Here is a 128,389-nt window from a genome sequence, read left to right on the forward strand (position 1 = left end):
GGCTGTCCCCAACATCCATGTCCTCATCACCCTTGTCCCCATCCTGTCCCCACCATCCATGTCCTCATTGCCCTTGTCCCCATCCTGTCCCCACCATCCATGTCCTCATCGCCTTGTCCCCATCCTGTTCACCCCCATCTCATCCTGTCCCCACCCTCCCTGTCCCTAATTCCATGCTGTCCCCCTCCTGCCTGTCCCTATCTTGCCCATCCATCTTGCTTGTTGCTGTCCCCATCTCATCCTGTCCCCATCCCATGCCCTCCTGCCTGTCCCCACCCTCCCTGTCCTTTTCCTCCTTGTCTCCCTCCTGCCCATCCCCATCCCATCCTGTCCCCATCCTCCCTGTCTCCATTTTGTTCCCTGTTCCTGGCCCATCCTGCCTGTCCCCATCCCTGGCTTTATCCCGCTTGTCCCTGTCCCCAATTCCACGCTGTCCTTCTGCCTGTCCCCACCCTGCCCTGTCCCCATCTTATGTGTCCCCACTCTGTCCGGTAATAATTCTGCCCTGTCCTCATCCCATTCTGTCCTGTCCCAGTGGGGTGGGGACAGTGGGTCAGGGATGTCCCACCAGGTGCCCCACCAACACTGTGGCCATTTTCACACCCTGGAAAAAATGCAAGGACATGATGAGCCCATAACATGATGGGTGCAAGGACATGATGGGTGCAAGGACATAATGGATGCAAGGACATGATGGGCACAAGGACATGATGGGTGCAAGGACAGGATGGGTGCAAGGACATGATGGATGCAAGGACATGATGGGCTCAAGGACATGAAGAGCACAAGGACATGATGGGCGCAAGGACACGATGGGTACAAGGACATCATAGGTGCAAGAACATGACAGATGCAAGGACATGACGGATGCAAGGACATGATGGATGCAAGGACATGATGGGTGCAAGGACACGATGAGTCAAGGACATGATGAGTACAAGGACATGATGGGTACAAGGACATGATGAGCACAAGGACATGATGGGTGCAAGGACACAATGAGCCAAAGACGTGATGGACACAAGGACATGATAGGTGTAATGACATGATGAACCAAGGACATGATGGGTGCAAGGACATGACGGGTGCAAGGACACGATGGGTACAAGGACACAATGAGGCAAGGACATGACGGATGCAAGGACATGACAGGTGCAAGGACACAATGGGTACAGGGCTTGCGGAGGACATTGAGATCCTTCATGCTTGGGTCGGGGTACCACGTTCCATCACCTAACTGTGTCTCGTGTCCCTATCACTCAGCCATCTCCCATGTCCCCATCACTCAACCATGTCCTTCTTCCCCATCATTCCATGTCCCATGTGCCCGTCACTCAATCATGTCCCTGTCACTCAACCATGTCCTTTTTCCCCATTATTCCATGGCCCACGTCCCCATCCCCCAACCATGTCCCTGTCACTCAACCATGTCCTTTTCTCCCATCACTCCATGTCCCATCACTCAGCCATGTCCTATGGTCCCATCAATCAGCTGTGCCCCATGTCCCCCCCATCCCATGTCACGTCCCCATCACTCAGCCATGTCCCACATCCCCATCACTCAGCTGTCCCATGTCCCTGTCACTCAGCTGTCCTCCATCTCCATCATTACATGTTGCATGTCCCCATCACTGAGCTGTGTCCCACATCTCCATCACTCAGCCATGTCCCGAATCCCCATCACCCCATGTCCCATTTCCCCATCACTGAGCCACATCCCATGTCCCCATCACTGAGCTGTGTCCCACATCTCCATCACTCAGCCATGCCCCAAATCCCCATCACCCCATGTCCCACGTCCCCATCACTCAGCCATGCCCCAAATCCCCATCACCCCATGTCCCACGTCCCCATCACTCAGCCATGCCCCAAATCCCCATCACCCCATGTCCCACGTCCCCATCACTCAGCTACATCCCATGTCCCACCAAACCACTTCTAATTTGCCCACAAGACCCAGCAGGGACATTTTGGTTGTCCCCAGCGCTACTGGTAAGACGTCCATCCCAGGAATGACACCCCCCAAAAACACCCCTGTAACCCCATGATCTTGAGGGAGGTTTCTTCTCTTCCAGGTGATCAAAATGTAGCGATGGGCGGGAGGTGATGATGCTCCCAATATTGCTTGGATTCCACCCATTTTTGGGACAACTTTATTTGGCAGCCGCACGGGGACGTGTGGCCACTGTCACTCTTGGGATGCCACAACCTGTCCCCTATGGAGCAGAATTAAAAAACCCTCAAGATTTGAGTGCTTTTCCCCATGAGAATAAGGGGCAAAACTCGGCCTGAATCCGAAAACAGGATAAAAAAGGGGTAAAAAAGCAGATTCTCCGCCATGTGGCGGGGAGACAGAAATCACAGGTATTTTTAACTAAACCACCACTTTCCGGTACTTTCCCACAGGGAACCGGCTGCTCTCGGTGGCACCTTTTGCTTCTTTGCTGCCACCAATTTTTGGCAAAGCAGTGGAATGTTGGGTGCTGTGTCAGCATATTCTTCACTCTGCCCAGGACACCAACATCTCTATCTGTTGGGTGATTAAAAAGCAAAGCGCTAATTATAATAAAACCTATGTGATGCTGAGCCTCCTGCGCATCGCAAAGGCCCCCGGTGAGGTGCGGGCGCCACCGGCCGCTGGTAATCGGGATGACCCCCGTTTAAAATTGGTCCATTTTAAAAAGCTTGGAGGTTCTGCTCGCCCAGGGCGAAGAGGCAGAAGGTGATTTCCTCGCAGGCGCTGCTCTCGCCGCACTCGAACAAGCAGCCGAAACCGCCGCCGGGACAGACGGCCAGGTCGGAATAACCCGCCGGCCCCGCGCGCAGCACCCACGGGCGCCTCCATCCCGCGCCGTCCAGCGGCGACGGGTTGAGATAGACGCCCAAATTGCTCCGGCGGTGCCGGTCGGTGGGATGGGAGTACAGTAACCATGTCGGGGTGTCCCCGGCGGGCGCGGGGAAGCTCACCACGCTGCCCTGGCACCCCCGCGGCGGCTCCCCCAGCTCTTTGCACCGCGCCGAGCGCCCGAAGCGCATCCCGCGGTCGGTGCTGAACGCTACGGCCCGGCAGCCCCGCGCCGCCCGGGCGTTGCAGTAGAGCACGGGCCGCTGGGCATCGTCCCGGATTATCTCGGCCACTTGGCACTCGCCCGTTTCGCCGCCGGCCACCAGGTCGCCCTTGTGCCAGCTGCGCCCGCCGTCGTCGCTGTAGAAGACGAGGGCGTGCTGGCGGGTGCAGCACGGCAGCGGCACGGCCCCGCACAAGCGCCGGTGCACATAGTAGGCGTACGCCGGCACCACCAGGCGCCCCGAGCCCAGCTGGACGCCGTGGCCCGGCCCCACGGCGAAGGTGGCCCAGCGGGACAGGTCGCTGCCGATGGCTTGGTCCGTCACGTCGCGCAGCGCGGTCCAGGCGCGGCCGCCGTCGGCGCTGGTGGAATAGCAGAGGCGGGCGGCGCTGCAGCCCCGCCAGATTTGGCGCCGCTCCGTCTTGCCCCGCTCCACACAGATGCAGAAGAGGAAGATGACGCCGCTCGTCGCGTCGTAAAGGGGACAGGGGTTCATGGTGCGGCGGCCGGGCAGCACCAGCGCCGACAGCTCCTCCAGCGGACCCCACTGGCGGCGAGGAGGAAAACAGGCTCAGCAACCAGTGTCATGGAATCACAGAATGGTTTGGGTTGGAGGGACCTTCCCAGCTCCCCCAGAGCCCCCCCTGCCATGAGCAGGGACATCTTCACCAGCTCAGGTTGCTCAGAGCCCTGTCCAGCCTGGCCTGGGATGTCTCCAGGGATGGTTCATCCACCACCTCTCTGGCCAACCTGGGACAGGCTCTCACCACCCTCAGCGCAACAATTTCTTATATCTATGCTGAAACTCCCCTCCTTTAGTTTCAAACCATCACCCTTGTCCTATGGCAACGGGCCCTGCTCAAAAGTCTGTCCCCAAAGTCTGTGTGTGTCACCGAACCCCAAACCCCGCAGCATCGCTCGCAGGGACGGAGGTCGCAGCTTGTTCCTCCAGCCCAGCTGTATTTTTACCTTGACCGAGGAGCCGTCCCGGCAGCCCCGGCGCAGCACCAGGAACTTGGCGTCCTCGTCCCTGGCCGAGGAGCGTTTCTCGGCAAAGGCCAGGAAGGTGGCGGTGGGGGGCACGTAGAGCAGCGCCGGGATGCGGTAGGTGACGCCGTTTCCCTGCCGGAACAGCGTCTCGCCGGGGAAGCCGAGCGGAGATCCCAGCGGTGACGGGGATGGGGGCGTCTCTCGGCCATCGCCCCACTGCTGGCAGGGTGGCACGGGCGGAGGGTAAAGGGTTAAATTCTGGCAAAAGAGGGGTGGCCCCATGTCCCCCAGGGTGCAGGTAGGGTGGCCCCATGTCCCCCCCGGTGCGGGTACGGATGTGGACTCACCTTCAGGCAGGTGACAGACTGGGACATGGTGGCCTCGCTGGGGCCTGAGTGGGGTGGAATGAGGGGGTGGGGGGTGAGAGCGGAACCCCTCACAGGGGTCACCCCACATCCCCCCCCGGGCTGTTCCCAAGGGCTCCGCATTGCCTGGGACCCCCATCTCCCCCCAGCTTTAACACCCCCAGTGTCCCCAGCCCAGAGTCCCCCTGGCCATGCACTCCCATTCCCCATGCACCCCCAATGTCCCCCTGCATCCCCCCATACACCCCCAATACCCAAATCCCCTCCTGCACTCCTCCCCATGCACCCCCATCTCCCAGTGCACCCCCCAGATCCCGATCCCCCCATGCACTCCCATTCCCCATGCACCCCCAATGTCCCCCTGCATCCCCCCATACACCCCCAATACCCAAATCCCCTCCTGCACTCCTCCCCATGCACCCCCATCTCCCAGTGCACCCCTAGATCCCGATCCCCCCATGCACCCCTATTCCCCATGCACCCCCAATGTCCCCCTGCATCCCCCCTATACACCCCCAATGCCCAAATCCCCTCCTGCACTCCTCCCCATGCACCCCTCACTCCCAGTGCACCCCCCAGGTCCCAATGCCCCCATGCACCCCCATTCCCCATGCACCCCCAATGTCCCCCTGCATCCCCCCCATACACCCCCAATGCCCAAATTCCCTCCTGCACTCCTCCCCATGCACCCCCCACTCCCAATGCACCCTCCAGGCCCCACCCCCCCCATGCACCCCCAATGCCCAATTCCCCCCCATGCACCCCGATTCCCCATGCAACCCCCATTCCCCATGCAACCCCCTTCCCCCCTGCAGCCCCCATGGCCTGTACCCCCTCTACACCCTGCAGGCACTGAACCCTCCATTATGCCCAGACCCCCTTGTACCTCCGCCTGCACCCCCATAGTCTGACTCCTCTATGTCGCCCCCCCACAAGCCCCCAGTCTGATTCCCCTACACTCCTGCATTCACCAACCTCCTTCATGACCCCCCCATGCCCGAAGCCCCCATCCCCCACTCCTGCATGCACTGACCCTCCCGTGCCCCAAAACCTCCTACACCCCCACAATCCGACTCCCTGCACACACTGATGCCCTCATACCCCACCATGCTCGAACCCCCCCTGCACCCCCAAATCCCAACTCCCTTGCACACACCAACCCCCCTGTGCCCTCCCATGCCCAAAAACCTCCTGCACCCCCAAAACCTGACTCCGTGCATTCACCGACCCCTCCCGTACCCCAAAACCTCCTGCACCCCCAAATCCCAACTCCCTGCACGTGATTCCCCCGTGCCCCCCCCATACCCAATAACCTCCTGCACCCCCAAAACCTGACTCTGTGCACTCACTGACCCCTCCCATGCCCCAAAACCTCCTGCACCCCCAAAACCCGACTCCATGCACTCACCAATGCCTCCCCATGCCCTAACCCTCCTTGCACCCCCAAAACCCGATTCCCTGCACACACCGACCCCCTTGTATCCCCCCATGCCCAAAAACCTCCTGTACCCCCAAAACCCGACTCCCCGAACACACCGATGCCCCCCCATGCCCAAACCCCCCCGAACCCCCATACCCCAACTCCAGGCACTCACCGACCCCCCCTGTGCCCCAAAACCTCTTGCACCCCCACAACCCGACTCCCCTACACCCCTGCACGCACTGACCCCCCCACACCCCAATCCCTCCTTGCACCCCCCGCTGCACCCCCATAGCGCAACTCCCTGCACACACGGACCCCCCCGCGCCCCAAAACCTCCCACACCCCCATACCCCGAGTACTCACCGACCCCCCTGCACCCCCATACCCCGAGTACCCACCGACCACCCGCACCTCAAAACCTCCCGCACCCCCATACCCCAAATACTCACCGACCCCCCCGCGCCCCAAAACCTCCCGCACCCCATACCCCGAGTACTCACCGACCCCCCGCACCCAAAACCTCCCGCACCCCCATACCCCGAGTACCCACCGACCCCCCGCACCCAAAACCTCTCGCACCCCCATACCCCGAGTACCCACCGATCCCCCCGTGCCCCAAAACCTCCCGCACCCCCATACACCAAGTACTCACCGACCGCCCCCATGCCCCAAAACCTCCCGCACCCCCATACCCCGAGTACTCACTGACCCCCCCGCGCCCCAAAACCTCCCGCACCCCATAACCCAAGTACTCACCGACCCCCCGTGCCCCAAAACCTCCCGTACCCCCACAACCCGACTCCCCGCACGCACCGACCCCCCCGCCACGCCCAGACCCTCCCGCACCCCCTTCCCCTGACCCCCCCAATTCCCATCCCTTCCCACCCCGCCCCGTACCCCAATTTCCCCCCGTTTCCCCGCGCACCCCCCGCTCCAGCCGCCTCCGCCGCTCCAGGTCCGGCCCGCTCCGCCCCATCCCGCCCCTTCCTGCGGGGGGGGAGGCGGTTTAACGAGGCTCCGCCCCCCGCCCTGAGCCCGCAAACACCCCAGAGACACCGCAGGACGCGTTCAACGTCTGTTCTTCCCTTTTATTGAAAAAAAACATCGATATTTTATTAATTTGATTAGAAAATGCCATTTTCGCAGCGGGGAAAAGCCCTTCGCTTGCATTGGTTTTCACCTTATAGATAAGCTGGACGTACAGAAGTAGCATATTTATCTCCCCCCTCCCCGCCCCCCAAAGGTTTTCTTATATAAAACAATCCCTTAACCATTATTAGATAAATACAAAAATAAAGAAAAACCGTGTTTGCGAGCGGACGGTTGTTTTCCAGAAGGATTTTGTCCTGAATTCCTAACGGAACGGGGAAAAGCGAGGGTTAAATGCAAATTATCAACACCCCACATTGAGAAGTAAAAAAGGAGGATTGGGGGGGAGCATCAGTGACAAGTGTCCCCAAATCCTCCAGACAAGGGGTGGCAGAACCAGAAAAGCTGCTGAAAATCCACGATCTAAGCTTAAAAATCCCGCTTTATCCCCAACGCGCTAGGAGTTCAGGACCAAAATAGAGGCGATCGTTCGCTTTTTTAGCCGTTTTGACTTTATTGGGGGGAATTGAGCGCGTTTGCGGGGTCGGGGATCATTTGATTTTCTTCTCCATGGCCAGAGTGTCGTGGAGCTTGGACACCTCGGGTTCGTACGCCTCCATGACCAGCGTCCCGTTGGCGTCGAAGAATTTGGCGATGGATTTGGTGAACTCGGCTTCCCTCTGCTGTTTGGTTTTCCCGCTGATGAACGTTAACTTCAGGGTGTACTTGTCGTCGAACCTGCGAAGGGCAGAGAGATTTCAGAGCGGGGTTTAAGCCTGGCTTATCTTTCGAGGTCCCTTCCGATCCCTAACGTTCTGTGGTTCTGTAAGGTAAAGGTGGTGAGGAATGGCAGAGAGATTTCGGAGCAGGATTTAAGCTTGGATTAATGTAAAGCTGGTAAGGAATGGCAGAGAGATTTCAGAGCAGGATTTAAGCCTGGCTTAATGTAAAGCTGGTAAGGAATGGCAGAGAGATTTCAGAGCAGGATTTAAGCCTGGCTTAATGTAAAGCTGGTGAGGAACAGCAGAGAGACTTCAGAGCAGGATTTAAGCTTGGCTTATCTTTCCAGGTCTCTTCCAATCCCTAACATTCTGTGATTCTGCAATGTAAAGCTGGTGAGGAATGGGAGAGAGATTTCAGAGCAGGATTTAAGCTTGGCTTATCTTTCCAGGTCTCTTCCAATCCCTAACATTCTGTGATTCTGTAATATAAAGCTGGTGAGGAATGGGAGAGAGATTTCAGAGCAGGATTTAAGCCTGGCTTAATGTAAAGCTGGTGAGGAGTGGCAGAGATATTTCGGAGCAGGATTTAAGCCTGGCTTAATGTAAAGCTGGTAAGGAATGGCAGAGAGAAAGCCTGGCTTAATGTAAAGCTGCTAAGAAATAGTAGACATTTCAGAGCAGGATTTAAGCCTCGGTTAATGTAAAGCTGGTGAGGAATGGCAGAGAGATTTCACAGCAGGATTTAAGCTTGGCTTAACATAAAGCTGGTGAGGAATAGTAGAAAGATTTCAGAGCAAAATTTAAGCCTGGCTTAATGTAAAGCTGGTGAGGAACAGCAGAGAGATTTCAGAGCAGGATTTAAGCTTGGCTTATCTTTCCAGGTCTCTTCCAATCCCTAACATTCTGTGATTCTGTAATGTAAAGCTAGGGAGGAATGGGAGAGAGATTTCAGAGTAGGATTTAAGCCTGGCTTAATGTAAAGCTGGTGAAGAATGGCAGAGAGATTTCGGAGCAGGATTTAAGCCTGGCTTAATGTAAAGCTGGTGAGGAGTGGCAGAGAGAAAGCCTGGCTTAATGTAAAGCTGGTGAGGAACAGCAGAGAGACTTCAGAGCAGGATTTAAGCTTGGCTTATCTTTCCAGGTCCCTTCCAATCCCTAACATTCTGTGATTCTGCAGTGTAAAGCTGGTGAGGAATGGAAGAGTGACTTCAGAGCAGGATTTAAGCTTGGCTTATCTTTCCAGGTCTCTTCAAATCCCTAACATTCTGTGATTCTGTAATATAAAGCCGGTGAGGAACGGCAGAGAGATTTCAGAGCAGGATTTAAGCCTGGCTTAACATAAAGCTGCTAAAGAATAGTAGAGACATTTCAGAGCAGGATTTAAGCCTGGTTTATCTTTCCAGGTCCCTTCCAATCCCTTTCTGTGATTCTGTAATGTAAAGCTGGTGAGGAATGGCAGAGAGATTTCAGAGCAGGATTTAAGCCTGGCTTAACGTAAAGCTGGTGAGAATGGCAGAGAGATTTCAAAGCAGGATTTAAGCTTGGCTTATCTTTCCAGGTCCCTTCCAATCCCTAACATTCTGTAATTCTATAATGTAAAGCTGGTGAGGAACGGCAAAGAGATTTCAGAGCAAAATTTAAGCCTGGCTTAACGTAAAGCTGGTAAAGAATAGTAGAGACATTTCAGAGCAGGATTTAAGCCTGGCTTATCTTTCCAGGTCCCTCCCAATCCCTAACATTCTGTGATTCTGTAATGTAAAGCAGGTGAGGAATGGCAGAGATTTCAGAGCAGGATTTAAGCCTGGCTTAATGTAAAACTGGTGAGGAATCCTCAAATTAAGGGGAAAGCCCCTGAGAGTGGAGGTTCCCACATAGACACCAGCAGCTGCAACATGCAGGCGTTAATTACAGGAGGAAATGGTGCAGACAAGCCCGTCACGGATCGCCATTAATTATAAGTAATAATTTCTCATGGCGAATATTAATCACAAGTTGCCCAGGAAGCCGCAAAAACTGCAGAAACATCGCTATTTTCCCCTCTTTTCTTTAGGAATGAGCCTAAAAATCAGGGGTATTTGTGAATCGATACCGTTTGAGACTGGAGGAAAGTTGCCAAACATCATCGGGGTCCATTCCTGCTGGGTCTTTTCTGTGGGCTACGAGGAAAATACTCTTTTCTTTATATGAGGTATAGATAGTCAGGATTCCCATCATCACAAAATATGTGCAAGAACAGTTAAGGAAACTAAGAAGTTGTATTAATAATCTGAAGTAGAAATTAGGCAGAGAAATTGCTCATTTAACCACCTCTCACGCTGTTATAATTCCAATGAGGATGTTTGGCCGATGCCTCGTGAGCTTGAGAAATCAAATTATAACTAAACAACAATTATTAAACCTTTGCTGTCACACAAGAGCGTCAATTGATGCTCGGACGCCGCGGGGAAAACAACTCCCTATGTGATGGCCACGGAATATTTGTTTGTGAAAGCATAAAATAAAGCGGAAATCACAATAAAATCCCGTTTTTCATGATTTTGCTAAATTTTTGGTGCAACGGTTGTTGGGAGATAGTGGGAAAAACATGAGACCAAATGAGTCACGGAATTCATCGCTGTGTGTTCATCCTAAGCACAGATCAAGCAATTCATCTTGCTTATTTTAACCCCAGGTTACAACTCCAGTACAAGTTGGGGAATGACCTATTAGAGAGCAGAGAAGCGAAAAGGGACCTGGGGGTCCTGGGGACAGCAGGGTGACCATGAGCCATTCTGGGATTCTGTGATTATTTTGGAAATTATATAATCTGTAGTGCTGCAAGACAAATTATCTCAACATTTGTGCTGAAAACCAACCAGAAAAACTGTAGCCTGGAATGATAAAATCATTGCCCACGCGGCTGTGACTGGTACAATGACTCTCAAGCCAGCAACAAGTTTCCAGGCTCCCAATACCATCAAAATCACCCTCAAAATTCAGCTTGGGAGCAGCTCTTGGAAAGCTCCGCTCAACTATCAATGATATTTAGGTTGTAAAAACTCAATGGGTGTCTGTGATGAAGAGTTATGTGTTTTACTCGTCACTCTCAGTACCTGAGCTGTCATATTAGGAAAGAACAGACGTCTCTGTAATTATGCTGAAGGCAAAATTAAAATAATAACTGAAACGCACACAAAAAAACCCCTAAAGCTTTCAAGTGCTGATCTTCAGTTTGAGACGAACACCCCAAAGCGGAGGAGTCTGAGATCTGGGAAATCACCTCAAGAGCAGATCAGCTGATTTATTTCTTTTATCCTCGCATGCAAACTATTTAATTATCAGCTGATCTCCACATCACAGGAAGTAAAATACCCGCAGGCCTGAAAATGGGAATACAGAGAAGGGTTTTGTGCGAGGAAAATAAAACCTTTGTGGCGTAAACCCAAATATTTGTAAAGGATATGATACGACACAAAAGGCGAGCACGGGTTTGGACTCGGGGAAGGGGTGCAGATAATCCCAAATCAGAGCCACGATGGCGAAGAGACAGGAGATTGTGCAGATGATGAGGCGGCCATCGATCAAACGGAAATTTTCAACGTATTTGTACTTTTCCAGGAGAACCTGCAGGAGAAACACGCAGATGGGTTTATTTGGGGGTTTTTGGACATTTTACAAACCGCTCCTGGATAATATTTTGATCAAATAACCTTAATTATATTGATAAAGTCATAAAAACTTAATAAAGAACTAATGTCTGCATCACACATCGCAATAATTGATGATGAAAAGCCCAACCTCTGCTTTAGCCGTGGGAATCGCAAGAGAGAGAATCATAAAATCATTTTGGTTGGAAAAAACCTTTAAGATTGAGTTCAACCGTTAGTTTCTTTACAATCAAACCAAATATTTGACAGATTTTTCAAATGAAATGTTTCCTTTAAAAAGGAAACAATAGGGTGGAATCAACGGCTGCAGAACGTACTTTTTTAGCAGAATCATCCAAGGAATTTTTGACAGCTGAACCGTCCCACTTGTCGATTTTGACCGGTTTGTCGTCGATCTTCCACTGCAACGGAAACCAAATGGTGTTAAGAGAATTTAGCACAGGTTAGTCTTTCATTTTAATATGGTTTTTTCCCTGTTGTGAGCACAAAGACAGGAAACAACCCAAAAAACGTCAAAGTGTTTGGGAAAACCTGACCAGAGACGGAATCCGAGGCCTGATATGCGGCTTTATTGTGCCAAAACCCCCATTTTTCTTGCGAATTTAAGCTTATACATCTTGTAATGAGTACTGGAAATATTTATTGAAGTGACTTTTACATCAGTTTTACTCTAATTTTGTTCTGCGTTTACTGCCATCCACAGAAAGCATCACTTATGATTTAATTCTTGCCGTTGAATATACTCAAGGTTTTCAGCCAAACTGTTACAAACTGAATTTTGGAGGGTTAATGAGAGCAGGAAGATTTCAAGGCACTTGCAACATGAGAAAATAAAGGCACAAACAAGAAATGAAGTTTCGGTGAGACCATCCTCTAGAATGAAACCAGAAGACTCTTCGATATTCAGATTTATATTCGCCCCTCGATATTCAGATTTATATTCGCCCCTCGATATTCAGATTTTTCCTCAAAAGTGGAATCTCTCATCAATAACGAATCTCAGATACGCCTCAGCTTTCCAAAGGGGCTAATTTTCCTCTGAATGATATTATTTGTTGGTGACGCTATTTCTTTTAGCCACAGACATGAGATTGAGCCCTGTGTATTTTAAAACATCGATTATTTCAAACAGTCGAGCAAGCTGAGCTCCAATTTTTAGCTGCCATTAAATAAAATTCTCAACGTCATGTGTATTATTTCCCTGCTCCTGACGCTCACAAGTTGGATTTATTATCTACCTGTCACAAGAGCTCATTTCCCTTCTCTGGCAGGAATGGAATAATATTAAAATAAGATGTAAAACCTGATTTACTCACTCCGTGCTCACACAGGGAAAATCCCAATTCTCCTTTAGGCTCCGTAAATACGAATTATTAGGGGCGCAATAAACATCACCGTACATGCACATGCAGGGACCGTTTTACAAGGGGCAAAAGCAACAGCCAGAAGCATTTAAAAGTCATAGAAAATTGGGAAAGAACTCGCACATTAGTATAAGGTACAAAATATTTTATGAAGCTACTTTGTTGTAGATTAAAGTATCAAGAACTAGAAAAATCCCGATATTTTAAAGATTAAAAATATTGATTGGTAAAACACATACAAGACGCAGCACAGGTAGATTCGCTACTGGATACGCCAAAAACTGAACGCTGAGCTGAGCTATTCTGTTATTTTTTGTACTCATGATTCAGCTGGCAAAGCTTATTTTTGTTCTCGATAAAAATCCCTGAAAAAGCTCAATATTATAGCTGCTCAACCCTTCCCCCTACTGCTTTTTACAAATAATAAAGAACAAAGTGAATGAGAAGTTTTTAATACCACGAGAAACCGCTGCAGGACAGACCAGATCTGCCTTTGAGTACACTTGTGATTTTCTTCTTCCATAAGCCACTAAATGAATCATTTTGAAGAAGTGAAAACCAGACCCCAGCAAATATTTTGAGTAAGTTTTCCACATTTCCAGGGCTAAACCAAGACAATCCTTAGTATAAAACATGATGGTGTTCTCCAGCTTGTTCCTAAATTAGAGCAAGAATCCAGAGATACTTGAGAAGATATCACTCAAGTGATATATTTTATGATTAAATATTTAACATTGGAGATTTTGCTACTGGCAACTGCATTTTTTACCTGGTATTAAAGCACAATCTCATTGTCAATCTTATTATGTATGTTTTTAACTCCTAAAGCCTGAGGGGATGGAATCGAGGTTTGTGCTAAAACTTCTCCTCCCAAATAAAACCAACAGCTTTCTAGATATATTTGAAGACAGACTAGTTGGAAAATACCAATCAGAAAAGCACAGGTATCAAGAAATAAATGAAACTAAAGCTGCAGTTCTTTTAAAAAAATATAAAAAAACCTAAGGATTTTAAAGCTATTTTACAGGAACCTTGGAAACACAGAACTGGTAACACTTCACTTGCAGAACGGATTTGCAGAGGGGGGAAAATCTGGATGTAAAATGAGTCGAGGCGTTGCCATAATAATGTCTGTGAGACGCTACTATAATAATGTATATCCAGGAAATCTATGACAGAGCCAGAACTGAATCATCGCTTCTTGTTCTCTGTCCCAAACCTCCTGATTCTGGAATTGCCAGATAACATCAGAGATATACAACTGATACCGATCTCTAATAGAACCAGCACTTTCAGGGAGAGATGTAAAGCCCATGTAACTCTTTTTTCCTTTTAATAAAGCTGTTGCTGGGGAAAAAAACTGCCCAAAGCAATGAGCGGCTTTCCAGTTCTTGTTCGGGCTTCCGTGTGACTGAGGCTGTTCTGCTTCAGGACTGTAATGGTTTGATAATCCCAGGGCGGTTCATGCCAGAGGGGATCTTGTAATGGCGATACAGAATCATTTTGGTTGGAAAAGACCCTCAAGATCATCAAGTCCAACTGTTTCCCCACCCCTGGCACTGCCCCATGTCCCTGAGAACCTCATGTCCGTCTGTCCAACCCTCCAGGGATGGTGACTCCAGCACTGCCCTGGGCAGCCTGTTCCAATGCCCCACAGCCCTTTGGGGAAGAAATTGTTCCCCAGATCCAACCTCAACCTCCCCTGGCGCAACTTGACACACCTGCAGTTGGGGATTTCAGCCTAGGGAAGAGCTTCAGCCCTCCTGTTACCTTGGTCGTGATGTTCCCCTGAGGTTATTTCTCTAACAGGGTACAGCACCTGCTGCTACTTCTCTCCTTCCAGGCTGATGTGCAGGACCAAAGGGCTGGGGAAAGGCTGGGACGCTGCGCTGGCACCCAGAGCATCAATGCCGTGGGAGAAGGAGCAGAAGGAAGCGCTCGAAGAAAACAATTAACATCCATGAAGCACAGAAACGTATAGACGTCTATACACTGATGTCTATAAACCAGTGCAACGGTGGGTAAAACTTCTGATCGATGGCCAACTTGGAAGAGAGATGGAAATTTGGCCCTGACTACCAAGTGCTCACCCCAAAACAGAGGGGAAAGTGTCCCTGGGTCTCGGCTCTGCAGAACAGCCCTGTTTTTTCTGCGGGGGTGGGGAAGGAAGGTGACACTGCACTGGTGTCCTCTGGAACCCGGCAAATACAAATGTTGGTGAGACTCCACCTGCAGCTTTGGGGTCCTCAGCACAGGACACACATGGACCTGCTGGAAAGGGGCCAGAGGAGCCCCAGAAATGATGCGAGGCTGGAACAGCTCTGCTGGGGGACAGGCTGAGAGAGCTGGGGTGTTCAGCTGGAGAACAGAAGCTCCGGGGAGACCTTAGTGCGGCCTTTAAAGGTGTCCTTAAGAAAGATAGGGACAGATTTTGAGCAGGGCCTGTTGCCATAGGACAAAGGGTGATGGTTTAAAACTAAACAAGGGGAGATTCAGGTTGGACAGTAGGAAGAAATTGTTGTCCTGAGGGTGGTGAGAGCCTGGCCCAGGTTGGCCAGAGAGGTGGTGGATGAACCATCCCTGGAGACATCCCAGGTCACGCTGGATGGGGCTCTGAGCAACCTGAGCTGGTGAAGATGTCCCTGCTCATGGCAGGGGGGGCACTGGGGGAGCTGGGAAGGTCCCTTCCAACCCAAACCATTCCATGATTCAATGATCCCTGTTCCTCTGGCCAGTAGATGGTATTTTTCAACCAGTTATTAATTTTCAGCACTTTGAGTGTGAGCTCTAAAGGCTTCAAAAGAAAAGCTCAGAGTTAAACCCCAATGGAGGAAAAAAACCCCAACTAGCTCAAAGCAGTTTTTTAGTTTGCATGTGATTTGACTCCTGCATTTTAAAAACCAAATGAAAGGTTAACATACTTGTCCTGAACACATCCTATACTATGAATGGGAAGTAAATACGGTGTTCTGCAGCTAGGAAGTGGATTTGGTACCTGAAAGCGTACCTGTGTAAGAACAGGGCTTCAGAGCAAAGGCTGAAATATAGCCAGTGGTTCTCCTACTTAAAAACAAAGAATACAAATCAGAAATGCAATATCAGGAAGCTGCAAAACAGATCAGACACTAGAAGCACACACAGGCCCCAGCTGTTCACATCCGAGTGAAGATGCTGTCTGCAGCTGGATGGCAGCAGTGGAATGTTGTGCCATTAACTCCAAAGGAAGGGACAGAAAAACAAGTGTTTGCTTCCACAGGGGACATCTCATTATCTGAGTGCTTGCAAGGCTCGTTTATCAAGCCATCGTCTTCATTTAAATCTCTTTACAAAGCTCTTTCATAAGCAGGAGTCAAAGAAAAATCCTAAGGGAGAAATTTCAAGGTGTTCGCATCTCGGAAGGCACGCCACAAACTTAACTTATTCCTTCCGCCGCTACAATTGACGCATTTACATCACATCCAATTTTAGCCTGGAAGATCTTCTTGTCTTTTTGAATATTGCTTTGAAGTTCATGGCGCACTTTGGGCATTGGAAACATAAATAGTCAAGCCATACAAACAGAGATTCGTTGGTGCTGCAAGAGAAACGCTGCTGTCAACTATATATATTCTTCAAGGGGAATGTTTCCACATCTAGTCTGTGTTTTTTATTATAAGGATGAAAAGAATGTAACCTCCTGTTGCTAAATCCTAAAATCGGAAGCTTTTCAAACGGGGACACGTGATGCTGCAGTCGAGCAAGGCTGGAGGAGTCTCAGCAGATGAAGCACATTGACTCCCTCACAGCACACACCGCAGGTCTCTGCCCCTCCCCAAATTCTAAAATAACTGTGATGTTGTACAGCTCAAGCCCAGCAGCAGCGGGATTTGCAAGGGGCAGAATTCAGGGCCATCTCGCTGCACATTAGTTCCCTCCTCTTCCTCTTGAAGAGTTGTAGCGAACTCCAGCGAGTTAGCGCGGCCGCTATGAGCTCCAACGAACTCTGCCTCAGAGGAAGGAATTCTGGACCTCACTCTCCCCAAAATACCAGTTTTACTTGAGTGTACTCACAACCAACATCCCCTGGTCCCAAAGAGCAACTTCTGGGGCACAAGAGCGGAAGGCAGTTGCAGTAGTTATGTTCAGGAAGTGGTTTTAGTCCTGGAGTTTGCGAAACCTTTGAAGGTTTCACTCTATTAGCAGCAGAGTGTGGTTACCAATTTAGTGTTGCGCTCAAGAGTTGAAATCTCGAGGTGTTTGGGGGATGGCAGCCGCTGCTGCACAGCACTGGGAATTCAGGGGTGTCCTGGTTAAGTGGGGAGAGGTCAGGAGGAGCTGTCTGATTATCACCAATGCTTAAAGAACATGAGAAGGACAAAAAACAGGACAGTTAGAACACAAATCTCCCTAAATTCACCCTGATTTAATTTACTAGTTCAGTACAAAAAGATACACTGAACAAGCAACCCATCCTAAGACATTAAAGCCCCAGTGATAACCCTTTTTTTTCCTGTTTAACAAATATTTTACCAAATTATGGACCTAAGACCACAATTCTCCAGATGATACCTCAGCAGTCCATACACCCCATTTCACATAAATGACCCAATTTCAAGTCATCTGGGGGAGGAAATGAAAACATGATGATCAGCATAGAGACAGAGGGAAAAGAAAATAGAACATTATCAAGTGCGTGTATGTACTTCAGGTAGAAGCCTGGAAGAAAAAGGTTTCTCACTAAAGGATTCAGCTTCTGCACCAACAACTTATTTCCCTCACCGAAAACTCCTTTTAATTCCGAAATAACGACCCCTCAGCACCCACCGAACATGGCAGGAGGAGCAGGAACACCTGGAGAGCAAAACTCTCAATGTTTAACCACAAAGTGCTGTCATTTCAAAACTGAAAGCTGAGCACATTTGCAGAAGGCAGCCAGAAATACTTCATTAGTACGGGTTCCCCTAAAGCACTCGCTCAACAACTCACTCTACAGTTCTAAAGAAAAAAAATATCAAATTATTTGGGATAGTAAGGATAATTTAATCTCCAACAGATGCAAGAAAACGATACTCTTTAGACATTATGAAAATATATATATATATATTTCAATGAAAATCACAGTGATTACAATTGCAGCCACGTGTATTTTGAAGTTCTGTGAAAGATGCCAAACACACCGCTCTGAACACGCCCTTTTGCAACCAGAAATACAGACACAAGTAATTCCATCTCATGGAGAAAAATGCCTCCAGGTCTTTAGTTTCAACTCCTAGACTGCCCAGTATTGTGAAGAGCTGCGCCACAAACACTTGACCACTTAAAACTGACCTGAGGTGACAGTCACTTTACAAAAAAGCTCATTTAAAACGGTGAGATGCGACCGGGCTCCACCTGACACCTCTGCCATAGAACAGAATCATTTTGGTTGCAAAAGACCCTCAGGACTGTGAAGTCCAACCGTAACCTAACTCTGACATGAAACCATGTCCCTGAGAACCTCATCTAAACACCTTTTAAAGGTGTCACAGAATCACAGAATGTCAGGGATTGGAAGGGACCTGGAAAGCTCATCCAGTGCAATCCCCCCATGGAGCAGGAACACCCAGATGAGGTTACACAGGAAGGTGTCCAGGCGGGTTGGAATGTCTGCACAGAAGGAGACTCCACAACCCCCCTGGGCAGCCTGGGCCAGGCTCTGACACCCTCACCACGAACAAGTTGCTTCTCATATTTAAATGGAACCTCCTGTGTTCCAGTTTGTACCCATTGCCCCTTGTCCTGTCATTGGTTGTCACCAAGAAGAGCCTGGCTCCATCCTCCTGACACTCATCCTTTCCATATTGATCCCCAGGAATGAGTCCCCCCTCAGTGTCCTCTTGTCCAGCTTCAGAGCCCCAGCTCCCTCAGCCTTTCCTCACACGGGAGATGCTCCACTCCCTTCAGCATCTTGGTGGCTGCGCTGGACTCTCTGCAGCAGTTCCCTGTCCTGCTGGAACTCAGGGGCCACAACTGGACACAAGATTCCAGGTGTGGTCTCCCCAGGGCAGAGCAGAGGGGCAGGAGAACCTCTCTGACCTACTGACCACCCCCTTCTAACCCACCCCAGGTCCCATTGGCTTCCTGGCCACAAGGGCCCAGTGCTGGCTCATGCTCACCCTGCTGTCCCCAGGACCCCCAGGTCCCTTTCCCCTACACTGCTCTCCAACAGCTCGTTCCCCAACTTACACTGGAACCTGGGGTTGTTCCTGCCCAGATCCAAGACTCTACACTTGCCCTTGTTCTATTTCATTAAGTTTTCCCCACCCAACTCTCAGCCTGTCCCGGTCTCTGGATGGCAGCACAGTGGCTCCACCACTGCGCTGGGCAGCCTATTCCAGTTGCTTCACAACCCTTTCTGTGAAGAATTTTTCCGTAATATCCAACCTCAACCTTCCCTGGTGCAACCTGAAGCCGTTTCCCCTCGTCCTGTCGCTTGTTCCTTGGGAGCAGAGCCCGACCCCCCGTCCCTCCCTCCCCTCACAGCCCCACGCCTGAGGCAGGAGATGCCCCTCAGCGAGGCGTTGTGGTGACCGGCGCTCAAACTCGGGGTGGCCGCAGCTCAGCCCAGCTCTACGGACACCTCTGAGACGGTTGACGATGCCTTCAGGAAGGGGAACCCCCCGAGGGGCCCGCGGTACCTTATCGAGCAGCCCGCTCCTGCCGCCTTTGGCCGCCATCTTGTCCTCCGCCCTCCACCCCCGCCGCCGGGCGACCTGTTCGCTCCTGATTGGCCGGGAGCGGGCGGGCGGGAAAAGCCGGCACCCCGCCCTCCCCGCCGCGGTGCACGCTGGGAAATGTAGTTCGTGTCTCCCCCCCTCTGCGTTCGGTGTTGCTATGGCGATGGGGCGGCGCGGAGGGGAGGAGGAGGAGGAGGAGGTGGCTGTGGTGCGGGGACGGGAGAGCGGCTGGGGAGACCCCCGGGCTGCGGGGTGAGGGGCGGGCAGCACTGCCCGCCCGGGCTGCTTCAGCCTGGGAGCCGGGGAGGGTGAGGGGGAAACGCGTGCGGGGCCCCTCTGGGCCGTGGAGGACCGTGAACTCTATGGTCGTTGAGGGGGGTGTGTGTGGGGGGGTGCGTGAGGATTTGGGGTGGGGGGGGTGTCGTCGGTGGGTGTGCGGGGTGTATGTGTGTGCGAGTGAGGTGTGTGAGGGTGTCCATGGGTGTTTGTGTGGGGATACGTGGGTGTATTTGGGGTGTGTGGGGGTGTTTGTGGGTGCCTGTGTGGGGTGCGTGAGGGTGTTTGTGGGGTGTGAGGGTGTTTGTGGGTGCCTGTGTGGGGTGTATGAGGGTGTTTGTGGGGTGTGAGGGTATTTGTGGGTGTCTGTGTGGGGTGTATGAGGGTGTTTGTGGGGTGTGAGGGTGTTTGTGGATGCCTGTGTGGGGTGTATGAGGGTGTTTGTGGGGTGTGAGGGTATTTGTGGGTGTCTGTGTGGGGTGTATGAGGGTGTTTGTGGAGTGTGAGGGTGTTTGTGGGTGTCTGTGTGGGGTGTATGAGGGTGTTTGTGGGGTGTGAGGGTGTTTGTGGGTGCCTGTGTGGGGTGTATGAGGGTGTTTGTGGGGTGTGAGGGTATTTGTGGGTGCCTGTGTGGGGTGTATGAGGGTGTTTGTGGAGTGTGAGGGTGTTTGTGGGTGTCTGTGTGGGGTGTATGAGGGTGTTTGTGGGGTGTGAGGGTGTTTGTGGGTGCCTGTGTGGGGTGTATGAGGGTGTTTGTGGGGTGTGAGGGTATTTGTGGGTGCCTGTGTGGGGTGTATGAGGGTGTTTGTGGAGTGTGAGGGTGTTTGTGGGTGCCTGTGTGGGGTGAGGGTGAGTGTATTTGGAATGTGTGAGGGTGTGTGGGGTGAGGACTGGGTCTATTTGGGCTGTGTGAGGGTGTTTGTGGGTGTCTGTGGGGTGTATGAGGGTGTTTGTGTGGTGTGTGAGGGCGTTTGTGGGTATCTGGGGGGTGTGTGAGGGTGTTTGTGGGGGGTGTGCATCATTGTGGGTGTACGTGGGGTTATTCTTTCTTTTAAGCTAATGTGAAAAGTTTTACATTTAAATCTGCAGACCGCCTGAAGGTGTGAAATAGGTCCAACATTTCTAGTGTCAGCCCTTAAACACACAGTTTATGACATGCCTTTCAAAGCAGGGCAAATGTGGGCTGCTGTTTATAGAAAGGATAAAGATAAAATCAAGTTAGTAACTAATGGTTTTGGGAAAGGGACTTTACCAAAGGGGAAGAGAAAAAAAATGTATCTAAATTACCTAGAACTGAAGATTCAGGGTAAATTTTCACAGTCATTTATAGCCTGAAACATTTGAACAGAGATGGCTTTACTGTCTTTACAGAAATGCAGTGTATACAAACACAAAAAACATGATGTTTCTCAACAGCCATTATACTGGTGGGTCTCAAATGTTTTCTTTCTTACAGATTCCGTCTATTTTGGATTAGCTTGCCTCAAGTTTTAATCTTCTGCAGAGCTGTACCAAAGAGTCAGAGCCTGTCTAGAGAGGGAAATCCATGAAGTTTTAAATTAACTCGTGATTGTTTTGGTAAGGTCGGTAAACGCATTCCCAGATCTGCTGTGGGAAATCATCTCTCTGTCGCCTTCAAGGTTAAACACAATGAGATCTTAGTGCCCATAGCAAAGTTCTACAATAGGATCAATTAATTGGTTAGTACCTTACTAAACTTAAAACAGAACCCCCATTAGCAAGTGCTTATGTATGTTAGTAGTTGCAGACCATTAAAATTCTCCCTGTTAGGTCACAGCATTGAAATATAATGTCAAAATGTGTATCTGTGCGTGCTTATGGATACAGACTTGTCTCCGCCTGGATGTGACTAATGTAGTTTAGATACATCAACATGTCAGACAATCACATTCCAGTGGCTTAAAACCAAAGCCTCTTCTTCGTATTTTGCTACTGAGCTGTTCTGCATCTCTTACAGAAGCTGCTTATACTTACAGAAATAAATTCCTTGGAGAAGGGTCTTAGTAGTTTGTTAGTTAGTGAAACACCGAACAACCACTCTTGTGCTAAATCATAAATCATGGAATGTCCTGAGCTGGAAGGGACCCACAAGGATCATCCAGTCCAACTCATGTCCCTGTGAGGGTGTTTGTGTGGGGATACAGGGGTGTGGGTGTCTGTGGGGTGTGTGAGGGTGTTCATGTGGATGTCTGTGGGGTGTGAGCTGAGTGTTTGTGTGGGTTATGCATCATTGTGGGTGTGTATGAGGGTGTTTGTGGGGGTATGTGGGTGTGGGTGTCTGTGGGGTGTGTGAAGGTGCTCGTGTGGGTGTCTGTGGGGTGTGTGAGGGTGTTCGTGTGGGGGTATGTGAGGGTATATGTGGGTGTTTGTGTGGGGTGTGTGTGTCTGTGGGAGGTGTGAAGGTGTTTGTGGGGGTTGTGTATCATTGTGGGTGTCTGTGGGGTGTGTGAGGGTGTTTGTGAGGGGGTCCATGGGTGTGAATGTATGTGAGGTGTGTGAGGATGTATGTGGGTGTTTGGGGGTACATGGGTTTGGGTGTATGTGAGGTGTGTGAGGGTATTTGTGTGGGTGTCTGTGGGGGCTGTGCATCATTGTGGGTGTATTTGGGGTGTGTGAGGGTGTTTGTGAGGGGTGTGCATCATTGTGGTTGTATATGGGGTGTGCGAGGATGGTCATGTCAGGGTAAATGGATGTGGGTGTGTGTGAGTGTGTATGTGGAGGTACATGGGTGTGGGGGTACGTGGTTGTGGGTGTACATGTGGTATGTGAGGGTGTTTGTGGGGTGTTTATGTAGGGATACAGGGGTGTGTGTGGGGTGTGTGAAGGTGTTAGGGTAGGTGTCTGTGAGGTGTGTGAATGTCTCCATGGGTGTTTGTGTGGGGTATGCATGGGTGCAGGTGTATGTGGGGTGTGTGAGGGTGTTTGTGCGGGGGGCACAGCATTGTGTGTGTCTGCCAGTGTGAGGAGTGAGTTTGTGGGGGTGGGTGTTTGTGTGAGGTGTGCGTGGGTGTTGGTGTTTCAGGGTTTGAAGGGCATGGGCTGTGCATGCCGAAGTGTGTTTAGGTGTAGCGAGGAGTGTAGGGGACTTTTGAGCAGGACTTGTTGCCATAGGACAAGGGGTGATGGTTTTAAAATAAAGAAGGGAGATTCAGGACAGATATGAGGAAGAAATTTTTGGCTCTGAGGGTGGTGAGAGCCTGGCCCAGGTTGGCCAGAGAGGTGGTAGATGCCCCATCCCTGGAGACATCCCAGACCAGGCTGGACGGGGCTCTGAGCAACCTGAGCTGGTGAAGATGTCCCTGCTCATGGCAGGGGGGGCACTGGGGGAGCTGGGATCAACCTGTTACAAGCCAAACCATCCTGAGATTCGATGATTCTATGTCAGATCAATGTGTCCGAGTGTGGAGACACCATCAGACGGCACTGGGAGACCATCTCCTGCTACAGGGCATGGCACAAGAACAACGTAGCACCTTTGACATTTATTTCTGAGGTTTGAGGAGTGGTGACCGGTGTGGTTCTTTCTCAGGTGTCACCACAAGTGACAAGGGGAATGAGGAATGAGGGGTAAAGCAGAAATCCCGTGAGTCGTCATCCACACAGTCCTCGACAGCGTTCCTTTGCCTCCAGGCTGACACTTCATTTGTGGCCACCCTTGAAAAGAGCTGTTTAAAGCAAAGTATTACAATATTAGAACAAGCAAAAATTTTAACACATTTATTTCTTTCCCACTCTCCCCAGGAATGCTGCAGTCAAGATGGCTACGACAAAACTCTATAAAACAGGGGATGAAAGCAACTATGCAACAAACTGCTTCCCCGCCAGGAACATTTTACATGCAAGTAAAGAAGGTGACGCTTTGAGCACTGCTGGTAAACTCTCCCTGCAGAATAACGTCATGTCCCTAGGGGCAGGTCCACCTCCCACCCTGGTTCTGGGGTCAATAGAGGGAACATTCAGCTGTGGTTTCCTGTGTCAACATTATGGCTGATAACACAGATAACAGAACTTAAAACAGTGCTCAGAAAGGCTTAAAATCATTTAAGATTTCATTGAAATGAAGAGGGCAGGATGTCTAGGGTGTCTATTAAATGAGGGCTTTGAGAGTCACATCTATTAAACGCTTAGAAATGGCAGAAATGTCTTCTAACATTTGAGAAGTGGTGGAGAGAGATCTCCTAGGCTGGTCAGGGGTATAGGACCTTCTAGGAGACGCTGAGGGTGCTGAGCTGGTTTTGTTTGGCCAAGAGGAGTCTGAGGGGAGATCTGATGATGGCTTTACAGCTACAAACTCCTCTTAATGGTGACAGATGGCATAACTAAGGCAAAAATTTATCCTTGGGAGGTTTAGGTTGGATGTTACAAGGAATTTCTCTGGGAGGAGATGCAGCTCTGGGCCAGGTTACCTTGGGAGGTGGTCGAATCACAGAATAATTTCAGTTGGAAGAGACCCTTAAGATCATCAAGTCCAACCATAACCTAAATCTAGCACTAAACCATGTCCCTGAGAACCTCATCTATACATCTTTTAAACTCCACCAGGGATGGTGACTTCACCACTTCCCTGGGCAACCTGTTCCAGTGCTTTACAACCCTTTCCATGAAGAAATGTTTTCTAATATACAAAGTCGCTGAACAAAGACGCAACTGACTGATCTGACGTTGCTGATGGTTCTGCTTTGGGTGGGAGGTTGGACTGGAGATCTCCAGAAGGTTCTTCCAGCCCACATTTCCTTGTCTGCAAGCAAGGGCTCTATTACCATCTCCAAAATATCATGTTTTTCCTCTTCCATGGCTCTGGCTATAGATTTAATGTTCCTACCTTAAATTCATGGTCACTGGAGCTTTTATACTTAAGTGTTTCCCTATGCAAGGGATTTTAAAGTGCTGGATTGCAGCGCTGGGCTGAAATCAAGGCTCTGCCTCGGTCTATTTCTGTGTCAGGGCACTGGGTGCTGGCACACAGAGCTACCCCAAGGGCTTGGACTGAGAAAGGGACCACCGGGAAGACACCACAGCAGAGGAGAAACCGCCCAGATTCTGCCTCTGTAAAAGAAAAGAATGAAAACAATGTCCTAGATGAGCCATTTCTAGTGAGTGCAGATTTCTTCTGTTATTCTCTCCCCTTCCTACAATCCAAGGAACCAGGTGCCCCCTCACCTAGAGAGAACCCAAGGGCTGGTTTTGGGGCTCAGGTCCCAGGACATGACATACAAAACTGATTATCTGTGGTTCTTTTTCCCCTCCCTTTTTTCCCCCCCCAGATGAAGCACCACCATTTGAAGAACCCATCTGACCTTTGCTTTGTGAACATAAGCAGCCAAAATCTGGTCTTGGTGAGTAACAGAAACTCAATAAGCATTAGGGAAATTGCTTTAAAAGCTGAAAAAATTACTGCATTAGCACATGAGAGTCCAGAGAACAGAGGAAAATCACGTTAAATGCAGGTATATTCCTGGCAGGGCAAGGTGAGCCAGCCAGCTGTGAACGGGCTTGGATGATTTGTCCTACAAACTTTTGAATTGTGTCTTCATTACCAAATTAACATGGTCTTCATCGGGTGTAGTCTCTTCCCCACTTACATCCCCTCACAAAGTGCCGTTCTTTGGGTTCCCTTGAGAAGGGTCTTTTATTTGGGTTCATAACTAACTCGCAATAAGTTGCTGATGGGTTCTTAGTGCCTTTTTAGGGTTCTTTCAACTATGTCCAAATCTTCTGGATGTTGGTCACTGAGGCAGCTGTGCATTAAACACACACTCTGAGGGTGCTCTCCATTGTCAGAAAAAAAATGAAGATCTAATTATGGGGAATTCTATTACTTTGGTATCCTGAGAAAACGAAAAATCCGGTTGTTTTAAACCAGTTTAGGGCTGGAGCAGAATGATTTTCCCCTTCCATCATGTATTTTTCAGGCTAAAGAAGAAGATTTTGAGAAATTTGATTGTGTTGCTTTTATAAATGCTGCTGATAACCTGCTGACACTAGGTAAGGGATTGCATTACCAAAAAATAGATACCGCTTTTCAACCCAGGGAAGCTTATGCTTGTCTGAACAAAGGTCTAGACCTTTACAAAGAGATTTAAGATACACATGCAGCACTTTATGGAATTGCTTCTTTCCTGTTACTGAAATCCTTGCATTAATTCCCTTTATTGTAACGATAATTGTGCGCCACTGTGGCATGCTTTTCATTATTAGAAAACCAAGCTCTTTACAAAGAAAAATCCCCATTTAATATATAGAAGCATCAAATAATGAAACGACTTGTCCCAAAGGCTCAGAAGGTTAATGGTGGAGGAGATGGGAGGTGAGTCCAAATCCAGTGTTGTGGGTTCAGTTAATTTGAAGAAGGAAAAGAGGAAATCCGTTGAGTAACTAATAAAACGTATAAGCTAAATGTGGCTTCAGTGGCTTCAACCGATAATCTAATCTGTGGTGGGAGCAAGTGCAGGAAAGCAAACTAGATGTCTAAGAAGCAGTGGGGTATCACGTATTGTATGGACAAACATCTACCCAAATGGGCAGTTTCTTCCAAACTTGCAGTCTGATAATAGTAGAGCTCTCATTCTTCTTGGTTTTGGTCCATTCCAGACCTTGGTGAAACACAGTTTATTCTGTTACTGCTGTTCCTCGCTCACTGGAACATTTTCCACCCTTGCAGAGCCATTTCGGAAGTTTCCAGGACTGCGGAAACTGGAACTTTCCTTGAATGGACTAAGAAATCTGAAAATCAGCGCTGGAGACTTCCTGCATTTGGAAGTAAGATAGAATCACAGAATCCATGTGGCTGGAAAAGATCCTCAAGATCATCGAGGCCATTCATTACCACATCTGGGCAGGAACAACCCCAGGTTCCAGTATAGGCTGGGGAATGACCTATTAGAGAGCAGAGTAGGGGAAAGGGACCTGGGGGTCCTGGTGGGCAACAGGATGAGCATGAGCCAGCACTGGGCCCTTGTGGCCAGGAAGGCCAATGGTACCTGGGGTGGATTAGAAAGGGGGTGGTGAGTAGGTCGAGAGAGGTTCTCCTTCCCCTCTACTCCGCGCTGGTGAGACCCCATCTGGAGTATTGTGTCCAGTTCTGTGTCTCTCGGTTCAAGGACAGGGAACTGCTGGACAGAGTCCAGCATAGGGCAACAAAGATGCTGAAGGGAGTGGAGCATCTCCCTTATGAAGAAAGGCTGAGGGAGCTGGGTCTCTTTAGTTTGGAGAAGAGGAGACTAAGGGGGGACCTTATTAATGTCTATAAGTATATAAAACGTGAGTGCCATGAGGATGGAGCCAAGTTCTTCTCGGTGACAAAAAATGATAGAACAAGGGGTAATGGGATCAAGCTGGAAGACAAGAGGTTCCACTTAAATTTGAGAAGAAACTTCTCAGTGAGAGTGAGACATTCAAAACCCACCTGAACATGTTCCTGTGTGACATCATCTAGGCTTTCCTGCTCTGGCAGAGGGATTGGACTACATGATCTTCTGAGGTCCCTTCCAATCCCAAACATACTGTGATACTGTGAACTTACCATAAAGCTTGTTCCGTGGGCTCTGCTCCCAAGGAACAAGCACCAGAACCAGAGGAAGCAGCCTCAGGTTGCGCCAGGGGAGGTTGAGGTTGGATGTGGGGAACAATTTCTTCCCCAAAGGGCTGTGGGGCATTGGAACAGGCTGGCCAGGGCAGTGCTGGAGTCACCATCCCTAGAGGGGTTGAACAGACAGAGATGAGCTTCTCAGGGACATGGGGTAGTGCCAGGGATGGGATAACAGTTGCACTTGATGATCTTGAGGGTCTTTTCCAACCAAAATGATTCTACATTCACTCTAGGGTGGGTAGTAGCATGACTGAAAATCTCGTTAAATATTTAATATCCACCTGGTGAAAGCCATTATACAATGTCTTTTGCTCCAGAGGATTGTTTCTTCTGTTTCCTTCAGGATCTGGATCTCTCATACAATAATTTGTCCTCCCAAGACATTTGGACATTGGGACATTTGTCCCAGCTCAAAGTTCTTCGCTTGACAGGCAACAGGCTTCGGTCTCTGCCTCCGGACCTGGCAGGCTCATGGAAGTAAGTGTCCACAGCTGCTGGTGGGATGTGCCTGGCAGGTGGGAAGTAGTGTAGGTGGGAAGACAGATTAGTGGTCAATGGCTCAATGTCTGGATGGACACCGGTAACAAATGGTGTCCCTCAGGGATCCACCAGTGCTGTTTAACATCTTCATTGATGACATAGACAGTGGGATTGAGCGAACACTCAGCAAGTTTGCAGATGACCCCAAGCTGAGTGGTGCAGGTGGCACACCTGAGAGACGGGATCCATCCAGAGGGACCTGGACAAGCTGGAGAAGTCGGTCCATTTGAAATTTATGAGGTTTAGCAAGGCCAAGTGCAAGGTCCTGCACCTGGGTTGGGGCAAACCCTGTTATCAATCCAGGCTGGGGATGGAGGGATGGAGAGCAGCCCCCAGGAGAAGGACTTAGGGGTGCTGGGGGTGCAAGATTGGCCATGAGCCGGCAACGTGCGCTTGCAGCCCAGAAATCCACCCGTGTCCTGGGCTGCATCCCCAGCAGCGTGAGCAGCAGGTGCAGGGAGGGGATTCTGCCCCTCTGCTCCGCTCTGGTGAGACCCCCCTGCAGTGCTGGTCCAGCTCTGGGTCCTCAGCACAGGACACACATGGAGCTGCTGGAGAGGGGCCAGAGGAGCCCCAGGAATGATGTGAGGCTGGAACAGCTCTGCTGGGAGGACAGGCTGAGAGAGCTGGGGTGTTCAGCTGGAGAACAGAAGCTCCGGGGAGACCTTGGTGCAGCCTTTAAAGGTGCCGAGAAGAAAGATGGGGCCAGAATTTGAGCAGGGCCTGTTGCCATAGGACAAGGGGTGATGGTTTTAAACTAAAGGAGGGAGATTCAGGCCAGACATGAGGAAGGAATTGTTGCCCTGAGGGTGGTGAGAGCCTGTCCCAGGTTGGCCAGAGAGGTGGTGGCTGAACCATCCCTGGAGACATCCCAGGCCAGGCTGGACGGGGCTCTGAGCAACCTGAGCTGGTGAAGATGTCCCTGCTCATGGCAGGGGTGGCACTGGGGGAGCTGGGAAGTTCCCTTCAACCCAAACCCTTCTGTGATTCTGTGATTCTCCAGAGCAGTGAGGGTGGGCAGCCTGGGATTTATCAGTGCGGGCAGCAGAGCTCTTCCCTCACAAACTGGAAGATGAAATAACCTCATGGTCAGTGCTGGGTGGCAGGGAAGTGTTATCCCATCTCAGCTCCAGATCACCCAGGTCATCTTCTGTCACCAGCAGCTAGACAGCTGGAGAGGAACCTCTGGACAGGGATTCAGCAGCCCTGTTGGGTGGCTGAGCCACGTAAGATGCTATTTATTTGTCATTAATTAGACCACTCATGTACAGCTTAGCCACAACTGCCATGCCAAGGTATCCACTGTTTGCCATACTTGGAGATAAGATGCTGAGCTGGACAGTCCTTTGCATGGATCCAATTTAGATTGAATTTATCATTTTTCTATTAAAAGAAAGAAAACATCCCCATCCCAGTCTCCCAGTAGATACATCTTCCCCCAATGACAGTAAATTGCATATTTTTCACCTGTCTTTGCTTGAGCATGTTATTAATGAGCCTCTTTGTATTTGCAGCTCTGCTCATTCAAGGTTTACATCTCTGGAGGTCTTGTCGCTGGATGACAATTGCCTGTCAGGCCCAAGCGTCTTTGTGAGCCTATCTCATCTGTGCAGGTAAGGACGCACCTGGCAGCAGACGGCTCTGGCGTTTGGGGGCTGGCAGCTGCCTCTGTCAGCTATTGCGCAGTAGCCAGCTTCAAATGAAAACCAAAATCTTTGTGATTCACTCAGAAAATTCTCTGTTTAGTCTCTCTAGTCTTGCAAACAGGACTGAATGGAAGCACACAGCCTGCTTCAAAGCATGAGCTGGCCAAACCCAGCAGGTGGCTGGTAATTCAGCTCCTGCCCTGCATGTTTGCTGATCTGCAGCTCTGATTTGACAATTGGCAATTGCTTTCTGCGTTTTCCCTTCTTCGCCCCAGATTCAACCTTTATTTGAGCACAGCAGTACTAGGAAAGGCTGCAGATCAGCTCCCTCTGTTTAATGTGGGCTTTCGTGATTCACGGAATCATGGAATCATTTTGGTTGGAAAAGACCATCAAGATCATTGAGTCCAACCATAACCCACCCCTGGCACTACCCCGTGTCCCTGAGAACCTCATGTCTGTCTGTCCAACCCTGCAGGGATGGTGACTCCAGCACTGCCCTGGGCAGCCTGTTCCAATGCCCCACAGCCCTTTGGGAAAGAAATTGTTCCCAGATCCAACCTCAACCTCCCCTGGTGCAACTTGAGGCCATTTCCTCTGCTCCTGGGGCTTGTTCCTGGGGAGCAGAGCCCGAACCCCCTGGCTCCAAGCTCCTTTCAGGCAGTTCAGAGATCAGAAGGTCTCCCCTCAGCTCCTGTTCTCCAGCTGAACCCCCCAGGTCCCTCAGCCGCTCCCATCACACTTGTGCTCCAGCCCCTCACCAGCTCCGTTCCCTTCTCTCCACTCGCTCCAGCACCTCAAGGCCTTTCTTGGCATGAGGGGCCCAAAACTGCCCCCAGGATTGGCGGTTTGGCCTCCCCAGGTCCCAGCACAGGAACGGTCACTGCCCTGGGCCTGCTGGCCACACCAGTGCTGGTACCAGCCAGGATGCTGGTGGCCTCTTGGCCACCTGGGCACACGCTGGCTCATGTTCAGCCGCTGGCACCAACACCCCCAGCTCCTTTTCCGCCGGGCACTTTCCAGCCGCTCTTCCCCGAGCCTGTAGCGCTGCCTGGGGTTGATGTGACCCCAGGGCAGGACCCGGCACTTGGCCTTGGTGAACCTCAGACAACTGGCCTCAGCCCATCGATCCAGCCGGGCCAGATCTCTCTGCAGAGCTTTCCTACCCCTCAATGTCGCAGACGCCTCCGCTCTGCTGCTGGGAAGCCCAGTGAGGTGGCAGGTGGAGTTTGAGCTCCCTGCCCTGCAAGTGCTGGGGTGAACAGATGGCCGGTGCGTACGCTGATAGCAACCATAGAGTTTCTCACACATTTTCTCTTCCAACAGCCTGAGGGAGCTGAATCTGGACAGGAACAGGATTTCGGCTGTCCCCTACCTGCACCAAGCAGAAAGCAAGCAGTTCTTTCTCCACCCAGCGCTGGATGGCGGCAGCTTCAGGGCAGAGTGGTACAAATCCCTGAGCAGCCTCTGGCAGCAGCCCCAGCCACCACAACGGGAGGACACGGAGGTGCCAGCAGAGCTGGAAGTGAAGAAAGGACAGCTTGGATCTGTCATATCACAGAACGACACGGATCCAGACAGGACAGGTGAGCAGCTCCTGCCTCTCCTTGCCTGCGCTGAAACTGTGGGGGATTTCAGTGGGAGAGGGCCCAGTGATGTCAGGGTGAAGATCTGCTTGATGTTTCCTGGTGAATGAAGCGGCTTGACAAAATTAAAACAGTCAGGGAGGGATAATTCCAGCCTTGCCATGGCTTCACGTAGAAACCTTCACTTTGTGTTTCATTGCAGAGCTTGTTTGGAATTCTGACTCTCAGGAATGCCTGGCGCTGGTAAGAACCATTGACTGATCTGTGATTTTGGGGGTGTGAGTTCCAAAACTTCCCTTCCAAAATCTCTCAGCTGAGTTTCAATCAGCCTGTGCGTACAGCTGGGACACTGGGTGCCTGCAAAGCTTTGCAGTGAGTATTGTCTCTCATCGGGAAGATCAGGAGCAAATTTTTCTGTAACCAAGAGACGCTGGAGCTTAGACTTGTACGACTTTCAAATATAAGCTGGGTCACCATTTGCTTGTGACTGTGTGCCCTCCCTGCACAGGAAAGCATGTTCTGTGGCTCAGGTGGGGACTGAAGAGAGTTTATTCATTCTTAACACTGTAATCTTTTCCCCTTGGATTTATTTATGCCATGCTTATTCAGAATCAAGTGCTTGAAGCCAAATATGCTGATTTTTATTAGAACTTGAGCAAGGGGCTGAGCTTCAGAGATGCTGAGCTCTTGCAGCATGTTTTAGGGTAGCACACACACGCACACACACACACTCTCTGAGAGCTGCTTCCTCTTGAGTCCGCGCACATTTTCAGTGCTGGATGATGAGAATTCGGTGCATTTGTTGTGATTCCCCGCAGAGCTCCCACAGTAACACAGAGGCCAGAGCGAGCTGCCACCAGACAACCTCCAAAGTTAATCTCTTCAAATTAGAGCTGTGTTTGTGCTCAGAGGGCTAGTGTCCTGTCACTGGGATGTCTCCTGCCACCAAAGCCCCTGAGCCGTGTCTCTGCTCACCCTTTTCCTTCTCTCTTGAAGGTTGCTCCCAGGGAAGGAGACCAAACTGCTTCTAAGACTTTGCCGGCTCCTGCCACACACAGGGACATTTGTGCTCCTTTTCCTCAGCTGAAGCACCTCAGCTTGGCCTTCAACAAGGTGATTTGGGTCTTGTGGCTCTGAATAAATGTAAATATTCAGCTGCTTGTTCCTTGGGAGACAGCCCTGGCCTTCAGTTGCTGCTGCAGAAGGACACAGCTCTCCCTGGCTCTGTCCGTCTGCCAGCCCACGGGGATGTATCACATATCCAGGATCTCCCAGAGAGGACAGGATGCCTATTCAGGGAGCGAAATTACCTGCATATTTGAGGATTTAATCAGAAAATGGGATATGTGAAGGATCATTGGAACACAAGTGTGCTGTGGAGCAGCTGAGGGACCTGGGGTGTCCAGCTGGAGAACAGGAGCTGAGGGGAGGCCTTCTGATCTCTGAACTGCCTGAAAGGAGCTTGGAGCCAGGGGGGGTCGGGCTCTGCTCCCCAGGAACAAGCGCCAGGAGCAGAGGAAACGGCCTCAAGTTGCGCCAGGGGAGGCTGAGGTTGGATGTGGGAACAATTTCTTCCCCAAAGGGCTGTGGGGCATTGGAACAGGCTGCCCAGGGCAGTGCTGGAGTCACCAGCCCTGGAGGGTTGGACAGAGGCACATGAGGTTCTCAGGACATGGGGCAGTGCCAGGGGTAGGTTAACTGTTGGAATCAATGATCTTGATGGTCTTTTCCAACCAAAATGATTCTGTGATCCTATAAGTGCCCTCCCCTTGGACTGATCCTTTGCTGGAGCTGCATGGTGGATGGTGATGTCTCATTGAGAACTTAGTGCTGATTTAGTGCCAGGTTACACCAATCTCCTGAGCCACGCTGGGTTTTCTGTGTGCCCCAACAGACAAGTAATGTGTTCATTTAGCCTCCCCTTCATGGTGCTTTTGGCTGTTGCCCAGCACTTAACTCACGCTGATTCCCAGCTGGGTGAGCTGGCAGAGCTGAGTTATTGCGACTCAGCGAGTGGCACACCCTTGGAACGTGACGGTGCAGCTCTGCTTGCTTGCAAAGTGAGCTCTGCTGCCTTTCCCCACATGTCGTCACCTTGTTTTAGGTCACTGCCTTGTTGATGAGCTGGTTTTTGGCTGCTGTGCCCTTACCAGGTTGTGGTTTGGACTGCAGAGTGGAGAGGCAAGACATTTTTTGCCTCTATACTTTGCAGCTCTTCCAAGCACTGGAGGGACTCATTTTGGTAGGAGTGTTGGGATGAAACTCTACAGCCTCTGGCATCACTCAATGCTTAGAGCAGACAATAAACTATATTTTATCTTGCAGATCACAGATGAGACAGCTCTCTTACCCGTGGCTTTCTTCCCATGCCTGAAGGAGCTGACGTTTCACAACAACCCTCTTACCACCACCCGGAGAGGTACAGTGTGAGCCTGGCCCTGTGCAGAGACTCCTGCTTTGTCCTTCCTTCATGTTTAGATCTCTGGGACAGGGACAGCATTGCCTTTCGGTGTTTGGACACTCCTGCCGTTCTGGCCTTGGTCCAGATCCTCAGGGAAGTGGTTTAATCATTGCTTCTCTCTAAAGAGCAATGCAGATGAGCACTGGTCTGGCAAATGCTGTTAATCGTGGGACCAGGGCAGTGACTGTCCCCTGTGCTGGGACCTGGGGAGGCCAAACCTCAAATCCTGGGGGCAGTTTTGGGTCCCTCACGCCAAGAAAGGCCTTGAGGTGCTGGAGCGAGTGGAGAGAAGGGAACGGAGCTGGTGAGGGGCTGGAGCACAAGTGTGATGGGAGCGGCTGAGGGACCTGGGGGGTTCAGCTGGAGAACAGGAGCTGAGGGGAGACCTTCTGATCTCTGAACTGCCTGAAAGGAGCTTGGAGCCAGGGGAGGTCGGGCTCTGCTTCCCAGGAACAAGCCCCAGGAGCAGAGGAAACGGCCTCAAGTTGCGCCAGGGGAGGTTGAGGTTGGTTCTGGGAACAACTTCTTCCCCAAAGGGCTGTGGGGCATTGGAACAGGCTGCCCAGGGCAGTGCTGGAGTCACCATCCCTGGAGGGTTGGACAGACAGACATGAGGTTCTCAGGGACATGGGCAGTGCCAGGGGTGGGGGAACAGTTGGACTCCATGATTTTGAGGGTCTTTTCCAATCAAAATTATTCTAATACCCTCCTGCTGCTCCCAGCCCCATCAAAGTCCGTAACAGCCCATCTGTGACTGAGGCAGTGCAGTCTCAGGCTAAATTTTACTCCCCAAATGATTTTTATCCCACAAAAGGTGTGTCTGAAGCTGGTCCAGGTGTCCCTGTGGCCTCGGTAGGTGTCGTTTGGCTGTAGCCAGAAGGATGCTGATGAAACTTTGCACTGTTATTGCTCCTTGCACAAGCGACGTGTACGCTAGTACATAAAACAGGTCAGGGATGCTCCTCTGGCCTTTGTGGCATGTAGCTCAGTTCAGTTATGTCCTTAGGGCTAAAATATCTCCCTACAACACCAGGTGGCTTCTACTCTGGTCCTTGGGCAGTGCTATGGGGTTAGTTGGCACAGTGAGCCGAGCTTTGTGCCGGCTGCCTGCAGCGCTGGGCAACTTCTGCTCCTTCAGGGCAGCCGCCTCTGCTGACCCGGCTCCTCCAGCACGATCTGGGGATTAAACTTGTCCGACAGAAGAGCGTAGCCACAAGGAGGGGACACTTCTCCATTCCTCTCAAAGCCAGCCGCAAGGTAAGGGGGGATGTGTCGCGGGAGCATGGGGTTTTTCCTGCCTAAGGCGGGGATTAAACCCTCGCTGTAATACTCAGGGCAGGATTGCCCAGGAACAGACTTGCTGGGGAGCTCGGGAAGAGCCGGTGGGACACACGAATCCCAGCAGGGTTGGAAGGGTGGGAAGGTTTGAGGATATTTTGCTCAGGATGAGGTTGGGGAGTCCAACCACCCCCTTTATTGCTGCCCCAGGCTGGGTTTTTCACAGAGTTCAATCCTGCTCATTGACCTCGGCTGAGGGATCTGATGGGACTGAAGCTGCTGCTGGGTTGTCCCTGGAGCCAGGGCTGCCCTGGAATTCCCTGTCCCATCAGGACAAACATCCAGCCGCTAGACCCCACCCCACACTGACACTCATGGCAGCATGCGTGGACATCTATTGTGTGCCCCCAGGTCACATCGCATCTCCCCAAAGTCACGAAACGGCCGCTGATGCTGGAAGCTCCTGTCAAGACCTTTCTGTGCAAACCGCTCCCAGCTGCAATGGAGACTGCAAGAGATGCTGCAGCTCCCAGTCTGGCCCAGCTGCTGTCCCCCATCAGCTCCACAACCCAAGTGGCAAACAGCAGATGACACTGGAGGAAGAGGAAGGTGACTCCAGGCCTTCTCCTGGCCCAGCTGAGGAGGATGTTGCGTCTTTCTTCATGACACAGGTGAGGACAGGCTGTCAGCGTACCGGACTGCAGGGCTTGTCCAGAAATGGTCCATAGATGAATCTTTGTTTCCTATGTGATTGAATGGTGTGAACACACCGTGGGCACCAGTGGTTATAACCAACCCTCCTTGGGCTGCAGGGGATTTCAGGAAGGAAGAATTAGCAAGAAGCAACATTACAGGCTTGGGGAGGAGCGGCTGGAAAATGCCTGGTGGAAAAGGAGCTGGGGGTGTTGGTGCCAGTGGCTGAACATGAGCCAGCGTGTGTCCAGGTGGCCAAGAGGCCACCAGCATCCTGGCTGGTACCAGCACTGGTGTGGCCAGCAGGCCCAGGGCAGTGACCGTCCCTGTGCTGGGACCTGGGGAGGCCAAACCGCCAATCCTGGGGGCAGTTTTGGGCCTCTCACAACAAGAAAGGGCTTGAGGTGCTGGAGTGAGTTGAGAGAAGGGAACGGAGCTGGTGAGGGGCTGGAGCACAAGTGTGATGGAGCGGCTGAGGGACCTGGGGGGTTCAGCTGGAGAACAGGAGCTGAGGGGAGACCTTCTGATCTCTGAACTGCCTGAAAGGAGCTTGGAGCCAGGGGGGTCGGGCTCTGCTCCCCAGGAACAAACGCCAGGAGCAGAGGAAACGGCCTCAAGTTGCGCCAGGGGAGGTTGAGGTAGGATGTGGGGAACAATTTCTTCCCCAAAGGGCTGTGGGGCATTGGAACAGGCTGCCCAGGGCAGTGCTGGAGTCACCATCCCTGGAAGGTTGGTCAGACGCAGATGAGGTTCTCAGGACACGGGTTAGTGCCAGGGTTGGGTTAATGGTTGGACTCAATGATCTTGAGTCTTTCTTCCAACCCAAATGATTCTATGATTCTATGCATAGATGCAATGCTGTGACCATTAATTGGTGGCCTGTTTCTCAGGATGACACAAGGCTGTCCTGCTTGGTGTGTAGCCCCAACTGCAGGAGCTCATTAGTCCAGCATTTTCCCTACAGCATCTGCTGTAAAACTCCCTCCTAGTGCTCACCAGGCCAGCTTTCAGACTTGATTTCCCTGAATATCTTGGGATTATCTGGGGAAAAAAAAAACAGCTGCACTGGCATGGGGTTGGCCCCTCTCTCCCCTGGTCCCGCTGAGCAGAGATGGGATGAGGCGGTGGCTGTGTGGCTTGGTGCCACCACAGGAGACCACTGGCCACAGCAGGACAGGCTCTGGCTGATTCCATTAGCTGCTGTGAATTACATTCTTTTGCTGCTTTGAGGTGGAGGATGTGGCCACATCCGTGCGCAGACCGTGGCAGAGGGCAGGCCGGAGAAGACGAGTGAGCAGAGTGAGGATGGAAGCTCTCAGGTGGTTCCAGAGCGATACAAAGGCTACGAGGAGCTGCTCGGTGGGGACACAGACCCAGATTTTATCGAGCCAGTTGGTGAGTGACGACAGCAGAGCGCTCTTGCTTCGAAAAGCCTTGGCACATTGATGGATGGTGCGGTCCACCCTGACCAAGAAAGAAGCAGTAAGGGCTTTTATTGTCATATTTTCCCTCTGGTTTGCAGGGATACAGAAGAACGTGCAAGCGCTGTACTACATCCTGAAGCATCCCCTGGTTTACCGGGACGCCAAGCCACGACTGGACAGTGTACAAAAGCCCTACATGCCTCAGAAAAAGGTGAAGAACTGAAGCTGCAAAGGGAGAATGGTTGTGTATGTGGATCAACCCATGTGCTTGGATGGATCCTGAGAGCCTGAGCTTGGCATCAGTTCCCGATCCCGGCATCTCGCTGTTCTCTCTCACTCATGGTGTGGTGTGTGCAGCCCCCATGGGGACCCACCTGCTGGGATCACAGAATCATGGAATCACAGAATGGTTTGGGTTAGAAGGGATCTTAAAGCTCCCCCAGTGCCCTCCCTGCCATGAGCAGGGACATCTTCACCAGCTCAGGGTGCTCAGAGCCCCATCCAGCCTGGCCCGGGATGTCTCCAGGGTTGTGGCATCCACCACGAATGGGGCAGCTCAGCACACCAGGAAATGGGCAAGAGCCATGTGAGCCCCTAGGCAGCACGGCGGTCACTGCTTATCACCAACGTCCTGGAGAAAACCAGCCCTGTCCCAAGGGACGCAGAGGAAATGGTCACCGAGATGGGTCTGCAGCGTGGGTTGTGGTAGAACTACAGTCCCTGAATCCTTTGTGCTGCTCAAAAATGATGCGAGGCTGGAACAGCTCTGCTGGGGGACAGGCTGAGAGAGTTGGGGTGTTCAGCTGGAGAACTGAAGCTCTGGGGAGACCTTAGTGCGGCCTTTCCGGACTTAAAAGGGGCCAAGAAGAAAGATGGAGACAGAATTTGAGCAGGGCCTGTTGCCATAGGACAAGGGGTGATGGTTTTAAACTAAAGAGAGAGATTCAGGCCAGACAAGAGGAAGAAATTGTTGCCCCGAGGGTGGTGAGAGCCTGGCCCAGGTTGGCCAGAGAGGTGGTGGATGAACCATCCCTGGAGACATCCCAGGCCAGGCTGGACGGGGCTCTGAGCAACCTGAGCTGGTGAAGACGTCCCTGTTCATGGCAGGGGGGAACCAGGGGAGCTGGGAAGGTCCCTTCAACCCAAACTACTCTATAATATTCTTAAATTGGTGTCCATATATAATATAGATTATATAATAGTCTTAAATTTGGATCAGCTTGGTCCAAAAAAGAAAAAGACTGTCTCACCTACCTCATGCAAAACCATGGGCTCATGTTAATTTGGGAGAAGGGGAAGGAAAAGGAAATGAGGGATCATCACCCTGGAGGGCAGAGGGGAGACGCTCTGCATCCTCTTGACTTTCCTTGCAGCGTGGGAGGATGCCGGGCCCTCCTGCCCGACAGACGAGAGCAGAGGTCCTGGAAGGAATCCTGACGGCCATGGGAAACACCTCGACCTTCACTGAAGTCCCCTTGGGTACGTTGCTGCATTCTTGGTCTCTCCTGTTGACGGCACTGCAGAGTCAGAGGCAGGTCTGAACATAAACCCCTCTGAACATAAACCCCTCAACATACGTCCCATCTCAACATACGTCCCTCACACCAAGAAAACCCTTGAGGTGCTGGAGTAAATGAGAAGGGAACAGAGCTGGGGAAGGGGCTGGAGCACAAGTGTGATGGGAGCGGCTGAGGGACCTGGGAGGGTTTACATTGCATTTTGGGAACAATTTCTTCTCCAAAGGGCTGTGGGGCATTGGAACAGGCTGCCCAGGGCAGTGCTGGAGTCACCAGCCCTGGAGGGTTGGACAGATGGACATGAGGTTCTCAGGACATGGGGCAGGGACAGGGGTAGGGGAACAGTTGGACTCAATGATCTTGAGGGTCTTTTCCAACCAAAATGATTCTATGATTCTATACAATCCTGAAGTGGTAGTGCAAGCAGGAGCTGGCTACTGCCTGCTACTTTTTCTTTTCCTTGTACTGAAGAGGGAAGATCAGGGGATGACAGGCAAGAAAATGAGGCACTTTTTGCAGGTTACAGTAAAAACCACTGCCCTGACTTGAACCTGTCACATCTCTTCACTCTTGAGTTACTCAAGCCCAGCAGTCCCTTTGCTTTTGTGGCTCCTGTGGTTTGTGCGGGTGCCAGGATCCCAGCAGCCACCTTTGTGTCCCTGCCACAGTGACATACCCCACGCTGTGGGGACAGGAGGGACCTGCGGTCGCTGGCGGGTGCAGCTGTGGGAGGGAAGATCAAATACTGCAGCAGGGGAGCCGTCCCATCCCTCCACTCGCACCTTTTCCAGCGTCTGTTTTGCAAAAGAAGAAATCCAGCCCCAGGGCGTACCGGGAGGCGCGGAGGCTGATGAGGGAATTCCAGGAGATGTTCCAGATCCCCCCGGCAACCCTCGGCGAGAAGGCGGCAGAGCCATCGGATGAGGAACAGGTGATCAAAGCTCTTCTCGCAGCAGCAACGTCCAAGCAAGGGAGCCCCAAACAGCTCCCGCTGCCGGCAAAGAGCGTGGCCAAGAAGGTGCCCAAAGTTTAGTCCGTGCTATAGGCTGGGGTTTAATAAAGCATCCCACGCCTTGGTCCTCCTGGATAAAACGTATGTTTGTCTTGTAACTTGTTCAAAACCATTTTTCCCCTTCGCGAGGTTGGAAAATCAGGTGTTGGGTGACAAGATTCAGCTTTTCAGGCAGCAGCTTCCAGCTTGAAAGCACCGATACCTTAAAACAACGTGAGCTCGCTGTCGTGCTCTGCACTTCCTGGAAAATCCCATCCCTGCGCAAAAACCACCTTGTCGGAAAAAACGCTGCGGTTTTGGGGGATTGGAAGAGGATGGGGAGCACTGTGACTGCCCTGTCCAGCGATGAGCACGGCTTGTGATGAGGCTTATACAAGTAGGGCTTGCGGGTGAGCAGCAGCGTCATCGTTAATGACAAATTAATAGGAGCGCCCCGGTTTGCTCAGCCCTTGTGTGCTGTCCCAGCATCACTCTGTCCTGCAGCCAAGCACTGGGGAAAATCCATCTCATGGTGGGGAAACACGTCCCGCCGCAGGTACGTGCCCAACCAGCTGCACCCCAGTGTGCTCAGGGAGCTGAACTGCGCTCAAAATAGTTATTAAAAACCTAGATCCTTCCTAAAAACAGCTGTGTCTGTGCAACCAGAGGGGTTGGGCCAAGCAATGGAGATGCTCGCTGCCCACCTACATGAAAAATATGTCATTATACCCTTCTTTTTTTTCCCCGCAAAACATAAATAACTCAGCAACTGCAAAAACACTGTCAGAACCTGGTTTTATTCTGTTTTAACCTCGGCCTTGGTCCTGCCGCTCAAGTCCTCGTTGCTGTTAAAACGTAACACGTTCTTTGTACACAGTTGGCATGTTTCTGGTTTGTGACAATATATATATAATTTTTTTTTTTCACAAGCAGGATTTACTCTGTTTCCAAATAACAGAAGCCACAACATGACAGACGCCTGCATGTCATTTTTACCCACACATTTTACACATGCAAGTCCACAGTCCTTCAGGAACTTCCATCGCTTTTTAAAAAACATTCAGATGAAGCCACGGTGGTTCAGCTGAGACCCAAAACGACCATTAAAAGTCCTTTTTCCCCGCCCCAGTGCTCTGCTGGCGAGCTGAGAATACGAAAGCACGACGATTTAAAGCATTATCGGAAAAAAAGAGTGTAGCAACATCTAGATTTTAAACAGTTTGGACAGTGAACACCAAGGAAACTCGGCGCATGCAGACCCCCCCGTTTGTAACCAGCTGAAGGTCTTTCCGTTTGCATAGTGAAGAGCGAATTCTCGAGCTGATGTTCACGGTGTTTTACAGAAAGGTTCGTGTCGGACGCGTGGGGATCATCCCAGCTTTTGTGTTGTGGTTCGAACCGGTGTCACGTCCCCGTTTTGCAAGGACACGCGAGATCGTCACGTCCAACAGTCGATTTTCATCCCGGGTGTCCAAACAGGTGAGAGGCGCCGGGTTTTTTGTCAAACGCTTCTCCCACCGCATGGGACAAGCTCCTTGTCAACCTTTCGGGTGCCGGGGAGGTGTTGCGGGGCTGTTGGAGGGTCCCTGGGTCCGTCCTCGGAGCGTTGCTAAAGGCTTGTTTTAAAAATCAGTCTTTTAAGGCTTCAGTTTTCACTCAGAAAATACAAAGAAGCGCTTGTTCAAGCTACACTTCATGACTACTGTGCGCTGCATGTACAAGAGCATCGGAAGAAGAAAATACTGACAGTATAGAACAACATTATACAATCATCTGGCATGATCCCTTCTTTTGGCACTTTTTCCTTCATTTATCTCATCTCGCTGACTCCAAACGCGGATTCTTCCCTAACGGCTTTACCCAGCCAGAGAGATCCGGAGGGTCAGAAAGCAACTTTCCCGAGTCGGTGGCATCTTTGGCAGACACGGTCCTTCCATCGTCAACCCAACCCCAGCCCCATGGGTAAGTGCAATCTCATTTTTACTTTGCTCGGAAGACAAGACAGCTTCACGTTTTGGGAGGATGCTCGCCCGCCCGCGCTGTCCCGCCTTCATCCCCGAGCGACGGCGGCCGCGGAAAGGAGGAGGGTTAGAAATGACTTTTGTCCGAGCGTAAATAAATACGTGGTTTCATCTCAAGAGCCTCTGCACATCCACCCTTCAGCAAGAGGTATTTTACTTCTCTGCTGGCGTGATTTGTGGCGAAAGGCAGCATCATCCCTCACCTTTAAAGAGTGCAGGCTGGGAATTCCTGCTGTTTTACAAGTGTAATTATATACAATTATTATTTTGTGCAAGCTCACACAAACGTAGAGTGCTAAATTAATAAAAACATTCATCCTAGCTTCGCGTCGCCTCAAGTCTTGAACCCGACACCGTCTCGGGTGGATTTTGGCCGAGGGCGGTCGCGTTCTTGCTAATTCAGGCAGAAAACCAAAGGTTCTCGGCGAGCCGGCTGGAAAACAACCCGTGTTTTCCCCCAGTCCTTCAGCGACGAGATGGAGAAGCGAACATAGAAATTCAGCCTGTGGGCACAGAGACAAGATCGATCCTACCCTGATGTTTTATGGAAATCTGCTGCGATCTCAACCACCACCACGGCCAAAGATCTTCCGTGCGGACGCGACGGATCGTGCGTGACGCTCAGGGAGCCAAGAAATGATGCGGGATCTCTGGTTTTTGGGGAGCCAGCTTCCCAGTGAAGGCGAAATTTAAGAAATTGAGGGTGCGAGGGGTCCCATTAAGCTTTTCTTTTGGCTGGCGACAAACTCCAGCTCAGGCGTCGCCTCTCGTGCTTCTGCCCAGCTCAGATTTAAAGAGGAAATTAGCACGCAAAAAACCTAAATATTTCTGTTATCTTGTAAAAAGAAGATATTTAAGACACCAGCCTGGTGTGTTGGACTGCGAAATCTCTTTTGAGGGCAAAGAAAAGGACACGTTCGGCATGTAAATGTAGTTTTTTTGTGGTGCAGGCTCGCTTGGAGAGCCCAAGCCTGGCTTAAACCCACCCAAGCGCCGTGAGGATGAAGGAAACGGTTTGGGGAAGTTTGATCTGGGCTTAAGGGCTTAACCACGGAAAAGGGATCTGTAAAAAGAATTATACATCTAAATGCACTTGAGAAGCGCATGTTTTACCTCCAAATATTGGGAGAAAATGGCAAGAATTGTGAGTAAAGCTGTGGGTTTTCCTTCCTGAGCTTATTTCACTGCGAAGGGCCGATCCAGACCCATCGCTCCTTCTCTCAGTTCTGCTCTTCTATGTCTGGTCAAAGGCCTAATTATTTAATTTCCTTCTAATTAACAGAAACCCAACGAGGCTGCGGCACGGGAGAGGGCACAGAAAAGATGTGGCCCACAAGCCGCAGTGGCCGGACAGTGCAGGCCGGGTCTAACCGGCCCTACGTCCGACTTAAACCATCCAGTAGTTTGTGTGTTAGGGAGATACAGAGATAGAGATATATATATTACGGCATCATCGCTATAAGATCTCTCAAAATGAAAGTGTCAATTTGTTGAAATATAGTATTTAAAATATATAAATTTTATCCATTAAAATATAAGATTTCTTCTTTTTTTCCTTAAAAAAAAAATAAATCCAGTTCAATTAGGAAAAAAGCACCAGGGTCCTCACAGAATGAAAAGTAAAACCAGTTCCTGGCTTCTTTTTTAACCATTTAAGGTGGAGGGAGAAATTCAACCATTTATTACATCGAGGAAATTGGGCAATGACCGTTCTCTGAGATCAGCTCCACCTGTTTAAACCGTGGGGACACGGTTAAATTGCAGAAATTACCCCTCGTTATCAGCGAGATCGTTAATACTGCAGCGAGCACCGAGCATCCCCAGTGAATACTCTGCAAGGTGGCTTTCAACTATCAAGTTGAGTTGATCGTTTTTGAGTCCGATTACTGGAAATAACAGATAAAATTGTATTAAAAATGACAACGCCGCACCCGGGCTCTGAGCCAGCTCTGGTCCTTCCGATTTCACGCCTTTTTAAGTGGGAATTATTTGAGTGCATCATTCACCTGAGCTTTTTTAGTGGTTTGAAGCTGAGGCCAGGCGACTCGGAGCAGGGGCAGGTCCCTTCCAATTCCAAACATACTGTGATACTGTGGATGCTCTGGGATGTGTAAAACCAGGTTTTAGCTGTGCCGAGAGATCTCTCAACCCAGCAGGAACGTGTCAGCAGGGAGAATCTCCTTCCCTAAACCACCCGGACAGCGTTTCCCTTTCTACATTTCAACATTAGTAAAAGAGAGGCAGCGACCAGCTAGGTCACAGCTCTGCTGCCCAAGAAACACCACGTTCCTATAAGGCTTTTCAGCCAAAAAATCCTTATTTTATATCTTTCTTCACTGCATTTGGCTTTTTATTTAAAGCGAGTAACCTGTGATCCGTACGGCCGGTGTGGAGAGTGAGATACATTCATTTGTAAGTACTACGGGTGGATCTATTTGGTATTTTTTAGCAGAAATACAGATCAACCTCCCAATGGCCCTCGAGTCAGGTCATTGGAACCCGCTGCCATCAGTGACATTCTGAGCGCCACAGCCAGGGAGCAAACGGGGCAGGCAGAGAGGAGACTCTTTAGGACAGAAAAAGCCTATTTTGCTCTCCGTGGGTTGATTTTTTAAGTGGGAAGGCACGGAATGGACAAGGTCCTTATCCTGCACCCCACACAACCCAGCGGCCCTGGCTACGCATACGGGCGTTGCAGTGTATTCACGGGGACGACGGACGCTTCTCTGAGAGAAAAAAGCTGGACGGGTTTGTTTTTCCCCATTCTCCTTGTTTTTGTTCATCTGAAAGGACTCTGGCTTCTCTCTGAACTGGACCTGCAAATATCTCCCCACCAAAATGAAAAATAAAATAACAAAACAATTGCTGCGGGTGGAAGTATGACAAAAAAATAAGTTTTCCTCTAAGATAATTTGATAAACCTCATTGTCCTCTACAAAGGCAACATCGTCCGGCGGCGCTACTTGGCACCCAGCGTGCTCTTGGAGCGCAGCAGATACCGATCGACTCGCACTTTCCGCCTGTCCACTGTCCTGTTCTCGCTGTCGAAAATGCGCTGCAGGTGCAGGGCCAACCTCCTGTCCTCCTCCTCCTGCTGGAGCTTCTGCTCCACCTCCCGCACCAAACGATCCTCCGGAGCCAAACCCGCCTCTCCTGCCACGTGCCGCAGTCTTTTGACGGAGCCGTTGTGCTCCAAGTGCTTCGTTTTGCAGCGTCTTTTGCGGCCTCGTCTCAGCGACGGGGTTTGCTCGCCGATGATGTTCTCCACGGAGTTGCAGGTGTTGTTCTGCACGTTGATCCGTTCGCTGTTGTTCAGGTATTTCAGCTGCTTTTTTCCTGACGTTTTGATGGGGACTCCCAGCGTGGTGTTGTCTGCGCTGACGCCCATGAGTCTTCTGCTCAGCATTTTCGGGCCGAGACCAAGACAGGATTTGTCCATGAACGTGTTCACTTTGAGGTCAGCAACTTCGGACACTCGCACATTTAGGGAGGTGACATTTGATCTCGTGTCTGGTTCGGCAGCGCTGTCATCTGTTGTTAAGGCTTGTGACTCTCTGTTCTTCTCGCTCCCCCTTCCCAACTTGGTTTCACTGATGGAAGGGAAGAAATCCAGCTCGGGGCGAGCGTCTGCTGTGGTGTCAGGCGGAAGGTGATCGTCCCGAATTTGCAGCTGCTCTTTAGCGCAAGTGCTGGAGATGGTGACGTCAGGAACTAAAACGTCATCCCCAGGCTCCGAAGCCAAGGACGTAAGAGTCGCTTTTGAGAGAGTCTTTTTGATCTGGCGCTCCTGAAATATCTGCTCCCATTTTTTCAGTATTCTAGGACTGGCCTCGTAGGTGGTTGGTTTCTGCAGGCTCCGGTTTAGGTTTCTCGGCGTGGATTTGATAATGAGAGGGCTCAGGACCCTGCCGTCGGGGAGCCTCTTGGGAGGAGTACACGGGGAGCAGACGATTGGCTTGAAGTGGTTGAGCTCTTCCGAGATGCTGTCGTTGCTCTCGGGGCTGATGGACCGTTCTGGCTTGTGCAGGGCCGAGAGGGACGAAACGGGGTTGAGAACCTGGCGCTTCTCCGCTGTCAGGTCTGGGGCTGAGAGGCAGCGGTTGTTCTGGGTGGACGACAAAACTCCAACCAGCGGCGTCGATGTGCTGGTGATGGGTGGGACCTGCATGGATGCATAGAATCATTTTGGTTGGAAAAGATCCTCAAGATCATTGAGTCCAACCACTCCCCCACCCTTGGCACTGCCCCATGTCCTGAGAACCTCATGTCCATCTGTCCAACCCTCCAGGGATGGTGACTCCAGCACTGCCCTGGGAGTGAGCCCAAATGAGCCCAAATCAGAGCTTGAAGGTTTCTGTTACAAACAGCAGGGCCTGGGCATGATTTAGGAAATGAAATGCAAAGACACACAGTATGCAGTTAGCACAATGGATTAATGAGATATTTGTGAAACGAGCGATATCCAGTCTGCGTCCTGCTGAGGAACTTCTCGGAGCTGATGGGTTAAGTTGTGCCCTGAGGGCTGACACTGCAGGGCTTGATATACCCGTGAATGAAGATACCACAGAATCATTTTGGTTGGAAAAGACCCTCAAGACCATTGAGTCCAAGCGTTCCCCACCCCTGGCACTGCCCCATGTCCTGAGAACCTCATGTCCGTCTGTCCAACCCTCCAGGGCTGGTGACTCCAGCACTGCCCTGGGCAGCCTGTTCCAATGCCCCACAGCCCTTTGGGGAAGAAATTGTTCCCCACATCCTACCTCAACCTCCCCTGGCGCAACTTGAGGCCGTTTCCTCTGCTCCTGGCGCTTGTTCCTGGGGAGCAGAGCCCGACCCCCCTGGCTCCAAGCTCCTTTCAGGCAGTTCAGAGATCAGAAGGTCTCCCCTCAGCTCCTGTTCTCCAGCTGAACCCCCCAGGTCCCTCAGCCACTCCCATCACACTTGTGCTCCAGCCCCTCACCAGCTCCGTTCCCTTCTCTCCACTTGCTCCAGCACCTCAAGGCCTTTCTTGGTGTGAGGGGCCCAAAACTGTCCCCAGGATTGGCGGTTTGGCCTCCCCAGTGCCCAGCACAGGGGGAAAACAGATGGTGAATTCACTTGGTTTGCTGGACACAAGATGAAACAAGACCAGGGCAGCTCTTCCCATCGTGTGGAAGTGCAAAAGAAAGTGTCCTAAGATCCGGAGAGCAGTGAGTTCTGCTCTGTTTAAACAGTTTCAGAAAGAAAAGGAGAGAAAAGGGGGAGAAAGGATTTTTTTCTCAACTTCTAAAAGATTTTTCTTTAATCGGCTGGGGGATTCAGCCTTGAAAAGCAAATTAATTAGAAAACAAAAGCATGATGAGTATCCTTCCAACTTCCAATTATCCTCCAGTGCTAACGAACAACTCGGTGGTCTACTTTTCTGCTCGGTAATTTCTAACCCGTCAGGTTTATTATTGTGAGCTGCGAGGAAGCGATTGGCCCCATGGCGATAACGCAGCACCCGCAGCGCCGCAAACACGGTTATTTCATATCACCAGATTACCAGCGCTGTGTAACCTCAGATAAGAACATCTATACATCGAAACCTTTTGTTTCCAGACGCAGCCGGTACCTTTGTTTTGTTGGCTGGGGCTGATCTCTGCCTGCTCTTTGATCTCTCCTGAATGGTGTCGTTGCAGCTCCGGCTCCTTTCCACCTTGGTCAGGTTCCTGAAAAGCACAGGGGTTAAAAAGGGGAGCAAGAACAACCAGCCCAATGGAGTTGGCAGGAGATACCTGTGGGGGAGGCAGCGTCCTTGGCATCTTTCCTCTGGAGGAGATTCCTCCTACACCCTCGGGCTAAAGGGATCCAGGAATTTTGGATCTGCCGCAGCGCCCCGGGCTGTGTTCATAAACACAACAACGCCTCCGCCTCGTGATTAACTGAGGTCAGAGCTAACGATGACGCTACGGAAACCTCTGCGCTTCCCAAGCGTAAACGCGATTCATTATTCCAGCGCGTCGTGCAATGGTTTTCACTGAGAAGCGGAACTCTGAGCATCTGTGCTAGAGAAAGATCTGGCGCTCTATGGTCCATCGCACTGAATTCTATATTTTAATGATTTCTGTCACTTAAATCTACAGGCGATGATTTTTCTGCCTCGTGGGACGAACACTCTATTTGTTAATGTCCAGGGTTTTAGAACAGGTCATGAGGCAGACGCTACATCCTACCAATTAGTTTTAAAATTCCATTAAAAATATAACTTATTTTAGATCGGGACAACCATTTTAACTTAAAGCATCTCAGGTATGTTTAGAACAAGAGTCAAAAGAACATATATAATGGACATTAATGGGCTTAAATAAAACCACAGCATCTTACCCTGAAAGGAAAGCAAAGGAGTAGGCGCTGGTCTTGGAAACAAAAGCCGAGCGATGCGTTTGCTTGCCCTGGAACGGTTCTTCGTTCTCCGAATCCGAGAGACGTTCAGGAAACTGAAGCCAATGAAGGGAGAGTGAGCTGACACACATGACAAAAAGAACCGCTTGGAAAACAAAGCTCTTTCTTGCAAAGATATTCAAGATTCCAAAAGATTATACCTACAGGACATCAACTGCTCGTGCGGCTCCTTCGCTGGAGCTGTGACAGCTCGGAAATTTGGCCAAAAGCATAAATAAAGCAAAAATAAATATAGAGTTCCTATGTATAGCTGTCAGTCATCAAGGAAAGTTAATTTATTGATCGAGGAACGGGGAGAAAATCCTACAAGAAAGGTACTACGGGATGTTATTCAGTACCCATGCGTCAGCCCATCAGTCTTTAAACACTAAAATGCGTTTCCTGCTGAGCTTCATGACTGAAATGAGAAACAGGCCAAGCTCAGCATGAAGAATCTGTTGGGCTACAGTATCGTACGCTGCGGAAGACTGGTGGAGATATGAAGACCGAGGATGCGCAAAGCACAGCGGTGACCTCTCCAGATGTAACGGATACGTTTGGAAAAGCTGCACCTTGGGCCACCAGTAAAGGGGGTAAAAAGGGGGCAGAAACCTCTAGAAGAACATCCACAAACCTCAGAAGACAGTTCTCATTATGATCTGTTCACTCGCAGTATTCAAGGGCTACAACAAAATCAATTAATTAACCCTAGAAAAGCTCCCTGTGTCCAAGGATGGAAGCTCAACGAGCAGGAATGGGATACTCAGCTAGTCAAGGTCTTACAAAAACCAGTTCTTGCTCCAGGACTGAGCCTTAGCAGCGTTTCCCTTGCCAGTGCGGAAAAGGAAACACTATCTTACTTACACACTCTTGGTTCACTTTGAGCACTAAAGATTCATCTTTTTTCTGCTGTTCTTCCGTTTTTCTTTTGCCTCCTTCCATGTCATCGAGAACAAACTTGTGAATCAGATCCTCGGAAGCTTTTTCTTCTTGTAATTTTTCTTCTCTCAGCTGGAAATAATGACAAAAAGAGACGGCGTGGTTAAAATGTTTTCAACTCCTACACTTGGTTGCCAACAAGCGATTTTCCAAGAGTCTGGCCACAGCATTTAATTTCGTGTCTTCATTTCTCTGCTTCTCTCTGCAGCAACAATGTGAAAACCGGTTTGTTCCTACAGCGCCTTCACGTTCGTGCTCTCCACACAAATACCGTGGATATTTTCCCCTTTGCCAAACAGCGAACGGTCCAGGGTTTGACAAAGATTTCTCCGCCACACTCTCCTCTAACATAGAGACAAAAGCTTTTGTCTATTTGTAGACAATCACGCTACAAATAAAATCATGCAAGCTACAGTGTTTCAGTTTTAGGCTTCAAATGGGAGTTAAACACAGTAGACACAATTTGGCGGACATGTAGACTACATTAATTAATTATATTGGTTAGATACAGCAATTCTCACATTGAAACCTACATAATATACTACTGGACCTTCCCAGCAGATCCTCTGCCCATCCTGGAGCGTGTGGAACTCCAGTAATATGGAGAGTGGGGAATAAGAAAAGTGGATTTCAGAGAAGTGCAAACACTTTGAGACCTTCAAGACCAGGTTGGACGGGGCTCTGAGCAACCTGAGCTGGTGAAGATGTCTCTGCTCATGGCAGGGGTGGCACTGAGGGAGCTTTAAGGTCCCTTCAACCCAAACCATTCTGTGATTCTATGATTTGCCTTCCTTCCCTCCCTCCAAAAGGCACAATCTACCACGTAGCCATCCCTTTTGAGTAACCAAGGTCAATCTTTAGTCTCCACAAGCTCCTCCTGGCCAGGCTCTCCCTGCAGAAACTTTTGTTCCCAAACCACAGGATCAGCCTGGAGAACAGAAGCTCCAGGGAGACTTTAGTGCGGCCTTTAAAGGGACTGAAAAGAAAGATGGGGACAGACTTTTGAGCAGGACCTGTTGTGATAGGACAAGGGGTGATGGTTTTAAACTAAAGGAGGGAGATTCAGGCCGGACATGAGGAAGAAATTGTTGCCCTGAGGGTGGTGAGAGCCTGGCCCAGGTTGGCCAGAGAGGTGGTAGATGCCCCATCCCTGGAGACATCCCAGGCCAGGCTGGACGGGGCTCTGAGCAACCTGAGCTGGTGAAGATGTCCCTGTCATGGCAGGGGGGGCACTGGGGGATCTTTAAGGTCCCTTCAACCCAAACTACTCTATGATTCCATGCTTCCACCCTCCTTTCCACCCCTTTTCCCAAGGAACAGGCTCTGCCGTACATACCTCAGACAGTCCCATCCCAGGACATCGCCCGGCTCCCTTCTCCCTCAGCTTGTCTCTCACCTCTTCCTCAACTTCAGACTTGCACGAAGGCCACAAATACTCTATACGTATATACACCCAGTTCTTCCTTTTTCCTCCACCCAACCCCTGTGCATAATTCTGGGCCAACAAGCGTGACCTTTGATTGATAGATCTCCACCACGCTGATGAATCACCGCTCGGGACAAGCACTAAGAAACCAAATCATTCTGTTTATCCCTCACGTTTGGGTGTAGATATCCCAGTTGTTTAAAAAGCTGCTCTGTTACACTCCCTCTCTTCTCACACAATGTCATTTCCCCCTCGATTTCTGGGACAGTTTTGCTGTGGGACCCTCCAGGAAAATTCACGGCAGCGTTGAAACAACTCATTCTTCCAAAATATTTAGTATTTACCTTCTGTGCCGCAAGATGGGGGGAAATAAGAAGCATGGGCATGCGGATGACAAAACAGAGTTCACAATGAATTCCACGAAAAGCACATTGTGATTTTCAGGCTGGGAAGAACACAAAAGCTACTGAACCCAAACCCCCATAGATGATGAAGAGAGAAGGCAGAAACCAAGAAAATTCCCCCTGATTGGCTAATTTGGGTGATTAGCAAATATTTTCTGACTTGTCTGACTTGTTGTTTAGAATCGTTTTAAGATGTATCACCTTGGAATTCCTGACTTATTAATAATCTCAGGCAGTAATGACGACACAAGGTCTGACTAATGCAGATTGCGGCCACACGATGCAGACATGACGAATAGTCCGCTGCGCGTTTCATGAACAATATTTAAAGAGACTTTTGAAAGTATCATCTTAAAAACAAGTTAACATCAAGATTTATCATAAAGATCACAGAATCACAGAATTGACTGGGTTGGAAAAGACCTCAGAGATCATCCAGTCCAACCCTTGGTCCAACTCCAGCCCATTGACTAGATCATGGCACTAAGTGCCATGTCCAATCTCAGCTTAAAAACCTCCAGGGCCGGTGAGTCCAGCACCTCCCTGGGCAGCCATTCCAATGCCTGACCACTCTCTCTGCACAGAATTGCTTTCTAATCTCCAGCCTCAATTTCCCCTGGCAGAGCTGAAGCCCATGGCCCCTTGTCCTATTGCTGACTGCCTGGAGAAGAGCCCAATCCCCACCTGGCTAGAACTGCCCTTCAGGTAGTTCTAGAGAGTGCTGAGCTCCCCTCTAAGCCTCCTCTTCTCCAGACTAAACAAGCCCAGCTCCCTCAGCCTCTCCCCATAGGGCTTGTGTTCAAGTCCCTTCCCCAGTCTTGTTGCTCTTCTCTGGACCCTCCAGCACTTCAATCTCTTTCCTGAGCTGAGGGGCCCAGAACTGAACACAATACTCCAGGTGTGGCCTCCCCAATGCAGAGTACAGGGGAAGGATCACTGCCCTTGTCCTGCTGACCACGCTGGTTTGGATACAGGACAGGACACCATTGGCCTTCTTGGCCACCTGGACACACTGGTGGCTCATGCTGAGCTTTCTGTCAAAGATGACTCTTTTTGGCCAGCTGAGATACTGCCCAGCACTTGTGTCCTTTCTATATTTCTCACATGGAAATAAGCTCTACGGAAATCTTCACTTTTTTTGCCTAACTTATAAAATTCTCAGTTCTCAAATCTAAAGGCACAAGCGTATGTAACAAGACATGGGAATATTTAAGGATTTTAGGCCAGGACACGGCACCGTTAATGGGAGGTGCAAACACAAGCTCTGCTGACAGTGACAAAAGCAACAACAGGATTCTTAATTAACAGGATACGAAAAGAAATTCAGGTGCAGAGTTCAGGCTGCAAACAAAAGCTAATCCTAATGGTGACATTTTTACTAATCAAAATCATTTTAAGTAGCCTAATGTAAATTATCTCCCGCAGGATTTACTTACAAACGTGGCAATATTGCACTGGGACGTGAGGATGAGAAACTGAAACGAGCTGCTATGAAACATGAAGAAGCATCTTATATTATCTGAGCAGCATCTTTGAAATCCTGGATGCAGCATCATCAGGTGTGTGATTATCAGATAATGTATTTGAACTTGTCCGTAGCCTTTCAGAGCTGCAGGAAAAAACACTCCACAAGCAATCGTGCACTTAATTCGTGTAAGAAATGAGAATTTCAGGAAGATTGTGCTTAAGGCTAACATATATTTCCAACAATGCGCTGAGCTCACGTTTGGTATCTTCTTTTTGCTCAATAAACCATGTGGGTTTGCTGGCTGGAAAGCTGCATGTCAGCACATGCCCAGGTAGGAGTTTCCCTCCTGTCTGCGTGTGGTTATAAGCAATAACACGGCTTGCGATAGAAAGATGGTTTAATGAGGCTGAGTGAGGCTTTTTAGGGGATATGGAAACACCGTGAGCGTATCGTCGGTTGTCAACAAAAATCACGTCGCCCTTTTCTCTTGGGTGATGACTCAGAAAATCCCCAGCTCGTTAAAACAAGGGTCATAAACAGCGAGTTTAAGTCGAAATGGGCAAGAAATCTTATCTGCCAGTGAGCAGAAAGAAGGACGCAGCAGCCTGAGCAGGAATGACATAAAAACCATGTCCCAAAATGCCAGAAGTATGTTAAAATATTGCCTTTTTGTGGGGAAGTGAGAAGTGTTGGCACATGGAATCTTTTTTTCCTGAAGTGGTAGATGCAAAAAACCTCTTCAGCTGCTTCAAATGCGCTTCATTGGACTTTATATAAATTGCACTTCAAGTTGGTTTAATGGAGTGATCGGGATTAGCAAATGGCGACAAATCCCTGCTTTGTCCTGCATGGATGCGATGCTCCTATACATTATTTTATGGATCACGGGAGAAAAGATGGTTTCATCCTTCCAGAAGAAGCAGTTTTGCATCAGTTTGGAGACACCAAGGAGTTCAAGGGAAATTCCGGATTGAAGATGTCAAGCGACAAGGCCAGCAGGAATTTGCTCCAATATCATCATGGAAAGTCTTCTGCTCACTATTACAGGCAAATCTATAAAACCCTAGCGAGGTTTATGGTTAATATCTATATAAAAAGCTTTATTTCTTTACGCCAACAATACCTTGAGTATCCTCATGAAGGTTATAGTGAAAAAAATATAAATGGCCAAATACAGTGATGCACATTTAATTAATAAACTAGGTTTTTATATGAATAAGATTTCTGTGCGTTTAAGACTTATATCACTGCCCAAACCATTTCTCAACAAATGTTGCTAAAAATGCCACAAATCGCAAGACTTTATGCGCAAAGTACATGGAAGACACCTCGACCAGAGATGTGTTTGCATTTCTTAAGACCAGTTAAAGGGGACAAACCCTAATAATCCATAGTAACACTGCCCATTGGTGACACTTTTAATTCACAGAATCACAGAATCCCAGAATGTCAGGGGTTGAAGGGACCTGGAAAGCTCATCCAGTGCAATCCCCCCATGGAGCAGGAACACCCAGATGAGGTTACACAGGAAGGTGTCCAGGCGGGTTGGAATGTCTGCAGAGAAGGAGACTCCACAACCCCCCTGGGCAGCCTGGGCCAGGCTCTGCCACCCTCACCAGGAACAAGTTGCTTCTCAAATTTAAGTGGAACCTTTTGTGTTCCAGTTTGAACCCATTACCCCTTGTCCTATCACTGGTTGTCACTGAGAAGAGCCTGGCTCCATCCTCCTGACACTCACCCTTTATATATCTGTCAACATGAATGAGTCCCCCCTCAGTGTCCTCTTGTCCAGCTCCAGAGCCCCAGCTCCCTCAGCCTTTCCTCACACGGGAGATGCTCCACTCCCTTCAGCATCTTCGTGGCTGTGCTGGACTCTCTCCAGCAGTTCCCTGTCCTGCTGGAACTGAGGGGCCACAACTGGACACAAGATTCCAGGTGTGGTCTCCCCAGGGCAGAGCAGAGGGGCAGGAGAACCTCTCTGACCTACTGACCACCCCCTTCTAACCCACCCCAGGTACCATTGGCTTCCTGGCCACAAGGGCCCAGTGCTGGCTCATGCTCACCCTGCTGTCCCAAGGACCCCCAGGTCCCTTTCCCCTACACTGCTCTCCAACAGCTCGTTCCCCAACTTACACTGGATCCTGGGGTTGTTCCTGCCCAGATCCAAGACTCTGCACTTGCCCTTGTTCTAGTTCATTACATTTCTCCCCGTCCAACTCTCAGCCTGTCCAGGTCTCTGATGGCAGCACAGCCTCTGGCGTGTCAGCCACTCCTCCCAGCTTGGTGTCACCAGCAAACTTGCTGACAGTCACTCTATTCCCTCATCCAAGTCATTGATGAATATATTGAATAACAGCGGCCCCAGCACTGCCCCCTGAGGCACTGCACTAAACACAGGCAGCAGAGAAGACCCTTCCACATCTTTTAATTGTCTCCTCACATATCTGCATTTCCCAGACTAGTTATTTACCTTAAATATAATTTCAACAATCTTTTCCTACTTAGCACCACCCAGTGCACAAGTTTATTTTATTTCTATTTAGATATCAGCTTTCTACAGTTGTTGAGTGAAAACCCAAAGAAAATACTTCAACTATGAAAAGAAAAGGTTCCTTTTCCCCAGCAGGTCAACTAATCAGCACGAAAAAAGACAAACCAGCATCCCAGAGATCAAGGCTCTGAACACTGATTAAATCTATCGATGGACATGATGGCATTTCTGCAGGAAATCCAGTTTATTCTGGAAGAAACCTCACGATTACGCCGAATACCGTACCTTCCTTAGCTGGCTTTCGTATTCTTCTAGGAGTTCCCCTGGTTTGCTTAGTTTAATGGGTGCTCTGAATATAAAGTCTGCAAAGAGAAGGGGAAATAAAAAACAGAAGGAAATACATTTTAGTGTATGAGGATCAGAGTTGTCCATTATTTCCCAAAATGGGCAAGTTCTCCAGGGACTGCACGAGAGGTTATGTAGCATTTTTTCCAGCACGTATATTTATGGGACGATACTGCTATCAAAGCTCTGTTTAACACACAGAAACACTCGGAGGAGGGCGGCCAAGTATTAATAACACCATTGTGCACTTCTAGAGTTTCTCTGGAGATTCTCAAGAGCTCTCGACGAGCCATCGGGGGAGTATTTAGGACGTAAACACAGATGGTAAGTTACAGCCCCGAGATGTCACAGGAAGTCTCAGTCCTAGAAATTAAACCAGGCTTAATGAGTCTGCTCCAGCCAGACACCCAGGAAACGCGGGCTGAGAGCAGCAACACCCCGAATCCACACCCTGCTGTAGAAACCATCATCTTGAGAATATTATTTTCTATATAAATAACATTTTTACTCTTCCATTTGCCATCCCACAGTGTGGCGGGTGCGCTCAACCCTCCCAGCCGAACCAGCAGCAATTTGGTTCAGGTTCCAGAGGAGGGAAAGGCCTGAGCTGCAGTGGGGCCAAGAAATCCTTCCAGGAGACCCATAGGAAGCAGAACAAGAACCGAACCCCAATAACTTGTGGGCACGGGGAGCATCGTGCAGACTTTTCCTACTGTATGCAATTGGAATACGAGTCAACCGCTTCATTCTATAAATACGACAGCCTGGATGAGCCACTTTGAGCTCCCCCTGCTAAATAAGCGAGCTGTGTGGCAATGGTTTTACCACTCACAGGTCAGTGGATGAGCCCAATTTAAGTTTAATATTAATCATTTAGCTTAAGTAGATGCACACTAAATATAATGAATTATTTAGAGATAAAAGGCTGTATGATTTTTAATATACTCTTTGCTTCCTGGATTTGCTAAAATTTTAAGCTGTAAAGGTCTGCTCATATTTACCAAAAGCAACTACAAACTACACTGAACAATTTTAAGATAAGGCCTATTTTGCACTTTGCTAAGAAAGGACTTATCCAGACAAAACAGCACCTTTAAGGCCATGGACCAGAAACAACGTCAACAGCTGAACAAAACAAAGGCCCACGTGGAATCAGAGGAAAAGATCCAACGAGAAGCAAGAAGACCCCAAAGTGAAATTTTGCTATTGGACTGAACCATAGTGTGAATGGTTTGTAAAGATATAAAAGTCTATGGTTTTCTATGCTCGGTTGGGCCTCTGCGCAGGTTCCCAGCTGGATCCAGCCCTCCTGCTATTCTCTCCATTACATTTCTTCAAGGAGAGAAGAATCCTGACAGTTTGCTTGGTGAACCGATACAAACACCTGGAGAGAAGTTCAGCAGCATTCGGTTTGCTGTATTTCCCCCATGCAGTAATAGAATGAACCCCCAACCGAACTCTTTCAAGTCGCGCTTCTCTTTGAGAAATCTAACCATTGCTCTGCAGTGCGCAGAACCCTAAGGTTCTCAGCTCGCTATTTGGGAGCGGACGGGCCGTTCTGTCCGGCAGGAATTCCCCATCCTGCTCCCATTTCCTCCCGTCCCCCTCGGGAATCCAGAAACCAAAAAGCTTCTTGGCACCGGGTTCTAGTTTAACCTCCGTTGCCGGAGTTTGTTACTCCCCAAGCGACTCTTTCTATTTTCATCCTGTCGAGCTCCCGCTCGCTTCTGTGCAGCACAAGTCTGGGCAAGTTGTGGTACAGTCGGACGAGCCCGGATGGAAAAAGGAACAAGCGGAATAAAACAATAAGCCCTGAACAACCGTCTTGGCTCAGCTCGTATCCAGCATCGCTCATCATCCCGAACTTTGGGATGAAACAGGTATGAACAAGAAGGAAATACCCGCTGTATTTACTCTTTCCAGCTCGCTAAAATTAAGGGATATAACCTGGCAGATCCATCGCACACGTTTTGTTGAGGGAGTGTTTTTATTACTCAAACATGTCGGCATGAACTGAAAAAGTTCATGGTGGGGTAAGGAAATCAAACAGACCGACTGCCCCGCGGGCATCAGGTTCACGGCAGCGTTTGCCTCCTCCCTGGGGATACGTCACAGCCCCGGTGCCAAAACGTCCTGTTTAAACCCCCACAAAATCCTGTTTTCACCCATCAGACCTCCCACTAGTTCAATTATAAAAGTTCTTAGAGAAAAGCCGCGTAATTTCAGTCCATCCCCATCAGTGAGCGCAGACTCGGGAGCTTCCGAGGAGCTGCGGAGAGGGAACGCCGGAGCTGAACAAATCATTGAATATTTCACAGAATCACAGAATGTCAGAGGTTGAAGGGACCTGGAAAGCTCATCCAGTGCAGTCCCCCCATGGAGCAGGAACACCCAGATGAGGTTACACAGGAAGGTGTCCAGGCGGGTTGGAATGTCTGCACAGAAGGAGACTCCACAACCCCCTGGGCAGCCTGGGCCAGGCTCTGACACCCTCACCAGGAACAAGTTGCTTCTCATATTTAAGTGTAACCTCCTGTGTTCCAGTTTGTACCCATTGCCCCTTGTCCTATCACTGGTTGTCACTGAGAAGAGCCTGGCTCCATCCTCCTGACACTCCCCCTTTCCATATTGATCCCCAGGAATGAGTCACCCCTCAGTGTCCTCTTGTCCAGCTCCAGAGCCCCAGCTCCCTCAGCCTTTCCTCACACGGGAGATGCTCCACTCCCTTCAGCATCTTGGTGGCTGCGCTGGACTCTCTGCAGCAGTTCTCTGTCCTGCTGGAACTGAGGGGCCACAACTGGACACAAGATTCCAGGTGTGGTCTCATTTTTCCCCCCTCAGGGTAATAAACGCGCAGGAGCTAAGCCGAGGGAAACACGCAGCGATAAAGAGAAGCCACATCAACTGGTTTCATTGCTTATGTGCGTTCGGCAAGCCAGAATAGAATTTAAATAACGGAACAACATTTATCTTTAAAGTTGTGCTGGTTTAGCTATTGGTCTAACATCAGGTAGACACATTTTTATGTATAGCGTCTTTATATAGAGCATATTTATGCAACCATTATAGATTTTATGGATGGGTCATAAGACAGAGACCCCAAATTTCTAACTCCGCGTAGAAGAGATGAAAACATAAATGTTTGCACAACTGGATATTGATGCTTAAAACATCCCGTTGTAGTTTCTGGGTTAGAGCTGTGCAAATGGAACCAGACCCGTCCTCGCACTGGGATGCAGCTAGGGAGGAAGAAAAGGTGACCAGAGCATCACCTGCGATCCTTATGTGATCAAATATAAATACTATAAGTCTACTCGGCTGCTTTGATGCATGCTATGGCCTAGGAGAACAGCGGGAATGCGTAAAATGATGGAAAAAATGGCCTTTACTTGATTTTTGCAGCTTGCTGTGTGTCTACAGAAATGGTTTCTGAACAAAGGTGACTCAGAAAGGTCGTCGGGAATGTTGGCTCCTTCCAAACAGGGCGATGGCACCGAAACAGTCGCAGCGGCGGCGTCAAAACCGACATCCTGCTCTTTTGTGTTGGCAGACGAGAGCTTCATCCTATTGTCCTCAATCTCGGATAAAAACAACTGATTTCTACACTAGCAGAGAGGCCAAAACATCCTCTAATTATTTAAGGCTGCTTGTCTTTATTAGAGACTCGTAGCCTTGAACGACTCCATCCACATTCAACGTTCGTGTGCAGACGTGTGTGTTACACCGTTAATCCACGCTCCCGGCCACCAGATTTTATATTTACCCGCGAAAGATTCAGAAACACGCATCTGGTGATGGATTCAGTTGAATAAAAAGAAGTTGAACTTGATTCAGAAACACTTTGGTTCCCCTTGTGTTGTTCAGAGGCTCCTGGGTTTCAATAAACCGATGCCATCCAGTGAATCAAAGCTCAAAAATCAAATCAAATCCTCCTCGTCCCCAGCAAACTCTGTAGCTCCCTCCTCTATTCCTGGCAGGGATGATCAAAATCTTGAGGTTCTCACTGTTCTTTTCATTTTAACTTCCAGCAGTTTGTGTTGATACTTGAAGATGAAGATGAGATCTTAATGTTTTCAAAACACAAACCAACAAGTTAGAAGTTTTCTGACGATGGAGAGTTTTGGAAACAGTTTCCCAACAAGAGTAGCTGCTCTAGTTCTTCTAAAAGGGTGTTAATTAAATTACGTTAAGATATGCCAATGGAAAATTTCATATATATATATATACATAGATATACTTTGGCATCAGGGCATTTGTGGAAACAAGAAATTAAAACTTAGAACCTTCTGGCCACAAATCTGTAAATTTTCATAAGTGAAAGAATCAGTAGGGTTGGAGCTGTAGGAAGATTTTGGGCTGTCACATATGGGTACGACAACACGCGGCATCGCCAGCCCCATTTTCCTGCCCTGCATCTGTGGTCCAGCAAACCGGACATGGGGACTAAGACAAGGTAAGAATAATCTACTCATTATTCACCACTCGGAGGGACAACAATTTCTTCCGATGTGGGAGAAGATACAGCCACAAACTCATCTGCTTCTCCTTTTCCACAACATCCTTTTGTCTTCATTCTTAGGCTGTTCCATCTTCCTTGGGAGAAATGTGAACGTGCTTATTTTCTTACAAATCAGGCTGAGCACCTCACCGTGAATATGTTTGTTCTTTCTTCTTCTTCTTGGCTGGCTGAATCCTCAAACACAAGCCTCCCATCTGCTGCACCTATCTGCCTTCCAAGACTTTCACCAGGCAACTGTTTGAATGTAAAAAATCATACTTAGCGAAGCCTCACAGCCAGTATTACACCTCGAGCTCAAAATCTGGTTTTACACCAACATCTAGGATGCTTTGCCAAGTGCTTCAAGATAGTTGGAGAGGAGGCAGAGGGGACGTGGGACCTATGAATCTCAAAGTGAATGACAAAAATTGAGACTTGAAACCATTATTAATTAGCCAATTTAAGCTGTTATGGTCAAGGTACATCAAAAGGTCGTCCCAGGTAGTTTTTTAAGATTTTGAAGATTTCGAGCGATTTAATGAAATACATCAGCTTCTTCACTGTTTGGTAACAGAATGGTTGAGGTTGGCAAAGACCTCTGGAGACCAAACTCATCTGCTCAAGCAGGGTCACCAGAAGAAACCTGGCCAAGTCCATGTCCAGTTGGGTTTTGAACACCTCTGAGGATGGAGACTCCACAACCTCCCTGGGCAACCCGTGCCAGGCTCCAGCGCTCTCCCAGTAAAATGGTTTTTTCTTATGGAAAGCGAAACTTCTTGTGTTTCAGTTTGTGCCCATTGTCCCCTGTCCTGTCATTGGGCACCACTGAGAAGAACCTGCTTCTGCTGCCCTTACTGCCACCTCTCACAGATCTATAGACATTGACAGACATTGTGGTTGGACTAGATGACCTTTGAAGGTCCCTTCCAACCCAAACTATTCTATGATTCTATGATAATGTCCCCCCAGGGCTTCAAGAGGGTGTCAGTGTGGTTGTACAGGAGACAAGAGTCAAAAGTGTGGAAAGCAAATGGACGTGATGGACAAGAAAGCCTTCTACAAGGACATCAGCACCAAAAGGAAAATGTGGTTCTGCTGCTGGGTCAGGGGGATACCTGATGCTAAAGGGCACGGAAAAGGCTGAGATGTTCAATGCCTCCTTTCCTCAGTCTTTATGGTGACAGCAGGTCCAGAGAAGGCCACATAGATGGTCACAAGGCTGGAGCAGCTCTGTTGGGAGGACAGGCTGAGAGAGTTGGGGTGTTCAGCTGGAGAAGAGAAGCTCCACAGAGACCTTAGTGCAGCCTTTCTGGACTTAAAAGGGGCCGAGAAGAAAGATGGGGACAGACTTTTGAGCAGGGCCTGTTGCCATAGGACAAGGGGTGATGGTTTGAAACTAAAGGAGGGGAGATTCAGGCCAGACATGAGGAAGAAATTGTTGCCCTGAGGGTGGTGAGAGCCTGGCCCAGGTTGGCCAGAGAGGTGGTGGCTGAACCATCCCTGGAGACATCCCAGGCCAGGCTGGACGGGGCTCTGAGCAACCTGAGCTGTTGAAGATGTCCCTGCTCATGGCACGGGGGGAACTGGGCGAGCTGGAAGGTCCTTCACACCCAAACCCTTCTGTGATTCTAAGACCAGCTTCAGGAATCCCAAGGAACAACAACTCCTGGAAAAGCATTTCCAGACCCATGAAGGAGGAGAAGAAGGTGCTTGGGAGGTGGTCAGCATGGATGTATGAACAGGAAAGCACGCTTATCCAATGCAGCAGTCATCTGGGATGAGGTGCCTGGCTCAGTGGGTGAGCAAAGAGCCATGGATGTTGTTTATCTTGACCACCAAAGGGCCATGAAGATCATAGGAGAGGTTGACCCTGCTTTGAGGAGCGGTTGGATCTCCAGAGGTTCCTGCCAAGCTCAGCCTTGCTGTGGTTCTTCAATAAGCCTCACTAATGTCAAAATAAACCCCATCCACAGCTCCCTCTCTGCACGTAGCAGGTCACAATTTGTCACAGGTCAATCAACTTTGATTTCCACACTATTAAGCCCAACATACAACATAAGTGGTCAAATACCTTCACAGCTTTTAGCCCGACACAGCCGCCCAGCGCTGCTTAAGGACAAGCCTGAGCCTAGACTAGGAATGCCATTCAAGATTACAGATCGTTTTAGCTTATCTCACTTTCTCTCACCTCATCGACTGCTAAATCAACCCCTTTAAGCGCGATTTTACCGTGGCGAGGTCTATGGTATGACCCGCAATCACAGTACGGGCAAATACGGATTAGTCCAGCTCAATTCAGAGTGCCCGTGACAAAGCTGTAATCAAGACTACAAGGCGGCACTGGAGTGCAGGTGTCTGTCCGCGTTTGGGGGGCACCTCTCAGACACCCCACGATTCTCTTTGCAACATTTCCAGAGCTTTAGGAAGTTTGGGCAGGCGGAAAATTACAACTAACTTGATCACCTTGCTGCAAAACACACCCACCTCAGACAAATCAAGACAAGCAGAGAATTAAAGTTAATTTTTCTTGCAAAACCACCCACCAAGGCACTGTGTACTGGCCCAGGTTGGCCAGAGAGGTGGTGGATGAACCATCCCTGGAGACATCCCAGGCCAGGCTGGACGGGGCTCTGAGCAACCTGAGCTGGTGAAGATGTCCCTGCTCATGGCAGGGGTGGCACTGGGGGAGCTGGGAAGGTCCCTCCACCCCAAACCATCTGTGATTCTATAAACATTCCAGCAGCATGGCTGGATATTCTCACCCAAGCCAGCCTGGACCAAGCCGCGCCTATTTAAGCACAATTGACACAAGTACCTCGGAGCGGAGATCGACTCAGGGAATTTTTGTTGTCCCTCCTCCGGCTGGCTCAGGGAGGAGGATCCGCTCCCAGCTCCCTCCGGCCAGCCCGTCTGTTCATCCATTCAGCAAATCCTCCTGCGCGGAAACTTCCCAGCTCCCTCCCAGCAAAGGTCAGCGGGGTGAGTTCAAACCACCCATTTAAGCCGTTTAAGCTCATCCTGCCAATTTTTTCCCCCTAGCAAATTAGAGGGCGCTGACTCAAGCATGAACCAGGAGACCAGTAACACGCTGGAAAAGGGATGGTTAAGGCATGCCTGGCTGGCTAAAAGGACATTTAAGCCTTGCTTAAAGCCTCGGCTGCTCTGCGGGGCTCCAACCAACACACGCCGCGGAAGATCTCGGCGTGCTGGGAGTTTTGACAGCGGTGAAATGGGCATCTCGCGTGGCACCTCGGGAAAAACCAGCGTCGCCGGCTCAAATGAGGATTTATTCAAAAGGAAATAGTTTTCTAGGAGTCGGGGAAGGCTGTTGGGTTTCGAGACGGGGAGGAAACGCGTGACAAAAAGCCGTGAACTCGGGAACGACGGGGCTTTTTTCTGTGTGTTGACAAGGGAGCAGGATTTGCCACGGCACAGGAGCTTTGGCCTCCCACCGCGGCACAAACCAGCCTGACTTTTACCAGCCATCCAGACGGGTGGCACCGCCACCACCATCAGCTTTTTGGGCAACGTTAGTATCAAAATCATCATCCGCTCGCCATTTTGGGGTGAAGCAGAGGCCAGAGCTGCCCCGGGAGGGGTGTTCTGTTAAAACCTGCCCTTCGCACCACTCCGGTGCTCTATGGATTGGGGGGCAGCAGGATGGTGACCTCCCCTCTTCCCATTGGCGAGGGGAGCTTGAGTGCACTCGGTGTGTGCAACAGATGTTGAGTGGGAGTGGGGAAACACGCGTCCCCCCAAAACCCATCGCCCAACACTGTAATTGAGGGTGAGATCACACCCCGCCCCAACCCCATAATAGCGGCTGAGCCCCCGCAAACTCAGCGCACAGCTGACCACGCCCACTTAGGGGCGGAGCCCCCTCTGGCCACGCCCCCTCAGGGTTGAACCCGCCGCTGGCCACGCCCCTCAGGGCCGAGCCCCCCGCGCGACCCCCTGCCCCCCCCTCCCATTCCCCTCAGGCCGCCGGTTGGAACCGGGAGGGGGGGATGGGGAGGCGCCCGTCGCTGCCGCCGCCGCCGCCGCCGCACCTTGGTCCGGCGGCCGCTGCTCCCCGCCTCCTCCGGCGGCCGTCGTCGCGGCGGGCTCGGCGCGGGCCTGCTGGCGGCGGGCCCAGGTGGAGAGGCGGCTGCGGCAGAGCGGGCAGTAGAGGCCCGGGCCCTGCAGGCACCGCTGGAAGCAGGCGAGGCAGAGCGAGTGGCGGCAGGGCGGCGTCACCGCCTCCACCAGCGCCTGCCGGCACACCGGGCACTCCAGCAGCACCGCCTCGTCGTCCTCCTCCGCCGCCGCCCCGGCCCGCCCACGCCGCCGCCGCCCCCGCCGCGCCGGCAGCGCGGCCCGGCCGCCCAGGCCCGCCGCCGCCATCTTCTCACACTTTGAAGGGACAGAGCGTCGGGGCGCGCGGCCCCGCCCACCACACACATAATTCATGAGGGGGCGTGGCCTCCCCGCGCTTCATATTAATGAGCGCTGAGCGGCGTCAGCCCCGCCCCGCGTTGACCACGCCTTCTCATTGAATATTAAGGAGACCTGCTTATATAAAGAGGGGCGGCCCCGTCGTTTCCTCAGTAGGCGTGAAGCTGCTGATGCTGTCGGTGGAGTCGCTCAGGGAGCTCAGAAACGGTGTGATGGGCTGTATGGCTGAATATGGGCTGGTTGCGGAGGCTCCAGGGTGCTGAAGGAGCCCTGCACCCCCTCCATTACTGCGGGGAGGGCACAGGGTGGGGTGTGTGTGCTCCTTCGCAAGCTGCTGCTCTCTGGGCGTTTTGGTTGGAAAAGCCCCTCAAGCTGGAGTCCAACCATTCCCCAACCCCTGTCCCTGCCCCATGTCCTGAGAACCTCATGTCCGTCTGTCCAACCCTCCAGGGCTGGTGACTCCAGCACTGCTCTGGGCAGCCTGTTCCAATGCCCCACAGCCCTTTGGGGAAGAAATTGTTCCCAGATCCAACCTCAACCTCCCCTGGCGCAACTTGAGGGCATTTGAAACACTCCTGGTGTGTTCATCTGTTCATTAGGTGTGATGTTGGGAGGTGTTTTGTGTCCCAGCGTGGCAGGTGGTGTGGATGACCCATTGACCATCAGAACTAAACCTCAGAGGGCTGGACACAGCGATCCAGATGGCTCCTGTGCTTTGCTCTGGGTGAGATCAGCTCTGTGTGCTGACAGGTACCTTCAGCCTCTTCTCAAAGATCTCCAGCAGTGGGGGCCTTCCCAAACCATCCATCCCAATCTATTTAGTATCTCCATGATAAGTAGAGAAAGAAACCTCAAAAAGGATGTGTTTCTTCTCACAGGGCTGCCCAAGCCATGGTCCGGCTTTGGTGCTCCTGGTTCCTGCCCCTTCATTCTCTGTGTTCTCCAGCCTGTCTTCTTCAGTGGCTTCTCCCAGGACGTTATTTTATACCAGATGCATCTTCAGGTGGGCAAGAACTTCTTTCTTAGCCTTCAGTTTGGCCAGAGTGACTTTCTGTCTCTCTATTTATCTCTCTATCTCTCATCTCTTTATCTCTCTCTCTATCGTCTCTCTGTCTCTACCTACCTACCTATCTACCTACCTACCTACTTATCTATCTGTCTATCTATCTACCTATCTATCTATCTACCTACCTACCTACCTAATTATCTATCATCTATCTATCTACCTACCTACCTACCTAACTAATTATCTATCATCTATCTATCTATCTATCTACCTACCTACCTACCTAATTATCTATCTATCTATCTACCTACCTACCTACCTAATTATCTATCTATCTATCTATCTACCTACCTACCTAATTATCTATCATCTATCTATCTACCTACCTACCTAATTATCTATCTATCTATCTACCTACCTACCTAATTATCTATCATCTATCTATCTATCTACCTACCTAATTATCTATCTATCTATCTATCTATCTACCTACCTACCTAATTATCTATCTATCTATCTATCTATCTATCTACCTACCTACCTAATTATCTATCTATCTATCTACCTACCTACCTACCTAATTATCTATCTATCTATCTACCTACCTACCTACCTAATTATCTATCTATCTATCTACCTACCTACCTACCTACCTACCTATTTTTTTTTCTGGGAAGACCAAAGGTGCATCAAGTCTGTGCATGGCTATTTTAAAGCCCTACAGAGCTTTGTCTTTCTGTGTGTTGCCTGAAACACAGATGTTAGCGCTTGGGCTGATGTCACCGTGATGTCTTTTGTACTCAGGGCTCTGAGAACATGACTTGGCTTTGCAGGTTTCTACAGTCAGGACCTTGAATCAGCTTGATGAACTGACTTTTCGTTTTAGCATTTGGGTTCCGAATCCCCCTCCAGAGGACCTTGGTGCTTCCTTTGGCAAAGGAGCCGATGCAGGGGGTCTCTTTCTGCCTGGCTCGATTATGTGCTCACCACATCTCCTTGGAGGCCATGGCTTTCCAGCAGGGTCAGTGATCGTACCAGCACCCTTGGGTTGTCTGTGTGCAGGAAAGGTGAATCAGAGAAAATCAGAGGAGTCACGAGACTGTGCACTGGTTGCTATGGAAATCTATGTGCTTCTCTTCTATGTTTCATCTGTTTACTGGGGCACTAAATCTGTTTTTTTCACGATATTTTAGTGTCAGGTCCCTCTCTAATAATAGAATCACAGAATGGTTTGGGTGGGAAAGGACCTTCAAAGCTCCCTCAGTGCCATGAGCAGGGACATCTTCACCAGCTCAGGTTGCTCAGAGCCCCGTCCAGCCTGGCCTGGGATGTCTCCAGGGATGGTTCATCCACCACCTCTCTGGCCAACCTGGGCCAGGCTCTCACCACCCTCAGGGCAACAATTTCTTATATCTATGCTGAATCTCCCTCCTTTAGTTTAAAACCATCACCCCTTGTCCTATCACATCAGGCCCTGCTCAAAAGTCCATCCCCATCTTTCTTCTCGGCCCCTTTTAAGTCCGGAAAGGCCACACTAAGGTCTCCCCGGAGCTTCTGTTCTCCAGCTGAACACCCCAACTCTCTCAGCCTGTCCCTCAGCAGAGCTGTTCCAGCCTCGCATCATTGCTGGGGCTCCCCTGGCCCCTCTCCATCAGGCCCATGTCCTGTGCTGATGAAGGCTCTCGGCTACCATAGATGTTGGGAAGACAGCAGAGAAAATGTGACTGCAGAGGTGGAGGTGAAACCCTAAACCTTTGTGCCTGCTTGAAAGACCTGCAGTTGGAAAGACGAAGGGAAGATCTGTGCCCAAGATACAGCCTCTAAATATGTGCCAGGAACTTGCTAGATGTTATAATTTACTTCCTACCTCACCCACACTTATGTCTTTAGTAGTCTCTAGTTTAGCTGTTGAATGATTAAAAGGATATCATATAATAATTTTGGTTGGAAGAGACCCTCAAGATCATTGAGTCCCACCGTTCCCCCACCCCTGGCTCTGCCCCATGTCCTGAGAACCTCATGTCCGTCTGTCCAACCCTCCAGGGATGGTGACTCCAGCACTGCCCTGGGCAGCCTGTTCCAATGCCCCACAGCCCTTTGGGGAAGAAATTGTTCCCCACATCCAACCTCAGCCTCCCCTGGTGCAACATGAGGCTGTTTTCTCTCATCCTATCAGTGCATGGGTCCTCTTTGTTGTGGGGACCCTACCTGTGGGACAAGCTGCTGTGCAGAGGTCCTAACAACAGTGGATATGGAAAAGGATGTCTGCCAGGTATCCTGCCCAATTATTCTTGCACATCCATCCCATCCTGGACAGAACTTGGTTTCTGTATCTCCACCTTGTCTTCCAATCCAAACCCCTGCAAGGGGCAATGGTTTTAAAGTGAAAGAAGGTAAGTTTAGGTTAGACATAAGGAAGAAATTCATTACAGTGAGGGTGGTGAGAGCCTGGCCCAGGTTGGCCAGAGAGGTGGTGGATGAACCATTCCTGGAGACATCCCAGGCCAGGCTGGACGGGGCTCTGAGCAACCTGAGCTGGTGAAGATGTCCCTGCTCATGGCAGGGGGGGCACTGGTGACTTTGAAGTTCCTTTCCAATCCAAACCATTCTGCGATTCCGCGGTTTGGGATGTGCCGAGCTCCGCGCTGGCCTGCAGAGGGTATCCTAAGCCCATGCAAGACTCCAACCTCTCATCCCATCATCCCAAGCCAAAACCTCTGCCTTGCCCAGCCTGCTGGGGATTGTTTCTCTGCTTCTCACCTCTCCCAAGGAGCCAGCAAGGTTTTGCCATGGCCGTTTCTCTTCGTGGCCATGCCAGTGACGATGCTGGCCCTGGCCACTCACTTGCCATGAGGTGCAGCTGGATTGTTCTGCAGTGGAGAAGGGGGATATGGACAGGCCCAGGGCACTGTGCTCCCCCTTTTTCCTCTCTGTCCCCCTTCCTTGCTTTGTCCAGCCTCTCTTCACCCCTCTCATTTCATTACTGGTCTCCATACCTGCAGGGAAATCTCTTACTCCTTGTCCTCTCTATATCACTGAGTGTAAACTATTTGCCCTGTGATTGCCAACATGCTCAGACAGATTTTCCATTCCAGATTGGACTATGTGGTTCCATAGGTAAATTATCTTTTTAAGTCTTATAAGTTGTTGCCTTAAACCCCAAAACGTGCAGCTTTAGAGCTCTTGAAAGTCCTCCAGCACTCAGATTAATACAAAAGCTTGCACTGCCTGCAGTATTTATGGCTGTTTGCATGGGGAACAGACGTTCTCAGATGCTGGAGACCAAGCGCTGGCTCGTGTTCTCATAGGGTATGACCGGATCCTGTTGCAGCTCCACAAAGGGCTTAGGAACACACTTGGCATTCAAGGTGATGGAAGAAATTGCTTTGCCTCCAGGACGAGTCTTGCAGGTTGTTCTCTCCCTTGGTATTTAGATCACTGTAGGGTGATAGATGTAAAGGCTTCTCCTTCCCTTTCCCTGGAGCACGAGTCAGGAGATGCAGGGTGATGTCCTCTGCAGACAGTGTTTGCAGCTTGAGATGTGATAAAGTTCCTGAACGAAGCTGTTTCACGGGTGGTACATTGGGCAGAGCAATCTCCAGGACTGTTCCACAGTGAACACGTTGCATTAACGTCCTCCAAACACAGTTACCTTCAAGAGACCTTCAGGAGAAGCTCTCGTGGGCTTTAATCAACAAATCATAGAAGAATTTTGGTTGGAAAATACCCTCAAGACCATTGAGTCCAAGCGTTCCCCACCCCATGTCCTGAGAACCTCATGTCCGTCTGTCCAGCCCTCCAGGGATGGTGACTCCAGCACTGCCCTGGGCAGCCTGTTCCAATGCCCCACAGCCCTTTGGGGAAGAAATTGTTCCCACATCCAACCTCAACCTCCCCTGGCGCAACTTGAGGCCCTTTCCCCTGGTCCTGGCGCTTGTTCCTGGGGAGCAGAGCCCGACCCCCCTGGCTCCAAGCTCCTTTCAGGCAGTTCAGAGATCAGAAGGTCTCCCCTCAGCTCCTGTTCTCCAGCTGAACCCCCCAGGTCCCTCAGCCGCTCCATCACACTTGTGCTCCAGCCCCTCACCAGCTCCGTTCCCTTCTCTCAACTCGCTCCAGCACCTCAAGGCCCTTCTTGGTGTGAGGGGCCCAAAACTGCCCCCAGGATTTGAGGTGCAGACTCACCAGTGACAAGTGAAGCTGTGGCATGAAGAAGTTTGGATTTTCATAGAGTTGTAGAATTATATATTTTGCTTAACTTAGTTATACCCCATGCAGTATGGTGGAGAGATGTCATCCCATTTCATGTCCATCTTGCTGGGATGGGAGGGCTCAATCTTCACTGACTCTACCTCAGACCTCTGGAATGCTGGCATGGGATCCATTGACTCCTCCTTCAATGTAGGCCAAAAATAAAGGCTGAGTGTCATAGAATCACAGAATAGTTTGGGTTGAAGGGACCTTCCCAGCTCCCCAGTGCCCCCCCTGCCATGAGCAGGGACATCTTCACCAGCTCAGGTTGCTCAGAGCCCCGTCCAGCCTGGCCTGGGATGTCTCCAGGGATGGTTCAGCCACCACCTCTCTGGCCAACCTGGGACAGGCTCTCACCACCCTCAGGGCAACAATTTCTTATATCTATGCTGAATCTCCCTCCTTTAGTTTCAAACCATCACCCCTTGTCCTGTTGCAATAGGCCCTGCTCAAAAGTCTGTCCTCATCTTTCTTCTCAGCCCCATTTAAGCACTGAAAAGTCACACTAAGGTCTCCCGGAGCTTCTGTTCTCCAGCTGAACACCCCAACTCTCTCAGCCTGTCCCCCAGCAGAGCTGTTCCAGCCTCGCATCATTGCTGTGGCTCCTCTGGCCCCTCTCCAGCAGCTCCATGTGTGTCCTGTGCTGAGGACCCAGAGCTGGGCTCAGTGCAGCACACACAGAGATCGGTGGGCTGAGCTGGCTGCGGGGATTGAACGGGGACTGTGGGTTTTGCTGTGGGATGGCTGATAATCGTGTCCATTTCTCCTGGTCCACAGTCACGTTCTGGATCAGACGTCAGGGATGATGCTCTACAGACTTCCAGGGAAAGGTGTGATGTGCATCCAGCTTCTCCAGCCCGGCCAGCTCACGATCCTGCCACGAGGCTGGTGTGGTGGGCCATGTCATTGGAGTCCACGCTGTTTGTTCAGTAGTTTGTAGGAGAATCGCAGTTTTTATTTGAAAAAATCAAAACCAGGGATTATCTCATCTTCACCATTGCAAATCAAAAGGATCCAAGTTTTATTAATATTTGCAAGCCAATCCCTCGTTTTTTGGAGCCTGATTCAGGATCGCAGATGGGTCAATGCTGGCAGTGTCGAACTGCCAGCCAGATTCCTTTGCAGATGAAGATAAAAAGCCTCATTTTTGCCAAAGGGTGAATGTATTCGTTATGAGACGCAATCAAGATGTAAGACGGCACCTTGCTCCTGACAAGGCCGGCCTTTATTTCCTGGGTCTGCGCTTAGGACGTGGCTGCGCTTTCCCATAAGTTTTCGCCCTGATGTGAGGCCAGGATCTCCAATCCTGAATTCAGCTGTTGCTGTTGCAGCAGAGATGCAAAATAACTTCATTAAGCTGAGCTTTGCATCTCAATTTTTCTAAGTGCTTTCAGAGCTTGCCCATAAACCTGTGCTACAAATGGGTTTTTCAAGCCTACCTTGTGCAAGAAAAGAGCTGAGAGAGGAGGTACCAGCTGCTCCTGGTGGGAGCTGGAAGGGACCTGCTGTTTAGCCAAACCCCTTTAATATATTTATTGAGGCGTGAAGAAGAAAATAGAGGGTCATTGCTAGCAAAATTTGCAGGGAGCTGGAAATGAGCGGAGCAGCAAAACAAGGGAAGCTGGTTGGAAGAGACCCTCAAGATCATCAAGTTCAACCGTTCTCCTAGCCCTGGCACTGCCCCATGTCCTGAGAACCTCATGTCCGTCTGTCCAACCCTCCAGGGATGGTGACTCCAGCACTGCCCTGGGCAGCCTGTTCCAATGCCCCACAGCCCTTTGGGGAAGAAATTGTTCCCCACATCCAACCTCAACCTCCCCTGGCGCAACTTGAGGCCGTTTCCACTCATCTTGTCGCTTGTTCCTTGGGAGCAGAGACCCTAACCCAAAGAGAAATGAAGGTTCCCCAACCACAGCGTGACATCCCCATCCCAAACCTACATGGGGGCTGCAGAAGTGCCGACCCATCGCTCAGAGTAGAAGTGGGCAGTGTGGGCCGTCCCCCATCAGATATTGTAACCCACAAGGGACATCGCTGCCTTCTCTAAAATCCAGCTTTGTAGTTTGTCTGGAAGATGTGTGGGCATGTCAGAATTGCCCTGAAATGCAACAGCAATTGTGCTTTCTGCCAAACGATGTGCAGAACAGACCAGGGTTTAGGGCTCCTACGTTACCCCATAGTGACTCGGTCCTTTGGAAGAATCTTGCTTGCAATTCTCAGGAAAGGGCGCTGAGCAGTGAAATTATTTTCAGAGCTTGTAAACAAGTAGACCTGTTCTGATCCCTGCAGATACCCCAGCTCTGTCCCCTGCGCTGCGCTTCTTGAGGATCACAGATATTCCCTTACAGGAGAGTCAAGCTGGGGTGAGGACTTGCCTGCATTTGCTAACCATGGTTTGATGATTGCCACCTTCTTCCCAAAAGATGCATTCAGCCCATGCGTGTGCAGAAATGCGTCTTGTCTTCTTGTGCTCAGCAGCTTAAAGAGAAAATGACAAAGCTGATAATATAATGTGTTATTAAAACAGGTTTTTTTATCATAAAGATTTCCCTCTCTCATGTCCAGCTCAGCAAGAGGCACCTGCAGACGTGGTTTGGTACAGGGGGATGTGTCTGCCTCCAAGGGCCAGAAAAGATGGATGGAGAGAAGAGTTTTTGCTGCAGAAATTCCCCTTGGCTGTTTCCTCCCCAAGCCAAATGAGGTACAAGGCTGGTGTGACCAGCATTAGGGGTTTGGGGCCACCTTGGAGCTGTTGGCAACCTGGTGGCTTCACACCACTCTCAGGTGCATTGTCATTGGGCACAAAGATCTCACACTCTGGAAAGCCCCATGCCAAGCTTGAATTAAAGGAAGAAAACAAATCATAAATTGGCTGATGGAGATCTCTGGTCACCTGGTGCCATCGCAGGTGATGACAGTCTCTCCCTGGCCAGTGGTGTGAGTAAGCGGAAGGACATGAGGATAACAGAGAGAACCTGAGATGTAGAGATGAAGCCATTTGCAAAGGAGAAGCCCAGGGCTCCTGCAAGGCCTGGGACCTCCATCCAAGCTTCCTCGATGGGAAAACATGGGCATGAAGGTGTCCAGCGCTGTGTTACAACCCGTATTTCTTGTGCTAATAAAGTGTCTGGCTCTAAGCACCCCTGCAAGTATGAGATATGAAGGTGGAGCAGAAGGAATGGGTAAAAAAACAGGCAAATCTGTCCAGGGAAACTGCAGGAACCCATCTCCATCATGAAGTGGTGGTCCTGGGTTATTTTGGCCATGGGAACCAGCACTACCCAACTTCTCCGTGAGCATCCTTAGCCCCATGGACAGGCAGAGCTGGACCATTTTGTGCAGGATTTGGGGAGCAGCAAGAACATGAGCAACGTGTCTGGAGGTGAGGTGGCTTCTCCAGGGTTGACCAATGACCTTCCAACCGATGCTGTTTCATGCCCAGCAGCTCCATTGAAGATGAAGGGTGGCTGAGGTTTGTCCCCACTCTTCTAGGGTGGCAGGAGGAGGATTTGGGAGGGTGGCTGGGGCTGGAGGGGGGTTCCTGCAGGTGGAGGCTCCACTGGTCATTTCAGATGGGTTTATGCAGCTGGAGGAATGTAAAGCAGCTGGTGGGGAGAGCAAGCTCCACCACTGTGTCACGCAAACCTCTGCAGGTACACGGGGAATAGGGAAGGAAGGAGCCTCTCCATGGTGCTGGGAATGGAACTGAGATTTGCTGGGAAGGGTCTCAGGGCACTGGGGGACCTCGGTGATGGAGCAGCGCCCTGGGAGGGGATGCTGCACCCGGATTTTTGCTTTGCCCCACTCGGAGCGTGGGTTGCTCAGGGCTGTACCAGGACCGGCTTTGCATCTGCGTGTCTGCGTGGGCTTAACCCCAGCACGGGGGGTTAAACCTCTCGCAGAGGGCGGCTCAGGCATCTCAGAGCCGGGTGTCCAGGTGGGGTTTAAGAGGGAGAATGGGAACGGCCGGGCTGTGTGTGGGGGGTGACATCCCATTAGTGTCACCCCCCATCCCGGCAGGTCCTTCGTGGGCTGCAGGGACTCAGGGGTTAAACCTGCGGCTCCCGCACCCCCTCCCCGCCCTCCCTCCCTCCGCCCTCCCTCCCGCCGCCGAGGAATTTCCTAAAACACCCCCCCAAAAAGTGGGAAAATAATAATAATCATTAAAAGAAAAAAATTAAACCAAGCAACAACCCACCACTCTGCGGGTCTATTCTCCCCTCCCGCCCCCCTCCATCTCCGCCTTTAATACCAACAAACAAACTCCTCGGCTCTCCCTAAAGGAGGCGCCTTTGATCGGAGCGAGACGAGCCCCGCTGGGCACCGGCACCGCGACACCCCCGGGAACCGGTACCGACACCTCCGGGAACCGGCACCGACAGCCCCAGGCACCGACACCCCCGGGCATCGGCACCGCGACACCCCCGGGATCCGGCACCGACAGCCCCGGGAACCGACACCACTGGCACCAGCACCCCTGGCACCGGCACCCCCGGCACCAGCACCCCCGGCACCCCCGGCACCGGCAGTCCCGGGAACCGACGCCACTGGGACCAGCACCCCCGGCACCGGCAGCCCCGGGCACCAATACTCGTGGCAACCGGCACCCCTGGGAAGCGGCACCGCAGCATCCCCGGCACCGGCGCCCCCGACGCCGGCATCACAGGGCACCGACACCCCCGGGGATCGGCACCGACATCCCCGGGCACCGGCACCGCGGCACCCCCGGGCAGAGGCACCGGCCCCGGGGCATCCGACACCGGGACCAAGACCGCAGCACCGCCGGGCACCAGCAGCGGAAGCGAAGACCCCGAGCACCGGGACCGAGACATCACGGGGTGCCGCACCGAGAGCAGCACCGGGACATCGCGGGCAGCGACACCGGGACCAAGAGACCCCCGGGACCAAAACACCGTCGATCTCCGGGACCAGAACACCCGCAGGCATCGGGACCGAAGCCTCCAGGCGCTGACCACGGGCTGCGATGCTTCCCGGGGCGAGTCCCCTCGCCTTCCTCCTCCGGTGTCTGCTGCTCCTCTTCGCCTCCGAGAGCCGAGCCCGGGCTCGTAAGTCACCCCCGCTCCCCTCCCGGCTGCTCCGGGCCCCTCCATGCCTCAGTTTCCCCATCGTCAGCATCCCCAAGAAGTTGCGGGGGGGCTTTGTGGGTACGGCTAAGGATACGGGGAGGCTCATTGCCATGGCAGGTGCTGGTCCTCCCCGGCCAGGGTGTCCCAGGCTATGTTGCAAGCTGGGTCACCCATCCTGTGCTGTTGGCCACATGGCTGTGTCCCCGCTGCTGTCCCTGGCTGCTTTCTGGGGACGTACAGCACCAAATGTGTGCTGTGAGAGGGCTTTGGGGTTTTGTGAGCTGGTGGGGCCACGTTGAAGGTCTGGGACCCCTCTCCCATGGGCTAGAAATTGCAGAGGGCAGGGGGTTGAATTACAGCCCTTCCCCTGCACAGATCCCACCCCACACGGGTGCATCTCCCCTCTGAGGGTGGTTGGGGACATGGGCACTTTGGGGAAATGACCCCTCAAACCAAAGCTGGGGACTTTTCTCCATCCCTTGTGCACCCCTCGTTCTGTTGTTGCTCCCTGTGGACTGACTTGGACAGATAAGATTTGGGATGGGGAAGCGAGGTTCAGCACTTTCTTGTATTAATACAAAAGGGCTTGAAGGACTTGGCCAGGGCTGTTTAGCAGCTTGGAAGGTGCTGGAGGTGTTAATTTGAGCCAGGTTTGGCTTGGGCAAAGCACTGGGACCCCATGAGTGGCTGCTGGGGGCCCCTACAACGTGGCAAAGCCACCTGAGCACCGAGCAAACCAGAGCAGGACCTGTCGTGTCCCTACGTTTGTTCTCCCCTTTAATCTCCTGAAATCCCAGCGGAGTCTGTCGGTGGCTGCATTAGGGTGATTTATGACTTGCCCGCTGCCAGCAGTGCATTAGGCACTCGGCAAATAATCGTCCTCCTTGAGCGCCAACCCAAAATGTGAGCGCTGGATTGCTTGTCCCAGCAGCAGAGTGTGCTGGGGGGGAAAGGCAGATGACTGGATGGGGCTGTGCAGAGCTTTGGAGACCAAAATCTGGGTGAGTCTGGCTGCTTTCCCTTCCCCGGGCTCATCGAAAACCACTGAGAGCAGACCACAGCATCCGTTTCTTGTGCGAAGGATGTGGGTCTGGTTTGTTAACCGTGGTACCCACGTTGGGAGGAGGATGGAGATGTCTCCAGAAAGTGCTAAGCGAGGTGTTTGCTCTTCGAAGGCACCTGCTGATGGGGAGCAGAGCCCCTAAATTGGGCATAAACCGGGATAAATGGGGGTAGTGCGGGTTCATCTGCTTTGGGAGGAAGTGCTGGGGTCCGTTTGCAGGATTTATAATGGTGATAAAAGGCTTGGGACTGTGGCACAGGGACAAAATTGGAGCAGGAAGGTCTGGGATCACCCCCCAGCTCTGCATCATTTCAGCTCTGCCACTGGGCGCATCCCACGGTGCTGGGGGCTCGGCTGGCGCTTCAGATGCTCTGTGACCGAGGACAGGACGTCTTGGTGACAAGGTCCTGATGGAATCGTGGACCTTTCCCCACTGTCCACCTCCACAGCTCACTGCCTCACATTTTTCCTGGGGCTGAACACTCAGGGAGAACGAAGACAGGAATAAATTAGTTACGAGCAGGCTCATCAGCCAAGAGACCTACAGTGTCGTGGCTAAAAATAGGTGAGAAGCAGAAATGCTCGGGCTTGAAGGCAAGTCAGAAAAGAAGAATTTGCCCACAGAAACAGGCTATTTTAGGGGATTTACACTCTCAGCTGAAAAAATATTGGAGGCACAGGTTACAGGGCCGAATGTGCTGCAGCCTGGCCACTATGAGTAATTCAGCGGCAATAGTTGCACGCAATGATGTTTTGGCTGGAGGCTTTTAAACACCAGCATCTCTGGAGACCACGGGGCAGTGGTTTTCCCCAGGAGCTTGGAAGCTGTTGTTTCATTTCTTTTTAACGTAGTTTGTGGGATGTGTCTGTCCTACAAGTTTGGATCCAGCATGATGATTGAGTGGTCCAAGGTAGGAAGGACCGGGATGAAGGCAAATCCTACCGGTGGCCATGGTAAGGAAGAGGTGAGGGTTGCACACCCTTGGGAAGAAGTGGAAGAAAACGGGGCCCCATGTTCTTCTCGCTGAGCCCATGGGGATGCTCTGGGTGCGGGACTTCACTTGACTCCTGCACCCTGGGATGCTTGATGATGATTTGTGAGCCTGCAGAGTTTTCCAGGCTCCCAAAGCCCCGAGAAGAGATTCCCAGCCCAGGAGTGAGCGAGACAAGTGCTTGGGAAGTGATGTGGATGTGAGTGCAGCCATTAAGATGCCACATGTCAAGGGCCCGGTGTGTTTTAACCAGTCCCTTTGCAGCTAAGTTGCACTTTAAGCCCTTCATAAATACAGGGCTGTCATAGGAGCGCCTGGACTTTGTGTACCAGACAGTGCTTTTTACACTTTATTTATGGCCGCTCTTAAAAACTCGCAAACTGGTTTGCATAAACACACCCCCGCACGCCTGGCGCGGCGCTGGCTGGCAGGTGCGTGACCTCCCAAAAAGCTGTTGGGGTTGAGAGCCCGACTCAGACGTGCCCTGCTTGGGGAGAGCTGGGGGGGACGCAAAGGTGGGAGAAACCCCTGTGGTGTGGGAATAAAAGAGGGAGAAGTGGGGTGAGACCTGCAGGATGTTTTGGCAGCATCTTTGTTGGAGCCAATTTGGTGCCTGCTAGGGAAACTGAGGCACGGGACTTTCCAGGCTTTTGCATTAGTCCCTTGTTAGTCCTGAGTCAAGGCTTTACCTGCAGCAGGGACTCGCCTCTGGTGACTCCTTGGTGTCCTGTAGCAGGGAGATGCTCCAGTGTATAGAAACATAGAACAGTTTGGGTTAAGGGACCATCAAAGCTCATCCAGTGCCACCCCTGCCATGAGCAGGGACATCTTCACCAGCTCAGGTTGCTCAGAGCCCCATCCAGCCTGGCCTGGGTTGTCTCCAAGGTCAGGATTAAGGTATGTTCATCCTACATGTGCAAAGACCCAGCTGGGTAATGGGTGTGCGAATGGGAGCCGTTCCCTGGGCTGGTGGAACAAGTGATGTAAAAGCAGCTTAAAACCTCCAACAGGACATGCTGCTCAAGCCTGGAAAACCCTGACATGAGAGCAGGGGGTATTGGGGCAGGGTCTTGCACATATGTATATGTATGTGGCTTGGCTTTGTTGAGCTTCAGTTGCTATATTCAGAGGGAGGTGATGTGAGCACGGTTCAGCTGGAGCCAAAGGAGGATTTGGAAGCAGAACATGATATTTCAGTAGCTAACATGCATGCAAGTTTAATATCTCACCTTGGTTCCAGCTGCTATGCTCAGGATTGGTGCAGGAGACCATCTGACCTGTTTTGGCCCATGGTCAAAGTGTCCAGGCAGTGGGACAAGTCACACCACCTTGGGAAACCCATGGGGATGTCCTTGTCCACTGTGGACGTGGAGGGGTGCAAGACACTGCGTCGAACGGGCACCAGTGGGTGGGAGACCTTCAAGGGACAGGTCTCATGAACATGGTGGCCTGAGGGGACTTTTCTGCATCCAAGGCCAGGAGATGTCTGGGGGCGGTCTGACCAACACTGGCCAGTTCGATGGTTCAACAAAGGCTGTGGGGGTCTCCTCTTTGTTCATAGTCTCTTGCTGGGTCTAGAGCAGGTTGTGAAGATGTAGGATGGCATCTCGTTGGTGACTAATGTATGAAGCTGTTGAGATATGTCCTAAAGAGGTGTCAAGGCCATTCTAATGGTGTGAAAAATCAGCAGTCACTGAATGGGCTGTAGGATAGGTTTCTCCATTCAGTTTGTCACCATGGATTGATGTTTCTAGACCATCTCATGAAGATGCTGCTCCAGTGGGTTCATAGAGTGTCTCAAAACCTCCGCGACAGCCTCTTCTGGGGTTTAAATCCCCTGGCAGCTGGAGACCTTCCCACAATACCTGTCCTAAATCTTCCAGGCTTTGCCCCAGGCTGATTGCTTTTTCTTGTCCCTGCCATGCCTTCTGTAACAACCCCCACTTACCTCATCCCCCCACTTGCACGATCTGTCTCATATTACATACCTTTCTTGCTGTCCAGGATGCAATTAGTGATAATTAGTGACAATCACAATCAAAGTAAAGCAGGGCCTGGGTACAGCCTTGAGCACTGACTCGGAGTGTCCAGGCTCTTGCTGTGGGTGCTCTCCCCAGCATGGTGTTGACAGGTGCCAACGTGGGCTTCAACAAATGCCTGGGGACAGCTGGGCTAGGGTGGTTCCAGCAGGTAGATATGGACATGAGCTGGTCCAGGCCACCGGCCCCAGACACTGGTCTGGGGTATTCAATGATTTGGATGTAACTAGGTGGTCCTCACCCAAGAAAACACTGAAGCCATGGCAGAAAACAGCTATTGGATGGGGAGGTAGGGAGAAACCTTCCTCTTCTGTGATGTCCCCAGCAGAGACCTTTGGAGTGGGCAAGGTAGAGATGCTTCCATGTGGAAGAGCTGCTCTTCACAGCGTCTCATAGAATCATAGAATAATTTTGGTTGGAAAAGACCCTCAAGATCATCAAGTCCAACTGTTCCCCCATCTCTGGCACTGACTCATGTCCCTGAGAACCTCGTCTCCACGTCTGTTCAACCCCTCCAGGGATGGTGGCTCCACCACTCCCTCTGGGCACAAGGCCACAGGACTCACTGCTGGGTGGCATAGGAATCATTTCCACATCTTTCAGCTCTTTTTTCTTGTTCATAAAGCTCATAATATCACTCTGAAGAGCAAAGTCTTGTATTGTGAGCTTCTTTTATTTGGGAAGAAACTGGTAAGGTGGGACATGTTCTTGGAGGTGTTTGCCCCTTCTCACATCTGCTCCTCCTTTGAGGTCCCACAGGGCCATGTCCAAGCGTGGAGCCTCTGGCTTGCAATCAGCAGGCTCTGGTTGTGACTCCAAGGTGAGGTGGACCAGGCTGGCCTGCTATTTTCTCCTGCTCAGGGATCGTGTGGTTCTTGGGATGGAAAACTAGGTGGATTTTTAGTACTGCAGCCTTGAAAACTCTCCACAGCTCAAGAGCCTTCTCTGGAAAACAAGCAGTAAAACAACGTGACTTTTGTGAGCATGCTGTTGCAGAAGACGCAATAAATAAGGAGACTGAACGGCACGGGAGCAATTTCACTGCCACAAATGTCTTTTCACTCCGAGTGAAGATTGGGAAGATATCCAAAGTTGGACCTCTGAAAATGAAATTATTAACCTGGCATGGGAAAAAATGATCCAGAGCCTCCAGCTTTTTAATCCTCCTCCCTCCATCCATCCTCAGCTTGCTTTTAACCAAAAAATGCCGGCGCCTCTTGCCAAATATGCCGCAAAGTGCTACTGAGATGCGGACAAGTGTGTGCTGCTGCCCCGGCGCTGCCAGTCGGCTTTAATTTTACCAGCGGGCCCTTTGCAGACATGAATCAGGCTGCTTTCGAGGGCTGGACCCAAACCAGGGCTCCACTTGTGATTAAATGTTTGAACGACGCAGCCAACTGGCACGGGAGCCGGCAAGCCGAGCGGGGCCCGCGTCACACGAAGGCAACTCGATTTCTTCACCCTCAGCGTAATTCATGAAGATGCTGCAAGCAGGGGAAAATGAAGCAATTTTCTCACTCTTTTACAAAACGATATTTTATTATTTATTTTTTTAATTTCGGTTTTGTCATTTTTGTTTTCCTCTCTCCTGCGTTTCCGCGGTTTCCAGCCGCGTGCTTCCCATTCTTGCGTGGTTTGCTGTAAGCTCGTGGTGTGCGTGGCCAGGAATATGGGTTTGCTGACTTGTCGGGAGGTTTGGAGCAAGCTATGGTGACAATGTAAAGGTCTGAGTAGGGAAGAGGAAGGAAAATGCCCCTGCCTGTCCCCTCTGATGGCATCCAACCCCAAATTACTGCAAATCTTCACCTCTGCAGATACAACGCTGGCCCCCCGCTGCTGTGCTTGGGCCAGGTGGTCTGGGCAGCTGGTGGCTGCCTCCTTTGAGGGTACAACTTGGAGAATCATGTGCTTGAAGCCATTGACTCACTGAGGAATTCACAGCTGCTGGCAAATCTGTATGGCTTGAGTTGGAAGGAACCCGTAATTGAATCATAGAGTCATAGAAACATAGAGTAATAGAGTCATAGAATCACAGAATCATAGAATCATTTTGGTTGGAAGAGACCATCAAGATCCAACCATTAACCAAGACCCTCAAGATCCAAGCATTAATCAAGGCCCTCAAGATCCAACTTTTAATCAAGACCCTCAAGATCCAACTAAGATGCTCAAGTCCAACCATTAGCTGGATCATCGCAGACCTGTGGGGCCACCCTTCCTGATGGCCACAGGGTCTGGCTGTGGTAGAGCATCACTTGGGTTCATCCTCAGGATGGTCAGAAGCGGGAGGAGGGATGACAGCCCACCACAGTGTATTCATGTGAGTTTCAGAATCATAGAATCATTTTAGTTGGAAGAGACCCTCAAGATCATCAAGTCCAAACGTTCCCCCAACCCCATGTTCCTGAGAACCTCATATGTCCAACCCTCCAGGAATGGTGACTCCAGCACTGCCCTGGGCAGCCTGTTCCAATGCCCCACAGCCTTTTGGGGAAGAAGTTGTTCCCCAGATCCAACCTCAACCTCCCCTGGCACAACTTGAGGCCATTTCTTCTCTTTTGCCTGGTCAGTGGGAGAAACAATCGCGTTAAGCAGGTATCATCTCCAGCTTTGGTGAGGTGGGATAACATCAGCTGCGCTATCTAAACCTCTGCTTTGCCCCTGATGATAGAGTCGGTCATGGGGTGGCTTTAAGCATCATTAGGGTGATGAAGGCCACCGAGCTTATTTTGGGGACCCTCTACTATTCCTTAAGGAGTCCTTCCAGCAGCATAGTGGGGTCATCACCCACTAGCTTGTCTGACTCTGTGTAGCAAGAGCTGGGCACCATGCCTTGGAAAACAGCCCTTTCCCCTCTCCCCACATCCCCAGGGTGTCACAAGGTTTTAAAAGACCCATAAATGCTTCAGGGAGTGTAAACGTCTCCACTGCCTTCCAGCAACGTCATCGCCCAAACTACCTCAAATCCCCTCGATGACATAACCTTTTAAATCACCTTTTTTAGTGGGGCTGTAAGCACCGAAACCACTAATAACATGTGGGCAGGTGTGTGGTTGTTCACCAAAGATCTTAACCCCTGGTGTGTCCCTCTGGCTGGTCGGGGATGGGGACACGTCATGGGTAAGCGGGAGCAGCTGCTGGGCTGTGGTAGGAGTTATGGGGTCCAGGTTCCGATAGATCCAGCCAGGGTATGAGCTTGGTCCTGCAGAACCAGGTGATGCTTTTTGATGTGAATGTTAAGAATGTCTGAATTGGGCTTTCTGGCCAAAGCCCTGTGGGGTTTTTTTGGTGGTGATTGTGGCCACGGTTTGTCCTGCTGCAGGCTGGCCTTGTCCTGTAACCAAGGGCTTGGAGGTGGAGAGCTCTGATAGGGACCTGCTAAAACTCTGGGAGAGCTGAAACTCTTAGGGAGAGCAAAAGGTTTTCCTTCAGAATGCGTTTCTAAGCCCAAAATGTATATTTTTTAAATCATTTTTTTTGGGTAACAGTGAAAATGTCTCCTACACTCGGGCTCTGCTGTCCCCATCCACCACTCAAAGCCCTTCTGGGGAAAATTCAGTCCCATAGCATCACCCTGAAATCACCTGTCCATCTTCAAATGAGCATTTCTACTGACTTATTTTAGAGGTACAACTCTAATTTATGCCTCAAAACCACCCAACATGTTCCTTGCCTGCAAAGGGAAGTCCAGCTTGCACAGAGGAGCTGCCACTTGGTTAGATGGGTCCCAGGCTAAAAAATTGTGGAAAGAAATGGCTTTTGGGGAATGTATTTAATTTAGGGGTTGGTGGATGGGATGTGGCCGTCAGGTGCTCACGGGGAACAGCATGAAGGCACCGAGCTGTCCTTGGAGAGCGAGGATGCATCTCCCAAGGACCATCCCTTTCTCTCACCTAACTTCTCTGGGTTGACTTTCAGGGCCTGACATGTTCTGCGACTTCAACGGCAAGAAGTACAGCCCAGGCGAGAGCTGGCACCCCTACCTGGAGCCGCAGGGGCTGATGTATTGCATCCGCTGCAGCTGCTCCGAGGCACGTCCCCCGCACGGAGCCGCGGGAGGTGGTGGGGATGCTCCTGAGCTGGGGCGTCGCTTTGGCAGCTCTTAAGCAGATCTGTTCGGGTGTCTAATTTGAGCAGATAAACCCTTACCAGTCCTATAGGGATGTTGGATTAATCTCTTTCCTTTTGAAAAACCCCCACGTCCCACTGGGATTGTTGGGCTGACCTTGTGAGGGAGCTGTCTCAGTAGCGTTGGTGGACTGTGGGTGGAGGAGGCTCAAGGCTGCTATGGGACCTTGAATGATCTTTGATGATGAGAGGTGAGCCCATGAGCTGGCTGGCAAGAGGATCTGAGCGGGGAATGGAGACATCCTTGGCTGGGTGAGGTACAACAGCAAAATCCATCATGATAATGGGGCCACCATACAACATCTACAACTATCTGAAGCGAGGTTGTAGCATGAAGGGTGTTGGTCTCTTCTCCCAAGTAGCAAGTGACAGGATGAGAAGAAATGGCCTCAAGTTGCGCCAGGGGAGGTTGAGGTTGGATTTGGGAACAATTTCTTCCCCAAAGGGCTGTGGGGCATTGGAACAGGCTGCCCAGGGCAGTGCTGGAGTCACCATCCCTGGAGGGTTGGACAGACAGAGATGAGGTTCTCAGGGACATGGGGCTGAGGGAATGGTTGGACTCGATGATCTTGAAGGTCTTTTCCAACCAAAATGATTCTACACTTCTATGATCTTCTTCCTCATGCAGGGGTGAACACGTAGCTGACCGAACCTTCTTTCTCTCTTTCCCCAGAATGGCAACATCAGGTGCTACCGGATCCAGTGCCCAGCTCTGCAGTGTGCCAGTCCCGTCACGGACCCCCAGCAGTGCTGCCCGCGGTGTCTCGGTAGGTGGACATCCCACGAGGAAGGAGGTGACAAAGTGGCCACGGTCCTACAGGGACCTCAACTTCAGTCACTTGAGTGGTCACACTTGGAGCTCTGCAGCGATCCTGAGTCTGGTCGCGCTCACTGTATCACAGCAGCAACAGCTGCTTGTGTTGCTTTTTCCCCCAAAAATGTTATTTGATAGAAAAGGGCTCTTTACCAGACCACTTTCTCCAAGTCCCCCACATCACAAGAAACTTTGTGGGGACTGAATATCAGATCACAGTTTGGGGACAAACCAGAAGCTGGCACTTTATCCGTATCATTTGCCAGGAAAATGTGTTGGATACAGGAAAAACAAAAAAACATTTCTGAATATTTTTAAGGAAACTATTGAATTTTTCTCTTCCCTGGATGTGATGACCTCCAACATCTGGAGTCAGATCTAAAGGACTTCTCCCATAGGTAATTAGCTAAAAATTAAAAATACTTTTTCTTTTTTTCCTATTTTTTCCTAATCTCCTAAATTGTCAATGGTTTTTGACTGACTTTGCCAAAACTCTGGCATACCATGGGATAAGACCTCAGGAGGTCAGACTTCCAGTTTTACCTTTGTGCTGAGCTCAGTGTGGTCAGGTCAGCCCCATTCTCCAAAAGTTTTTAGGCACATAAATCCCTGTGGGCCATGGGATGCCCTGGCTCCTTCTTTGTGATAACTGTAGTGTGTGGAGTTCTCCTTGTCCTTTTGGGTTAAGCTGGTGGAGAATCTCCTGAGGATCCATGCTATGTCAGGGCCAGACAAGGGCTGGATCTCATCCTGTTGCTTTCTCATCTTCTTCTCCAGAGCCACATTCCCCTTCTGGCCTCCGGGCACCTGTCAAGTCTTGCCAGTACAATGGGACGACCTACCAGCAAGGCGAGATGTTCACCACCAGTGAGCTCTTTCCCAGCCGCCAGCCGAACCAGTGTGTGCAGTGCAGCTGCTCCGTAAGCTACCCGAGAGCCCCTGGGAGGTGGGGAGGGCTTGGGGTCTTCTCCTGCACCCCAACAATACCCCACCAGGCTAAAAACCTCATGAAGACCATTGAGTGGTACCAGCCCATGGTGGGATGGTTTATCGTCATGATCAGGTTATCTCGTCCTGGACTGGGCACTGGTGAGGCAGCACCTTGAGTCCTGAGGTCAGTTTTGGGTCCCTCACATCAAAAAAGCCCTTGAAGTGCTGGAGCGAGTTGAGAGAAGGGAACAGAGGTGGTGAGGGGCTGGAGCACAAGTGTGATGGAGCGGCTGAGGGACCTGGGGGGTTCATCTGGAGAACAGGAGCTGAGGGGAGACCTTCTGATCTCTGTCACACCAAGTTGCAACGACCTTTGCGGGACCATCGCGGGACCATCTTCCTCGCTGGTCCTAGTTGCCCTACCTGAGGGCTACGACAGTGGCCAGGATGCCACGTGGTCCTCAGCATGCATCTCTGCGATGGATTGTGATCCACTATGGATGGATTGCCAGCACTGGGGGGATTTTTCTTCTCCGTGAGCCTCCAGCAATGCCCTGAGCCAGACCCTGGCTCTGCTCTGCCCAGCCCTCTCCTGCAGGCTGGAATCCCGCTAAAAACTGTCAGAAACCAAGTTCCAACGCTTTGCTCGGGAGATGTGAGGCAGCCTGGCCGACTGTGATGGTGAAGGTGTGTGGAGCGTGAGACCACGCGTGCCAGGAGCTGAGTGTTGGGAGATAAATGGAGCAGCTCCTCCTCCTCAGGAGGGAGCAAGGAAGGGGGATAGAAAGTGCTGACGCTGGACTTGGACGCTGTGGGGAACTGCTCACGGCAGCTCCAGTCTCTGCCATAAAAAAGAAGAGGGTTGCAGACTTGGCTTTCACCACCCATTATACGGAGCCCTTGGATGGGACCAGGCTCCACCGGTCTGTGCTTTGCTTGCAGCAAATAAGCTTTGCCAGGAAAGAAAAAGGAGCGAAAGGACCCAAATCACCTCACTCTCTCATGCCAAGAGCATGTACACGGTGGTTTCCATCAGCTGGTGCTTGGCAGTGAAGTATCGGTGATATCAAGATAGCTGTTCCGAGCTTTTGGTGCTCGTGCATAATTTGGAGCTGGGTGGCTTGGAGAAAGGCGGCAAGAGGAATAGCTTAGACATAGAAATGATACAGTTTTGGGGCTGGTTCCTATCTAGGAACCAGGCTGGGGACAAACTTGGCACTAGTGAAGCTGCACCTTGAATCCTGGGGGCAGTTTTGGGCCCCTCACACCAAGAAAGCCCTTGAGGTGCTGGAACGAGTTGAGAGAAGGGAACGGAGCTGGTGAGGGGCTGGAGCACAAGTGTGATGGAGCGGCTGAGGGACCTGGGGGTTCAGGTGGAGAACAGGAGCTGAGGGGAGACCTTCTGATCTCTGAACTGCCTGAAAGGAGCTTGGAGCCAGGGGGGTCGGGCTCTGCTCCCCAGGAACAAGCGCCAGGAGCAGAGGAAACGGCCTCAAGTTGCGCCAGGGGAGGTTGAGGTTGGATGTGGGGAACAATTTGTTCCCCAAAGGGCTGTGGGGCATTGGAACAGGCTGCCCAGGGCAGTGCTGGAGTCACCATCCCTGGAGGGTTGGACAGACGGACATGAGGCTCTCAGGGGCAGTGCCAGGGGTGGGTTAATGATTGGACTTGATGCTCTTGAGGGTCTCTTCCAAACAAAACAATTCCCTGATACTAAACACCAGGAAGGAGCCCTTGAATCCATCTGTACGTTCCCACCTGGCGCTGCTTTCCCACCCCACTTGCCACCATCCCCAGGAGCCTGTGGACCCTCGTGTCCCCTCAGAGGCACCGGCTTTCACTCAGCCTCTGTTTATTCGGCAGGATAGTGCCTTGGATACGAAGGGGGAAAAATAAGAAGTTGTCTGTGGAGCCTTGCAGCAGCGGGGTCTCGCCGGGCTGTGTCTGATGTTGTCAGCTGCTAGAACAGCTGCGTGAACAGCTGGTCTAAACCTCTTCAAAAACCACCCTGAGACCAGAGCCTCTGGGATAAATCCTGCTTTTTATGACATTTGCTCTTTCCTGCACGAGGCAGGTCTTTGCTATGAGCTGCTGGTCTGAAGGAGAAGGAAGGAAGAAGCTGCGTGGCCAAACCCTTCTCTGTGCAGATCTGAACCCCCTGGAGGTTCCTAAAGTGAAGAGCGGGGTTTGGTGTGCAGCAGCCTCCAACAGATCCTCTCATTGACCAAACTTTCATCCTCCTCTTCATGTCCCCTGCACAGCGGTTTGGCTTTCTGATGGCAGAAGATGCTGCTTTGATTTGGCTTTCTAAGGAAGTCCTTGGTTAACCTCTTGGTTTCAGTTGACTGAGAGCTTGGGGATACCCCAAAGAAAATCACTGCATGGAGAAGAGGACCTTGCTGTTGAGGTCTGGCTGCTACTGGGCTGCTGAATGACCTTTTTTACCCCTCTGCAAAGCAGCAAAAACATAACTCTCCAGCAAACAGATGCAAAACCATCAACTGAAGTGGTAGTGAGATGCACTGAGGTCAAGACTGGCCTTGGCTCATGGTTTTCAGCTTGAGTCACTACAACAATGATGTTTTCCAAACTAACTACCAAGCTAGGAGAACAAGTTCACTGCCCAAACGTCTGCCCATAGCGCTCGACCCAGTCTCATTGTGTGTTTGGCTCTGACGTTATCAAATAACCCAACATAGAAGTAGGGCAGAGCTGCGATGTGGACCTGGGTTCAGCATCATGCTTCCCTTTTCCACCCATCTCCTCCAGGTCCTCATCCTGGGAGATGCCAGAGGAAAGGTCCTTGCTCCACTTGGGATTGGTGGGTGTTATACTAAATTTAGAGCTGTGTGGTGGCTGTTTCAGATCCAGTAGCACTTTTTGGAGAGGACCACTCCTCTCAGGAGCAATTGGTGGACCAGCCATGCTGAGACAGGACACCATCCACCGTGCGGCATTCCACAGGATGGAGAGCATGGCAGGGATGGATTTTCATCTTTCATCAGTCGCTAGGTGATGGGTGATATTTGAAGAAGAACTATAGAATTTATGCTAGATCTGCAATTTGAGGTGCTGAACACCCCAACATGGGGAACATATGGTCCTGTATGACCTTTATGATGCTGACAATGTATTTTTTGCTCCTGTCTCCTAGGAAGGCCAGATTTACTGCGGCTTGGTGACATGCCCAGAGCTCTTGTGCTCCTCTCCCCTAACTGTGCCGGATTCCTGCTGCCAGGTCTGCAAAGGTAACGAGGGGCCCAGGAGCTGCTCCTGAGCAAGGGCTGGGTGACAGAGGTGTTGCAACCAGCTGGCAGGAACCATTTCAAGCCACTTTTGCATGATTTTGGAAGCCTGTGTTGTAAATCAGGCCACTTGCTCTGTCTGGGTCCCACCAGACAACAAAAGACAAGGGCTCAGTTTGTTTTTCCTGCATGTTTCCCCTCCCATATCTAGTCATGTCCTACACACCGGCCAGGGCTGAGCTCTTTGCCCTACCATTGGTGCATCATGCAAGAGATGGCACCTTCATGGAGGGCAAAGTCCTCCAGACCACACATCCACCAAGATGGACGTGGTTGTATGGACCATGTAAAGATTGGTGTGTGCTACTGTTGCTTCAAGGAAGTTTATAGGACAGTCCACCCCAATATAGCATGGCAAAGTTTTGCTCCCACAGCTCTGAGTGGGGGAGAAACTCTTGAATTTGCTGCTTTTTCCCTGACTCACACCTGGGAGAGTGAGGAGAGAATCCAGCTCCACGTCTCCAGATGAGACAGACTCAAGAGAGAATGGGCAGGTTCACACCCTGCCAACAATGGAGCCACAGCATAAAATGACTCTTCAAAACAAGCGATATTTATGAAACTGGAAGGCCGTGGTGGTCTCCTGGCCATGGACACAGAATGACCTTCTACAGGTGCCTCCTCCAATTTGTGTTCCTCTCTCCAAATTTTCTTTGGTGCATCTGGGACATGCCATTGTCTCAGAAATGTCTTTGGATTTCTTTTTAATGCCTGATCATTCCCCACGTCTCATAGTCTACCTCCGGGATGTTTTCATGCTGCCTAACTTCAGAAGCTACAAGGCCACATCTTTCTTGGAGCTGAGCTCTCCTTAATAGTCAGTGGCGATAAAAGGGTTTTTGGGATATGACTCCCATTTGCTTTGGGTGATGTGAATCACCTCGGAAGCTCTTCTCTCTCCAGACCTCGCAGGTGGGACAGCACCTGAAGAGAGCTGCTTTTAGTCAGTTGGACCCCAGAAAGCAAATCCTCATCCATACCCATGGCTTCTCACAGGACAATGTTGTTCCCTTGCAGATGGCTCACAGGAGAAGTCCACGGAAGAGGAACCCCTGCAGTTAAACAGAGGTGTTGTACGTGACATTTACATTTTAAAACTCAGATTACTGCTTCTAGCAGAGGCCCCTTAAAGAGCTCAAAGAAAGCCTTTTGCCCTTGGCCATAGTCTTCTACAAAGAAATGACCCACAGCAGCTCTGGGGTCTAGAGTGCAAGTGTGATGGGAGCAGCTGAGGGACCTGGGGGGTTCAGCTGGAGAACAGGAGCTGAGGGGAGACCTTCTGATCTCTGAACTGCCTGAAAGGAGCTTGGAGCCAGGGGGGTCGGGCTCTGCTCCCCAGGAACAAGTGCCAGGAGCAGAGGAAACGGCCTCAAGTTGCGCCAGGGGAGGTTGAGGTCACCATCCCTGGAGGGTTGGACAGACGGAGATGAGGTTCTCCGGGACATGGGGTAGTGCCAGGGGTGGGTTAACAGTTGGACTAGATGATCTTGAGGGGCTTTTCCAACCAAAAGGATTCTATGGTTCTGTGATTCTAGGAGGGTAGTCAGTTCCTTGGACATCAGAACCATGCAACCTGTTGGAATCCTCTCTTGGCGTTGACTCTAGGTGAGGGCTATCAGCATAGGCTGAGACCTCAGACCACCAGGGAGAGACTCTTGTCCTCTTCCTCTGAAGCATCTCTGGTGTCTTTGGAAGAGCAAAAGACCTGTGGGAACTAGAAATCTTGGGCAATTCTCCACCTTGTTGGCCAACATGGCTGAGGTTGGCCAGTGGGTTAAAACAGCTGAGAAAAAGGGACAGAGCAGACTCAGAGGTGACCAATAGCCAAGTGTGACCCTCACCCATAGAGTCACATGGTCCAAATCTCTCTTTGGGGGCTTTTGCTTCAGGAGATGGTGCCCAGGACACCTTGGGCTCAAAGGTGTCCTGCCTTCCAGGTGTAGCTCCCACAGACCAACCAGTGCTGGAGTTGGCCACCAATGTGCTTTCCCCAGACTGTTTGTATCGACAGCCCCAGCAAGGAAAAAGTGACTCCTTGGCTGCCGAGGGTTGATTCATGGTGACATTTCAGAGCTGGGTGACCCATGCCAGGTCTGTGGGATTAGGTCACTTAACTGCTGGGTGAAATGCCAGGGTCACACCTCCCACCACCTATAAAACCTCCAAAATAGACACAAGGGGACCCTTTGTGCTGCACGTCTTGTCCCAGCAGTTTGCTCTTGGAAGCTTGGGATGTTCCTGGGATTTCAGTCCTGCTGGCTGGCAGCCCCACACAAACCCTCCTGGTGCCAGCCAGGTGAGAGGGCAGGATACGGCCCGTCCTTACCTCTCTGGTCCTGTCTAGGTTGCATAGATAATGGTCCTCAGTTTCTCAGGAGGTATCTAGAAGTGAGACCACACCTTAAGTCCTGACATAAGTTTTGAGTCCCTCACGCCAAGAAGGGCCTTCAGGTGCTGGAGCGAGTTGAGAGAAGGGAACGGAGCTGGTGAGGGGCTGGAGCACAAGTGTGATGGGAGCGGCTGAGGGACCTGGGGGGTTCAGCTGGAGAACAGGAGCTGAGGGGAGACCTTCTGATCTCTGAACTGCCTGAAAGGAGCTTGGAGCCAGGGGGGTCGGGCTCTGCTCCCCAGGAACAAGCGCCAGGGGCAGAGGAAACGGCCTCAAGTTGCGCCAGGGGAGTTTGAGGTTGGATGGGGGGAACAATTTGTTCCCCAAAGGGCTGTGGGGCATTGGAACAGGCTGCCCAGGGCAGTGCTGGAGTCACTATCCCTGGAGGGTTGGACAGACGGACATGAGGTTCTCAGGACATGGGGCAGTGCCAGGGGTGAGGAATGGTTAGACTTGATGCTCTTGGATGCTCTTCCAACCAAAATGATTCTATGATTCTATTTCCCTGCTCGTGTCAGTGATGTAGGACCTGGGGTTAAACATGGGATGAGAAGGGTGCTGCCCCCATGAAGGTGACCCACACGCAGCATATAGAGGACACCAGTGTGGGGCATTGACACAAAGTGTTCAGCACCCCCATTAGAGGGTGGCAGGCATCAAGATGGCTCATCCCTGTGATCTCTGGACCCTCCACTCCTGATGGAAGGTGTGCAGGACACTGCATGGCTTTTTCCATCATGTTTTGGAGAGAGAACAACCCAACAGCCTGGGTTTGAGTCCCTTTCCTTTCTCTGCTCGCAGCGGCACTCACAAGACCAGTGCTCGGGGGAAGCGACGGGCAGGAAGCCACCTGGAACCACCGCATCCACCATTCTCAGTTCCTCCCTGGAGTTCATCCCCAGGAACTTCAAACCCAAGGGAGGAGGTGGCACCACGGTCAAGATCGTCATGAAAGAGAAGCACAAGAAAGGTAAGGGCTGGAGGGGCCAGGCTGTTTGTCCATAACCTCAGGTGAATTCTCCAAGGAATCTGTTTCAGGAGCAGGTTTCCACCACCAAGTCCTGCTTCCCACTCCTCCACAGCCACCTCTCCTCACCCAGCCATCTCAGCCCTGTTGACCCACAGCCCCTTGACTGCACAAATCTACCGCTTTCCAAAAAGTGTTGAAAGAAAATTGGTCGTTGGGGTGTTTTGGAGATATGGGACCTGGGAAGGGAGGTGTCCAGCTGGAAGACTCCACATGGTCCTGCCAAGGTGGTACTGCATAGGGGCAGGATGTTTCTCCTTGCTCCTACCCACTGGGTCTCTCCCAGTTCTTTGATATTCCTACTGGAGGACAGAGTAGGAACATGAGACAAGGAGGCAGCCCCATGGAGCCAAAGGAGAAAAGACAGATCCCTTCTCCTCTTGAGGGTTCTCCCACCACTGTGTCTCCAGAAGGGCTCCCTCCAGTCCTTGGAGATGAAGCCTTGGAGGAAATTTTAGGACCTTCAAAAATTTTCATGGAGGAGTCAGCAGGTGGCACTCTTCACTGTGCTTCATGCCTTTGACAGCCTCGGAGAGACCCTGGGCTTGCAGAGACTTGGAGGCAGGTGAGGTCCTGCCCACACTTACCACTCGCCCCTACCTCAGTGGTTGACTCCAGAAGCGTCCATCTACTAGATCTGGTCCTCCTGCCCCATGGCACCTCCTTGGTGGGCTGGCTACAATATCCCTGTGTCCCCTGCTGCCAGAGGACCATGTTCCTCAAGACAGCATGGGCACCTGTTTCCAAGGTGGCGAAATGTGTTAAGCTCCACCACACCTTGGGTGTACAAAGAGGAGGAGGGTTTATTTCCACCAGCAACTCTTTCATCTCTTTCCTCCAGCTTGTGTTTACAACGGAAAGACCTACTCCCATGGGGAAGTGTGGCACCCTGTCTTCCGGCTCTACGGCCTCCTGCCCTGCATCCTCTGCACTTGCAGGGACGGCGTCCAGGACTGTCAGAAGATCACCTGCCCCAAGGAGTATCCGTGTAACTACCCAGAGAAAGTCGATGGGAAATGCTGTAAAATATGTCCAGGTAGGTGACATCCCACCTGCTCCTGTAGCTGCCAACCAGTTCCTTTAGTCTTGGTGTAAAGCCCAGAGCAGATGTGTAGGTGTTCACATCGCTGGTGGCTTGAATTCACACCAGGTGAGTTCAGCACTGATGTAAGAGTTGGTTTGGGTTGGAGGGCAGCGGGACTGGCCCAAGGTGAGGAAGCTGCGCTGATCCCAAAAGGTTTTATCTGTTGGGTGGGTGTCGTCTGGAGAAAGATGCCCAAGCAGAGACACACTAAGAGTCTTTGGAGAGATAGAAGACGCTTTCTAGGGAGAGGGCATGTTCTTTTCTCCAGACCTCCAGCTGGGACAAGAAGTTGTAGGGTTAAACTGTGACAGCTGAAATGTGCGTTGAAAATTAGGAGGACACTTTCGTGTGGGGTTATCTGTGTCACTCATGGTTTAGTTTCAATGTGCATCGAGGTCCCCATGCCTGGAAGGGGAGGTCTAGGTGCACAACTATTGAAGTGGACCAGGTAGAACTGGGCTGGTACTGGGGCTGGGACGTGGTGGAGAGGAAGGACCTCTTTATTTTCACGTTCAATAGGTTTTGGGTCTCAGCTGCTTCTTGGCCTTTGGAAAGTGTTTACCTCAAGCCAGGCAAAGATCACAGAACCATTTTGGTTGGAAGAGACCCTTAAGATCATTGAGTCCAACCATAAAGATGTGGCAGGGCATGAGATTTTCTCCTGTTCCCACTGGAGAACGTTTTATGGGTTATACCTCTCTGTACCATCATCCAGCAGTAGATGTTTAGATGGTGGACCACCCAATGCTTCCTTAGAGAGTTTAAAGATACCCATGTCTCTTTAAGCCTAACTGAAGATGCAGCCGTTTCTGGGTGATCTCCTTTGATATGCATCTTCAAGGTGGTTTCATGGAGGGGGTGTCACCAGGGGGAACAACCAAGGGGTGTCACCATATTCAAGTGTTGGGGTAAACAGGCTGCAAAATAATTTCAGGTGGGATTTTCAAGGTTTTCCAGCCTCTGTGCAGGGAGGTTCTGGGATGGCCTCCCCGGGGGAACGAAGGGCAGAAGCTCAGCTTGTTTTAATAAGGTTTCTGATATGTTTATGAGCAGGATTTATGACGTGGTGCCTGGGGGGAATGGGGTGTGATGACTGAGCAGGGCCCTTCCAGTCTTGCATTCCCATTATAGTGGGTCTTTCTGGTTCAAAGTCTACGACTCTCTCTGCTGGGATCTCTTGTCTGCTCTTCAATCTTCATTTATTTGCAGTTAAACACTCTGACCCAGCCAAAATGATTTTCTTCTTACTTTCCAGTACTCACAGATAACGATCACACACACATACACACTGCTCAGCCAAGTTACAAGCTTGTCCTTTGCTTCCTTGCACGGAGGTTTAATCCACCGTCCTTTTTCCAGGCGGTTTCCACCACTGTCCTCCTCTTCCTCCTTTGTACCCAGTATCTTGGAGAGAAATGCTGATCTATTGCTATTTGCAAAAAGGGATCCCAATCAAAGGGGAATTGCTATGATGCTTTGCTTGGGTGGGGACACCATGGGGCTTCTAGAGCTGGTGGCCGGGACCCCTGGGTTGTCCATACTCTTCCTCCCCAACACCATTGGCCATCGAGTGGCTCAAGCGCGAAGGTCCAACGTTGTTAAATATCTATAGTACCTGCAAGGACATGTGGTTCCTCCTCTGTCGTAAAGGTGGAGCTGGCTCAATTGATGCAAAGAGCAGCTGTGGAATGGGTGAAGTTTCACGATCTGGGATGGAGGTTTTCACCCGTGGTGACACTGATGAGGGTGGTGGGCTGTGGTCACCTCGCTTCATGTCACTTTGAGTCTGCAGAGCTGAGTGCTTGTCTTCCCATTGCTGAAAAAACACTTTAAATTGGGATTTCCATCCCCCCTTGAAGAAAAGTAGCTCAGGACCATCTCAGAAAGAGCAGGGGAGAGCAGAATCAGGCCTAAAATAACTGTCCTACTAAAATAAACCCCACGTGTCTATTTATAGCCAGACTTTCTTTCGAGTAGTGTAAAAAGCTTCAGCATCCAAAATGACGGGGAGAACAAGGCTAAATTCAGCAGAGCTGGGCTCCTCCGCGTTCCAAGGACCACAACCAAAGGCAATAAATCTCCTTCCAAAAATCGTGGGGGATTCTTAATTACTCCAGATACACAAAGAAAAAATTAAAAAATTAGCAGCTCTCCTTTAGCAAGGATGTTGAAAAAGTCACGTAGGGTCCTGCTGGTGCCCCCGATGTGGGTCTCCACACCGTTACACCCCATGTGGGGTGGGGGTTTGGGCTGGGGCTGAGCCCACCCGTGGGGCTGAGCCGGGCACGTTGCCCAGCCACGGCGCTGGCTCCCATTCTGCGGGCTCATCCCTTCGCTTTGCTGACGTTTCTCCTCCGGGACGGGAACGTGAGCAATATGGGAAGCGGGGAATTCAGCCTGGGTGATGGCACCGAGGTCTCTGCGTCAGGTAGAGGGGATCTAGGTGGAGAAAATCCCCCTTCCCTATCCCCTGATGGCATAGAGGCCACCAGAATCAAAGGGAATGGAAAATAGGGGAATGAGCAGTTCCACAAATCTGTTATCATCTTCCTTCACTGCCAATCTCAGCGCTGGGGAGCAGACCCTGGGAGCCAGGGTCCCATTCAGAGACCCAACAAGATGCCTTTCCCTTGACTTGAGTGCTGAGATGCTCCTCCAAGCTCTGTCCTGCCCCTGTTTAATCAACTCTGTTCTTTTTCATGTCCTAGACATGAGGAAGGAATTTTTGACTCTGAGGGTGGTGAGATCCTTTCCCAGGTTGGCCAGAGAGATGGTGGATGAACCATCCCTGGAGACATCCCAGGCCAGGCTGGACGGGGCTCTGAGCAACCTGAGCTGGTGAAGATGTCCCTGCTCATGGCAGGGGGGGCACTGGGGGAGTTGTCAAGGTTCCTTCCAACCCAAACCATTCTGTGATTCTTGTTTTTGCCTAGAAACCAGGGTGAAACCCACCGATGAAATAGTCACCACCCGGTGTGGCAAGAACCCCAACCGTGTCCTGGTCTACATGTTTGTGCCGCCAAGCTCGGAAACCTCCAAGGAGATCCTCAGGACCATCGCGATTGAGAAGGAGACAGCAGAAGATGTGGAAATCTACAACTGGAAGCTGATTAAAGGTGAGGACCGTAATGAAACCAGCCAGCAACGGAGGAGGTGTGTGTAGAAACCTGGTGCTTTCCAAGCTTTGTTCAATTTTTCAGGCTTCTCTAGTGGTGCTCCAGACCTCATGTAGTGACTTGAAACCTGCTGAGAGCAGGTTGGCTTTTCTAACTCCCCCGTTTCGCACTCTTTTGCCGCAGTTGTGTGCAGACCAAGGGTTGGAAACCACTTTGGCCCCAGTGTACCCTGTTATAAGATGCAACACCATCCGGAAGCACAGCACGTGGGCAAACAAGGCAAGGGCCACGGGGCTGCTCCTCCAACCCTGCCCGCTTCCACACCAAACACACATGGAAAACTAAACAAAAATTTGTTCTAGACGTTCCATATTTTTGCTTTTGCTCTTTCCCCCCTGCCCAGTCTACTCATCACTGGGAGTAAAGCTGCAATGGTGCACACAGAGGGGGATGAATTACCCCCGGCTCACTTTTTGGATGGGTGGATTTGGATGCTCCTGTTGGGGTGTCCTCTAGAGATCAAAGCACAGCAAATACATCACAGCAAAATGGCACCAACCTCTTGCTCTGTCCCCATACCTTTAGCTTTCCAACGCTTTTACAGACTAGAGGAGCCTGTCTCCACTAGGAACACTCGGTCCAGTAGATATTTGTGTTGTGTTTCTCTTGCTCCCAGGAAAGGAAGCAGCAGGGAGGTTTAGGTTGGATATTAAGGAGATGTTCTTCACCTAGAGGGTGCTGGACACTGGAACAGGCTCCCCAGGGAGGTGTCACGGCCCCAAGCCTGACAGTGCTCAAGAAGAGACTGGACAACGTCCTCAGAGACATGGTGTGACCTGTGGGGTGTCCTGTGCAGGGACAGGAGTTGGACTCGATGATCCTTGTGGGTCCCTTCCAACTCAGGACATTTTATGATTCTATCACAGTGCCCCGAACCTGAGTCTCCATTAGACAGAATTTGTGCCTTGAGCACTTGAGGTTGGTCTCATCGTACCTATGCCTTCAGTGACCCTCAGCCCCTATAGCTGGGTGTCTTCTGGACATGTGTGGGCAGATATTCTGGTCTCTTGGGTATGTTGGTGTCTCATCTCACACCCTAAGGAGACCTCAGCACTCCTGGGGCTGGCTCTTCCCAGTCGCCAAGGGTGGACACATGTGGATGGTGGCTGGAGAAGTTAAATCCAGAGATGGAACCCTGGCTGCCACCATATTTCCACCCTCCCCCTCTCATCCTCCATCCTCCATGGTGCCCCTCTCCCCGTCCTCCCCCCCTCGTCGGCAAATCCTCCTTCACAATGGCACCTTGTAGCTGGAGGACAGCTCTGAGCCCGCACTGTCTGGGCCCCACCATTTCCTCTCCTAGCTCCTTGGCAGAGGTCACCACCCAAACCTTCTTGCCACCTTCTGAGGCCAAAAGCTTCATGTCTGCACGGAGCTCCCGAGCCCTGCCAGCCAAGGACAGGGGAGGCCCTTGTCCCCGAGGCCAACATAGCTCTTTTGCTTGGCAGAGCAAAGTGTTACTGTTGGGAAAGAGCATGAGCTCAGGCACATATGGATTCCACCTCGCCATGGTCCATCACTCTACCAACAGAGCAGCGTGTGTGGAGAAAAGAGGCTGCAAGTCGCGCCTGGAGCCCGTCCATCTGCCTTTGTATGGGCTTGTGATACCTACGTGGCTACATCTATTTCTGTGCCGGGATGATTTCCTCCACAAGGCAGGAGTTGGGAGGAGAAACCAATGCCAACCACCAGCTGAAAGCTTTAACCAGCTCACTGGTGATGCACAACCAACTCCCAGATGAGTTGTGGTGGGACTTCCTCACGGTTTTCAGGGATCTGATGACCTCAGAAGTTTTGAAGTGTGACTCGCTGGTGTTTTAGAGCAGGAATTATCATGGGGCATGATGACAACAAAGGCACAGGCACAATCAGAGAGGGATCAGCAAGGTTTGGAGACTCTGTCGTTGACTTCACCCTGCCTTGCTGGAGTCCTGGGCTATACTTGGAGATGCAGTCCCCTCGTGGACCTCTTTCCTACATTTACGCTGCCAACCCGTTGATTAGACATTGACCAAAATGTTCCTTTCTATCCTGAAAACCTGCAGATCTGAGACCGGCCTCTGTCATCTCTTACACAGTTTCAGCAGTTGATTTTTTTCAGTATTTCCTTGATGTTAGAAATTTCTGCTCCTCTGGTCCTTCCCATAGCTCTGCTCTGGACTCTGTGTCTTTCTTGAAGTGCAGAGCCCAATACGGGGTGTGGGACTCTAGTCAAAGGTTGTGTCCTGCTGGCACGGGTCTCATATACCCACCTGGACCCCTGATCCTGTGTCCATCCACCTGCCATGACCTTATTTTGCAGATGACTTGGCAAGTCCCAAGACCAGTTTTTTGAGTTAGACTTACTTAACTGCCTAGCCCAGCACTGAGTAGGGTGTTTAAAGAGCCATGTTGGTTCTGCATGTAGTCAGCGGACAGAAGCAGTTATGATATGTCCCGTCCACCCATTTTAGGATGGACAGAATGGCACTGTGGAAGAGCCTGTTTCTTACTTGTCTCTTCAAAATTAGGAAAGATAGAATTGCAGAATCATAGAACCATTTTAGCTAGAAGAGACTCTCAAGCTCACCGAGTCCCGGCATTCCCCCATCCCTGGCACTGCCCCATGTCCTGAGAACCTCATGTCCGTCTGTCCAACCCTCCAGGGCTGGTGACTCCAGCACTGCCCTGGGCAGCCTGTTCCAATGCCCCACAGCCCTTTGGGGAAGAAATTGTTCCCCACATCCAACCTCAACCTCCCCTGGCGCAACTTGAGGCCGTTTCCTCTGCTCCTGGCGCTTGTTCCTGGGGAGCAGAGCCCGACCCCCCTGGCTCCAAGCTCCTTTCAGGCAGTTCAGAGATCACAAGGTCTCCCCTCAGCTCCTGTTCTCCAGCTGAACCCCCCAGGTCCCTCAGCCGCTCCCATCACACTTGTGCTCCAGCCCCTCACCAGCTCCGTTCCCTTCTCTCAACTCGCTCCAGCACCTCAAGGCCTTTCTTGTCATAAGATGAATTCTTAAGATGAAAAACTCCCTTTGTGATGGCGTTGGTCCTTAATTCCTACCTTGTGCTCTGCTGGACTCTGCTTGTTGTTTGTTCCTGAAGCAGTGCCTAAAACATATAATCATGGAATCGCAGAATGCTTTGGGTTGAAGGGACCTTGCCCCCCCTGCCATGAGCAGGGACATCTTCAGCAGCTCAGGTTGCTCAGAGCCCCGTCCAGCCTGGCCTGGGATGTCTCCAGGGATGGTTCATCCACCACCTCTCTGGCCAACCTGGGCCAGGCTCTCACCACCCTCAGGGACAACAGTTTGTTCCTCATGACTCACCTGAATCTCTCTCCTTTAGTTTAAATCCATCACCCCTTGTGTTACCGCAACAGGCCCTGTTCCCATCTTACAAGCCTCCTTTAGAGCACCAAGAAAGGTGGTAATTGCCCGACAGCCCCACCACCTCCCTCCATCTCATCCCAAACTCTGCCAAGAATGATCCTTTCTGCTGGGTGGGATCTCATCGCCAGAAAACAGCATCACCCTTTACCAGCTCTATCCAATATCTCCTGTTTGGTGGGTGGCAGTCGCCCTGTGGCTCTTTGTGCTCTTCTTGTTCGTGCTGGAGCACCGGCCACATTCCTCCGCTGTTCCCCAGCTCCTGGCATGTGTCAGAAACAACTGTCCGGGAGCCCAAAGGTCTCAGCAGCTCTCTGAGGGCTCTTGGGTGAGCGTTATCTAGGTCGGTTGATTAAAAGATGTTTATCTCTTCTGGCTCTTGTTTAAAATATCCTCTTGGTTACTAATGTACTGGAAAGTGCTTCATCAGCCATGGGGACTATAAGCACACCCTCCTGCTCCTTTCTAAGTATAGACCAGGAGGATTTATTGAACACTTGTGCCTTTCTTGCGTCATTAACAGTTTTATTATCTCCATCCAGTCTCTTCTTTTGTTACTGGTAGGACTTCTTCCCTGATCCACTTCTAGGACTTATTAATAGTCCAAATATCCACATATTTGTCCGGGTGTCTTTGACTTCCTATATTAATTTTCCACAGTCTGTAACATCTCATTTATATGGATTACTAGCCAGTTCCCGTTCATTACATACTGTTTTTATGCGTAATTGCTGCTGGGAATTGGGGAAAGTCTCTTCACCAAATAAGGGGGACCAGGACCATGTTGTCTCTCCCATCTGCTGGCAGAGAGTGGCTGGACACACGGGTGAGAGGTGGGGAAGGATATTCCTAACATACCTGCCTGGTTTGTCACGCGTTGTGAGCGAATACAAATATCATAACCCTTAATCCCGCAGAAAGGTCGCTTCTCTTGCTTAATGCAGGTTCTGATTTTCTTGGGTCAAACGTCTGAGTCAGGCACCTCCACTAATGGGACGATGTTGGCACGGACAGAAATATCAATCTCTGCTGAGGTCATTTGTGGCTTTTTTCCTATCCTGGAGGAGTTTCAGGGGGCAGAGGGATGGAAAACTTTGGTCCCTGGTTGCTTCCAGGAAAGGAAAACATCTGAGGATGGAGGGGCCTCTGTGGTTGGGGGTCAAGAGTGAGCAGAGAGGATGGGGATCTCATTGGTCTCACCTTAATTTCTCTTATGGTATTGAGGGAGATGAGAATTCCTCCAGCACAAGATGCTTCTCAAAGCAACAAAATCTTATTGTTTTCACCTGCTTCACCGTGTTGTCCCTGCCGCGTTCTGATTTAACGAGTAGTTGCTGTTTCCAAATGAGATTTCTCTTGGTCCTTGGCCAGCTCTGGATTCAACCCCAAACTCCCACCAGCTTTCGGCAGCAGGTCCCACACCAAACCAGGACCCCGGGGCATTTTGTGCAGCCCCATTTTACATCTCAGGAGAGTACAGAAAAACGTGCATCCAAACCTGTCAGAGCCTTAATTTGAGCATCATGGAGTCTGATTCCCTCTGCAGGAATATTTCATCTGATCCAGACCAAGAAGATCAGCAAACTGGAATTCAAGCAAGAAGCGCGGAACTTCAGGCTGATCACCAGGACGAACGAAGGTAGGGAGAGATAAATCCCATTTCCCCGCTCCTTCCAGCAGACCCTGCGCCTCAAAAACACCCGTATTTTGCTGTTGTTCCGCTGTGTAAATCCCAGTTCAACCGTAGGGAAAAGGCTTGTGCAAACATAGCCGGGTCAGGGCTGACCTGTTTTCACATGCGTATGCAACACTCCTGGTTAGCAGTCACATTTTCACTTTACGGTATCAGAAAGGGCAGCCAGCTTTCTAAAAGTGGATGCACGCTTGTGAAATCCAAAGGCTCCGTCTCTCCAAAGCCCGTAAAAATGTTGGGATTTTATATCTAATCCATCTGGCGTTACAGGGCCAAAAAAGAAAAAAAAAAAAAAATTATGCAAGGGATTTGAAAAAAATAAACTCTTGAAATATTTAAAAATAATAAAAAAAAATCATTCTTAATGTTTTTGGATGTGCGTAAATGTTACAAAAAGCAGGAATGCCGGCGTGCGTGCCCAGAGTGCCTGCGCAGAGCAAACCGCTGCGCTGCCTCTTTGCCTGGGCTGGTACTCGAGTTTAACGGGTCAAGTTTGGATTGGAGCCGTTTCGGAATCATCCGGCACCCCTGGGTCACCGGTTCAGCCGGGAACGGGGCCGCTGCCCATTACACACCAGCACACCCAGTGCCCCAAGATGGGTGGAGATGTGTTTTCACCTCCAATCCCTTCCAGACAACAACTCTTGAGCAAACCCTGGGGGGATTTTCAAGCCCCTGCTCCCAGGTTGGGTTTCACGCCCTGATGGGGTCGCCGGCACGTTCACCCTTCTTCTTGCCTCAGTTTCCCCAGACAAATAACCCTGTTGTTGTGAAACCGTCCCTCTGCTGTTGCCACAAGTTCTAGGAAAGCATTGGCCGGTGATTTCTTCACCACAGGAGATTAATTCAGCTAGAAAATATGCCCCCCCTGGGGATGACAACATTAGGGCTGCATGATCCTCGCCGGGATTATGGGGGAAGAGGCGACCTGGAGCGAAAGCACCTCCTGCAAGTACAAGGATGCTGATGTTTTGGGGGAGCAAGGAGAGGGATCGGGATGCTTTGTGTTCATTTTTTGGGGTGTTGCCCAGCTTGCTCCAGTGCATTTGCTTTGTGGGGAGTCTGCAGCTCATCGGTGAGGCTGTGGGGGCATCTGTCGGGGGGGTTTTCTCCTCCTGCAGCAGGATCTTCACCAACTGTATGTGGTTGCAAAGCCCCACACGAAGAGCCAAGGCTGGGGCAGCAGCAGAAAATCAGTATAAAGGGGGAGGGTTTAGCAACCCACCGCAAAGAAATGAGGCTGACAGATGGGAGGATGGAAGCAAACCTGCCCATGGCTCAGAAAATGTGAATTTTAGCTTTCTGATGATGAGTTGGAGGACAAGCAAGATGCTTTTTCCCCCTGAGAGGCAGAGTCAATCCAAATCCCAGACACACCAGGGAAGACGCAGCCCTAACCTTCACATTAAAGCACTTTTGAGGAGGCAGAGTGGGGGATTTATCCCTATTCCAGCCTGAGCTCCTTTTGAGAGCGTGCAAGTACTTTCCAGAGAAAGCGCTGGAAATGCCATTGATTGTGCTGTTAATTGCATTGTGGGACGTATACAGGGTCCCTTAAATACCTTTTTAATTGCAAGATGGCAAGGTGTAGGACTGAATTATGGGGTCACTGATGAGCTGCTCTGGCCAGCGTTGCAAGTAGATGTCTCCCCCAGCGTGATCCTCCAGTGTGGAGATGCTACACATGGTGTAACTTGTGTTTTCCCTCTCCAAGTGTAATTGCCAACGAGTGTCTTGTCTCTGCTCACCCAGGTCACTGGAACATCTTCCGAGCCCAGACGTCAGAGCTGAGGATGACAGAGAGCCCAGAGAAAGAAACAAAGAACTTGTAAAGGAAATAAAACCCCAACAAACTTTAACCTAGCTATTGATTTATCTACACACACACACACATACACATATATACGAAAAAAAAATGCATTATTAAATAGACTGGCACAGCAATAAAGGATACACTAGTGTAAATTACAGAAACTCCAGCGAATGAACCAAATTGAACCGCGTTGAAGCCGCAGCCATGGAGGTGCCTCTCTCCAGAGATCCAAAGGTGTCGATGGTGCGGAAGGAGAAAGGGGACACGGCAGAAACGTGAGACCTGGAGCGACGTGAAGAGGTGGACATGTCCCTGACACCCCAACAGTTCTGAAGAGCATCAGGAGCTAGCAGCAAAGCAGAAAATGACCATGCTTTTTACCACCACCGGCATAAAGATGACCAGCAGGGAGAGAAAAATCATCCTTATTTCCTCTCTTGTGATCTACAAAGGGTTTCATTGGCTGAATACCCTCCAAAGGGTATTTCTTGAAAAATCTTGGGGTTTTCTCCTCTGTTGCAGCTGGGAGGATTCTTTTCCCTCCTTTGCAGGTCACTTGAAGATGTAGTTTTTGGGAGGACCCACCTGCTGACAGGGTCTGAGACCCCAAACACTGCACTAAGGTCGCTACTAAGCATGTTATTATGCAATATACTTATATATATCCTACATAATATCTACTGGGCTGTATTCACAGGAGGGGCATCTCCCAAAGGGCTAACAGGACCATTTCTGCAGTGTGGGGAGGAGGGTGTGCAGCAGCATCGCCCTCCCCCTATCTGGAAATAGCTTTGGGGGATTTTCAGGTTGTTCTGGTACATGTATTTATCCCTGGTTTCTTGTTTTATTCTGTTTTGATAAATCTATTTATTTGGAGATCGAAAGCTGTCTGATAAATCTGATTAAAGCGCCTTCTTGATTCAGCCTCCTGCGCCGGCTCTTCTTTCCATGTGGGGTCTGTGTTATGACTTGGGGACCCCCATCCCGGTGGCATGGGACCCCCATCCTGGTGGGGTCTGATCCTCATCCTGGTGGGACCTGATCCCCTCAGGAGACACCTCGGGGTTGGGATGCAGGACTGAGGCGAGCAGAGAGCATCCCACAGATGCTTTGCTCATCATAAGGGGATCATCCCACCCCACTCACATCTGTTTTGGGGCTGAAAATGGAGATTGGAGCTGGCAGCGGGCACAGGGGTCAGGCGAAGGTTGGGGGCAAACCCGGGCCAGGAACCAGGAGGTCTTGGCGTGCTGGATAGGAGCCCAAACAAGCTGCTAAGTGAGTGCAGGTGCTGACTCTTGGACAGGCAACTGCTCACGTGGGGCTATAAACAGATCGATGCGAGCAGCTCTCACCCCGGGATGGCCGTGCCTTCTTCTTCTCTCTTCGTTATGCTCCAAAAAACAAAAAAACCCAGGGGTTTTTATCCATTTTATCCATTTTATCCATGCCATGCAATGTGGATAAAAACCAGGTCTGTGTCTTCCTTCAAAGAATGGGGAGAACGAACAAAGCTGCAGTGGACCCACAGGAGGAGCAACTGGGGTTACCTGGAGCAGCTGGTGGACACCAACCCGGCACCGCTCACCGCAGCCGTGCGATGATCAAGAAGATGGGGCCGATCTGGTTAAATTTATCCAGGGAATTTATCCCAGTGATGTTTTGCGTATTGGGGGTGTCCCCGGTGGCGTGGGGCAAAGGGAGGAGGCTGAAGCCACCCTCTCGCCCCGTCACCATCTGCATGACCACAGTGGGAAGGATGCTGCCAGTCTCCAGGCAGAGCCTGACCCCTCACTCATCAGCCTAATTAACGCTCCTTGTTCTGCTCTAACTGAAGTAGAGCCAAGGCCCAACTTACACTCGTTTACCAGAAGTGGCTGCATTTGAAATGAAGATGCTCGGTTGGGTTTCTGGGGATGAAACCAGCACAAAACCTGCACTGTCCGGCTCAGAGGAGGTTTCCTGCAGGTATCTATAGATTACTGAGTCCAGTATAGGTTATGCTGAGCCCATTAGAAGTTATACTGAGCCCATATAGGTTATGCTCAGCCCATATAGGTTATGCTGAGCCCAGACATGGGCAGGAGACCTCTTAGAATCATAGAATCACAGAATCATTTTAATTGGAAGAGACCCTCAGGATCATCAAGACCAACCATAACCCAACTCTGGCACTAAACCATGTCCTTAAGAACCTCATCTAAATGCCTTTTAAACCCCTTCAGGGATGGTGACTCCACCACTGCCCCGGGCAGCCTGTTCCAATGCCCAACAGCCCTTTCCATGAATATTTTTTTCCTAATACCCAATCTCAACCTCTCCTGACGTAACTTGAGGCCATTTCCTCTCATCCTATCACTTGTTACTTGTGAGAAGTGACCAACACCCTCAATGCTCCAAGCTCCTTTCAGGCAGTTCAGAGATCAGAAGGTCTCCCCTCAGCTCCTGTTCTCCAGCTGAACCCCCCAGGTCCCTCAGCTGCTCCATTACACTTGTGCTCCAGCCCCTCACCAGCTCCGTTCCCTTCTCTGCACTCTCTCTAGTAACTCAATGTCCTTCTAATGATGAGGTACCCAAAACTGAACCCAGTATTCAAGGTGGAGCCCCAGAAGTGCTGAGTACAGTGGCACAATCACTTATCCAGTCCTGCTGGCCACACCGGTGCTGGTACCAGCCAGGATGCTGGTGGCCTCTTGGCCACCTGGGCACACACTGGCTCATGTTCAGCCGCTGGCACCAACACCCCCAGCTCCTTTTCCGCCGGGCACTTTCCAGCCGCTCTTCCCCGAGCCTGTAGCGCTGCCTGGGGTTGCTGTGACCCCAGGGCAGGACCCGGCACTTGGCCTTGCTGAACCTCAGACAACTGGCCTCAGCCCATCCATCCAGCCGGGCCAGATCCCTCTGTATGGCCTTCCCACCCTCCAGCACATCAACACTCCACCCAACTTGGTGTCACCTGCAAACTCACTGAGGGTGCACTCGATCCCCTCATCCAGATCATTGATAAAGAGATTAAACAGAACTGGCCACAACACTGAGCTCTGGGGACACCACTCCTGACCGGCCAACACCTGCATTTGGCTCCGTTCACCACAACTCTTTATGCACGGCCCTCCAGCCTGTTCTTTATCCATTGCACCTTGGGTGCAAACCAGCTGGGTGCCATGCACACAGAGCTCCTAAACCATGTCCAGGAGGTTGGTGGATGCTACCGGCTGCTCCACAGCCAGGAGAAACCCTTTGGTGAAGCAACCTGCCTGGCAGACGGTCCCCGCTGTCCCTCACTGAGTAGTCTCTACCCAGAGCATGGGGCTTTATATTTCTTCTAAAAAAGCATGTTTGAAGTAATCGCAAAGCTGCAGTGTCACTGTCAATGCTGCATCACCCTGGAACCCTGTCTGAGCTTTGCCTTGGACATGGAGATTTGGAGATTAACAGGCAAGAGGGAGTTTCTTTGGAGAGAAATTTCATGGAGATCATAGAATAGTTTGGGTTGAAGGAATCCTCAAAGCTCCCCCAGTGCCCCCCCTGCCATGAGCAGGGACATCTTCACCAGCTCAGGTTGCCCTGTCCAGCCTGGCCTGGGATGTCTCCAGGGATGGTTCATCCACCACCTCTCTGGGCAAGGTGGAGATGAAGAAGTCCATCCCAAGGACCTTCTCACCAAGAGATGATGTTGCTGCCTGGTCCCTTCCTGGGAAATGAGAATGGCATTGCCCTGGTGTAGATGCTCCAGGATGGATTTGGTATGTTCTCCTCCTGCTGCTGCCATTGTCCTTTCACTGATCTTGGTCCTAGGAAATGGTGTTTGGTGCTGAGCGTACCCACCATGAAAGGAGGACCTGGAAGTCTCCAAAGATGACATTTGCACGGTGTGGCTGCAGATGTGGCTGTCCCACCCTCCCATAACTTTCTTTATCTCCTGCACCCATCACACCTCCAAGCAGCATCTCAACTTCTCCAGTGTCAGCTTCTCCACCTTCATCAGGTGTTAGGCCACTGCCAGCACTCCGTTGTTGAGAGTCAGGCTTTCTGCTGCCTTTTAGACATCCCTTTACTGCAGCTCTGCTTCGGGATGTTGTCATAAAAGGCACCCCATAAATTTTATATGGAACAGTAAAACATTTTCACCTTGGCTGCTGTTCCCCCTCACGCGCTGCAGCAGCATAGGGGTGAGCTCCAGGGAGGCAGGAGCCAAGGACCATATCTCGGCTGCTGGCTCCTGGCAGAGAAAATTGGGATGACACCAATTTTTGCCTTTTTGGTTGGAGGAATAAGCCTGGAAGCATCTTGCCTCGCTCCAGCCCTGGAGGAGCCTTGGTGTCCGCTGTCTGAGGGGCACGGCCATGGGTGGCATGGGACAACTTGTCTCTACTTGAGGAGACCCCAGAGCATCCCCTCTGCTTTCTATGGTGAGCCAGGAAGGGCTGCTACCCATCTGAAGGGATCCTGAACCAACAGGGATATGAGCAGTGGGCTCAGCTCTCCACTTGACAGAGCTGCAACCATGGGTTTCTTAGATGGGATCCTCAGTCTTCCTTCCTTCCTTCCTTCCTTCCTTCCTTCCTTCCTTCCTTCCTTCCTTCCCATCCATTCTTCCCATCTAGCCTTCTCCATCCATCCATCCATCCATCTCCACCCATCTGTCCTTCTCCAGACATCCATCCTTCTCCATCCACCCATCTTCATCCACCCTTTGCCACTCATCCATCGTCACCCATCCATCCATTTCCATCCATCCCTCCATCCCTCCTTCCCCATCTATCCATCTCCATCCACCCATTCATCCATTCACCCATCCATCCATCTCCATCCATTCATCTATCTCCATTCATCCATCCCTCCACATCTATCCCTTCTTCCCTATCTATCCATCTCCATCCATTCTTCTCCATCCTTCTTCCCATCTGTCCTTCTCCATCCATCCATCCATCCATCCATCCATCCATCTCCCCTTCTCCATCCATCCATCCATCCATCCATCCATCCATCCACCCCACCCAATCCACCCTTCTCCAGCCATAATCTTTTGAACCCTCTGGCTTTTCCTTCCCTGCAGTGCGATGGGAGGGAGAAGACATCAGCTTTACCCTGGTTTACCCTGAACACTGGCCAGTGCCAGAGACCTTCATTTCTCCCAGGATGTAAAAAGCACCCCAGAGGAGCACTGGGGACGTGCACAGTGGCCAAGTGGGTTGGTGACCAACCTCTGCCTGGTGACGTGTGGCCAAGGAGGGGCAGAGGGACTTGCTGTGGGGCTGAAGGTGGCTGTGAGCGGTGGGTAATCTGCAATGGTGTCAGTGATACGCCAGACTTGGCTGTCCCAGGAGCCTGCCCTAACGACGGTGCCTCTCCATGGGAGACCTCTTAGCGACTGCTTTCCCCACGGGGGGTATCTCTGGGGATTAACCCTTTTAATTGGATCGGCAGCCACAGATCAGAAGCCAACATTTCACGGTCGGTGGCACCACCTCCCTCGCCCTGCTCCTCCTCCCCACGTCCCTTTACCTCTGCAGGAATCACCCCGTTTCCACCCCGAGCCGTGAAGACGGGGTTGATTTGGGGGCAGAGCTGGCGAAGCACCGTGGGACATTTCATCTCTGGTGACGCTGTTTGCAGAGCAGGGCTGGGCTTTCTGCAGGAGGTTTGTGGGGTGGCAAGGGATGTTCTGGGGCTCTGAGCAACCTGAGATGGGTGAAGATGTCCCTGCTCATGTCAGGGGATGGACTAGATGAGCTTTGAATGTCCCTTCCAATCCAAATTATTCTGTGATTCTATGACAACCTGGGGACATTCCATGTGTCTCACTGCTGCCTCCGCTAAAGGTGTCACCGTGTGGATGCCATTCAACACGGCTGGAGGACCAGCAGGGATGGGGTCCTTCCCATCATGTGCAGAGCTGGGGGTTGTTCCAGGGAGACCTTAGTGTGGACTTTTCAGACTTAAAAGGAACCCATAAGAAAGGTGGGGACAGATTTTTGAGCAGGGCCTGTTGTGATAGGACAAGGGGTGATGGTTTTAAACTAAAGGAGGGAGTTTCAGGCTGGACATGAGGAAGAAATCATTGCCCCTGAGGGTGGTGAGAGCCTGTCCCAGGTTGGCCAGAGAGGTGGTGGATGAACCATCCCTGGAGACATCCCAGGCCAGGCTGGACGGGGCTCTGAGCAACGTGAGCTGGTGAAGATGCCCCTGCTCATGGCACGGGGGGGCACTGGATGAGTTTTGGAGGTCCCTTCAACCCAAACTACCCTGTGTTTCTATGATTCTATGAAAGGGTCCCTGTGTCTGTGGTCATGCCATGCCAGTCATGTTTCCTCCACCTCCCACTCCTCCGTCAGCTCCAGCCCCACCAGCCACAATCTCCAAGGATTTCCCTGTTTTTCTCATCATCGCTTTCTCAACGCCCATCTTCCAGGGGGCTTTTTCCAGTGTCCAGATAGTCTTGACTTGCTGGCAACGCTTTTCTCTACAGGGATCATTTATTTCCCAGTTTTGGGAGTGTCAAGCTTCGACAAAGCTGGAGACAGGGAAATGTGATCTCATTTCTCCAGCAGCTTGGACAACCTGCTGGATTAGGTACATCCTGAGCTGCTCCGGCATCCAAAAACAATGCAGAAACAGGAGAAAAGAGCGATTACAGACACATTTCTATGTGACAAGGGACAGGAAATATTAGGACTGTTTAGTCTGGAGAGGAGACAGGTCCTCAGTGGTACGAGAACTGCTTGTGAGCCACTCAACATGGACAGTCCTCTGGTTTCTCCATTTCTCATCACTGAAAAAGAAAGGGATGTTCAGCATGCGGGGAAGGCACCCACCACATGTGTCTCTGTGGACAGTTGCAAGCGCTGTTTTAAGATAAATCCCATCCCTTTGGGGAAAAATCCCATCCCTTTGGGGAGAAATTACCCTCTTTGGCTGGGGGAAGGTGAAGTGAGAACACACACCCCAATTCATTGGGAGATGCTTCACCTACAAGCCAAAAATTCAAACCATCTCCAGAGCTGTGGGCTTCATACCGGACTTCCAGGGCAGCACCAAACCAAACAAAAGTCATCTTTTATGTGACTTAATTTCTCCATGGCAACTTAACAGTGCAGTGACAGCTCGGATTGAGCGGTGCACGTCACCAGCACCGGTTGTCCCGTCATGCCCAGTGGGGAACGAGGCTCCAGCAAATGTATCTGAGAGGTATTGGCTTCCCCTCACTCCCGAGCCGCCCGCGGGGAAGGGGGCTTCATGCAGATTAAGGTGAAAGTAGATATTTTGCATGACTGAAAATCCGATGCAATGGAAAACAGCAGGAGCCAAGGAAGTGAGTGTAGCTGGCAAATTATATAGACATATAGTTTAGAGAAGTGTTTTGACTAACCTGATAATAGAGCATGAAAGAGCATGGCTCTGACGTAAAAAAACCCTGAGACCCCGGAGGTAGAGCCAAGATTTCTGATGGTGACTTGCCATCCGTCCTGGAGCACACAGCCACAGGGTAATTCAGGTTGGATGGGACCCCAGGAGGTCCCAGGTCCAACCTCTGGCTCCGAGCAGGGAGAGCTTTGAAGTTCCACCAGGTTGCTCAGGGCTGTGTCCAGGCAAGGGCTGAGTTTCTCCAAGGATGGAGATGCCCCCCCTTCCCTTGGTCTCTATTCCAGTGTTTGATCAGCTTGAAGGGGAAAGCTTGTTTTGGCGTATCTTCCAGCTGAGCTGGGTCCAGCCTGTCAGTGCCTGCCTGGTGCTTGGGACCTAAACTGGGTCTTAGAATCACAGAAGAGTTTGGGTTGAAGGGACCTTCAAAGCTCCCCCAGTGCCCCCCCTGCCATGAGCAGGGACATCTTCACCAGCTCAGGTTGCTCAGAGCCCTGTCCAGCCTGGCCTGGGATGTCTCCAGGGATGGGACATCCACCACTTCTCTGGGCATCCCATGCCAACCCAAATGTGGTTTGCAGAGACCAAAGGTGTCTCAGCACAGGTTGCACCAGACATAGGATATGCAATGGACTTATTGCACACAAAACAAACCACAGCAAGAGGAGAGAGGGCTTGCAGTAGGGCTGGCAGAAGATACGTGTCCCACAGATGAAGCAGCAGGAGATACAGGTCCCATAGAAGAAGTGGCAGGTGATACAGGTCCTGTAGGAGTAGCAGCAGTGTGCAATTAGAGCACAGCACCTTCCCCTGAGGGACAAGAAGGGACTATGGCCAGAGAATTGCCCCAGCCAGGGATGTTACATTAAACACCCCAGGGATCCAAAATGCTTCCAACTGGAGAGGTGCTGCCAAGGTCTAACTGCATGGATACACCTGCACGTACCCTGAGGAGACCCCAGAGAGTTCAATGGAGCCATCACCCAGCAATTCTCAGAATTATCTGCGTTTAACCCACATGCAAAATGTTACCAGAGGCCGAGCAAATGCAGAGTGGCAAAACCCATCCAAGACACTTCAGCCCTCATGTGAAAACCCTTCTCCTTGCAGGGCTGGGCACACTGATGTCCTCCTCTCTTCCTGGCTCAGGGCTGGCATCTGGGTCCACGCCAGGTTCCCTTGAACAGGACATTTTAACCTTGAAAGCCCTTAGTGCCATACAAACTGCATTTCATGGAATGATATAATCATTTTGGTTGGAAAAGCCGCTCAAGATCATTGAGTCCAACCATTCCCCCACCTCAGCACCGCCCCATGTCCTGAGAACCTCCTGTCCGTCTGTCCACCCCTCCAGGGATGGTGACTCCAGCACTGCCCTGGACAGCCTGTTCCAATGCCCCACAGCCCTTTGGGGAAGAAATTGTTCCCACATCCAACCTCAACCTCTCCTGGCGCAACTTGAGGCCGTTTCCTCTGCTCCTGGCGCTTGTTCCTGGGGAGCAGAGCCCGAACCCCCTGGCTCCAAGCTCCTTTCAGGCAGTTCAGAGATCAGAAGGTCTCCCCTCAGCTCCTGAATTTTTTGCTCTCAAGACTTCAGGCAGCCTCTGTGTGACAGCATTGAGACCCGTGGTGCTCCTCCAGCTTGGTGGTGTCACCACCAGGTGCTGACTTTCCACTCAGAGGTTTTATCTACATCAGCAAAGGTCTGAGCTGGCTGGAACTCCTCATGCCCTGTGGCTAGTTCAAGAGAACCATGTGGAAAGCAGTCCAGAGCCAGGGGACATCAGCCAGATTATTCACGGAGGTGTCTATCCTTCCCAAACTGCACATCATCTCTGCAACCTCATAGATGTGCAAGCAAGGGATTGCAAGATTTTGTTCCCAAGCCTTGAACAGATCAGAAATGAGTCACAACCAGCACAAATGGACAATGTCAGGACTGCAAATCCTGTTAAGAAGCTGTAAGGAAGGTGGCCCAGCTGTAAAGATAGACTACAAAGGTGCTCATCTACCTTGAGGTAAGGGAAGAAAATGCAGCCATCATTGAGGGTTCACAGACACTTGTAGAATCACAGGAGGGTTTGGGTTGAAGGGTCCTTCCCAGCTCATGTCTGGCCTGAATCTCCCTCCTTTAGTTTCAAACCGTCACCCCCTGTCCTACCAAGGTGCGATGCTTGAGCTCTCTGCCCTGCTCATGTCCTGTGGCCATCCCCAAAAGTGTGGTTTCCAAAGAGGAGGTAGGGCAAACTGATGGTACAAAGGAGCTGGTGGAACATCCCATGGACCTCCTGCCCCATGGGATGCAGGAGAACCACCAAAGCCACCTCTGCCTGCCCTCTCCAGTTCACAAGGATTCTTGCCCTCCTATTTTTTGCCCATGGGACCACACAGCACCCAGCAGAGATCCCTGTTTTTACAGACTAGATAAATCCCAAAGAAACCACTTCTCATCAGCGCTGCCAAAAGACCATGATTCAGTGCTTTTTTTTATTTTTTTGGGTAGAAATTAATTAGTTCAGGCCCATCACAATTATCTAACTCAATGAGCACAACAATAACCCACTGTTTAAAGTTCGTTCATGGCCATTTAGCACCATCTGGGTCGTCTGATCAGGGGCTTTGAAAACAGTTGAAAATGAAGTAAGAAGGATTGCTTGGCCCGGACACCCCTTTTTGCCTCCCAGCTGCACAGACAATGAAAATAATCCTGATGAACCCATTAGACACAGAGTAAACATCACCCCCTATCTCGCCATGCTCCTCGGACCTCTGTGTGTGTGTCCCCAAATGGAAAAGTGGTGGCCTTGGAAGAACTAACAGGCAAGAGCTTGGCCATGTGTCCAAATAGTGAAGACCTCCACCCTGGACTTGTTCATCTTCGAGCTTTGGGGGTTGAGTTTGAGCAGGTCAGGCTTGAGACATCCCCACGGAAAGGTTGGGGTTTGCAGAGGTCTCAGTTGGTGCTCAGAAGGACTTGAACAACTTTGAGATTGGGCAGTTTCTTGTGGAAGATGGATCTGAGGGTTTGCCAAGTTGGGCTTAGGCTTCTCCGAAGTTGGGCTTGGGCTTGCCCCAAGTTGGGAAGGCAGCAGGGAGCACTGTGGATTTTTAAGGGTGAATGGCTTCTCACCATGTCCAAACCTGCCTCAAGAAGAGTTTGGAGCCTGCTGGAAGTTCAGGACAGTCATGACAGGGCTAGATGACCTTTAAAAGTCCATTTAAAAGTCCCTTCCAACCCAAACTTTCTATGATTCTATGTATAGTCTATCCCTGGGGTGGCCACCTGAGAAGTGAAGCTCACCATGTTGTGTAAGTCAGGAGATGCCACATCTGGTAGCCCATGTGCACCCTGATGGCCTTCCCAGCACCCAACCTCCAGGTCCCACAGTCTCTCTAGTAGCTGACTCGGACCTCCCAGTCCCACCAGTCCCAACTCATCTCCCCCCAATCTCTCCAGTATCTGATCCAGCCTGACAGCTTCTCCAACACCTGTCTGTGACGTGTGGTCTGGCTGTTGTTGACACATAAACACAAGCGCACACACAGGAGAGAGCCCCTCACCCAGGAAAATAATTAGAAATTGAGATTAATGAGGAAACGGAGTCTAATTAATGAGACAAACTGCACTGACTGGGGTCGTGTGCAGTGACCATCCACCTGCTTAGATGGAGCTGGCCCATTTATCACCTTATCCCTTCATTTTCACATGCTTGTTCCCCTCCAGGCCCCGTTCTTCCCTCACTTTGCTCACTGTTGGTCCAGACGCTCAACATGGTCTTCTACAATCCCAAATGCTCTTCCCTTGAGGTCCCAGCACCTTTCCCCACCTTCTTGCCTGGGCATGTATCCCTGAGGCCCATCAGCCCCTTCCTGCATCATGGGAGGAGCAGTGGTGGCACCATGGGTTTCTGTGTCCCCAGTGCCACCACCTTGTACCAACCACGTGGGATGCATGTCACCCATGTCACCCACACCTCATGTCCCCCAGGCTGGGGTGGGCCTGGGTGTGGATGGGGTCTTGGGTAGGAACAATGCACAGATTTATAGGGATGGTTTTGTTGCAGTCACCATTGTGTGGCACTCTTGTGGTGGCCACAGGACCTGGGTGCCTGGCCATGCCTGGTGGAGGCTGTGCTAAGCATGGACACAACCATGTCTTCTGCAGAGAGGACATCCAGCTTCCTACACCTTGACACAACCACAGGAGCACTGATTTGAGACATCTCTTCTTCCATGGGACACTGTTGTGACCACAATTCACACCAGGAGCTTTGCCAGCAGGATACTTTGACCTCTTCCTGTCAACAGAGCAATTGCTTGCGTGACCAGACGGCAGCGTGAGTCATGCTGAGATCTGATCATACACCCATACACCTCCTTGGGATTGCCTGGACATCCCAGAAATGTGATTGTGTGACAAACTTTTGGTCTTGAGGCCCAGAAGGCTGGATTTGTGTTGGCCAGAGGAAGAAAACTGACCTCTTCTCTGCCCCAGGGAGGTGCAGGTCCCAGCTGGGCTGGGATGGTGAGGTTCAACCCATGGGCTGGGATGGACACCACGGCTTCTTGTGATGGCCAAGAAGGTAGATATGAGTTCAAAAGGGGACAGAGGTAAAGTGATGGAAAGAGCTGCTGTGAAACGTGGTCATCCAGTGGCACGAGCTCTGCTCTTGCAGCACCATTTTTCCCAACATGTCATGGGGCAAGCCAAAGTGACTGGCTTGGGCGGGAACATTGCATTTGGGCTTGCTTTTGGGCTGGATGATCCCACTCGTGGTGTCCCAAGACACCTGGTGAGGCAGGGGGTTGACACCTCAAGGATCTTCTCAGTTCCCAAGCAGCAGATTGACTACTGCAGTGTGTGCTGGACACTAATTCATAGTATAGATGTCCTGATGGCTTCGTTCCCCCATAGCACTCTATCTCATCAGCCTCACCCAGCAGCCCTGGGATGAGCTTGTTCTCATCTGCAGGGTGATGAACAACATCCTTCCCAACACTTTGTCCCTCTTGCACCATCATGCAGCACAGAAGAGCTCTTCACTTGTGAGATGGAAAAAGAAAGGTCTTTTAAGAGAGTGGCTATGCTAAGGACACATGTTGGTCACTCATGTTGGTGGGACTCCTGCTCGCTTCAGGACGAGGTGCTTCCATCTCTGAAACAGCGGCTGTGATCTCCGCAACAGAAGATGAGATGTTTTCTGGTGTTGGTGCTCAGCAACGGCTCTCTTGAGCACTGCGAGGGGTCAGAGCAGGCTCTGCTCTTGGTGTGGGGCTTCCACCAAGCAGCATGATGGCTGCTGAGAACTGAGTGGGAGATGTTTTTCATCAGTTGGTCCTGTTGTTGCTACCCCATGCATCTTTAATCTTTGTGTGGCACGAAGGCCCATATTTTAGGAGGGATCCAGTCCAATTGCCCATTAGGACTTGGTCCTGCTTGGAGAAAGCTGGACATGTCACCATGAGCTTACAGACTGGCTCCTAACAGGTGGGACCTCATGACCTGTTCCCAGTCCCAATCACAAGCCCAGTTTTCATCCCAGGTGAGGACAGTCCTGAGAGCCCACTCCCATGGTTGGGAGATCCTTCTCGCTTATCTCCACATCTCTCCCATGGCAGGTTGTACAGCCACCGACTTCTGGAGAAGTTATTCCCTCAGTGGTGGCTGCAGTGAGGTGGGTTGGGGGTACAGGCAATTCCAGGACAACTTCAGCAGGTATTTGTGCAAATGAAGGAGTCCACAAGATATCAAACCCCCAGGTCCAGAGTGGGATGGACAGGTAGACCACCAAGACCTACCATGTCAGTGTCAATCCAAACAGGCCCAATTTAGGTCTTCTTTTGTTTCTGCCTCTCTCTGTGGATGATTTTGCTTAGTGCCCAACGCTCCAGGCTTCAATTTGCCCAGAACCCCCTGGTAAAGCAGAGTTTTGCTCACCGGTGAGCTGCCTGAGACGGCAGTTTGCAAGCGGGGTTTGGCAAAGGGACTGCAGAGGAACCCGCTGAGGTTCTTCCAAACCCTGTTCCATGGCAGGAGGATCGGCACGGACTTGTGAACGGAAACATTGATCCCCTTCCAGGCTGCTTTTAGCACGTCCCGAGAAGTTATGCAGGCTCCTTCTCCTCCTCGGCAGAGCCTACTGACATAGCAGCCCAGACGTGACATGGAGGAGAGCTGCATGTTGTCCTTCTCCTGTTGACCTCCCGTGGAAGTCAGGAAGACCCAGTTACCCAACGGGCAAAGGCTTTCAGTACGTGATGAGAGCTGCATCGATACATGACGTGGCTACTAGCGATTGCTACCTGGGCCAAGAGGTCTCAGGGGAAAACTGAAGATTGTGCTGCTGACTTCCCAAGATGGATTATTGGCATTCGAAGTTGAATGTGAATCAACAACACCAACAAAAAAGGTCATTTAGAGGTGGATAGAACTTGGCCCTTCATCTAAATGACCACCAGCCCAAAATTACTAGAACAAACCCTTCAGAAGTGTTGATATGCTAATAGCAGGAGAACACGACTGGTGCTGGAATGCCAGACCAACCGCTGGCCCAAGATGACCAGATCTCAAAGGCTTTTGTCTGCCTCTTGCACTTGAGCCTGCCCTGCCGACCTGAGCAAGCTCAGCTTAAAATCGAGGCATGCTGGAATCAGAGGGAGTTATGTCCATGTTGGCATGGCAAGGGTTTAACCCTACGCACCCAAAAGCATTTAAATGGGGGTTTAGTCTTTGAAATGTCAATGTAACCCTTTTTAGTTGGTCATTCTCTTGGAAGAATCACTTTTGCATGGCCCAAATCTTGAGTTTTACCTCTCCTCCTTGGCTGGGTGGCATGTGCACTGGTTAGGATGGGGATGTCTGGGCTAACTGGGTTGCACCTCGAATCCTGGGGGCAGTTTTGGGCCCCTCACACCAAGAAAGGCCTTGAGGTGCTGGAGCGAGTGGAGAGAAGGGAACGGAGCTGGTGAGGGGCTGGAGCACAAGTGTGATGGGAGCGGCTGAGGGACCTGGGGGGTTCAGCTGGAGAACAGGAGCTGAGGGGAGACCTTCTGATCTCTGAACTGCCTGAAAGGAGCTTGGAGCCAGGGGGGTCGGGCTCTGCTCCCCAGGAACAAGCGCCAGGAGCAGAGGAAACGGCCTCAAGTTGCGCCAGGGGAGGTTGAGGTTGGATGTGGGGAACAATTTCTTCCCCAAAGGGCTGTGGGGCATTGGAACAGGCTGCCCAGGGCAGTGCTGGAGTCACCATCCCTGGAGGGTTGGACAGACGGACATGGGGTTCTCAGGACATGGGGCAGTGCCAGGGGTGGGGGAATGGTTGGACTTGATGATCTTGATGGACTTTTCCAACCAAAATGATTCTATGATTCTATGACTTAGTTCCTGGCAGCTTCCAAGGGACTTGTTGACCCTCAGAGTCATGTTGCAGGTCCTAGGAGAAGACAGCTGATGGGCTGCACATGGAGAAGTGGTGGGAGCTGGGACTTGGAGCTGCAGCTCAGCTGTAGCTCATTGCTCTTTCTTTTGATGAGACCAGCAGTAGAGTAGCCGGATCTCTGCATGGGGCTTCAAAACGAGCCTTGGGTGATGCTTTTACCAGCACTGGGGTTCCCATTCCCAGGGGGCTGGTCCCCATGAAGTTTGCACCCCTGGGGAACGGCCGTGCTCCCCACACCTGGCCTGGGAAGAGGGATAACGTCATCCGCAGCTCCTTGGCACAAAAGCAACTACAAAATACCAGCCAGCAGCCCAGGAGAGAGGCCAGCGGGGGGAAAACTGGCGGGTGAGCCCAGCGCCAAGTTTCCCAGCTGAGAATTGGTGGGTAGGGCTCGAGATCGGCTTTTCACAGAATGAACCACAGAATTACAGAATCACAGGATTGCTGGGGTTGAAGGGACCTCTGGAGATCCCCCAGTCCAACCCACCTGCTCACGCAGGGTCACAGAGCAGATCACACAGGATCCCAGGGGGTTTGAATGTCTCAGAGAAGGAGACTCCACACCCGCTCTGGGCAGCCTGGGCCAGGCTCTGGCACCTCCCAGCACACAAGTTGCTGCTCATGTTCAGATGGAGCCTCCTGTGTTTCAGTCTGTGCCCGTTGCCCCTCACCCTGGCGCTGGGCACCACTGAGCAGAGTCTGGTCCATCCTCTGACACCCACCCTGAGATATTGACCCATTGATCACATCCCTCTCAGCTTCTTTTCTCCAGCTCAGCAGCCCCGGCTCTCTCAGTGTCTCCTCATCACAAAGATGCTCCAGACCCCTCAGCGTCCCTTTGCATCAAGGTACAGGGAGGGAGGAGACATTTCTTGCAACCAAAAAACACCCGTGGCTTTTGTTCTGCAAATGGCTTTGTTTGGGATGGTGTGGTGGGCCACAGCAGCGGGACACTTTTGGGAAATAACACCCTGGTGTTCCCATGAGATGGACTCAACAGGTCTCCGTGTGTCCTGTTCCTCTCCCATTTCATCTTCTCCACCCTTCTTTAATTCCTCTTTTTAGACATCCTGGAGCCTTTTTAGAGGCCAAACAGAGTGTTGCAATTGTTCACGAAGCTCTCAACACTCTGACATGATGCGGATCTCGGGGTTGTCCTGTGCAGAGACAGGAGTTGGACTCAATGATTCTCGTGGGTCCCTTCCAGCTCAGGCTGGACGGGGCTCTGAGCACCCTGAGCTGGTGAAGGTGTCCCTGCTCATGGCAGGGGGGGCACTGGGGGAGCTGGGAAGGTCCTTCAACCCAAACCATTCTGTGATTCTGTGATACTCACCTGGCCCCTGTTTGAACCCACCCATGATTTTCGCCTGCACAGGGTCCTGCGGAAGGTCTGAATTCACTGCTGCAGACCTACAGGAACCACTGTGGCTCCTGTTTATGCCTCATTTGCACCCAAATGGGTGAGACCCCCCAGAATTTGGGGATTTAGTTAGAAATGCTGCTTTTAATTTTTTTTTTTTTTTAATAATATTTCTAAGTTTCCACCTCAGGAAACATTTAGAATCTTTCTCCAGGTCATTGGGATCTGATGAGGGGATGTCCAACCAACCCAGGAGGCCAAAACACTGTTCCTCCTCCCATAGGAGCAGGGTTTTATCTCCATCACTCAGCTCTGAGCCAGAATCCCTCTGGTCATGGCAAAGCCAAGCCTTTTTCCAGACTTAGAGCAGCTTTATCTGCCCAGTCAGCAAAGCCAGTGTGTGATGGACTCAGGTGGACCATCCTTGGGCCAAAACCAGGGCGATATGGGGCAGTAAGTACAGCCCTACAGCAGGTATCCCTGGGATATAAGGGTGGGAGTGTATGAGGATGGCTGAGGGTGATGTTGGGCTCCTTTGTGACACATCTGTTGGCTCAGGTGGGTCCTGTTCCACCCCAAATTGCTCCCGAAGTCCTTTCAGAAGCACAGCCCCTCACTCAGCACCGGTGGATGTCGTGAGTGCAGGTGAAGGGCTGGAGAGATGTGGTCCCTTGGGCTTAAGCGTGGCCATGTAGGGATGTTAGAAATCTATCATTGTAAGAGTAAATCTTATTATTTGAATATTATTATTTAAAGGGTACAGTGAGGATGGGCCACTCCAGCAGAAGACATTGTGGTGGTAGTTGAGCAGGACCTGGGGCAGCTGCAGTGATAGAGAAGGAGGAGAATCATAAAATCCAAGAATCATTTTGATGGGAAAAGTCCCTCAAGATCATTGAGTCCAACCATTCCCCCACCCCTGGCACTGCCCCATGTCCTGAGAACCTCATGTCCGTCTGTCCAGCCCTCCAGGGATGGTGACTCCAGCACTGCCCTGGGCAGCCTGTTCCAATGCCCAACAGCCCTTTGGGGAAGAAATTGTTCCCCACATCCAACCTCAACCTCCCCTGGCGCAATTTGAGGCCGTTTCCTCTCATCCTGTTAAGGAGGGTGATGATGAGGAGTAGGCGGAGGAGGAGCCTTGTCTACTCTTGGATCAACATGCCCAAAGACTTCAAGACCCCAGATTTAGCAGGTTGGGTGACCCCAAATGCTGTGTCTCAGCTCCAGTGCACCTGGTTATCCTCCAGCAGGTGGAACATCCCGTTTCAGTCCCATTCCTGGGGACAATAAGGGTGCAAGCGTGGGGTGGGTGTCCTTGTTAATGCCTCTCCCTGCCCCTCAAGCGGCTCTGCCTGCATTGCTGCCCACGCCGCGTGTTCCAAGGACCATGGACAGGCCTTAGCACCGGGATGTGGCTCAGCCCCAAGGACTAGATCATGGCCACCCCATGCACCACAGGGGACCTGGGAAAGGCGGGAATGTCCCTGGGGTGGCCGAGACCTCACAGCCGCTCCGGTGCCCCCACAGTGGATGTGGGTCTCCAAACTGCGGGTACCAGTCCCCATGAGCATCTCAGTCAGTGGGGACAATGAGATGGTCTCGCAGCAGCTGGCGCTGAGCTCTGCCACCCCCAGCCCTGAGCATCCCCTTCTGGGTGCAGGACAGGGTGACATCCTTGTGCCAACCCCCCTGGCCATGGGGCCGGTGGGTCCCCCACGACGTGGTCCTATCCAGCACCCCCTCGCACAGCGGGGCCAGTAGCCGGGAACTTGCGCTGGGACCAGAAGCCCGTTTCATACAGCCGGGGAACATAATAAAATTAAAGCTCATTAAGCACTTAGAGAAGGGTTTGCATTGAGGGGGTGCAGGCAGGGGGTCGGCGGGGGGGGCGTGTATCTCAATACTGGGCTATTTAGAAGGGAGAATTTAATAACGGGTGTGTGGGGGGGTTGGTTTTTATGGCAATAGATTTATTCCACCTGGGCTAAGAAATACATTCCACATCTGCCGAGCCGTGTAACCAGACTCTAATTAAAATCGTATGCCAAGCGAGGGCCCGGCTGCAAAGCACAAAGCTGGCTTTTAGAGCGGCTGGGAACCGCGGCTCGCGCCGGGTCCCGGGCCCGCGGCCAGGCGGCCGTGGGGCGGAGGAGCTGGCGGTGGCCGGCACCACGGGCACGGGGCTGGCGGGACGGCGGCTTTCGGGGGTTCGTTGCCCCCGTGCGGGGGCAGGAGGGGTGCGTGGCTCTGGGGGGTGTAGGGCCCCTGGGATGAGGTGATATCTGTGTGCAGGTCTTGGGGATAAGGTGATGTCCTTGTGTATGTAGTGACTAAGAGGACAAGGTGACATCCATGTGTATGTCGTGACTATGGGGACAAAGTGACATCTGTGTGCATGCAGAGACCTTGGGACAAGGTGACATCCATGTGTATGTTGTGACTATGGGGACAAAGTGTCATCTGTGTATATGTCATGACTCTGGGGACAAAGTGACATCTGTGTGGATGCAGAGACCTTGGGACAAGGAAGAAGACAAGGTGACATCCATGTGTATATGTCATGACTCTGGGGACAAAGTGTCATCTGTGTGCATGCAGAGATCTTGGGACAAGGAAGAAGACAAGGTGACATCCATGTGTATGTTGTGACTATGGGGACAAAGTGTCATCTGTGTATATGTCACGACTCTGGGGACAAAGTGACATCTGTGTGGATGCAGAGACATTGGGACAAGGAAGAAGACAAGGTGACATCCACGTGTATATGTCATGACTCTGGGGACAAAGTGACATCTGTGTGCATGCAGAGACCTTGGGACAAGGAAGAAGACAAGGTGCCATCCACGTGTATGTTGTGACTGGGGACAAAGTGACATCTGTGTATATGTCATGACTCTGGGGACAAAGTGACATCTGTGTGGATACAGAGACTTTGGGACAAGGAAGAAGACAAGGTGACATCTGTGTATATGTCATGACTCTGGGGACAAAGTGACATCTGTGTGGATGCAGAGACCTTGGGACAAGGTGACATCCATGTGTATGTTGTGACTATGAGGACAAAGTGTCATCTGTGTATATGTCACGACTCTGGGGACAAAGTGACATCTGTGTGGATGCAGAGACCTTGGGATAAGGTGACATCCACGTGTATGTTTGACTATTGGGACAAAGTGACATCTGTGTGGATGCAGAGACCTTGGGACAAGGTGACATCCATGTGTATGTTGTGACTATGGGGACAAAGTGTCATCTGTGTATATGTCATGACTCTGGGGACAAAGTGACATCTGTGTGGATGCAGAGACCTTGGGACAAGGAAGAAGACAAGGTGACATCCACGTGTATGTCGTGACTATGGGGACAAAGTGACATCTGTGTGGATGCAGAGACCTTGGGACAAGGTGACATCCATGCGTATGTCGTGACTATGGGGACAAAGTGACATCTGTGTATATGTCATGACTCTGGGGACAAAGTGACATCTGTGTGGATGCAGAGACCTTGGGACAAGGTGACATCCACGTGTATGTCGTGACTATGGGGACAAAGTGACATCTGTGTGCATGCAGAGACCTTGGGACAAGGAAGAAGACAAGGTGACATCCACGTGTATGTTGTGACTATGGGGACAAAGTGACATCTGTGTGCATGCAGAGACCTTGGGACAAGGAAGAAGACAGGGTGACATCCACGTGTATGTTGTGACTATGGGGACAAAGTGACATCTGTGTGCATGCAGAGACCTTGGGACAAGGAAGAAGACAAGGTGACATCCACGTGTATGTTGTGACTATGGGGACAAAGTGTCATCTGTGTGCATGCAGAGACCTTTGGACAAGGAAGAAGACAGGGTGACATCCACGTGTATGTTGTGACTATGGGGACAAAGTGACATCTGTGTATATGTCATGACTCTGGGGACAAAGTGACATCTGTGTGGATGCAGAGACATTGGGACAAGGAAGAAGACAAGGTGACATCCACGTGTATGTTGTGACTATGGGGACAAAGTGTCATCTGTGTGCATGCAGAGACCTTGGGACAAGGAAGAAGACAAGGTGACATCCACGTGAATGTCATGACTATGGGGACAAAGTGTCATCTGTGTATATGTCATGACTCTGGGGACAAAGTGACATCTGTGTGGATGCAGAGACCTTGGGACAAGGAAGAAGACAAGGTGACATCCACGTGTATGTCGTGACTATGGGGACAAAGTGACATCTGTGTGGATGCAGAGACCTTGGGACAAGGTGACATCCATGTGTATGTTGTGACTATGGGGAGAAGTGCCACCCTCACCAGGAACAAGTTTCTTCTCAAATTTAAGTGGAACCTCCTGTGTTCCAATTTGCACCCATTGCCCCTTGTCCTACCACTGATTGTCACCGAGAAGAGCCTGGCTCCATCCTCCTGACACTCACCCTTCCCATATTGATCCCCATGAATGAGTCCCCCCTCAGTGTCCTCTTGTCCAGCTCCAGAGCCCCAGCTCCCTCAGCCTTTCCTCACACGGGAGATGCTCCACTCCCTGCAGCATCTTGGTGGCTGCGCTGGACTCTCTGCAGCAGTTCCCTGTCCTGCTGGAACTGAGGGGCCACAGCTGGACACAAGATTCCAGGTGTGGTCTCCCCAGGGCAGAGCAGAGGGGCAGGAGAACCTCTCTGACCTACTGACCACCCCCTTCTAACCCACCCCAGGTACCATTGGCTTCCTGGCCACAAGGGCCCAATGCTGGCTCATGGTCATGGTCATTTCCTCCTCACATCCAGCCTGAATCTCCCTCATTTGGTTTAAAACCATCACCTGTCACTCCATGCCCTTGTGAAAAGTCCCTCTCCAGCCTCCTTGAAGGTCCCATTAGGTGCTGGAGAGCTGGTACCTCCATGTCTCTGTAGTGACCATGGGGTGGGTGATGCCCAAGCACTAGTGCCATGGGGACAGGGTGACGGGGTGACATCCACATCCGTGCAGCTGAAAGGCTGCCCTGTCGCGGGGCAGCCGCGCTGTGATTTTACGGTTCCCGCGAAGTCAGACCTCGTATTTACCGAACAAACAGCGGTTCTGTCTCAGGTTTAATAGGCTGGTCCTCCAGACAGCGGCAAAAAGCACCAGTTCTGACGGAGAAAGTAACGAGCCCTTCAAAATGGTTTGTATGGGAGTAGCGAAGAAAAAAAAACCCAACCGAAAAACCAACCCAAACGCACTTGAGGCCAAGGAAAATACACTTACCTAGTAAAGCATGAGTAATAAGTGGCACTTTTTACGGTGTGAAGATATAACTTCTCATGAAAATACCAAATAAGGCTCCATGCAAGAGGTGGACGGACTTTCTGCTGATTTGCTTCTCTTTTTCCTTCTTTTCCTTCGCAAGACGCGCGTGTGTTTTCCTCAGCGCCCATTCTGTGGGATCCTGTTGATGAGGCTGTGCTCCCACCACCCCCGGCGCAGCCCGACTCGAGTTCCTCCGCCATCAGATGAAACGAGAAGGGAATGGAAAAACAGGAGCTGCTATTCTGCGAGACTTTCTATTTTTAAAAGGTTCAAAATATCTATTTTCAGCCAGCAGTGCTGGGGACGTGAGGAATAAACAAGAGCTGGGCTGTGCTGGATGGTGTGGAAGCCGCTGGGCCGAGGATGCTCATGGGGATGGGGACACCACGAGCCACCATGAGCCGTGGAAGTGGCCACAAGGAGATGTGGGGTCACACGCAAGGGCTGTGGGGCTCAGCACCAGTGGGGATGCTCAGCCCTGAGGGAAGGTGTAAGCATCAAGGGGGATGCTCAGCACCAAGCTTGGGTGATGCTCAGCACCCAAGGCGATGCCCAGCACCCATGGAGGATGCTCAGCCTCAAGGGAAGGTGGTCAGCGTAGAGGGAGATGCTCAGCACTAACGTTGGGTGATGCTCAGCCTTGAAGTAGGGTGCTCAGCACCCAAGGGGATGCCCAGCATCCAAGAGGGTGCTCAGCCCCCATGGAGGATGCTCAGCTTGTAGAAAGGGTGCTCAGCTCCGAGGAAGGATGGTCAGCCCCAATGGAAGGTGGTCAGAATCAAAGGAGATGCTCAGCACCAAGTTTAAGTGATGCTCAGCACTGAAGAAGGGTGCTCAGCACCCAGGGGTGTTCGTAGCCCCTATGGAAGATGCTCAGCCCCAAGAGAAGGGGTTCAACATTGAGGAAGATGCTCAGCACCAATGCTGAGTGATACTCAGCATTGAAGAATGGTCCTCAGCCCCTATGGAAGAAGCTCAGCCCCAAGGGAAGGTGTTCAACATTGGGGGAGATGCTCAGCACCAACGTTGGGTGATACTCAGCCTCAAAGAAGGGTGCTCAGCACCCAAAGTGATGTTCAGCACTCAAGAGGATGCTCAGCCCTGAGGGAAGATGCTCAGCCCCAAGGGAAGTTGTTCAACATTGAGGGAGATGCTCAGCACCAAGGTTTGGTGACACTCAGTCTCAAAGAAGGGTGCTCAGCACCCAAGAGGGTGCACAGCCGCCATGTACAATGCTCTGCTCTGAGGAAGGGTGCTCAGCACCCTGGGGGGATATTCAGCACTGAGGCTCCAGGGTGCTCAGCACCAAGGCTGGGTGACGCTCAGCCTTGAAGAAGGGTGCTGAGCACCCAAGTGGATGCTCAGCACTCATGGAGGTGCTTGGCCCCCATGGAGGATGCTCAGCCCTGAGGGAAGATGGTCAGAACCAAGGGAGATACTCAGCACCAAGGTTAGGTGAAGCTCAGCCTTGAAGGAGGGTGCTCAGCACCCACGGAGGACACTCAGCTTGGAGAAAGGATGCTCAGCTCTGATGCTCAGCACCCAGGTGGGATGCTCAACCCCGAAACCCCCAGGATGCTCAGCACCCAGGCAGAACAGCTCATCTCCCCCAGCATCATGGTCCTGGTGGCTCAGTGAGTGGGACAGGATGCTCGGTCATCGCACGTGGTACCCACGCTGGGAATGGGACGTGGTACCTGCCATGGGAGAAGGATGTAGAAGAGCCCCACCACCAAGAACATCGTGTCAGGGCTTAAATATTGTCACCATGATTTTGCACAGCTTCCAGTTAAATTTCCAGACTCACGTATGCTGGATGGGACCCTCCCAAGCTCACCGGTCCGAGCCTAAAACAGCTTTGAGGCGAGATCCAGCTCCAAAAGTAGAGCAGGGATTCGGGGTTTCTACAGATGAGTTGCCCTTGTGTGCTGCTGGCTTCCGAACTGGGAGCTTTTGGGATGCTCCAGGCATACCCCTTCCTCGGAGGCCAGCAGAAGATGCAGTTTAACATGGGAAACCTAAAAAAATAATTGAATAATTAATTAAAATGTGGTATTTGTGTACAGTTCCTGGTAGGACGTGGGTTGAAAACCTGCAGCCCTGAAGTTCTGCTGAAACTCAGCAACTCTGGCACCTTGCAGCCAGGGGACAGGAACATGGGCAGAACCACCCAAAACCTTCCTTAAAATAGTCAAAGACTGGGGATGGGTGATGAACTGGACCTTGTCAGAGGTCCGTGTGGCCCATGGGGCCACGAGGCATGGGCTTAAACTCTGCCAGGGGAAATTGAGGCTGGAGATTAGAAAGCAATTCTGTGCAGAGAGAGTGGTCAGGCATTGGAATGGCTGCCCAGGGAGGTGCTGGACTCACCGGCCCTGGAGGTTTTTAAACTGAGATTGGCCATGGCACTTAGTGCCATGATCTAGTCAATGGGCTGGAGTTGGACCAAGGCTTGGACTGGATGATCTCTGAGGTCTTTTCCAACCCAGTCCATTCTGTGATTCTGTGATCTTGGACCAGGGACAGCACTGACCGCTCTTCCCTGGCCTGGTGGGACACTTGGAGCTGAGACAAGGATTGAGAGTGTCTTACGGGGTGGGGTCTCCAAAGCTCACTTGGATTTCAGCCCCCTGCTCTGCAGGTTAAGAGAGTTGGGGTGTTCAGCTGGAGAACGGAAGCTCCGGGGAGACCTTAGTGCGGCCTTTCCAGACTTAAAAGGGGCCCATAAGAAAGATGGGGACAGACTTTTGAGCAGGGCCTGTTGTGATAGGACAAGGGGTGATGGTTTTAACTAAAGGAGGGATATTGAGGCTGGATATAAGGAATTGTTGCCCTGAGGGTGGTGAGAGCCTGGCCCAGGTTGGCCAGAGAGGTGGTGGATGAACCATCCCTGGAGACATCCCAGGCCAGGCTGGACGGGGCTCTGAGCACCCTGAGCTGGTGAACATGTCCCTGCTCATGGCAGGGGTGACACCAGGTGACCTGTGAAGGTCCTTCAACCCGAACCCTTCTAGAATTCTTTGACTTTCACCAATATGTGCCTTGGTGAAAAAAATAAGGCAAGATAAATCCAGCAGCATCACATCATGTGGGGCTTGTTTTAACCACTGATTTTAATGCTGCTTAAATCCTTCCCCAGCTCGGCCACAAATGGGGCAAGAGCCACCATTGAGCTTCCACGGGCTGCAGATCTACCGAAGTGGACCCCAACATGGTAGGGGGTGCCCCAAATCCACCTCAGATGCACCCCAGGGTGCTGCAGCCCGTTCCCGGGGGGCGGGGAGCAGCGAGGTGCTGACGCACGGCCCTGGCAAGCGGCTGCTCTCCCTTCCACCGGCGCTTGGCCTCAGCGTTTCGCTTCCTTATAAGGTCCTGCTGCTCTCCTGGCATCGCCTCTTCGGAGAGCAAAACAATTCCCCGCATGCTGCCGGGACACCCTCCTGCCCCGCTCGGGCTGCGTTGTCCTACGTTACCACTTCCTTGGATGCCTCCTCTGTTTTGTTTTTTAATCTAGAGCGGGAAATACAGGGTTTTTTTTCCGAGCAGGAATGTTGTAAATCAGCTCAGATACCTCCTGAACAAAGGATGGGGATTTTTCATCCCTAGAAGTGTTTTTATCCCCTTCCTGGGTTATACAGTTGCTGGCTGGGAGGCACCTTGTCCAACAGGAACCTGGTGCATCAATAGTTTTACCCCAGAATATCTAACTGGGCAGCTTCTTCAGCTTCTCACCCCACTTGGGAAATAAGAATGAAGCTCCTTGCAGCTGAAAAAAGGCTTTTGGGGAGCGTGAGCAAAGAAACATGATAAAATACACTATTTAGCAGAGAATATTAAAATAATAAACTCCTGTAAGGTCTTGCCCTCCTGAGGGTGCAAATGTGGTTGGAAAGGAGATGCAAGGGAAGAGGAGGGAACCTTCTTTTGAACCAGCAGCCCCATTTCTCACTCCCACCCAGCACCTGGGGACATCCAGGGACCCGATGCCCCCCTGGGGCTGGCAGCCCATGAACTGCAGGAGCAGGGGGGGAGTATTAGATCATGATTTTTGGAAGTCTGAAGTTCGCCCATGTCCTGCTTCTTCAGACATTAAGTCATTTTCCTGAGGAAGTCGCATATGACGTTGATGGGGCTACAGAGGGAGTTACACACGGCAGAGGTGAGGAGCAAAAGCGTTGGGACACCCGTCGCCGATTTGCCAAAGAAATAAGACTCGAGAGGTCAATGCAACAGAGATCCTGAGAGTTTGAGATGTTCTCACTCACATTTCAGATGCTCTAAAATGCTCATTTCGGTGCTTCCAGCTCTGGTTTTGATGGAACAACTCTCGATCCACCTGACCAGCGATATTCTTCCATGGGTCCAAATGTCGCAGCAACCACCATAAATGTAGCACATCATTTAACAAACAGCAAGGACAAAAGAAAAAAAACCCTGTATTTAATGGGTTTTGTTAATTATTACCTTACAAAACACACCCCCAATTCTACCAAGAAAAACAGAAATGCTACAGCAATATTTTTTGGTTTTGAACAGTTAAATATTCTTCATGAAAGTCAGAACAAGGTGGTTCATTCTTTCCCCATGTCACCCAAACATGCCACGAGAGCATGAAAACGTCCCCAGCTCACACAGGGGGCTCGGCCTTTGGATGTCTGTGAGTACTGTGCCAATTCTGCCTTCCCTCATCATCTTCCCATCATTTTTCCTCCAAGTTTCCAATTCCGAAAGTCCAGAGTTGAAGTTCTTAACTCTTCCGAAGAGATGCATCGTTCAGGTGAGCCCCAAACAGCTCCGGTACCATCGATGGGCGCAGCGAGCGGCCAAAATCCCCAACCAGGACACAAATCCAGCGACACGGCTCATTAGAAGTAGATCCTCTCACATCTGAGGGTGACATGACTTCAATTGCGTCAACTATGGGTCACTTGCAGGCGCGTGGTTCAATTTGTCAAGTCACCAACCGGATCTCCT

At 51.1% G+C, this 128,389-nt stretch overlaps 5 protein-coding genes across 6 annotated transcripts; 2 read left to right on the forward strand and 3 right to left on the reverse strand.

Moving 5' to 3' along the window:
* Nucleotides 1–2,189: 2,189 nt before the first annotated feature.
* On the reverse strand, nt 2,190–6,812 carry NEU3 (neuraminidase 3). 2 transcript variants are annotated; one of them, XM_080363834.1, is made up of 4 exons: nt 6,772–6,812; nt 4,406–4,449; nt 4,038–4,274; nt 2,190–3,615 (listed from the first exon to the last, which is right to left on the reverse strand). In XM_080363834.1, exons 2-4 carry the CDS (start codon nt 4,430–4,432, stop codon nt 2,677–2,679), a joined length of 1,203 nt encoding a protein of 400 aa, XP_080219960.1. In that variant the 5' UTR covers nt 4,433–4,449; nt 6,772–6,812; the 3' UTR covers nt 2,190–2,676. The 2 variants fall into 2 exon arrangements, with proteins under 2 accessions (XP_080219960.1, XP_080219959.1); XM_080363833.1 differs by having other exon boundaries at nt 4,038–4,277; nt 6,772–6,798.
* A 114-nt stretch (nt 6,813–6,926) lies between these two features.
* SPCS2 (signal peptidase complex subunit 2) lies at nt 6,927–19,378 on the reverse strand. The gene is made up of 5 exons (XM_080361256.1): nt 19,325–19,378; nt 11,622–11,705; nt 11,096–11,260; nt 9,747–9,877; nt 6,927–7,673 (listed from the first exon to the last, which is right to left on the reverse strand). The coding sequence occupies exons 1-5, from the start codon at nt 19,361–19,363 to the stop codon at nt 7,487–7,489; spliced, it is 606 nt and encodes a 201-aa protein (XP_080217382.1). The 5' UTR covers nt 19,364–19,378; the 3' UTR covers nt 6,927–7,486.
* Nucleotides 19,379–23,417: 4,039 nt separating this feature from the next.
* Nucleotides 23,418–39,426, forward strand: XRRA1 (X-ray radiation resistance associated 1; the record flags this gene model as incomplete). The annotated part of the gene is made up of 17 exons (XM_080338716.1): nt 23,418–23,511; nt 24,605–24,753; nt 24,925–24,996; nt 25,573–25,645; nt 26,322–26,419; nt 27,592–27,725; nt 29,303–29,401; nt 30,761–31,020; nt 31,223–31,263; nt 32,017–32,133; nt 33,346–33,444; nt 34,625–34,738; nt 35,171–35,291; nt 36,683–36,847; nt 36,975–37,087; nt 38,250–38,355; nt 39,185–39,426. 17 exons carry the CDS (start codon nt 23,418–23,420, stop codon nt 39,424–39,426), a joined length of 2,097 nt encoding a protein of 698 aa, XP_080194842.1.
* Nucleotides 39,427–44,364: 4,938 nt separating this feature from the next.
* On the reverse strand, nt 44,365–63,761 carry RNF169 (ring finger protein 169; the record flags this gene model as incomplete). Its single annotated transcript, XM_080350950.1, has 6 exons — nt 44,365–45,567; nt 46,999–47,095; nt 47,751–47,863; nt 48,672–48,818; nt 54,821–54,897; nt 63,428–63,761. The coding sequence occupies 6 exons, from the start codon at nt 63,759–63,761 to the stop codon at nt 44,365–44,367; spliced, it is 1,971 nt and encodes a 656-aa protein (XP_080207076.1).
* Nucleotides 63,762–74,050: 10,289 nt separating this feature from the next.
* CHRDL2 (chordin like 2) lies at nt 74,051–101,993 on the forward strand (the record flags this gene model as incomplete). The annotated part of the gene is made up of 11 exons (XM_080363660.1): nt 74,051–74,132; nt 82,166–82,278; nt 83,049–83,142; nt 83,967–84,109; nt 87,274–87,367; nt 88,442–88,497; nt 90,615–90,783; nt 91,682–91,876; nt 94,858–95,040; nt 100,015–100,107; nt 101,914–101,993. 11 exons carry the CDS (start codon nt 74,051–74,053, stop codon nt 101,991–101,993), a joined length of 1,302 nt encoding a protein of 433 aa, XP_080219786.1.
* Nucleotides 101,994–128,389: the final 26,396 nt, after the last annotated feature.

This window comes from Nesoenas mayeri (genome assembly GCF_963082525.1).
Source record: "Nesoenas mayeri genome assembly, chromosome: 1".
Classification (NCBI taxonomy): Eukaryota; Metazoa; Chordata; class Aves; order Columbiformes; family Columbidae; genus Nesoenas; species Nesoenas mayeri.

Bases quoted from the DNA above. Each gene is read 5' to 3' on its own strand.
- SPCS2 (XM_080361256.1), bottom strand. From the start codon at position 19,363: ATGGCGGCCAAAGGCGGCAGGAGCGGGCTGCTCGATAAG. The intron at 9,878-11,095 runs CCTTTACAAATA...TCTTGCACATAT, and splicing joins CCTTTTGTGTCGTATCATAT to TTTGTGATGATGGGAATCCT. The intron at 7,674-9,746 runs GTATCGATTCAC...TGCCCTTCGCAG, and splicing joins CTTTCCTCCAGTCTCAAACG to GTTCGACGACAAGTACACCC.
- NEU3 (XM_080363833.1), bottom strand. From the start codon at position 4,432: ATGTCCCAGTCTGTCACCTGCCTGAAG. The intron at 4,278-4,405 runs GTGAGTCCACAT...CCACCCTGCCAG, and splicing joins AGTCTGTCACCTGCCTGAAG to CAGTGGGGCGATGGCCGAGA. The intron at 3,616-4,037 runs GTAAAAATACAG...CCTCGCCGCCAG, and splicing joins GGGACGGCTCCTCGGTCAAG to TGGGGTCCGCTGGAGGAGCT.